The sequence below is a fragment of the Seriola aureovittata genome, chromosome 6 (assembly GCF_021018895.1).
Source record: "Seriola aureovittata isolate HTS-2021-v1 ecotype China chromosome 6, ASM2101889v1, whole genome shotgun sequence".
In the NCBI taxonomy this organism is placed as follows: Eukaryota; Metazoa; Chordata; class Actinopteri; order Carangiformes; family Carangidae; genus Seriola; species Seriola aureovittata.
The window spans coordinates 23,761,825-23,906,003 of NC_079369.1; the positions used below are offsets into that span (position 1 = coordinate 23,761,825).

Below are 144,179 nucleotides of genomic sequence, written 5' to 3' on the forward strand. Positions count from 1 at the left end.
GAGAAATTTGAAGTTCATTTCTTTTTCTTTTTTTTTCTGTCGCAACTGACAGTGTCACATTTGACAGATGGAGAGAAAATATCTTTGATTTCCATTAACAGCTCATTTTTAACACTCTTTAATACCACACTCCATTAAGTCTTAAAGGCATTTTCAACATCATCGGAGAGGCCAAAGAAGTGATAACTAAAAGTAGGCACGGGGGTGTATTGTTTCGCAGTAATTAAAAAGTAGCTTCTAGTGCTCTTTGGAGCTGTTTGAAAGGTTTTTATCGCAGCATCAGAGCCACAGCACCTGAGCCGCTGCTTATTAAAAAAAAAAGGAAAGTTGTGTTGTGACAGCCTGGGACTTATTTTTGTCATTATTCCTGTTTATCACGATAAAACTTTACCCAACTGATTAATTGCTGAGATGTAGGACTACAGTGAGTCCACCGCTGTGCCGCACGGGTATACCATCGGAAAACGGAAAGTGTTTTCTGAGTGGTTTTAATCCAATTAAACAAAACACTTATTTGGAACGTGAAAATGAAGTTGGATGTTCCCAACATGTCCATTTTGATCGTCCACTGAATTTCAAAACAGTATGCACACACAACTGTGATAAGTAGTGTAGGTGAAATTTGTCTCTGTTGCACAAACTTTGTTTTCAGTTCAGAATAGGTTGTCTGAAGCTGGACGGATTCTCCATGAAGGGCTTTCCATGTCATTATGTCACTGTACAACTGAGGCTGGTATGAGTATTTTCACCTCTATGGTTGAGGTCTGAGTAAAGCTACCCTAATCAATATTTTTAATAAAGATGGATTAAATGACCGTGCAACTTATGGATAAACAGACAATAATCATCCAGCTTTGCAGCTCCCCTCGACTCACAGAGCGTTTTAGTGTTTAGTGTTTTGGTTCCGTCTTAACCCTTCATTAGTGTTGCGTCCTGTTGCAAAATGCAGCATGTTTTCATGCTCTAACAAACCCGCTGTACGCTATGTGCCCTGCTGCAACTAATGTAGTGCAGCATTCAGCAGCTAAAGCCCCCATTATACAAAACAGAGCTAAAAGGATGGTGAATATCGGACTTCAATATGCAAAATGGGCATGGACACTTGAATTAAAATTCATGCTGAAGTTACCGAGTAGCTGCTACTTTTTTTCTGTTATTATTTTATTATTCCATCTCATTTTAATGTTTTTTTTTAACAACATTTATTTAACTTGGAGCATGCCATTTCTTTGTTGTACAGTGTTTTGTGCTACATTTCTTATATCAAAGATGCAATACAAACTAAGTTTAGTCATTTATATCAGAACCGCAAATGTACAGATAATTCTTGGTAGTTCCAGTGTTCTTCCATCGTTGTTCCTTGTGACTGTGGTCGTCTCAGTGTCCGCCTACACACATGCCCTCAGACACACAGGACTCTCTGGTCAAATAATCTGTGAAATATTTCCATACATATTCAGTGCTATACATAACGTGTCTGAGTACCAGAGAAATAAATGAACCGCTAACTCAAAGGGCTGGATGTTGATTGGTCTTTCATCATAAGCGATAAAGCCGAAAGTCGAAAATTCCAACACATATATACATTATGTCTATATATATTTAAATGTCTCTCTCTCTCTCTCTCTCTTTCAATATATATATATATATATATATATATATATATATTTATGTATGTACATGTTCATCATTCAATGTTAATCAGAGAGTTGCATTGTGTTTCAATTTTGTGTACTCCATCTGTTTTAATGGCTTTATCACTGAGTGGTTATTATCACAAAGCAGTGAATGAATACCCACAAACCTTGGGTACCTGAGATATTCAGTAATTTAAAAAAAAAAAAAAAAGAAAGAACAATCCAGGAAGTTTGCCAGGTGATTTTCTTAATCAGCGTCTACTCTATTGCACCATCTGTTAGAGTCGACAATAATACGTTCTACAATTACCTGTGAATGTATAAGGCCCTCTTCGTTCCACATAGCCTTGATTACCACGCTATATTTTTATTCTTTAATGCTACTGGTGCACATCTGTAGAGAATGACCAGGGAGAATGCAAGAGCATCCACAGAGACTTTTTCTGAAGATGAGAATACATAATTTAATTTGGAAACCAACCAAATCTCATTTAGACTTAAAAGTCAAAAGTTTTACTCAAAAGTAAAAGTGTTTTACTGCCAAACTGCAGCTGAGCTCAAAGTTATTTACCTTGAATAACCTGGCAAGTTCACAGACTATGTCTCATGTCCATATGTTACAGCAGATACAGACCAATCTTTGTCTTAAAACGTTGTAAACTCAAACTTATTGCAAATATGAACACTGGTGTGTTTTCTGCTGCTCTGATGAGAAGCTTTGATACAGTATTACCATACACAGTATTAATATAGAACTTAGTCCTGCTTTATAATCAAAAAAGACTTGGGAATCTCACTTTACCTATAAGTGATGCATAATGCTGGGAAGTTTATGCTAATAAGCTAACAATATTTCCAAATGAATGAATGAATGATGAGTTAAGTAAACTGTCCATTGCACATTTTGTCAACTGAAGTCATGATTATTAATTCTGAATGGGATAATAATTATTATAATAATAATAATAATAACAACTATTTATTCTTGAATTTGACAAATACAAATCAGCAGAACTTAATCTGTAATTATCTGCAAATTGTTAATTATCAGGCCTCTTTCACTTTCATTGAAATAACAGACTAACTTCATTTGTCACAATTTCAATTTCCTACTTTAAATGCTGATGAATAGTTAATTTAATCATTGAAATGTTATTTATGTCGAAGAATATATGTTGGAATGTTTTCCAGTGTACAGGCTTTTTCACGTTGAGAAAATACACTTCTGAGGTCTGCATTTTTTTTTTCAAGATCAAACTTTCTGTAAAATGTAATTATAACTTTTTCTTTATCAAAATTTGATCATATTTCATAAATCAGCAACCCTGCTGTGTAATTGGGTGATCATAATCTTTGTTTCCCTATCAGTCATCAGTAATAAAATGCACTCCTAATAAGACAGATAATTTGGAGACAAATCACTTTTGAGTGACAAGTTTGACAGATTAAGCATCTTCATAACTCACTAATGTTTTTTATTGCTTCATTTCTAATAATAATAATGGTGTGTGAGATCATGAAAGCTTGCATCAGAATTAATTTCATAAAACTTATTGACTTTACTCCCAGCAGTTTTGCATTGAACTGTCAAGATGTCCTCCATCACGCCACTTTCAGCAGAGCCGTCAGAAAAATAACTTGAGATAACTTTCATTTTCAATTTGTATTCTGATTGAAAAACGATCAACATTCATTGGAACATGACACGTGACGGAAATGTCAATCAATCTGAGGAAACATCATGACTTTTGCTAATTCAATTTTGACTTCCAGATCCTTTGCTATCTGTGCAGAAGTGATTTTAATTTGATGAAACTCTGGTGACATTCTTCCAATATCTTCTCGCCGCGCTGTAACCCATACTGTAATATCTCCGCCCTGAATCTGCCAATGGACACGGCCCTGTTTGAGAGTCTGCTGGTGTGCTGCGTGGTGGTGCTGGGTCTTGGCAGATGCATGAGATGGTGGAGGGCTCTCAGTGAGGTGATTAATCAAAGATGACATTTGGATGGAAATGAGCTAAGTTGGAGGGCTCATCTCAGTAATAACAGAGCGCTGCAGAGCCGTTGTCCAATATACGGAATTTAACTCGCATAAAATATTGCAGTGAAGCCATAACTGCTTTATATTGGACATAATGTAACAGAATCATTTGCCCAAATAGCTCATTGGCAATATTAAAAGGTATACTCAACAAACTAATCAAATGATGTCCAAATTTGGTTTGGGAACTAACACTTAAATCACAATTAAATGACTTAATCCTGATAATAATCCTTCCTACTGATACTAAAATGGAAGATGGAAGTTTTCTTGATCGGTTTTTGCGCTCCCTCTACTAATTGATGATCAACAACAGATTTGGATTTCAATTTACAAACATAAAATAAGAAGTAGAAAAGAAAGAAAACAAAAACTGTAAACACCTTTCAATATAATACTTATAATAAAGTAAGTAATATTAAGTAGTTTGGCAAAAAATGTTTTGTTCAAAGTCTACTTACTTAGAGATTTATGGTGCTTTCAGTCATCATTAGCGGACACTATGATAATAGATGTGCAAATATAAAACAATTATATACTCTGCATGATGAAATCTTAACGCAGTGGTTCCCAAGCAGTGTGCCGACAAATCATCTGCCAAACAAGGTAAACAATTTTGTTGAAAAGATATAATTATAAAATATATAAATACTGTTTTTAAATGTTTTAAAACAAAATATTTTAAACTCTTTTTATTGTATTTCATTTTTTCTTTTTTCCTTCTCGTATTAAGACCCATAAATGCCAATGACAGGAAGACCTGTAATGGGTCCCCCACGCTGCTGAAGTTTTCTTTTTTCTTTTTTATTCGGTTCTGACTTTTAAAATGCTCTGTGCTGACATAAATCATTGTCCTCGGGAACCTTTTTAATGCAGCCTGCTGCCTGCAGCACGAAGTCTCTGGTGGCCACAGAGGGATTAGAATCTAAAGCATGGACAAATAGCAATCAAAATGCTTAAAATTAGTTTAAGTGCATAGGTGCCATGCTAGACAGGCAGTGCTTGCACTTTTGGGGAGATTGAATTTGTTCCATAGGGCCAGGCTGAAGGATATGATTCATTTCAAACCCACTTTCTGCCTTACATAATCACCACTTGCTGTGCTTTTTAGGGAGGCTATTCTGCGGAGTGACAGAGTAAGTGTCAGAGCCACTGTGGCTGTGAAGCTCGGAGGTTATGGGTTTGCTTTGCATATAAAACAGTGTTCCAATGAGAAAAGGGCCCCACCCAAACCTCAGCTTCAATGGAAGAGGTGATTGCAGAAAGCTATTTTAAATATTTACAATAGCACTTGTGTGCTGCGATCCACAATACTGTATATATGGGGAAATATCACGGAGCCCTATCACCTGGCAGAATTCAGATAATGGAGCCTGTAAAACTCAGGATTGCAGATCGTTTTTTGGATGTTCTGAAACAAAATTTTTCTTCAATATCAGCACGACAATTATAATTATATACAAATAAAAGAGACTGTCCTTCTGTAAAAAACAAGCCCATCGGTCGTTTGTGCAGCAGGTTATTTTGACCCATAATTACATTTTGTTGTTAGGCGACATCTAGGGGCCGTAGTAATTATGACAGGAGCGAAGGGAGAAGTGATGTGATGTAGTATACACAGCGACAAAGTCCACATCAGGTGGAGGTTGTGGTGGATGGATGAGTCAACGAAACACAGGACTATGACACAGGAGAGTGGTGTTTTATTCCCATGTGAAACTAGCCGTTTATATTGTAACTATGACAACAAAGACCATGTAATGTTCAGGAAGTACTCATTTGAACCCAAATCATGATCTTTCCCTAAGCCTAACCAAGTAGTTTTAGTGCCTAAACCTAACCAACCCAAATTTTGTCATGTTGACAAAGGTAGGCGGTCGGTACAGTCTGCGTGTTCATTATTGTAACCATGACAACCAAAGTCGGGTATGTCGGCTGTATGTATGGCTGTAAGGGCACTATTTCTGGAGATGCTCTGATGGGTCGTATTAGAGTTTTGAAAAAATGACCTATATGGTTGTTCAGGTTCGAGGACAGATTGAAATAAAACTAGTGTGTTAAGAATATGGAAAGATCATGAATACAGCAGATAGTATGGTTATGGTATGGCAGCCAAGTTAGTGGTTTGGAAGGGTACAAACATCATATACACCTCATATAAACATCATCCAAACTGGGTAGAGAAGAGTTGTGGTCATGACTGAAAAAATAGTTATTCAAAAATACATTACTTGTTGGTCTGATATGGACCCTGAGCTCAGGTCTCCCATGTGCGAGTCCATCGTCCTGCACATGCATCCTCCACCCTGATCTGCAGATGCTCTCTTTTCTCCCCCCCTAGATAAAAGGACCATCTATTTCCTGCACCGGTACTCAACCTCAGATGTGCAGTATAGATCAGCCACTGCAGAATCCAGCATGAATGTAAATGGCTAAGGATACGGGAGTGTACCTTTAACTTACTATTTTATTCATTGAGCATAGACCCGCACTGACTTTTTTAGTAAAGCATTGTACAGGCGAGCAGAATCCCCACAGTTTCAATTTTACGATTCAAACATAACAAAAAAAACCTATCAAATCTGAGGTCTGTTATGATCTGTTTGTGTTTAAGGAATACACAGAGAGTTTCATGTCAATACCATATATTGTTGATTCAGTCCCAGACTGATAATGGCCTCTATCTGACTGAAGCCGTTTAGGAGCAGGTTTGTGTTCCTGAATTAAAATGATTTTCTGAGTGTTAAAGCAGCATGAAATTGGTTCTGTTTGCAAGCAATTCCTGGGACACTTTTTTTTTTTTTTTTCAGAGAAGGAGCATCAAGTATGTCCAATCAGAAAACTGTATGTTTAGCCTCTGTGGAGCAATGAAGATACATGACGAGGAGGAACTCACAGTTTCTGGCTGGTAAAAGAAAAAAAAAAAAGTCTTATATCCTTTACACCTTACGGTGGTTCTCGACACAGCCTGCTTCATATTCCCTTACTGGGCATTTATATCATATCAAATATGATAGAAATAAAATTTGCTCACAGATTTATACTGAAGATGTTACCACATATTGCCACATGAAAATGCATAAGTGTAACTAGATGAAACTGAGGCATCTGTGAAACTTCCGAGTCACACAATATTCAGTATTATATTATCAAAGATTCCAAGTCACAGGTTGAATGCTTCATCCATCGCATCCATTGAAATCATGACCATTCACCATTACCTATATGAACTTTCATAGAACAACAAGCCAAAACTGGGTAGCACAGATATCTGGCTAACGAAGAATGGCTCTTAGGCTTGATGAGATTGTACTTACCTTTATGTAAAGCATCATGACAGACCGCGCTTGTGTCTTCTGTGTTTTCAGTACATGTAGTGTGTACATAATGAAAACAAGAGAGGTACTCAGAAAGTGCAGGCCTCCACCAAAGCCAATGTAAAACTTCATACAACAGACGTAGGAGGAAAAGAAATTCAAAACCATTGTATAAATGATCAGAATCTGCCCCATCTCTCCTCCAAGTTCGGTTCAAATTGGTTCAGTAGCTTTTTATCATCCTGCTGACAAGCAGACAGGCTCGGCTGAAAACGAAAAAGTGGTTAAAAATGTACTTGAAAAAGCTAAAATTCTGACTAAATTGTGTCAAATTTGTGTTTCACTCAAATGTGTGGCACTGATTTACATTGTATCACACAGAAAAACATGATGAAACATGATGAACACAAGTAATCCATCCTTGGAAATATACTACTCTGACTTTTTGTCAAGCTTTTTTCAAATGTAAATGAGTAGTAGTGTTCCAGTTTTACACAGATTGATGTCGACACAGTGTGGCTTGTAGAAAGAAGTTTAGGAAAGGGTCCCCGTCATGTTTTTTATTGATTCATGTGCACAAAGACACACATGCACACGCGCTAGCAACTGGCAATGGAAACACAATAATCAAAATGGTTGGTGAGTAAAGAAACACATTTGACCTGATTGTCTTTTCGGTGAGTAACACTAAATGTGAACAGTACAGTAAGTTTGTTAACAAGTAAACTCCACATGGCACCTTTAAGGGCAAATCTGAAGTACTTATATAAGTATTTTACTTTCAGGCCACTTGATACTTCTGCCGCGCTAAAATACTGTACTTTTTCTCCACAGCATTTATGTTTTACAGCTGCTATATCATTACAATTACAAATTACAAATTAAGATACACAATTTGTTCTCATAAAATATGTTTTTTTATTATGTTCTGATAAAATATGATGTTATGTTTTAGATTAAACTACAGAAACGTTAATGAAATACTGAAAAATCAGCTCCAGCATGAGAACTACTACAGTAACTGCTTCTTACACATGGTTTCATGAGTATAATATAAAAAATATAGAATACTGTAACAATCAGAGTCAACATTTTACAGATAATGTGCATTAAAAATAAGCGGCACAGGACTTTGCCACCGCAACTGGAGATAGAAACCATTAGAAAAAGTAAATACTTCAGTTTTGAAACAGTACCCATGATGCTCTTCGAGTAGTTTCTCAGTGGAAGTACAAGTTCCCTTGTTCACCCTTAACCAAACCTAATTTACTTGCCTGACCTTGACTGTAGCTACTGTCACCATGTGATACACAGGTGAGAATGGGGTGACTTGTGCTTGTTTGTTACACCATCCTTATGCAGGAGCAATGGAAATGTTTACAGTATGTGTCCATAACGAGCATTTCGGAGTTCACGCTCAGTTCACCAAGTTCTAACTGTCATTTATGTGGCACTAGATTTCTCTCCCAGCCAACTTGGTGGCAACAGAATAACCCTCACAATGCAGTTTAGGAAAAAAAATTAAAATAAAATGCTCAGTACGTTCTAGTGGGATTTTGTTGTTTGCAATAAACAGAGCTATTTTTGCTTTTGAGTTGTGACTAATTTTGTCAGGGTATTATTTTCACCAGACTACAGTTCTGTGCTGCAGCAAACATGGCTGTTTTCTTGATTGATGGAATATAGCATATGCACAGCCACATTACTGTTGTGACAGCTGGCACACTTTGAGTAATTGCTTGCTTCTGTGTCTTCTTTTATGCATAATTGGAGTATTTCTTTGTCAACGGGGTTCTCTTTCCTCCCGTGTGTGCACGTATGTTTGTTTGTGTGTGTGTGTGTGTGTGTGTGTGTGTGTGTGTAGACTGGATGTGTGCAGACATGTATGTTTTTTGGTAAAGAGTAGGTATGTGTTTGTGCACGTGTGCAAACTGTGCGGATGGGAGTTCTGTCAATGCAGAATAAATTAAACCAACAGATTGTTGTGAGTGGTAAAATCATTGTTTAATGAAGCTATCTGCTGGCTGTTGTGTGTTCTTTTACTAACGATGTAATTCCAAAAATAATGCGATATTGAAGCTGGGAAGACATCTGCTTTCTGCACGTGCATGCCATTTCCTTATGTTTAATTTATGCGATACATATGAACGTGCATTATGGGCCTTCATAAGAATGGAAACAGAGAGTTTTGTGATTTCTTTTAAAGAATTTTGATTCTATTTACTCCATTAAAGTCACAAAAGAATTGCATTTCCATGAATCCCTGTGAGCGTCACTATAAACATATGAGGCAAAATATATGGGAGTAGTTTGCTCACTAAAGATGGGTGCTAAGAGCAGTGTTCTACAATGAAACTTCACCTGTTTTCATTTCCTATTTAAGCAACAAAAGTGGCAGTGGCAGTGGAGGCTCCCTCTGCCTGATCGCCTCATTAAAAGAGCCATAAAGCAGTTTGACACTCACAGGATGCCAATCCATCACAGCTAGGCCACTTCTGATGGGGGGGAAACCTCTGGGGGAGGCAAGCTGCAATGGCTTGGAGGAAAAAAAAAAAAAAAGTCCATGTCAAACTGAGCTGTCGTCTGGTGAGCCGAGATGCCAACACCCCTGAGGCAGCAGAGCTGGATCCAGATTCAGTAGCCGACTAACACATCCCACAAACTCATGAGCGAGGCAATTAGCAGGAGCCCCTGTGGATCGCACATTCCTCTCCCAATGATTATTTCTCTCACCCTCTCCCCCCACCCCAAACCCCCCCTCTGCTCCTTCTCTTTCGTTCTGTCTTTGCTTCTCTTAAAAATTCCTCCACTGGCTCGCAGTCCAGCACATCACAACATTTCAGTGTGGCTGTGAGTGGTGGCCTGTTGTTGTCGAACAGCAATGCTCCTGATTAATCTAATTACCGCTGCAGGAAAATAAACAAGAAATAAAAGGTCATTTGGGAGGTCAATTAGCAAAATTTAAAGTTAATCTTTACTGCAGGAAAATCACAATTTGCAATTTAACTGACAGCATGTCATTATTATAATTTTATTAATAAAGAATTAGTTGTATTTATTTATTTATTTACAATCATTTAGAATATATTATATATGAGTTTTTTCCAACAATGGAAAACATTGGTAAATTTAAACACTAGAACACAATTTATGTGTTGTTTGTGTATGAATTTTGAGGTTTAATTAAACGTATACAGCAGAAATTTGTAGTTCGAGGTGAAAGACTGACTATTGATCGACATGATGTTAGTTTTTGAGCAATCAGAACATTATTTGTCCAGTTGCTGTTATTTTCACACAATTAAATAACATATTTCACCCAAAGGTTCCATGTTGTATAAATGTAGACCTCCAACTGTTGTTTGATTATAAAGCAGGTCTTGGTTCTATATTAATACTGTGAAAGTATCAAAGCGCTCAGTCCACAGAGGAATGCACACAGCCTGTACTTAGACACTGAGCCTCAAAACGAGCTGCCAGGACTTCTGTAACTTTGTGATGTCACAACAAAGCAGTCACCGCTCTTGGCCATGCCCCAAGCCCCGCCCACCTGAACCCACCATCCAACCTTGCAGGATTTGGTTTCTCTGTTTTCTGAGTGATTCGAAAAAAATATAGCAGCTTCCCAGCAAACAGTTAGTCAGCCAATCCGGAGAGAGGCCCTGAGCCTCCTCTCTTCTGATTGGCTCACTGACCTGTTGTTGCTAAAGCTCCAGAAAGAAGCCTGACAGAGGAGGTCTAAAACTACATTGTTATGGTTTTTGGTTGTTAAAACCACAAATGTATCTTCTTATGGATCAATACTTCAAATAAAACACAGGGAAAGTGACCTTTAACTATATCCCATGAACAAAACTAGCACTTGAGGAAAATGTGATATTGTAACATCATTATGTGTCATTAGGTCTCCCCTCATCTCCCCAAACCTGGCTTCCTCTACTCACCCACCAGACTTCCTCAGACTTTCCTCCTCGTTCCCATTGTCCCATCTGCCCCGCCCATCCCCACACCTGTTCCCACTTGTCGTCAACCCTGCAGTTTGTCAGTTTGTCTCTTTTAGCTCCTGAGTGCTTTCACTGTGAATCAGCATTTGTTCCTGGTTATGTTTGCTCGTGTTCCTTGGGTCCACATGTTTGTTTCTGCCGGTTTGCCTGTCAGCTCGCCCTCCTGTTCACTCACTCGTCTACCTGTTAGCCTGATTTTGTTCTACTAAAGCACCTTCACCGCATCATCCTGTCTTGTTTGTCTACATTTGGTTCCTTTCCCCTGAGTTCTTGGCTTCATTGTGACAGCATGCTAAATATACTTAAGTCCAATAGTAGACACAGTACACATGTCAGTATATATATATATATATATATATATATATAAATATACATAAAAATCAGCTTTTATTAATGTTATGTTAAAGCAACTTTTTGTCATTTAAATCTACACCAATATTCCTGAGAAACGAATAATGTTGCTGATTTACCAGGATAAGTTTGCAGCTGTTTGGAGTTTTACAGCCTCTTTACATCATTTGGTTCAGTCTCCCAGCCCTGACCACAAAAACATCACCAAAAAGTGGCAGATGGACAAAGTTAACAAAAAGCTGGTGAATATACAGAAACACAACTTTACATTAATCCCAATGTGTCTGTTGGATGTGGAAGTAGCCTACTGCTAGCTAACACGCTGATCATAGCAACTTTATAAGCTCGTGATATGTGGTGGCTGTGTATCCGGCAGATTGTTTTACTGCCTTCTAGTGGCCCAAAATGCAACAAAGCTTTATCACATTTTTCCTATACAAAAAAGCAATTATTGTCAGAATATTGAACAAATCACACTTGGATTGTATACTGAACCAGTGGCCATGTATGATGCCTCGAGTATCTTACCATTTTTTCCCATCCACAAATGATTTATGACCATGGTTTCCACTCCATCAAGACAATGGAAAGAAAAAAAATACACACACAAACACACGTGTCCCAGGGGATAATGTTTTCACATCACCTTATGATATTCTGTCATCAGTAACCCTCTGACCCAGAGGGAAAAATGCTACATTTTATCTCTTCTGCACTCACTATGACAATCACAAGGACGATGGCAATAATACTATGAAAGGTGAAAGGTGAAATGCTCATGTTGTATTTACAATTACTGGATGTACTCACCATTTTCATACATCACACACACACGCACACACATATATACATATAAATATTTCTTTTTTTTTTCACTCAAACTCCCCCACCCTCCCCCACCCTCCCCCACCCCACCCCCATGTCTAAGTTCCATATGAAATGTCAGAGAACCTGAGGGACATGTGGTAAATAAGCCTTCCCTGTCTCTCCACACTGACACTGCAGGATGGCAGACAGCTTGGAAAAACAAAGAGTGCCCTTTTTCCCCAGGCCTGCACATGCTGTGATATTAATAAGTGTCCTTCATCATTTCCCACAGTGGGATCTTGTTAACCTATGCACCACACTTAATCAATCCAGCAGAAAGCAAACTGTGTCACCATCCAGGTGCTTTTACTTAGCATATGAGACCGAGGCAAATAAATGAATAAGTAAGATGTATGAAATTAAATAAAAACATTAAACATCTCTTTGAGAGAGAAAGATGGTACCAGTGCACCAGATACATTGTATGTGTGTAAAGGAAGGATGAGAAGGTTGTGTTTCTCTTATTCATCTGAATCCAGTTTTATCATTTTATTCATGACCACATCAATCAGGAGCAACAGGCAATGGGAACAAATTTTACAGCACACAAAATAAAATGTGCAAGTAGGACCGTTGGGATCAACGTTTATAATGTTTATTTTACTTTGTTTAATTTAAACTATAGCTGCTTCGCCATAAGGAAAAGGTAGATATTCTCCTGCATTCACTCCAGACTGGAAGTCAGACTTCTAAAACCTCCGGCTCGACTACAACCATCAAACGTTGACATCAGCCACAGAGCGAGTTCTTCCTTTGAACACTCATGCCTGAGGTGAACACAACACGGGTAATGTCAGATACAGTATCATTCCTTACAAAGTGGAAAAGTGATTCAATCATTGATGGCTGACAGAAATTCACTCATGTTGAATGCACTGAAATATTGAAGAAAAACTGGTCCTGACCTGCATAAAATAAAGGTAATAGAATATCTAAAAAGCAAAAACCTTATGAAAAATAACTGCTGGTGCAACTGAACAGACTTTTCACAAAAGCAGGAAAGGTGAAACTTATAATAATGAATTTCATTTAGGTTTACCAACTCCAAGGCTCTGTTGCGTGCTGGCTTAGAGTCAATTCCTGTGACACTCAATCTAATGCATACTTTATTAATTACACCTGCATTTAGTTCAGATGATCAAAAATATAGTTTTTGCAGTAGAACCATAGTTGCCATTTATTTAAAGATCCAATGCACTTTTCCTGTGATTTATTTGGAGTGTTTTGTCCTCCTGTAAGAAACCAGCCCATAGGTCATCTGTGCAGCAGGTTATGATGACCGATACTTATGTTTTGTTGCTAGGCGACATCTATCAGCCTTAGTAATTATTACAGGATGTAGTATAAAAAGCGACAAAGTCCATGTTAGGAGGAGTTTGGGGTGGATGGATGGGTCAACAAAACACAGGAATATGACACAGGAAATTGGTGTTTGATTCCCATGTGAGACTTAGTGTTTCCATTGTAACCATGCCAACAAAAAATTTAAGAGTGTAATGTTGAGGAAGGACTTATTTTAACCTAAATCACGATCTTTTCCTAAACTTTACCTAACTATACCTAAAGGTAGGTATACAGCTGTCGGTACACTCCGCTTGTTTATTATTATAACCATGACAACCAAGATCCGAGCACTATTTCAGGAGACACTTCTATGGGTTGTATCAGGGGGTTAAAAAAAAACTACCTGTATGGTTGTTCAGGTTGGTGGACTGGTTGTTTATTTGAAGTGTTGATCCATAAGAAGATATACTTGTGGTTTTAGGAACCAAAAACCATCTCAATGTAATTTTATATCTCCTCTCTCAGGCTTCTCTCTGGAGCTCTAGCAACAACAGGTCAGTGAGCCAATCAGAGGAGAGGCTCTATTCTCTGAGTTATCTAATAAAAAAATAGAAGATTTCAGGTTACCACTCAGAGAAACCAAATCCTGCAAAGTTAAATAGTGGGTCGAGGTGGGGGTGGGCTTGGGGCATGGCTGAGAGCGGTGACTGCTTTGTTGTGACATCACAAAGTTACAGAATTCCTGACGGCTGGTTTTAAGGCTCAGTTTCTGAATACAGGCTGTGTGCATTTCTCTAAATTTCTTGTATGTGTCCACACACTTGGCCAATAAAGCAGATTCTGATTCTGATTCTGAGCGCTTTGACACTTTCAGAGTATTAATATACAAGCTAGACTTGCTTTATAATCAAAACAGATATTGACATCTCACTTTATACAGTACAGGACTTTTAATTGAATCTTTTTTCTTTTGAATTTAGTTCTGTAGAAGCTTTTTTAACATGTTACTTTTCCACTGGTTTCCACTGGCACTTAAGCCAACAGCTGATAAGAGGACAGTGGCAGCATTAGCTAACGGCTAAAGTAAAGAAGAGGGATGAAGTGGATGGTAAACCTTTTTTACAGCATCAGTGTGCCATATGGGCACATTCTGCTTGAAATAGACTGTATAACTGTATTATGAGAGTGTGTTACTGAACATCACCAAATCCACGGACTAACACTCTTTGAAGGGGAATTGCATTCAAGCGTTTGCCTCAGGTCCTGCGAGTTGAGAAACGTCAGGTAATGTTGCTGCTGCAGAAATTCTGAAGAAACAAACACAATTGAATGTTACAAAGCCGCCAGCTGCATTGCATATCTTGGTACGGGTGTTAACCAAGTCTTGAAAATGGAAGTCTACAGCCTCAAAGTTCCAGCCTTACTTTTACAACAGGTATTAGAAATTTGATGTACATTAAAAGAGAAGTCACATTGCTCATGGTAACTTGTTTACACGCTGCACCACGCCTACTGTATATACAACTTAATTACTGAGCTCTAACAGCGCTCAAGACCTCAGGCAGATTAAACGTAATAAGCGCATTTCACTACTGAGAGCACATTTAACAGCTTGCAGATCTCCTTGTGAAAATGCAGCGTACCCTTTGGTCATCACACCCAGCTCCATGGGAAGAGACCTAACCGAATCAGTGATTAGGAAAAGAAAAAGGAAGAAGGAGGATTGATTCCTTTTGACTGAACACACTGTGATATATTCATCAATACTGCTGAAACCATGCAAGCAAGGCCACAGATAGTTTAGCCGTTCTATTCTTGGCGAGGCAGATAGTGCCCCTCTTGTTAAATTCATCTGTCAATGCTGTTGGAGAAGGAGATAAGAAGTGGAGCAACCCCACCGCCGCCACCCCCACTACCACCTACCCCCACCCTCACGTGGAGTCAGTCGAAGTCATATCGATCACTCTGGCCTTCATTTCTGCAGGATGGTTAAAAATGATTAGAATTCCGGAACTGAAGTTAATTCTCGGGGACTGGCTCTCTATAACGAGGAGTGTGACATAATCAATGCAAATGATCTCACACTCCTGTGCTATCAAATCCTACTCACCTCATAGGCAGAAGCTTAATCAAGGATTATCTCCATTGTTGTTTAAGATTTGCATTACAGCTGTCTGCAAAAGACCTGACAGCAGTATGTCCTGCTCCGGATTTCCCAGCTTCTGGAAAGGAAAATACACAGTCAGGATGTAGCTCGTTAATATTTGTTAACTGGGGTTGTGTTTGTTCTTTTCTTTAAAATTGTGACAAGACTGTCGTTGAGACTATCTTCTTGTAAAATAACAAGGTCATAGGTTTTTTGAGCAGCAGCTTATTATGAACCATAGTTCCATTTTTTTGTTAGGTGACATCTAGTGGCTGTAGTAATTACGACAGGAGCAAAGAGAAAAGTCCAGAGACGTCCACGTTAGGAGAAGGTTGTGGTGGATGGATGGGTCATTAAAACACAGGAATGTGACACAGGGGTGCAGTGTTCGATCCCCACGTGAAAGTAGCAGTTCATGCTGCGTCTTTTACCCATGACCGCGGTGTGGTCATTGATAAAATACAAAGGAAAGGGCTGTCTGACGGCAGATAAAGCGGTGAAAATATTCAAAATATAGTGTGCACTTGGATCAATGTCAGATTTTTTCTGTGGGCATTTTTTAAGTGGATAAAATATGTTTTTTTGCTGACCCCGTCCTCAGCAACTCATCACTCAGCTTCTGTGCCGGTGCTCCTGCTGCTTCTCGAAAATGGGAATGTGCTGATCCAAATCTACTGCAGGAAATACACTGATTATACATAAGTACCTCACACAACCCTACGATTGCAAACTATCACTTTTAACCAAGCCATGACTGTTTATCATTGTAACCATGACAACCAAGGTCTGGTACACCTGCTTTCGTACTGGTACTATTTGAAGTTGTGTTGGAAGAAAATGACCTCTATGGTTGTTCAGGTTTGAGAACTGGTTTCGTGTCATTGCACGATTAATTGATCTGACGTATGATTTGATAATGATGTAATAATAGCTCTTGACTGAGCTGCCATGATTATTAATTAAAGCCCTGTGTGATTTTCATGGTCAGATTTTTGGCCACAGCTACCCCAGACCCCCCCCACCCCACTTGTTCCACCACTGGTTGCAGTTGACTTCTACTTGATGTAGTGAAGCTCTTAAACTTTTTTAATTTAAAGAGCCTTCTGATGTCCAGCGGAGTGGACAGCACATTGGCAGAATGCTGCACTTGAAACTTTAGTGCATCACAGGAAGTGATCCATTATTTAAAGCAGAGAAATAAAATTATGTTAAATGAAATATTGGTGCTATGCTCACAGTGTGTATCTTTTGTTTATGTGCCAGGGAAAGTTTGGACAATAGACATGTCACAGTAGGCAGAGCACAAGCGTAAATAATAAAATAATGATTTCTCTAGTCCATTTATTCCCTGGTGTTGTGGAGCCATTGTAGCTGTTGTAAGTAGCACCCGTTCTTTCACAATAGCTGAAATATCAATACAATACAATACAATACAATACAATAGCTGTCTCGTTACATTTTCAGTTTTCAGTAATTAAAGGCTATCAGTAAGATTTTATAATTATGTATGAATTATGCTTTTCATTACTCCACACCTGCTGTTGTTACTAATTAAGCACTATTCTTGACTGTTTTCATGAAGAATTGTGTTTAGCAGGGACGTGGTCTTGAGTCACTGTGAACTTACTTGCCAAAGTCAGTGGGAAAGCACAATAAGGGGATGTGTCAGCAACCATCATGCAGCACAGAGCAATTCTGGTGTCTAGATCTGTGCCGATATTTCACTGATCATCTGAACTTGTTCAACACCTGTTGATCGACACAAACAAAGAAAAATACCACTGTAATGATTCACCACCACTCAATCTCTTTATAACTAGTGAGCAGCACAACCAAAAACATTTCCCTTGAAAAAAGCCCGACAGCGAAACAGTCTGTCACAAGAGAACAATCTGAACATCACATATTATTCTGCACACTTACATTGCCTCAGCAGAGATTCTCCACAACTGCTGCTTGATGATATTGATGAAAAGCAGGGATGTGTGGACCACCACTAGCTGGTAGAACAGCAGTGTGTTAAGTAATCGTTTAACATGCCCGGCATCACATCCTTTCGGCACTTGGTAATATGTAGAACTATAAGTCTATAAGTCACGCTAAGTCGAGTCAGTGAGGGGGCAGCGGAGGATTTAAAGTTTAACTTACAAGCCCTTAAATAGGGCAAATAACAATACATGTTACATTATTAGAAAGACAAACCTCTAAATATTGTTTGTAGCACTTGTATATGATATCTATGGATCTTCTATAATTCAATGTGCAAAGGGAATAATAAAATATCAACTTATGTGTAAGATGTCGCCCTTGAGTGAATCATTGTTTACTTGCTCCTTGGTTCCTTGAAGGTTCGACTTCATGAATAGCGCACTTGAGTTTTCAGAGTAATGGTAGACACTTAAGATGCCAGCTGGGACAACACAAAGGGAAGCAACCGAGTAAAGCCCAACAAGGGCTCGTTAAACAACTAGAAGGATGCATCACAGATTTGTTGGGTCTCCAAGGAACTCTGCAGCCAATACAGGAAGACCTGGAACTCAAGCGGGCAGAAGGTCTGAAAGCCTGAGCAGTACAGGGTCTGGTAGCCGATAAGCTGAAGAAGACATCATGGCAAATAAATCTGAGGCATGTGCTAGGGTTACTGCCCTCTGCCATCCCGGAGAAAGAACTGACTGATCCCTTGTTCTTTGTTAGATGTGCTGAACATTATTAGCAACATCCAAACCTGGGGCTTATTTCACAAAAGTGGTGTCATGAGTACTGTGTGCATGCAGATGGAACGACGAAGAATCACAATTTACAGTGACTCATAAATGTGTGAGCACCAGCACTTATGGCAGTGAAATAATGCACTAAATTCAGCTAGTCTGAACAGAACTGTTAACACTAGCAGGCCCCTGTACACTGTGAACATTTTGGCTGAATGAAACAGTCTTTGAGAATCGTGACAGAAATATGGTGAAATCTCTTGCCTGTCAATCTAAAAGAACACTGGACTACACCCTCAGACATGTCAACCAATGGATAATTTAAAGACTTGTACTGTAGAGCAAACACAGCCTGCATCAAAAGTCTGCTTTTTATTTTTATCAGTACAGAATATGGTTGCATCTTTGGCTGCATATATTTTTTTTTTTCCAATTTACCATGGTGTCACAATTTGCTTTCTTTGCACAATATGACATGCATCAAAACAGTCAGTGTGACAAATATTAGACTTTATTATTCCCCTTTCACATGGTGCGGACAAGCAATGAACTTGCAAGACTCTTGTTATCCTATGGTGTTTAGTGTTGTGCCTTAAGAGGGCAATTCATTCACAGCAGCAAATTAAAACTGTGGTTCAATTTTGTTGACATGCAAATTTGTGCACCGGTAGCAAACCGTCTTTCGAGGCCATATAAATGCACACTTTGATTCCAAACGTTATAAAATTTGATGATAATGATACGATAATACTTTTTATTTATCATTTCGTCTGTCATGTAAACATCATATTCTATATGGATATTCAGAATTTGACCTTATTCCGAAGTAAGCATTTTCTGATTAAGACATGTGGGATATGCTGATATTATTTAGGTTTTGGGAGCATTCTTTGGACATGTATACAGCTCTTATTTCTTATTTATTCTATGCATCTCAATTGGTGTTTTTACGGCAGTTTGCAACACACAGCGTCTTGCCTGTTCACAGTCAGCTCGGCGCGTTGTACACAAACCATCTAGGCAAGAGTTAGCAAGGCTGGGCTAGCGATGCATGCCCAAACATGTTTGCAGAATATCAAGGTGGGAAATTCCTCCGTTAGGCAATAAAGTTAGAAAAGGTGTAGCTGCAGGATGTACACTGTGGCAACGGCTACATGTAAACGGGGATACTACTGGAATATTAACTTTCATTAGTCATGTAAATAGCTTAGTGGGAATATTGTGTTTTTTGGTATAAGGGCAAAAAACTGAATTTTTTGTGCATATAAACATAGCGATTGACAGATGTCTCGTTTTCAGCTTATTCTGTTTCAATATCTGACACAGTTAAAGTCTCAATGCTAAAACCCTGTGCTATAGTTAGGGTTTCCTGCTGTAGTGTTAACAGTATTAAATACATAGCCTCTTCATTTGCGTTTTGTTCTGTTAGTGTGCCAGCAAGCAGAGGGAATCATCTTAATGAGTTCAAACCCTTTCCTAGAATTTGAACTACCAACTAAAAAAAAAAAAAAAAAAAAATCATGCTTAGTTTTAACTTTTTATGCAATTTATTACAAAATAATTTTAATTTCTGTGCTTATTTTAGTGAACAGCTACCCTGCAGATCTCTCAGTGCTCTCAGCAGCAGAGGCTCTCGTAGAGAATACATTGGGGATAATACGGTAGGCCTTAATTAGAGACATCTGAGAGAGGAGCACAGGACAGCATGTGGGACAGACACAATGGGAGACTCAGGGACTACTGCCTAGCACTCCTGCAGTGTGTTGCATCTTAATTCAAAGGCTGCCTCCTACTATAGTCTGTCTTTCAAAACTCAAAATGTCAGAAGTGGATGATGAGACTTGTCGTCTTTCACTTCTCCAAATGCTGCCTTCTGTTAGGATGCAAATGGTTGTATCTTCTGTGGCCCATTGTACAGTGATCAGAAGTTAATGCTGAAACAGTGTTCAGGTGAAATGTCACAGCTCATAATCTACACTCATTTTTAATTTTACCATGCGTTCTATGTGAACCTGTTTAATTAAATCACAACTTTGATATTCCGAAACTCCACCAAAAGATCATCACATCATATTTAGAATAAGCGTAGCACTGTAGTAGCAAGAGTTACTAAAAAAAAAAAGGAGGTGTGATTTGGGTAGCGTGGAAATCAAGCTCCCAATGTATATGTATAACATATGTCTCCTTATTCATTTCAATGTCCAGCTGCACTGCAGGTCGAAACAGGTTCAGCATTCAAACCTTAAAAGGTCCCATAATTCATACTTTACTTTTGGGGGCTGTGCTGGGGGTATAGCTGAAGGTGGTGACTGTTCTGTTGTGACATCACAAAGTTACATCAGTCCTGACGGCTCGTTTTAAGGCTCAGTTTCTGAATCTATTTGGACTGAGTGCTTTGATACTTTATGAATAAATAAAGAAATATAGAACCTAGACCTACTTTACAATCAAAAAACATGGAAATCTCACTGTATACAACATGAGATATTTAAGTAGCCTTGACTGTACTTCGTACCATGTCCCAGTGCTTCTACACGAATAAAAGTCCTTTAACTTAAATGACCACATAGGTCATTTGTCTCTACTCTCAAATATGACACATAGGAGTGTACCAACAGTAGGCCTACCAGACCTTTGTCATCCTGGTAACAATAATAAACACACAACAGTTAAGGTTGTGGAACAGTGTCAGATAAAAGAAACCTCATCATTATTACTACAACCACTAGAGGCCGCTTGACAGTAAATGTAACTCAACTATTTGTTGCAATAAACAGCTTATGGGCGACATATGGGCTTGGAGATTGAAAAAAACAACAACAACAAAAACAAAAAACATTAAAACTAGAACTGATGTCAAATTTGATTCAAAGCAAGTAAGATATAATTTAAAAAACACCAAATAAAAAGGACATCTGAAATTATATCCAGACGAAGCGCTGGTCAGAAACAATTTATTGGTGGCTTTGATTTGTAAAAACTCATCAAGGCAAACACGGTGAAAATTCAGATTATTTCTCATTGTGTCCACAAGATCCAAATTATCCACAAGAGGGTGATTTGGTCTAAATCTTGTAGGACATTGTGCCAGTGATTGTCGTACCCTGCTGCCATCTAATTGATACTCGAAAAGATTTCTCATGGCTGTCATTTTGAGCAAACAAGGTGACAGAAGAGGCGATGACTTGCTGTGAAGCACCGTAGGCAAAGAATTCAGCACAGCGAGGACGATGAACATTAATATGTTGAGTTGATATTCAGACTGATGTAAAAGCCACTTCCATGCCGCCACCACCACCTCCTCAGGCCTTTTCAGACTCCAACTGACTCCTCTTGATAGTAGAGTCAGTAAATGATTGACATTTGCTAATTTCCCACTTTTGCATGGACAGTTTAAGGACAGTCAATGGCTTGAGGCTCCGACCAGGACTCCATGGTAATGACAGTCCCCACTGGGACAAAAACCAGCCCTAGAACAGTTCATGTAGGCTGCATCTCAGTAATCATTGCTCTATGGCTCCACTGCTGGCAATGACAGAAGCTCTGAGTTCCTTTCACGCTTAAAATGTAGACAAGACTGAATCTTTCTTGCAACAGTATTACTGAAACCACAGCTAAAGATACTGGAAGTGTGTGTTAAGATGTTTTTAAACCCCATATTACAGTTAAACCAAAAAAGATACAGTGTAATTGGAGCAATATTATTCTTGTTTCATCACCTTTTTCTCTATTTGAGGTTGTTTTCCATAAATGCTGTAATCAATTTTGTGGCTGACTTCTGGCTAATTGGGGTTAAATTTGTTGATAGCACAAACCTTTCACGGAGTTATCTTAATTGTTGTCATCACAGATGCTGCAAATGTAACACAGCAAAGAAATGCAGCAGCAAATTCAAACATTATTTTAATAACTTCATCTTAAAACTAATAACATTCTTTATTCACACAAATCTCACAGAATTATAGTGAAAAACTAATTTATAACTTCAAACTACTTGTAATGTTCATTTAAAGACATCAGGCTCAGTGGCTGTTTCTGTCTTTATGATGAAAAGAAACACTTCTGTTCTATTGTGCAAGTAATGTATTCCAATACTTGAAAGTGGTCAGTTATAATGTAAAATATTTTTACATAATGGGATAACTTATAAAGAACTGCTGGTATGGTACTTAAAATGTCAACCAGTAATCAGCCATGAAGTTCAAAAAAGGGCAGACCCAGCTCTCAAACTGACACCTGACCATCTTCTTTGCCATTACATTGAGGCATTGCAAACAATTGTGTTCCCAATTTTAGATTATTTACAGCAAGTCAGAGTGGAAGACATCAATCAAGGAAGCTGACAGCCGTAGTTGTAGTTGATAACTCACTAGCACCTGCGCTCTTTCCCATAACCCTGCTGCTTCCTGTTGAAAACATGATATCTATTCTCCCCTCTGCCTCCCTGCTGTTTGTTCAAGAGCAAAATGAAAGTGGATAACAACCAATTTACATTCAGTCCAGGAAAGCTCCTGTGAAGCTGAAACTTTACACCTACAACAGGGGAAAGGAAGTTACATGTGAAGTAAAAATACCTCCTATTTTGTTCCAATTGTGTAAAATTCAGTAACACCACATAGACTTATGATTTTATTAATGACGAGTGTTGTTTAAGTTGTGTAGGAAAACCCCTGCATTTGGTACACAGTCCTTTGATAACTCTCTATATATACAGTGGGGTCTGACACCACTTTCCCATTCAAGTGCATGTATATATAGATGTGTATATTGCAACTCATCCTGTCCAACAGAATGAGCCCTGGGGCCACATCCTTCAGAGGAAGCCATGTACAGAGGTGTGGTCCTTCGTGGCAGTTGTAGACCGTGAAGTCTGAACCAAAATGAGACGGTCTTACACATGGAGGATTTTCCACCCTTACCAATTTGTCGCAAAATGAGGCTCCTGTCGCCTAGCAACCTTGATAACAGAACTTTTTTTTCACAAAAACTTGAAGTTTTAAGGCCCTTTGTTTTTAACAGTTGTATCGTTAGCTGCTGAACTGAGCTGAAACCCAATACTTGTGTAATCCTCAGGCTCTCTGTCTTGGCTCTTTGCTTGCTGCTATTTTATTTTCATTACTGGTGCGCAATGAATCTTGGGATAGGTTGAGCCATGAAAGGTCGTTCGAGCTCTTTGTTGTCCAGGAAAAGAGGGATACATTTGAAGGAGGCTTCAAAAATGGCACAGCGTAGTTGAGCTGCTGTGAAGCAATCAGTCTTAAAATGCAGCCTCTGAAGGAAGCGACCCTTGAATTGCGACTCAGTTTATATGTGGTAAGTATTCAGTTATTTTGAACCGAGTGAGTGAAGTGGATCAAGTGTTTCAGTACTTGAGTGAAAATGAATGAAAATGAGTGAAAATGAATGACTTCTGACTCATTTTGGGGGAAAAAAAAGACTCTTTTGCATCTATCGTAAGTTTCACATATTTCAGCCTGAAAGACAGTCGAACTAATGTGCTTTGGAAATCATAAATTAGCATGTGTCAGAGGCTCTAATCAGTCCAACAGCGGGTTCGCCTGGTAGAGACACGTATGGTCCACCCACACAGGTGTTGGCACTTAACTGATTAGAGCTGGTGGTTGTGTGGGTGTATTCAAACTGTGCTTGACTGACCTCTGCTTCATCTGCCCAGGGAGTTTTGCTCTCAACCTTTCAGCCAAGACAATTTACTTTTTAACCATCTTTCTCTTAAAAACACGTTAACCAGAACCAGCAGAGTACAATAAGCATAACAAAGGATCTATCTGTTTTAAATAACATTTTGTTTTACCCGGCTCTGTATGACAAAATTTTATGGAACATCTTTTTAATTTGGTACTAATTCAAAATGGAAATAGAAAATATTCTAAGAGAATGTGTGGTATTCAGAAAATTTAAAAAAGCTTTAAAGGCTGCAAAATCAGATGGAGATTTATTTAGACCCAAATCAATGTCCTTGTGTCTGTTGAATGTTGTTCTTGCCTGAACAAAAGATTGCATTTTTTTCATATTCAGCTGACCAGCACTGAATTTTTTATTTTTATTATTTTTTGTGTGTACCAGTGCACAAAATTGAAAACTAAAAACTCTATAATTTTAGTGCCAAATGACATAGTCCTTTCCAGGAATCTATGAATCTACAATGACATATCAGTGTCTTTCACTGAAATGTTAAGAGAACATGATTTAAACAAGGAAACTGTTGTGCAAAAAACTGACGTCATTGCATCGATATGTCCAATTCCAAACGTTTCTGTTTTAGGATCGATTCTCACATTAAGAGATCGATACCTTAACTCAATAATTTGGGGTAAATACATGAGCCACTGAACAAACTGTTGACAGTAATGATGGCCGAACGCAAACAAAATCGTGTGTGGAACAAAAAACTAAAAAATGTGAATCTGGAATGTTTTGTAAACAGGTTGAGGGAAGTGTTTTCAAGCGAGCCCGATTCAGATACTGAAGTGTCAATTAACATGCAACTTTTAAGTTTCTTGGTCTGTAGGACATCTTCTTTTGATCTTTTGAAAGTGCTAAATGGTGCACTGAATGTATTTTTCTTTATTATTAAAGAATAAGAGAGTTGTCTGATGTCTTATTTGAAATGGTTGTAGCCTACTTATTATTTTCCTTCTCTGAACATATTAAGCTCTTGTACAAATATTGGTATCGTATCAGTATGGTATCGGTATTGGCGATACCAGCCAGGGTATTACTTGGTATCGGATCGGAAAGGAAATTAGTGGTATCGCACATGACTACTGTGCTGTCTTTTCGGCTGCATTTAGTGTAAAATGGTCAGAGAGAAAGTTAGAAGCGACAGAATATCTTTCACATTTTGTCTTTCACACCAGTGCACAGCCTCCGTCTGGGTAACAAACTGCCGCTCCACCTCTCTGCCAATCACTGAACACAGCAGACGCGGCAACAGGCAACTCTGTTCTAAATAGCCAAAGTTTGTACATAAAGTTGTTAGATTTGTTGAAAAAAAGTCTCTATATCTAGGAACAAGTAAAGTTGGCAACACTACAGGCTGTGAACGCCCCCCTAATAGAAACTGTTAGCATCAAATCATTTTGAAAGAGCAACGGCCAATGGGGTAACTAAAAATCAGTCACGTGGCATTCAGCTGACCAATGTCGGAACTATGATCACTCAGGTCAGTCAGTCATTCACGATTATAGGGCGGGTCCAGCCAAAAATGTATAATTTGGCCATTTTTGGGGGTTTTCTCTTGAATAACTGTGTCAATCCTTTTTGTATTATTTTGATATTACTTTTTACTACTTTTTTACTACTCTTTTTTAAAATCTATCCTAAGTATTACTGTATTATTGTGTCATATTCTATTTTGTTTTTATCTTTCATCTTCACCTGATGACATCAACCTGCAGCAGAGGTGGAATCAGCACCTGTGTGAGCCTTTAAAAAGGCCACACAGTCTGGAGAGCGGAGTTAAAACTTGCTGGTGTTGTTCTCCAGATTAAAAGATCCTCCGCAACCCCTCTGCAACTCAGTCACTGCTATGACTTTATGCATTTCAAAACATGCCTCATGAATATTTTATGTCAGTCCCAAGGGAACGCTTTGACATCAGCAAAGCAATCAGACAATGGCCACTTGTTTACTCACAGCTGGCTGTAAGAAGAGAACGAACGGGCCCTTTTTGCATAGCCATAAAAATCATTTTAAAATATTTATTTTTCCCCTGCTGGCTATCTTTGCTCAAACGTGCAGCTTTGTGTGAGTGACATTTGTACGGGCTCGTGAGAAAGGCCCGGGTCAAAGAGTACTTGCAAATCAATCTTTGTGTTTTAATCTGCGTGCAGTTACATGCTGGCAGGGATTTACTGCACCGGCACAATTAAGACTGTGTCAGCAAAGTCGACAGGTTGTCAATCACACAGAAATATACTAAATTGACTTTCAAATACATCCCTGTTACTGTCAGAAAACTAATTGCATTGATCTATGGCCAAACCAAACATTGTGGCACTTGAAAACAAATATAATGTATTTGGGATTTGGATGACTGATACAGTGGATATTGATGTGGATATTTTAGGGCTGAGGTTTTTCACTTGCCAGTGTTTTGTGCTGATACTGAGTGTGTCTGAATATCAACGCTGGGAAAAAGTAAGTATTCACAATGTTCCTAGAATTGTTATCTTGTCAAAGTGGAAATATCTTGAACAACATTCAGACTACTACAGCACACAAAAGCTCTCCACTGAAACTCAGACAGGGTTACCCATTAGTTTCAGGAGGGATACACATGATGGCATGAATATACAAAGAAAATGAAATTTCAAATATATAGTTCTAACATCTTTATGAAATGAGTCAGGAAGGATCTATTCAAGGTCAGTATTGAACAGCCCAAGTACTAATAAACAGATATATTTGTCTCATGCGGCAGAAATCCTTTTAAAGTAATGTAATGGGCAAAAATCCTCATTAACATCAATTTGAATCTTTTTTAAAACCTGCATATTTTTATTTTATGTTTTTTTAATATTTTTTGCATATCTCAGAATATTTTGGCCACTTGTGAGAACAAACAGCTCAACAACAGTCTGACAGACAGTGAGCCCTGACATGCCATTGCCTTATTACTGTGGCAAATGTGTTAGCAAACAGTTTCCTATTCAACACATCTAACAGACACATACTAACATTAGCATTCATTTGGAGCTGGATTTATGTAAGCCAAATGTACTGTCCTTTCAGCTCTGGTCTGGTGTTGAACAGTTCCCGGAAAAAAAAGAAAAAGAAAAAAGAAAGTCTGGCTCAGACTGCATGTCCCACTTTTTCACACTAGTTAATTTTTCCATTCTTTGGTGCTGGGTAGATTGTGAAGTGGAAGATTTATCATAGCTGTGTTTGCTGAAAACTGCTTCAGGTTGCTGATTGAAAGGAAATCATGATTGACAGGTGCACAGACTGACGCGTAGGATAAGTTGGTGGGCCGTGTTGTGTTGAAGAAATAAGTCAGTGAATCAATTAGTTGACGGAAAACATTAATCATTTTTGTAAACTTTTCCTGTGTTTTATTTGAAGTGTTGATCCATAAGAAGATATATTTGTAGTTTTAAGAACCAAAAACCATCTCATCTCTGGAGCTCTAGTAACAACAGGTCAGTGAGCCAATCAGAAGAGAGGAGGCTCTGATTGGCTGGCTGATTGATTGCATGAAAACATAGCAGACTTTCAGGTAAACACTCAGATATGGCGAGTCCAAGTGGGTGGGGCTTGGGGCATCGGCTGAAAGTGGTGACTGATTTGTCGTGAGTTACAAAAGTCCTGACAGCTTGTGTTAAGACTCAGTTTCTGAATACAGGCTGCGTTCATTTAAGAATTTTTCTGGGTAAATATGTTATATATATATATATATATATATATATACATATATATAGATAGATAGATAGATAGATAGATAGATAGATAGATAGATAGATAGATAGATATATTTAAATGATGACTTTACAAGTTAGAAAAAATATCTCTCAAATGAATTGATAATGGAAATAATAATCATTACACATCATTTGATTAGATTTTTTTAGCAGTGTTCCTCTGTCATCCTCTGTGTCTGCTGTGTCCTGTTGTTCCCCTGTTTGTCTGTGTGTGTGTGTGTGTGTGTGTGTGTGTGTGTCTGTGTGTGTGTGTGTGTGTGTGTGTGTGTGTATGTGTCTGTTTCAGTCAGGGTGTGGCGACCTAGTTTCCTCCTCTGGCCTACTCACCTGCTCAATGCTACCAATCCACTCATCAAGCCTGCATTATATAAAGCCTGGTCCTTCACTCCATTTGTCGGCGGATTGTTCCGAGTGGCATAGTGGTCGTGCTTTCAGCCAACTCTCCTAGTTTTCTGCAATTCCCTCGTGTTGTCTTTGAACCTGGCTGATCCTATTTTTACCTGTGCTTCAGGTCCACTGTCTCCTGCCTTCCTGGTTTGCTTGCTACACCCCGATCCTCAGGATTCCCACCACTAACAACTATACAATAAACTGCCTTTGTTTGAACTTTTATGTTGTCTTTGAGTCTGAGTTCTACGTTTGGGTCACGAGTTATTACCTCAAACATAGTTTGAGTCAAACCAGATCTGCGATCCCTTTCAACTCAGTATGCTGCAAAATGTATTCACCTTTTTTATATTTGCATTTGTGTAATGTTTTATGTTACCTGCCTAGGGAATACGGATATACATTAGCATTTTTGCTACAATCCTGCATGTTTACATCATGTATTTTACAGTGATTTTCATTAAAATGCACTGTCTCTATTAAATAAAACTTAACATAAACAAGAGGAAAAAGGAGTATAAGAATAATGAATGTGCTTCTACTACTAATTTTACCATATTACCACTGAAGGACATAGATGAGCAGCGCTGCACATAAAAGAAACTGTGAGGCTGTTACTACACTACAAAACTGATTAGGTAAGAGGTGATAAAGAGGAGACGGTTCAATTTTCACAGTTAGTGGAAAACTGTTTATGTCAGCTGATTTATTGGCTCCTAATGACATCATACGCAGACCGGTGGCAACAACACATAGCAAGAGTAAAATAAAGAGCCCATAGATTTCTGTCCCCTCTGTCCTGTCCGCTCTCTCAGCCTTGGGCCTGAACGATGGCTCTCAGTAACTTATGTGACGGGTAAGTTATCGCCATGATTGATGGAGCCCCGGAGGAATCGATAGCATGCATTGGTTGGGGGGAAAATGCCTACATTTCAGAGCCATTAACTGACCACACTTACCATACTCACGGCAATGTCTCTCAATTTGACCTGCCTTTTCATATCAGCAGGTAGGCTAGATATGAAAAATTAAAGAATAAGATAAAGAATGGAAAGGTGTGTGTGTGTGTGTGTGTGTGTGTGTGTGTGTGTGTGTGTGTGTGTGTGTGTGTGGACAGATTCTACTCTGCTGAAAGCATCAGGGCTGAGCAGGAGGCCTGCCCGTCTGTTTTTCAGGTCAAAGGAGATTTGTTAACAGTTTCTGCTAGATCTCTACCATCCCCTTTTTTAAGTGATAGTGTTTACAGGCGGGCTCGATGATTTATGACCTTGCCTCCCACGATCGTATATCGCTCTCCATTTCTGAGATACCACATGTAAAGCAAAGTCAATTAAATGATTGGGTGACACGGCGCTTTATCAGAGAGGGCAACAACGCAAATGGAAGCACTACCTTGGTCAGTCGTTTGACCTTTAATTATCTTCCTCGAAACTGGATTAGATAAAGCTTTGCACCCAATGGAAACATGTTGTTATCTATCCTTTCAATTACCCCAGTCCCTTGATGAAGGGGAGGAGGGATTACATATGAAAAGGCGGGGGGAAAAGCTTGTAATTGAAGGATAAAGTGTGATATTTTAAATGCAGAGATTATTTCAAAGGCTGCATTCATGTTTTGTCTCTAACTGATGTTTTCTGTCTCTAAAATGGTCTGTTTTTATTGTGATGTTGAGTCTGTTCTTTTTTCTTTTTTCTTTTTTTTCAAAACTGTGTATTTTACGGGCATTTACTTGCAGACTGTGGATGCTGATACTCAAGTAAAATTGAGCAATAAGACACAGATCCTGTATTTTCTTATTTTGATATATTATACATTTATTTACCTACAGTTCCTTTTGTGCTACACGCAGCTGTTTGTGTAAAGTGGATCTTCTTTTCTCACAAATTATTGTCATGCTTATTGTTGTTTGCATAGTGTATTGTTTGACAAGTTAAAGAGTCTGCAGCTCTGTGAGGCTGTAGTCAGACATAGCAGTGCTCTAAAATCAGCATACTACGATTCTCACAATGACAATGTCACCATGCCGATGTTGAGCAGGAATTACCTCTACTAAGTTCAGCATCTTAGTTTAGTGCGTTAGCATGCGAATATTTGCTAAGTAGCACTAAACGCAAAGCACAGCTGAGGCTGATGGGAATTTCTTTTTGTGTGTATCTGGTCATAAAAGCCAAAAATATATGGGATAAATTTAAAATTTGAACCACCTGATGGTGGTAATGGAAACATAGAAGGATCACCAAAGCATACAAATCACCCTTTGGTGGACATGAAGACTGTAGCAGATTTCATTACGGTTCATCCAGTGGTTGTCAGGTTGTCATTCACACACCAGAAAAGTCAATTTCATTGTGGTGCCTGATGAAAAGCCAAGTGATCAACAAAGTCTTTAGGATTCATCCTCTAGGTCTAGGGAGCAGTGAATGTCAGAAAAAAATTTTATAGCCTTTATATTGGTTATAATGGTTTTCTGAGTGATCGGATTTTAGGGAAACACTCAGAGAAACCAAATCCTGCAAGGTTGGATGGTGGGTCCAAGTGGGCAGAGCTTAGGGCACGGCTGAAAGAGGTGACTGCTTTGTTGTGACATCACAAAGTTCCAGTAGTCCTGACGGCTGGCTTTAAGGCTCAGTTTTTGAATACAGGCTGTGTGCATTTCCCTGTGGACGGAGCGCTTTGATACTTTCACAGTATTAATATAGAACCTAAACCTAGCTTTGTAATCAAGACATGGACGTTTCACTTTACACAATATGGGACCTACATGTAGTCACAAAAAAAAAATTAAATGTTTGCTGGTTGTAGTTTCTCAAATCCTATGAGTGGTTTTGAAATCTTACTGCAAAACAAGATATTTTAAGAATGTGTCACTTGTCTGGGTAAATCTGTGTGTATAGAAACTACTTATTTAATGATCTGATCAATAATGGATTATAATGTTACAACCAGGAGAGGATAAATACAAAAAACTTACTTGACTAAGAAGTGACATTTCCTGACAAAAGAAAAACTAATTAGATTTCATCAGATGAAATTCTCGCTGAATTAGTGAGTTGAGTGAAAAGTATCCACTTGTGTGGGAGCACTAACTTCCTTTCAGATCTGACAGCACATAGAAGCCCCAAGAGCCGTGATACTGAAATTAATCAACATTTTTTAGAGAGCAATGGCTCAGTAAACAAAATTAACAAAGCAGATGAGAGGGCCAATAAGGGCATGTCCCATTGACACCAAAGCATTATTGTCACAACAGACACGTACAGAGCTGAATATTTCCTCCTTGGCATTGTATGTGTTTCCAAGGCCCAAGCAGCTGGGGTTCTATTAATTAACTTGGCATTAGCAACGTTTGGTTTTTGTTCAGCACCAAGTGCACAAGGGTGTTTTAGGACTGTTAAATTAGGGCTCAGGAACAGGAGAATGCTTGCACCAGATTTAGCGAAAATTACAGCCAGTCAAACCACAAGGGAAGAAGCCTCTTCTGGAAGCTCTCTGTAATTTAACATGGCTGTCAATCACCGTTTCTAAAGGGGCCCCTAAATCCCTTGTCTGTAGCGAGGATAAAACAACAACACCAGGGATTGGCGACCGCTCTGTTTCTAGTAAATATTCTCCAAAACCCTAAAAAACAGATGTCCGGCATTCAAACTCTAAATTAATGTTGATGGGCGAAAGTTTGTCTTGAAGGCAAGCCAAATTGTTCAATGTCCCAATACACCACATATCTGTGTGTGGTGTACATCATACGATATATATATATATATATATATATATATATATATATATATATATATACATGTATATATTTAAAATCTCATTATTCTCACAGCTGTAGTTGATTTTGACTCTGAAAACCAAGTGTATACAGCCTGCACCAGTGAGGGACAACACTGAAGGTTCAGTGCAGTAGGAGACCTTGGTGTAAGTGTTAAGTTCTAGGCCTACATCTATTCAATAAGTGCAAGGAGGATCAGGATCAGGTAAAGAAGTGCATAGTAATTGCTAGTTAGTCATGCTAGCAAACAGACACAGTTAGCAACTATCTATCAGGCTGTTTAGCTGTTGCTAAATGTGCCAGACTAGATATTTTAGTTAGTATCAAAACGCTCAGTCCAGAGAAATGCACACAGCCTGTATTCAGAACCTGAGCCTTAAAATAAGCCGTCAGGGCTTTGGGAACTTCGTGATGTCACAATAAAGCAGTCACCAATCTCAGCCATGCCCCAAGCCCCACCCACCTGGACTCGCCGTCCAACCTTGCAGGATTTGGTTTCTCAGAGTGTTTTCCTGAAGTCTGCTATATTTTCATGCAATCACTCATCAAAACAGCCAGCCAATCAGAAGAGGCTCAGAGCCTCCTCTCTTCTTCTCTCTTATTCAATGACCTGTTGTTACTAGAGCTCCAGAGAGAAGCCTGAGTGAGGAGATGTAAAACTACATTTAGATGGTTTTTGGGATGGATGATGGGTAGGAGGAAGTTCTACTGAAAAAGACTAGCTCAGAAAAAAAGGAAGATATGAACGTGGAATGTGAAATTGGTTCAAAGTTTAAGATTGTGGACTATGAACATGAACTAGTTCATTTTAATCTGTGTGAACTGAGCCTTGAGCTGGTTCTTGTGAAGTGTGAACTTGCAGAACACTGCAGAGGGGTTACATAATGTTCACAAAAAAAAAACAAAACAAGAAAGGTAGAAATTTATATTATTTCTTTGGGTTCATGAGGTTGCCCCCTATTTCTGGATATAGTACTAATCAGGTTGCCATTGTTTGTGTATCTACATAGTATCTGCATATTTTAACACTGGCTGTCACTTCAATACAGACTGAACTGCCCAGCATCAAATACAGACTTAAGGCTGTTTTTGTTTCATAAAATGATCACTATGTGGTGTTTTGGAAAATATTGAATACTTTTTCTTTCATTCATAATAACAAAAGAAATTTTCACAGAGCTGCTCACCTCCTTCATCACTTCAGAGTGAGGCTGGTTCATCGGTAGGGGTAGGGGTATGGGGATGGGGATGGGGAGACAGGGCTACCGAGCCTGAAGCTGAATCTTTCAGGCCTGACACCAGGCAGGTGCAGGGAGAACTGATTTAGTATGAGTACTTTGATAAATATCAGCATTTTCTTTGACTGTGACAAAAGTATCTTTATTCACTATGGACTAAACTAATGGATTAATTTACACCACTGACTGACTACAATCACCTTTTCTTTGAGAAAAATTGGGTGGTGACATACTGTCGCCCCCATTTTTCACTCCTGCCTTTCAAAAAATTACCTAATGTTATCATTTTAAGGCCCCTGTCAGTCACTGGCTGTTAGAATCACTTTAATATTTCCTCCAAGACAATGCCCCTGCCAGAAAGGTAAGCTAGCAGCCATTAGCTAGTAAACACATGAAGCAATCTCTCTCATGCTCCTCTGCTATCGTCTTCGGCATGCCAGTTGTTGAAGACAGCTCCTTCCCCCGCTTTGCAAACAAAATAATACAGCTTCACGGATGGCTTTCTTTTTTCTTCTGCTTCTCCTCCTCCTCCTCCTCCAAGATGGCTGATAGCCTATGTTTTGAATAAAGTGAATACAAGTGATTGACAGTGTGCAAAATGTAGTTTTTGGTTCATTTACAAACTGGATTTTGCATGAAGCAGTGTTGGGTCTGAGCTCTGCCTCACTTCGGTTGTTTATCAATTTATTGGCTATCATAAATTTGAAAATATTGATATTAAAATATTAATATTCAAGAATAACTTCAACATGAATTAAAGTCCTCGGGGGCACCAGCTTAAAAACTAATAGGCAAAATAGCCAATCTTTGTTGTTTCTTTGTAAGTCATGTAATCTAAAGGTACCAGGTTAAGGGAGGAGGTTAGCTCCATGCAGGTTCTAGGACTGATACATACTACTCGATTAACTGTATGACTAACCACAACATAAGCAAACATTTCAACAACAAGACATTATTAACATTAACATGTACATTAACAAAGTTAAGACCTCTGCTGCTTAGCTGTGCTGTGCTATGCTGTGCTGGGAGAGGTTATGCCCAGTCAGTTAACATTACCCAGTCCTTGGAACAAAACAAAGAAGTCCTTTCCAGTGTTGTTGAAGTGTCCAGTGAGTTGGGTTGCTTCTGCTGTTTTCTCCTTTGTTCTCCTCACAGAGTTAGCTGTTTTACACTAACACTGATGTAGCTCCTGTTGCTTGGAAAATCAGCTGGTTGACCCTTGTGTTGTAGCCACAGATTCTGAAGAACACTTGGTTCACTCTCAGTAAATCCTAAGCAGGTCGCTGCTGTGAGCAGACCGGCAAGAGAGCTGTTGTCTCAGGTAGCCTTGTGCTGACCTGGTGCTGAGAGCTCTGTTGCTCCTTGAAGAGCTGAGAGGGGAGCAGGAGCTGCAGCTCACATGTCACACACTGAGCAACACCAACTGGTCAGTGAGGTCCCTGTAGGAGGATCATCCCCAGGTGTGAACAGTGAGGAACTATGGGGAAGTGAGTTCCATTGTCTGTAGAACAAAGAGCATGTGGTCTTCACCACCTTAAGTCCCAACAGTAGCAATCTTCACTGATCTACCATCTATAACCGTGACCCTGACTCTGGCTGTGACTGTTTAAGGTTTAGCACACGATCAGGTAAATATTGGATACTGTTCATATGACTATGTAGAACAGTCCAGCAGTTTGGAGAAATTTTCACCGTAATTTTTAAAGCAAGGTAAATCACTTGACTGTTCTGTGAACCCCCACTGCATGACAGAGAAAGTGAGTAAAAATCTTTTGAAGAACTATTACATAACACATCAGTGATATTTATTTTGAATACAAACACATTTATGAAGGACATATCCATGAAGACATTTAAGAACATAAGTCTGAAAGCAGAGTAAACCCTAACCTGACTGTGAGATGAGTGCTGTTTTCCACCAAGTGCATAGAAGTGACTGGCTTTTGCTCTCAGGCCAAAAAAATGCAAATCCATTCTTCTAAGCTGCACTGTAATTGACGTAATTAATTTGGGCAGACAGATATAAGGGCATTATGGTAATGTAGGAAAAAAAAAAATCAATTTCGCTGTGTAATGCTGGAAGTGCTGGTTTTGGTTATATTTCAACATGAAAACCCAGGCTTTACTTATGCTTTTAATTTGTGTGTTTAATTAGGGGTCATAGTCCTCAGAAGAAATTCATCACTTCTATCTGTGTGCATAGACGAACATCACACATCCTCTTGTAACCCCCCCCCCCCTTTTTTTTTTTTTTTTTTTTTTTTTTTTTACTGCTTGTTGGCTTAAATTCCACTTGGCAATGAAGAGCATTTATTATTATTGCAAAGTGGTATTACTCAATAGTTATTCAATTGAAACACATATAGTGTCCAGCAGAGACCCGGTCTTACTTGGACCTTTTCAAAGTAAAATCACACATTACACAGGAAGTGGTGTCATACCTGCTACGTTATCTGACAAAACCTTGCCTCAATCATAACTGTGGACAGTGTTATGACTTTACACGGTAACAATGGTACATCACTGCGTATCAAATCAGTACACATATATGTAATTGTCTCCTATAGCATGCTTAAGCAAGCACATTCAGGGGGTCCTCTCCTTTAGCTTGACTGATAAACTGAAAGCTGGATATTTTGACATCTTTAATGACGGAGCAGGATTAAACAGCAGACTGGGCAGACAGTGCACCAGCCAGCTCACCCCTGATAAATTAACTGTGGACAACACAGTGCCAAACCCATCACTGCTTAGACAGCTTAAGTAGTGGTAGGTGTAAGAAATGATTCAGTAGTCCCGAGAACTAGGGTGTCAATTTGTAATGTCCTCCAAATGCCCAACCACCTCTGCCTACAGCCACAGAGCTTACAGATTTGTCTGAAACCAGCTGTAAATTTAATTTTAATGGTGCGACACCTTTCGCTGAGTCATGCACTTTCCCCCCTTCTCTGCTCCCCCCCCCCCCCCCCCCCCCCGCTCCTCTATGCTTTTCCCAATGCTGTCACAAAACAGTCTTTCTCTCTGCCTTGTATTATCTTTGTCAGCAGAGGGCCCATGGATCTATCAGGCCAAGCTGGGAAATACAGATAGTGACAGGGGTAATGTGGACTGGGTCACTTCACATGCCTTTACTCGTCCCTCCTTGCAGCGCTCAATCCTCTGCAAACCACAGGTTGAGAATTTATCTCTAGGACTTCCACTCAGCTTTGTGTCATTTGTTTACTCTCTCTAGCTGAAGCAAAAGGTTGGATAAGAAGAACACACAGAAAAAAAGACAAGATAACCACTCAATTTCCCAACACTCTTCCGTTGCACTTAGAAAGCTTTTTTTTATGTAAAACCTCTCGGCCCAGCTTAAATCATAAAGCAGTGCTGCGATAAGATGCTGTAGATTTATTATATTTGCACAAATAAAATCTTGATGTCAGTTATGGTCACAGGGAACGAAATCTCTGCCTTCAGAAACCAACAAATCAAAACCATTCTCATTTCCGAAGCTGGCCCAAGGCTTAATTCTGGACATAAGCAGAATTAGATCCCTCCATCATGTTGTTAGTCATCTAATTAGACTGATAGATCTGACAGACCTGATATCTCTTAAAACATACATAAATATAGTAATTTCAAAAATTAAGTACACCCCATGGAAATTGTTCAATATATTTGAACAAGCAACAGTGCCTATAAATAATGTTGATATATGTCAAACAAATGATGCAAAAAAATTATCACCTGTCAAACCATAAAATTAGAATCAGATGTTCCAGATTAGGTGCCAATGATTGGATAATCCTTAGAGAGTGCAGGTGGCTCCGCGGACATCTAGGGTCTGGTCTTCGCTTTGCTTTTGAAGTGTATGGTATCAATCATGTCAGGCTCTAAAGGGCTCTCTAAAGCCTTCAGACAAAAAAGGTTGTGGATGCCAATGAGTCTGGCAGGGGAATAAAAAAGATCTCCAAATGATTTGAAATAAGTCATTCCACTGCATGGAAAATTGTGTACAAGTGGTGTAGATTTCAAACAACTGGCAATTTGTCCAGGAGTGGCTGCTCCAGCAAATTAAAACGCAAATACAGAGCGTCTGACACACAAAGAAATCTCCAAGAACCCCAAAATGTCATCACAGGATCTGAAGGTACCTCTTGCAGTTGTTGGTTTCAAAGAGCATGCGTTAACAATCAGAATGATATTGCACAAATTTGAATTTGAATGCACTTGCTATCTGAAAAGAACATTAGATAAAGAGTAACCTACAGTTTGCCAATGAACATATAGGAAAAGAACAGGCCTTTTGTAATAATGTGTTTTGGACAGATGAATCAAAAATAAGAGTTGTTTGGCCACAGTAACAGTAGTGGTGGAGACCAAAGTTTTTAAGGAGGAGAACCTCATACTAACCGTCGTGGTCAAAATGTTGTGGTTTGAGGTTTCCTTATTGCGTCGGGGACTCGGCAGCTTGCAGTCATTGATACAACTATGAATTCAGAGAGTGCTTGAAGATAAAGTGAGGCCAACAATTGAAATTGAACAGGAAAATGATCCTAAGCCCATTAACAAATCCACTAAGGAATGGCTCAAAAGGAGGATCGTGGAACAGCCAGGTCAAAGCCCAGATTTGAATCCCATTGAAATGCTGTAGGGGGATTTGAAATGGGCAGCACATGCAAGAAAACCCTCAAACATCTTGCAGCTGAAATAATTTTGCATGGGAGAGTGGTCAAAAAATTCAGCAAGACTGGGTGCGTAATTGCACTGGCCAAGAGTGTACTTGCTGTTTCCACAGAATATATCAATATATCTATTGATATATTTGTTTTGTTTTGAAAAAGCTAATATCCCTTGTGGTTTTGTTCATGTGTAGCTATCGCCTTTGTAGACACTATATCACAGGTTCTCAAACGTCAGCTTTTTTCAAATATGTTGAAAAAGTCAACAATTTCCATGGGATGCACTTGTTTTTGGACAAACATTGTGTACAATATTTGTAAAAAAAAGTGTACAAACATTTATGACTAAGCAGCTAATGGTAATAAACAGCTCCAATCCCTGGCAGATAAGGCCCTGTGATGCATTCCAACAACAACCGTAAGTAGTCTTTGATGATGGGAAGCCAGTGAGGGATCTTGTAAATGTCACTGCATGAACAAGTTATGGTTGGACAAGTCAACTAATTGCAGTTAATTTGATGTACAGGGACAATTTGAATTTCTGCATTAATTAATTGAATCTCCTTATTGTGAGACCTTAAACATAAGATAAAACAGTTTAGTAATGCTTTACTTCCAATAACTGGGTATTGTAAGAAAACAAATGAAATACACTGCCAGTAACATTATAGTAATTTGTTCAGTGTCAATATTTGTTGACCTTTCTAGATATGTATCTTTTTTTTTTTTTTTTTTTTAAAGGAGCTGTTTGTAAGTTTTGCTATTGCTACATAACCAGTGTTAGCATTAGCCGCTGTTTACTTCCCGGTCTTGCCAAGAGCTTCAGCCAGCGCTGCATTTACAAGAGGTTATAATGCATCCTCTGAGCAGCGCTACTTCTTCAGGCCACATTGGATGCTACATTGACTCGGTATCGGAAAGTGACACATGTTGCTACACAAGGCCAACAGTGGACTTAGCAGTGATCAGAGACATAGTACTGTGAATAATAATAATAATACATTTCTTATTGCATTTTTTGAATTTGCATTTGAACTTCAATATATTGTTTGTGGTGACAAATACTAAGGCTGTTCAAATCATGTCCGAACCCAAAACAACTGATCCAGATTGACACTCTTACTGTACAATATTATATTACCATACATTGTATAAGAAACTATTAAAGCTCATTTTCCTTTATGCAGGGGCATTAGCAAAATATTTTAACATATATAAATTGGCTTATTAATTTTGATGCGGGCTTTATGTAATTCATGCACTGTGTAGCTGTAGCACAGTATAAAAGAAAGTGTAAATATCAAGTTGACCTCTAATATCAGTTGCTCAGTATTAAAGGACTGAAAGACTGTTTAAGAGGAAACTGTTATTGCCAGAATATTATTATGCCAAGCTCATGCTGAGGCTCATAATTTTTAATGCTTTTTTTAAAAAGATTAATCAACTCTGTGGTCAACCGCGTTTTTTTGGACTGACATAGGTTGATAATGTGTCCATTTACTGATGGCACTGATTCCTAAGCACCTAGCATCTCAAAATAATGTGTCTTGTTTGTGCCACAAAAGCACCAGAAAAAAATTGGAAAGGCTTCAAGGTTCAGCCATTTACATCAAACGCAAAATTTAGGCTAAACTATGATGTATTTATTACTGTCTGTGTAAAATAAAACCAGGCGCTCTTTGAAGGCTCGTGAAGACGCACCTCAGCTGCGCGGAGTGAGAATAGCCTTTTGACTTCACCTTCGAGCGCTGGAGCCGAGGAGAGGGGCATGCCATCCCATGTCTGGAGACAAATTGTGTGTTTGTTCTTTTCTGTCAGCGCATGCACACACACATACCACCCCCAACAAGTAATACTGTTGAAATGAGATCCCTTGTACAGAGACAGGCTCTGACTGTTGTATTGAAAAGAGGGGGCCCGCGTATGCTGCGATGGCCACGGGGGAGTTTTCGCTTTCATCAGCGAGGTCAGCCTCTCAGCAAGAGCTTGTTGCTGCCTAGTAGTTTATCTGTAATACATCATTGGTGATGGATGGGTAATGGAGAAGCCATAACCTTCTCATTCACAGCACTATATCATTTCTGATAAATCTTCAAGCCATCTGTTCATTGGGTTTCAATGATAGGCTTCCTCAATGGCAGCACACTCTACACTCGGTATAAAAGCACACTGGTCTAGTCATATCTTGCCTCTCAATTCTCCACTCTTTCTATTTATTTATCTATGTATTTTCTAGTGGAGAACTGACTGTTAATGTTTGTGCTGTTTTTAAAGTTTAAATTTTTTTACTAGACTTGCTGAAAAAGAATACATTACAGCAAAAAACAAGGGGAGTGGTTGCAGAGGGAATTCTTTGTCAAATGTTTATTACGACTGTTTGGTTGGCCAATGAACAGCTTAACAGAGGTAGCTGGAAGTTCAGTGCTTAACCTGAGGGCAGTTTGACAGCAGTTGTTTTTTGTTTTTTTGGGGTTTTTTTTTTAGCCTGTCCAGGGATTTGTACGAAACAACTATCTTTTGCTGAATATGAGTTCACTTCTCTAAAAGCAGACAAGAATTACAGTTTGCATTTCTAGTTATGACTCAAAACGTTACTAATGCTCTCTAACCCTGCAGTGCTTGTGGCATTGCATGAACGGATCAGTGTTTTTCAAAAAGAATAGCATATTATCTGTATGTGATTGCGACTGTGATCTGTGTTTACTGAAGGGTAGACAAAGCAGCTTACCTTCCTCCACGCCCCCCTCCACCGCAGTTGTTTTTATCAATGCTACAATCCCACTGAATTAGCAACCACAGTGTTAAGCATCGAAGCTGCTATACTGTGATGAATATCTTGAATGAAAACACTGATTACTATCACGGTATTACTGTTGTTGTTGTTTCCAGCTGAAAACAAAGTTATCTCATCTTTTCTTATAACGCTGCCTCTGGTATTAATTCCTATTCCCATCAGAGTCATCATTAACCGTCGGTTTGGCCATCACAAAAAGTGTTGATGATGGTATAATAAGTATAACGGTACTGTGCATTTGGGAACTGGTTATGATATTACCGGAAGTTCACACAGATTGAAACATTAACCCTCAGGAGTTTCAATAAGTCTTTTTCTGCACCTAGGAAGTGTTGAGAGTTTGTTTTGTTCATCCATCCATCGCTTGTCCTTTGAGGGTCGCGAGGGGGCTAGAACCAATCCCAGCTGACATTGGGCAAGGGGCGACATATATAGACACAAACAACCATTCACAATCACACCTACCTGAAATTTTGAGTTCCCAATTAGTATTAGTTGTGGTTTGTTCGGATATTTACTTAATTGGGACGATGTGACATAACATTATTCGAACGCCAAGCATGAAACTGGTCTGTTGCACAGATAGTAGCTAGCTATTCCTAATTTTCAACTCTTGTCCTTCGTTGGACTTTACATGTACAGTGTCAAAACAACACAATCAAAACAGTCAATTTTCATTATCATAAGATCACATTATACTACAGATATAAAAGTACAGTAAAATACTATATTGAAATGCAGTGATTGTGATGTACAGTTTAAGAAGAGACAACAGCAAAAACACAAAACAGGAAACACAATTGATAATATCATACAATTAGCTGAAAAAATAAAGATGCACAGTCTAAAAAGTGTCAACAACAGAAAAACAAGCAGACAAATATTCAAACAAAAATAATTAGTAATAGATACAATTAGCTAGACATTGCTACAGCTTTGGTTTGCTTTTAGCCAGCACTTGACCTTTGTTGACAGCCCTTTGTCTTTGGATTGTGGGAGGAAGCTGGCGTACCCAGAGAAAACCCATGCAGGCACTAAGAGAACATGCAAACTCACAGAGAAAGGCCCCAGCCACCCAGGTTCAAACTCAGAATCTTCTTGCTGTGAGTCAATAGCGCTAACCACTGCGCCACCCTGCTTTTTCAAAAAGAGGTAAAAAATAAGACTTCTACTTGACTTCTTAAAAAGTCAAAAGGGAAAGCAACAGAATTTGCTTTTGTGATGAGACAAAGGGTTGAATATTCTCTCTGAACACTTTAAAAGTTCCTTTTTTTGTTCACAAACCTTTTGTCCTGGGTTTGCAGTGATAAGCATATACCATCATAAACAGGGTATGATACTGCTGGCGCCAGCTTCTATTCTAAAACAGAATCTGTAGTGCAGCAATAGATAGAAGGTAACACCAGATAGCTTGAGGTAATCTGTATGAAGTATGAGGTATATTCATCCCCTGCACCAAATAATCCGAGCTGTTTTAAATATAGAGTAGATAACTGCTGGCCTGATGGTATTCTGGGGGAAATGATAGACGGTGAAATGAAGCCAAAATGAATGGGCTCTTAGTTGAACAGACCTAAATTCATTTCACAGGCCCAGTGGAATGAAGTTATCTGAATCAACTGTCCTCCGTGGCTGCCTGAGGGATATTGGAGACGGCTAAGGTCACATTATATGGGTTGGGGTGGGGGGGTTCAGCTTGTGTGTGTGTGTGTGTGTGTGCGACTGTTGGGGAACTGCCTTAAGAGTTCACAGCCAGAGTGACAGTCAGCCAGTGCACTACAGCAAGATCTTACTGAGATGGAAGGCAGAACAAGAGGGAGGAAACGGCGAATCCATTTGTGTACTGAAGTCACTATTGCCCAAAATGTAAAATCAAACAAGCATGCGAGCGAACCCAAAACAGCTGTCCCCAAAAAAAGGTTACATCTCTGATTCAGGAATGAGTCACCGCTGATGTGGACGTGAACTCCCTTTTCAAACAGAACGCTGGCATTAGAAAATGAAGAATGACAGCGAAAAAGGCCAAATATTACACGTGACAGCCCCTCTTCATACTGGAGAGACATTTCCCTGCGCCTGTCCAGACAGTCACAGAGCTAAAATGAATGTGATGCTCTCCAGACACTCCCAGGTCCTCTAATGAGACTGTGCTTAAGGTGTAAATTAGTTACACAGCCTTGCTCATCACAGACGCTGGAGCAGCAAATCCACTGGGTTGCTCCAGTTCCACCAGACATGATGGAGATCCATTTCATGAACATCACTCATTAATATGCTAATGGAAGTCATTAATGGTTGATAGCAAAATTAATGGAATTACAGTACTTAGCGGGTCATGGCCAAGAAGAAAGGGACACTGTACCCGACAGAGTCATTTCCAGAAAAAAAAAAAAAAGAAGTATTTCTGGTGAAATGTTAAGTATTACAAAACACAATCACATAAAGTGGTTAGTAATTATTGTGTTTTGTGTGCTGTTAAGTAAAAGGGAGCACTCTTGGCAATGCGTGCTAATATAAGTACACTAATAGCTTATTAAGGCGTTTTTAATTTAAAGGTAAACCTTGATGGATCCAAACACTGTGGTGGTTATTCAGCACCATGGACAGCACCCATCCATAAGCTTATCACCAACAACCACTGAGCTGGAAGGGTTTAATGTGCATGATAAATGAACTAGGATGGGAACAACACTGTTGTTTTTTGGGTTTTTTTTTTCTAATGTAGCCTAGAGATGGATGAATACACTTAAAGAAAACAGTTAAATTACTGACATTTCTCAAACAAGTTGTCACTTTTTTTGTGGCAACGTCCTGATCGGAATTGATACTTGATAGGAATATGAAACGGCGTCCGTGTCACACTGAATCTGGCACAAAATCTCTGCTGGGAACACGACATAAATCAACTTCAGAACCATGGACAGCTCCAGCACAGCACAGCACAGCATACTAAATGGACACTAAAATACATGGGGAACTGGGTTAATTAGCACCACACTGAGGCTGCTGTGCCTGTAGAATTCCAAGAGCTGATTGCTCTCACAGACTAATTTTTGCTGTTTCTAGGTAAATTTAGTTTATTTTCTTTTTAATTTCCAGCAGAATCATGAGTTAACAGACACCACCCACACTGTGTTGTATAAGATACAGCACCCTCAGTTTTTTTTTTATTTTTTATCAGCATTAATAACATTCATGAAACAAGAACTGCAAGAAATATTGCATTTTATTTTATAACTATCATTCATAACTATTCATAACTATTTTGAGTTCCCTTTTAGCCATGGTGGTTTTAATACCTGCCTACCCAGGTGAATGGCCACATCACTGAGGGATTCAATTTGTATTTCAGGTGAATTTCCTCACTCACTGTTTATTAATTATTCCTTGCAGAGCACTGAGAGCCAATAAAAGAGAACAGAATCTGCCTTCCTGGCCGATTCACATCCTACATCCTACATCCTACACGCTCTGGCGCTGGTTTTGATCAATACAATCTGAAATGAAATCAGGTGTCTGGGCATACAGTTTAAACAGTGGCTGATCCCTGTTGCTATAATGTGTGCTGTCATAGTCATTATGAAAACGCCAGCATCCATTCACTCACTCTGTGGCTATGGTCTCTGCTGCATGGAGATTTTTTTTTAGCAGAGCTGCCTTTTGCAGTGCCACTTAATGACTCATGGTTCATGCATAGGCATGCTCCACAAGACAAAACCAAAGAGGATTAGGCATTATGCTGATAGCAAACTAATGTGACACCTCAGACAGATAAGGACTTAAATGCTGACGTCCTCTCTGGAGGAGCTTTTTTTTTTTTGGAGTGGACCAGCCAAGCAGTCATGAGGAATATTCAATTACTTCCACCGCCCGTGTCTTTATAAATAACTGATTAAAAGAACCATATTAGAGCATAAAGTTAATGACAAGAGTGTCATTTCGCTTAGTGCACATCAGGGATTTTTTTTCATTTAAAATGAGAAGGAGAGAGAGAGAGACAGAGAGAGGGGCAGTTAACAAAAATGCTTGTTATCATGCTCTCCACGTCGCCTACCTTAGTCTACCCTCCTTTGGCAGCTATTACAGAGGGCTACTTGTGTCTTAAACATGTGACTAAGTGAGAGAGAGAGAGAGAGAGAGAGAGAGAGAGAGGTGGCACAGGGGAGAGCTGAGGAGCCCATGCCTGTTATCTGCAAGCTGGGCGCCTGCCTACAGTTTCTACAGGATCTGCCGGGCTCCTCCGTTCCTGCGCTCCTCCACACGGCGATGCGGAGTAGGCGGGTCAAGTAAGGAGAGAAAAAAAACAAAAAACAAACCAAAAAAAAAACAAAAAAAAAACGGCGCTGTAGGGTGGAATTCATAACGGGATATTTAACCATCTTCCGTGGAGCGGGTGCCCGCGTCCCGGTAGCCGCATTCCGTCGCATCTTGTCCGACGCTGGACCCCCACGCGCGCTGGCTCCTGGCTGAAACAAATGCGCAAACGCGTCTTTTTTTTTTTTTTTTTAATCTTCTAATCGACAGCCCCTTTGCGCTCCTTGAGTCTCTCTCCTCCTCCCTCCTCCTCTTCCTCCTCCTCTACTCGTCTCTCCTCTTGACTACATCTCCTGCTGGATGATTTCATTTTGTAAAGTCATTATCCCCAGAAAAGGTCAAAGCCTCTGCTTCTAGGAACGCTGAATTACACTGGGATAATAGAGATTTCACCCCCAGCGCGCCCCGGCTTGCTTTCTCAAAGTTTCTCACTGGTGTAGAACCGTGCGACGGATTTGTCCGGAGCAGCCTTCCTCACACAGCACTTTTACCTCTCTTTTCGGATTCCTGAGTATTTCTTTTTTTGGAGTGTTGTTTTTTCCCTCCGCGGAGTTACTGTTGAACCCTGACAAACTGTGACATGAGTTCCTCTACAATTTCGGCAATTGAGAGCCACCGAGATTCAGCAGGAGAATGGGAAATACTGAGTTAAACTTTATCTGCAGTTCCAAACCGCGGTGAGTTCTTCTAATTGTGCATTGACCCCCCCCCCCCCCCCCCACACACACACACACACACACTAATTTGGATGTTTGAATGTAGAGTAGATTTCCTAAAACATCCGAACAAACCTACCTGTGGATGTTTTTTTCTTGTACACTTGACCTGGATAGGACTGTAAAATCTGCTGTGCTGTGACATGTGTGAAATGTTACCTGGGGCTTGATCACAATCCCACACATACACATGCACATGCATATAAACACACACACACACACACACACACACACGCACAAAAACTATCTACAGCTGCTTTCAGGAAACCATACACAATATTGCTTTTCATGCCCTGTCAGTATATACACCAGCACAATCATACTCATCTCTTTTCCCCCTGCTTGCCTACTCCCCACCTTCCCTCCACCCCCTCCAACCCCCCTTACCCACACTGCCACCCTTTATCTGCCTTTCCAACAAACATCTCTAATCTATATTCCTTAGGGTGTATTGGAATTCTCGCCTGTAGAGGATCAGATCTCTGACATTGATGTGTGCACAGTATACACGGTCTGCCAAGCACCAGCGAGCCAGAAAACCCAGCTCGCTCTCTGCCTGGGTAAAAAAAAAAATAAATAAATAAAAAAGTCCCACTGATTTCATAATTATACATTTCACCCTTAAGCATCACCCTCAAAGAAGGCACATGAGTCAGGGCAGCCTGATGGGATCCTCAGCGGAGGCTCTGATAATGAGCCAAATGCCCTCGAAGAAAACAAATAACATTTTAAATGCAATCATACTGGCCCAAGGGCAGCACTGGCAAAGGTGCTATTTGTAGTATTTTAATTTTAACTTCATATTAAACCAGTGTCTTGGAGTAAAAAAAAGGCTCCAGTGGAAGGAAGGTAGTTTTGTAGCCAAGCTTTATGGTGGAGAAAACAGTGAATCACTGCTGTAATTCTCATTGCCACTTGCCAGTGTTATAGGAACAAGTGCCAAAGCCTCAGACTGTTTATAGGGCCACAACAGGGCCACTGTTCAGCAGCATCCTCATCTATCCTGGGAGACTGGTGAACCCAACCGTGTCCAGGCCTGAAAGGCACACTGTCTCCTCCCATGAACAGAGAGATTTCTCTCCTCATAGTGGTCACCTGCCCTGCAAAAAAAAAGAAAAGAAAAAAGATTAAAAGTTAACAGCTCGACAGATTTCAGATTCTACATTTTTCTCAGCGTTAGGATGTCCGGCACAGGCTTACGAGTCTAATTTTCCATGCGTGAGTGTTGGTGGCGGGACCAGCTGCCTCGTAATGGACGTATACTCGAGAGGAGACAAATTGAGCTTGAAAAACTCTTTTTACATGGCGACTGTGACTGAGCAGGGAGCCATCTATAGGCCTCTAAACTAATGCCAACAGGAAGAATTACAGGTCTGAGAGGGCTGCCTTGTGCTTAACAGTTCAGCGTTGAGTGGCTGATGGGACCGGATGAGGCATCGTTCGTAGGTGTGACGGCCGAGAAGAGAACGGGAGGCGACAAGGGAGGAAAAACGAAAGGATCCCTGCAAACCCTTCTCCTCCTCCTCCTCCTCCTCCTCCCACAGCCACTGTAAACACACCACGAGGGAATGAAAAAGAGTCTGTGGAGTAAATACAGTTTCAGTGCCATGCAAAATGGCTCTCCGTCACATAGTTTTGGGTAGATGGGTGGGGAGAATGCTAACAAGTGTTCGGCTTAATGAATGAGAATGAGGGCCCTCGCTGTGTGAAATGCCACTGCAGTATATTAGATCATGACTGCTATTTGCTTGGGAAGTGGGAGTTGGAGGAGTGAGGTAAAATAAAGTCTGAAGGAAGACGAGAAAGAAAAGAAAAGAGAGGGAAAGGAAGGAAGGGAGAAGAAGAAAAAGATTGACTGCAGTTTTTGGTGATATTTCAGGGTCAAGTTTTGCCAGGTTCTGCTCAATATCCACAGACACCATTATTTTATGATAATGAGCAAACCAGCGAGTTTGACTTCAATGTAAAATGATGGAGAAGAGCAGCTGGAGGGACAGTTGGGGGGGGTGAGAATAAAAGCAAAAATGGAGACAATCATAAAAAACGAGGAGAAAAAAAAGTCTCATTGAGGGATTTGTGACTATGGCGTTCAAACAGAATCTCTCAGATTAAGAGCGACTGGGGTATGAAACCGAAATCTCTCTCCCTCTCTCTGAGGCGACTGGTAATTGAATGTTGAGTGTGAGCATATTCGGTAAAAGCACACACGATGACGGACAGACACGAGGCTGTTCTTACAGCAGATTTGCATTCGGTCACAAATAGTAATGTACTAATTTTCACGTTTTTTTAAATTTTTTTTATTTTACGAAACGAGTGCAGACTTCTCCCTCAAACAGCCAGGCGCCCGACCATGTCTGAGCATGTCAACAATGACTAGCCATGCAAACTTACCTCAGATAACTTATCCCTACTTTTAACTTAATTGTTGTTGTTACAATTCGTAGTTAAAGCTAAATTCAAAAGGAACCTGAAGGCAGCAGTGGAGGTTTTAGCCTGCGATGTTAGGGTGGGCAGCTTGAAGAGTAGGTAGCCCAGAGGTTAGAGAAGCAGAATAGTAGCCCGAAGGTATATGTACAGGATAACAGTCATATGTAGAGTATATCAGTCATTTTGTTTAGTCATCTTCTCCTAAAACCTTCATTTTTTTTTTTTTTTTTTAAATAACTCAGCTCCATAAGTATTTTTAAGTGTTGACTATTAAGACTAAAGACTGAGATTTAATAATATGTCACGAACATGCACTTACATACAAATCCCAAAGGCATTTATTTAACACTAAATGGTGCTTATATGCTGCTTCACAGTATTTATTTACTAAATCCAGGAAATTTTGGAGAAGAAGGGGGTGGACAGTGGGTAACTTTGGAGGCGGGCTGTAAGCTGCCCATCCAATCAGAAGTTAGAAACAGCACTTGGTATTTTCTGTGCTGTTTTTCAATGTTTTTGTCTTAACTTATGATCAGGTGGCCGAGCCCACCCCTGCCCATAGCTCCCACCAGCCTGGACTGTAAGGTTGAACTATTGACGCCAGGCAAGTGAAAAACACTATTGCTATGTGACTTATAATAAAAAAACATGTGACTCCTTGTTCTCTCTCAGAATATGTTTAATTAATTTGTGTTTTCTACATTTTTAGGGACTTGATAAGAAAACGGGAGATATGGAAAACAAAAATAATTGATAAAAAAATTCCAAGGTTTCAGTATTTTTTTTTAAAAACATCAGTGTCCTTCACAACTCCTGAACTCTGCTCTTTTAGAAAATGTTCATTCATGAACTTGTGAATAGTATCTCAGATCAAGTTCACATGGCTTCATCTCATGAATAAGGTTTTACACAACCCAACTTAAGGCATTGTGCATTACCGCCAATTTTAAGTCAGCGGACAAAACCAATGTATATCCTCCAGAAAGTAAAAAAAGTTGACCTTTAGAAAGGATGACATAAAAAATATCAATTGAATATGCTGCATACTTTCCATATCCTCCAGCCTATCACTTCTATAGTGAAAGAAGGTAAAGTTTAAATTGAAAGAAAATAACATCTAATCTGTTCCATTTGGGGATTATTCAAAGAAGTCAAAGACACAAAGAAAAGAAAAGAAAAGAAAAAGCCAGCGAGAGGAGTGAGTAAGGAAACAGTCCATTTAATTTAAGAGCAACCTTTGTCCCTGTTTGTACAAGGCCACCAGCGGAGGAGGTCTATTTGTGTTTTACTGTGATTTATAGAAGCGCAACTCTCTGTATGTTTCTCGGCCACTTGGTGATGTGCAGCCATATAAAACGTGCAAGTGAGAAGTTTACAGTCTGGGAAGGAATCATTAAGGTGACTTCTCCCCTGTTTGCTTTCAGCTCGGGGTTTTTATGTAGCTTAAAATGATTTACGTCAGCCTTGCAGACGGACCCTGGCACACTTGCACATGCAGTTTTAAGTTGCTAGAACCCAAATGTGAACACACACACAAACACACACACATATAGACAGACAGTGATTGAGACCACCAGCAGAGTAACTGATTGAATCAGCCTGAATAATTATTCTTCTATTTCTGCTCCATCCACCAGGGACAATATCCACATTTACTGTATACAGTGTGACAACTACACACACACGCTTTCTGCTTGTAATAACATAACTATATTGTTAGTCAACACTCAAAAATCAAGGCTTGTTCTGAACCAATGGAAAAGCAACTATTTTGGATCATTTTTTCATCCTCGCATAATGATGTGAATTTTTGATGGCAGCGTGTGTGAGGTGACCGGGCTTTATTGGTATCCATAATGAATTGTCACTGTAATAAAAGAGCAGGGGTTTGCTGTGTTTGTTATCAGTTTATTGCTGCCTTCAGCCAAATTTTCATCTCGCTTTTGTGAGAAGGGGGGGGGGGGGGGGGGGGGGGTTGTTGGCGTGATCCGTTTTCGTGCTGGCCTAGAAGATGTCTGCTTTGGAGTTCCTCCGCCTTAATAAGCGACTGTCTTGTTTTGTAACAGTGGTAGAAAGATTAAATTGGATTTGTACAAAGACAAAGATTCTGATGTGACGTGTGTTCATGCTCCTTTAAATAGAACAATGCACTGTACCGCTGTCAAGTCCCACAGTGCATTTGTTGCAACAACACTGGCTGGTTTATTGGTTTATCTGCTATCTGGCTCCCCTGTTGATCAGCTGCTTTCATCTCATATGGAGAACACAGTACATTTGGACTTGTTTTGGATTTGTTTCTAACAGTTCCAAACTTACAGTAGCAAACAAATCTTTAAAGACATAACCCGCAACTATTGCCTATACCCTAATGTTCTGTTTGGGGTCCTGGAGACCCTATAAATAACTCAAAAAACATATTCAACGTAGTTTTATCAGATTGATATCTAATGACTTTTCCTAATTTTATTCATAATCTATATTGACATGGTGACATGTTTCTAGATCCTGCTGCAGAAAATGATGCAGTACTCCTGTTTGGGGTCTCAGAGAATCCAGCTGTAAAAAACGGTTAAACGCGATGGATTTTAATGTGTTTCTTTATCTGCGATTTGTGCATAAGACTTCAATCATGTTTGTTTCTGATGCGACCCATAGGAGTGTCTCCTGAAATAGCGCCCCTGCAGTGAGAGGCGTACCGGACCTTGGTTGTCATGGTTACAATAATGAAGACGCAGATTGTACCGTCAGTTGTGTACAGGACATTTGTCGCCATGGTTACAATAATAAACAGCTTGGTTAGGTTTAGGAGAAGATCGTGGCTTGGGTTAAAATAATCACGCCCTTAACATCTGATGATCTTTGTTGTCACGGTTACAATGATAAGAATGTGGTTAACTTTGTGAAACGGTCATGGATAAGAGAAACAACATAAACTGCTACATTCACATGGGAATCGATCATTGCCTGTTGACCATCCATCCACCCCAACATACTAATGTGGACTTTATCGCTCTATATACTACGTCACTGGAGTCCTGTCTGAATTACTACAGCCGCTACATGTCACCTAACAACAACATGTAACTATTGCTCATGACAATCTGCTGCATACATGACCTATGGGCTTTTTTTTTTCTTTTTACTGGAGGACAGTCTTAAAACTTTTGAAATGTCACTATTTGGATAATGCACATTTTGTTTCAATTTTTTGGACAACAAAGGGAATATATAGCTATTCATCCATAGCCCATATAGCATTTAAAACATGGCATGTTTTGTTATTTGCCACTTCATGGTCATTTCTGTATTCAAACAGGTGTGCCACTTCAGTAGTCAGGTAAGGTCAGATGAAAAAAAAAAAAAAAAAAACATCAAACAAACTTTTTGTGTTTATTTTTGCTGCTGGTATCATTACACATACAACAGTTGGGTCTGTGGGACCCTAAACCATGAGGAAGTAAAACCGACTTTAACAAAATACAAAGGTTAAGAAAGCTGAAGCCTGTGTTGTCTTCCTCTTCAGATAGGTCTAAATATACCTCCATATACTGGAGTCTGCAGGATTGTAGCAGGAGACCATGTAAATAACAAATGTAAATACATTTTTTTTTGTTGCTGTGTGACTCACTAAAACTCATTTACATACAAAGAGGATTATAAGTGATAAAGAATATTACAGCTACAGCTAAAATGCAAAGCATCGCACTTGAAGCCCAACTTTACAGTGATAAAAGCAGGAGTTATATAAAAAAATAAAACTGAGTTAATGTGCATAAAATTATGATTCATTGTGTCCACTTCTTTAATCTGAATTTGGACTTGCAGACCAGAGTGCTGGATGTTTTTCTTTTCTTTTTCTTTAAGAAATTTGTCTTGGTTTGGTGAGAGGGAGGGAAAGTTTTTGTTTGTGAACCTTCCATCGCTAAATCCACAACATCCACAACATCTCCAGGAGGCTCTAAAGTAAATTTAAGAATCCACAGAACAACACCTACACAGCAGTTTGTGCAGAAAAACACACCCTCGCACACCTACACTGCACACACACTTTCATTTGACCGGCCCCACAGTAACCTAGCGCTGCTTTTCATGTATTATCGCATCATTATCGTCTTTATGTCTGACGCTTATATATGCATGTTTGTTGATCTCTACATGCATGTAAGCGCTTACATACCGACATTTTTTGTCTTTGATGTGTTCTTCCCAGGACACCATGGGAGCTCATCCTTTGTATTTGTTTGTAAGACAGCCGGATGAGTGCAACTGGCAGTCATATTATAATTTCACAAAGGCTTGTGTTTTACCCCTGGCGCTGGTATGAGAGGTATTGTTGACAGTTGTAGGAGGGAAGATAACTGGGTTAATTAGGGCCAAAAACCTCATTAGTCAGCACGGAGGGGAAGATGTAAAGTTTATCAGTTCCTGTTTCCGTACTTTGAGGATGGTTTTGGGGTTGGCTCGCAGACAAGTTACAAAGTGGATCCTGTTGAAGAAATTCTAATGAAATGTTTTAATCAAATCCTCCCCCCTGCAAAGCGTGCGCCTCCCCTCCATCTCTTTTTTTTTTTTTTCTTCCATCGTTTTCCTTCAAATGTGTTCAAAGTCTGAGATATCACAAAAAGAGACTCATTTCAATTTGCATACATGCAGTGCCAGCAAAGAGGATCTGCTGTGGTGACTGTTCCAATTGCTGGTGCGGACACACACTGAAAGAAACCACACAAACATAAATCTACACACACACACACACACATATACACACAAAGCTCAGGTAGGTGACAGTTACAGCTCTGGCATCCTACAATAAGCCAGCAGATGTTTAGGGGCCGGATGCTCTGTTTTGTCCTCGTCTCCAATGAAAACTGCTGCTGAAATTCTCAAGAAAGATTAGTCTTGGAAGTTCCCACATCTCATCAAGCCTACTGTATCCTCCAAATGACAAGGGTGAGAGTCGAGATACAACATCGCCGTCAGTGGGTTTCCACCTCGGGAGGAAACATGCTATTCTGGTTGTTCCACAAAGTTAGAGGAAGCTCCAAAATTTTTTGTAAAGACAAAATGAGCCCATTCATCACAAATGTAGCAGATTGGTAGGAAGGGCCAATGAATGAACTTGTTTTTGATGCTCTCTTTAGGGAAAATCAATTGGGATATTAACTCAAAGTGGCAACACTAGCAATTTAGTTAGTTTAGCTCAAGAAGCCTGTGAATCAATCAAATAATTTCTAAACAAGTGCAGAGTAATGTCAAGAATATGAGAAATGGCTTCTGTAAAATTATCTCTTTTATTGAATGACGAATTTGAAAGCATCTTATTTTTTTCCCTCAGGCTGCTAATTTACGAGATTCCTCAACTGCAGTATCAGTTGAGGAGCAAACATTACATTTATAAATATATATATCTTTTTTTCATTCATTTAAATGCTTCCTTCTTTATCATTCAGCGCAAAAGCAGAAAAACAAAGAGAGCTGTCATTTCACACAGAGGATCCAAATAGCCAGAGGACATGCCCAGGCCCACACTGTGCACATCATACCTTAATGTAACTACCAGTAGTGCTTGTAATGAAAAATGCCTCAGACTCACTGTCTCATCATTTCATTTCCTTTTTTTTTAACATTATGCCTCAGGCAAGCCCATTTGAGATATGAGTAAATTATTGTTTGAATGGTGGACTCCCAACATGGATTCCATTTGTTTCTTTTCGGCCAGATGTTATGTTTTAAGGACAGCTTTGACTCCCTGAAAAAACATTGTGGGGAGAGCTGTGTGTCTTGTTTGTAATTAAGACAAGGTGCTTAATAGTTTCAAACACAACGCCAGCAAACATAAGTACGCTATAATTTAGTCAAACTTCATTCAAATGATTAAATGGATGTATTTATATTTGATTCCGAACAATTTAAAGTAACAAAAGCTCTAAATAATTAAGTATTAGGGGCTTAAATGAGCTATTTGTAAGTTTTGCTATTGCTACATAGCTAGTGTTAGCGTTACCAGCTGTTTACTTGGCAGTCTTACAGGAGCTTCAGCCTATGTTGCATTTACAATACAAGAGCTTATGATATGTCCTCTGAGAAGCGCTGTGTGCTACATTGACTCGGTATCGGAAAATGACGAGACAGTCTGACCAGGGCAGGGCTAGCTGTTTAGCATGCTAACTTCAATACAAGAAAAGAAGTGATAGAAATAGAAGCTAAACAATAGAGTCACTTCCTCTGGAGACAGCTGTTGGTGAGTAAAGGAATGAAGTTTGTTCGGAACGTTTCTTTTAGACAGCTGTTAATGCTAACATTAGCTATGCAGTATGTAGCAGTAACAAAACTTACCAATATCTCCTTTAATGTAGCAGAGTGGAAAGTAAGAGTGTGGAGTCTGAGTCTGTGGAACCTATCAGACATCTTTACCAGAGTTTGTTTGTCACAGACACAATCTTTCCTTACTTTTCTTACCTGAACCACGCTATCGCTCCATGCACAGATGTGATAGAGAGATTTGTGAAACACTGGTCTTGAATATCGAAAGATATTGGTATTGAGTGTAATCCATGGTTTTGCAGAATCATCCAACATCAAAATTCTAGTCCAGTGGTTCTCAACCTTTTCCAACTCATGGCCCCCTTGAAAATCTCGAAAAGGTGGCTGCCTACATCCAACCTCATAACAATACAGAGGACAAATGATGCCTTCTCAGACCACTTATTATTTTAATGATAACAATTTAATATTCAGGATTGACTGAAAGTAGGGGAAGCTCAATTTTTCTTTTTTTGTTTGATGGGGAGAGATGACTCTTGACTGTGACTGTGACTTGTCTCTTGACTCTTTCCTTTCTTCCTCTTGTTTTGATACTCCAGTTTTTGCCCTGGTTGTAATCTTTGAATGCGGAATCAGACTGAGATAGAAAAAAAATGTATACGATGTGGTCCGGCTGGCGAAAACTTAAAAGTTGCTATTATTGGCTTATCACAGTGATAGGTCTTATTAATATGAGAAAAAAAAAATGACAGGGGTATTTAATGTCTGATGATACCATTTTAAAAGATTGAAAAACATTATTTAAATTTAGATTTTTTTTTTATAATTACATCTTTTACACTTGCTCACTTGCAATACCCCAGCAGTTGGCCCAGGCCCACAGCTTGGGAACCACTGTTCTAGATAATCTAGTGAAATGGCTACCTGAATGTCTTCTACCTTGATCTTTGCCAATAAAAAAAAAGGTAGATGAAAAATAAAGATGTGAGAGTAGAGGCTGCTACACTTAGAACCTAACAAATCCAGGTGTTTTTACCAACTGAGAATCACATCCAAAATGAAATTAACAACCCCTTTGACTCTCCTGTTTCAAAATCACTTCTATTTTATTTTTTTATTTTGGTGAATCTACAGTAAGTTCAGTTAAAAAATGAACAGCATGAGAAAAACCAGCAGGTATATGAAGCACTCTGCTCAGCCATTGATTTGCTGGGCCTTTTGGTCAAGTAATGACAAGATATTAAACCTTGCATACGATGGGAGTCATCACAGGCGACTATTTCATATTCAGCGGTGCTTATTGAATACAGCCTGTCATTATGACAGCCAGTGGGCGTAAAAATGTTGTAGATTTTGATCCACTGTTGGCTGTGCTTCACTAGAATGGCCATTTGTTTAACACCCCCCTTTCTCCATCGAACTGGCAGAACAAAAAAAGACAAAAAAAAAAAAAAAGACAGACTTCCAAATGGATATTTTCTTCCCTGCAGAAATAAACAGGACCTTGTCATAGGTGTCATTTCAGAGATAAATTGCAAACCCTGTGATTTCTCTCTACTCATAGAAACGATGTATGTTTCCGGCACGAATGTTTCCCGAAACATGAAAAAAAAATTGTGCGTCATATGATGAGGCTGAAGTGATTGTGCATCGGGGGCACAATGCTGACTGTCAATTCCACCAGAGAGCTCTTTCAAAACCTTGAGGGCCCCATACCAGATTGTTTCACAGGCAAGGAAAAATACTTATGGAAGCTCATAATGTTTTTAATTTAACTTAAAATCATGATTACCTTGGTGCTCTGAGAATATGTCTGCCAATGTTTTCATAATCTGGAATGAGATTCCAGAGACCAACACTCACTTGGTAGCTAAACATCAAAATGAATAATAGGTAACGGGCTGTAGCTGCTGTGTGATGATGACACATCTGTCCTTTCACTGATATTATTCTTGGCATTTGCCTGTTCAGGAAACGAAACTCTGCAATATATTCATGTGTGGGAAAATCTAACACACCCCCCCCCCCCCCCCCCCCCCCCCCCCCTCCATCATTTGCACTCTCCTCACAATTCCATTGAGAGGACCTCACAGGAACAAACACAGCTTTCATTTTATACATAGGTTCCAAACAGCCGCAGGTTATCGCTGGCCCACGTTGTGCAAAATCATATTTGAGTGGATCCACTGGAGCCCCGGTGCTTGCCTACTGCTTCAATTGAAAATTCCTTCCTGTTGTATCACCCAACATTTGATTTGGTTGTTTCTAGATTATGCGAGGGCTCCCTGCCTCAAGGAGGAGCATTTTTTTTATTTTTTTTTTTATCATTGTTTTATTAAAAGCTGTGTTTGCATAAGGTTGGAAATGTGACATAACGCCCTTGTAAAGTGAATGGCACGTATCTGATATCACCCAGGCAGCTGATAACAAAGGCTTAGTGGATGGCTTTGTTTAGGTGATAATGTGATTATAAGGCTGGCGCAGACCTGTCTGAAAACAATGAATGTTTGCAGACAGGACTGTCACAGCAAAGTGTGGTTAAAAAACATAGAGGATGAGAGTCAAAAGTGGGTTTTAGAGGTATTTGAGAATGCAGAGGAGGGAGAGAGTGGGTTGTTTGAGGAAGGAGAGACAAAAGAGAAAGAAAAGAAAAAGACAACGGAGTGTGAGAGGAAGGCAAAAGGAGCAAGGGAGCAAGTGAGCAACGGGGAACAGAGAGAGAAGCCAGTGTTCTCCTGCATCAGCTTTTTGGATAGCTGCCTGTTGGATGATAGGATTAAAGAGTCTTTTAATTTGACCTCTGTGCTCTATTTTGATATTAACATGCCACACACTCCCCTCTGAGCAAGGTCACTCTATACACTACCTGCGCCATGTAAAGCAAAGCTCCCAGGTTTCACCTATAATATTTAGTCAGTGTCGGCTCAGGGTTAGTCTTGGATCCAGCAACAAAACATACACTTGTAGCTGGTCTGGGGCCAGTTTTACTGCAGCATAGACACATTATCATGCAGTGTTTTATCATATAGAAACCTATTCTCAAACTATATGATTGTAAGCCAAAACCCAGCCACGACTCAGGAGTCAGATTTTTGTCGAAACACACACAAAGTGGGACTCTTGTTTGGCCCCGCCGCCGCCGAAGGAATAGAGAGCGAGGAAGAAAAGTGAAGCAGCTCGAGCTCGAACAGAGAGCATGGCAGAAGATAACAGCAACGCCGGGAAGACAGAGGTCTCTCTGTCTCAGTGCGAATAAACTATTCAACACTGCTGGAATGAGAGCAGAAATTGCTAAAGGACTCGTTCACAGTTTAACTGCATCAACAACAAAAGAAGTTAAAAGAGAATTGGGGAGAGTTTGCACAGTTTCATTGTTGGGTAACTTTTTTCATTTATTTATTTATTTTTTATTCCTGTCCCTGTTTCACTATTTGTTGCAGTGCTGTGCAGAACTGTACCACATTTAAGCCTGCATCCCACTTCATGATTCACATGAGGTTAAGTGTAATGTGTAAATATTAAAACTGCAGACTGAGTCGGACTTAAGGGAAAGACGCACATCACGATTATAATGTTGATTATGATTTGGCGTCATGACTGATTGGACCAAGTTGGACTGAGTCCATCACAGCCTGGGCCAGTTGGTGCTTACAGTTGGGATGTAAAATAATATATTGTGTGATTATAATTACTGTCCTTCTTATCAAGTCTCTGCTCATAGTTAAAAATATAATTTTAAACATGATTTTTTTTGTTTTTACAACAAACAAATTAAAAGCAAGCCAAGCAAATGGTAAAACAGTGTGGTACTACGAGTGAAAATTAATTTTTAATCCATCATCAGGTTTCATTGCAGGTTTCATCACATTCTCATAAAGCGCTCTGTCCTTGAGCTGTCTCTGCAGAGTCCTGTTTCCCACCCATCCACCATTGCATCCAAATCTGTCCTTTTCCATTTGTCTCTGCCTTTTCATCACAAAAATGAGCAAGACAAACTGTTCTTGATGTGCATATCTGTCTCGGTAAAGGAACAAGGGTTTGTGGGGGTTTGCCGGTGCCCTAACTCTAAATATTGCATACCTGTGAGAAAAACCTCGATCGGGCAATGTGCTCCACCCGCCCACGGCTGCTTGCTCCAGGTTGACAGCTGAAAGAGCAGTGCATATCAAAATGGTTAGTGGGGGGGGGACGGGACACCTCAGAGAGACTCAGCCACATGGTTGAGCCTCAGTCAGACCCAGAATCAGATGAAGAATCTGTTGTAACTAAAATAAGAGACAAGCAGACATATCAGAACGGTTAGCATTATGTTGTTTGTTAGCTTGTAAGCAACAGTGGGCTGACACAGTGTTAGTGGCTGTGTTAATGCAAACTCTTGCTCTCTGTACTGGCAACGTTTCTGTGAGCAGTGAAAGAGCAGTGTGTATTAAGATGGTTAGTGTTAGTGGAAACATCAGAGAGACTCAGCTAAATGTCTGAGCCTCAGTCAGACCCAGACTCAGATGAGGAGTCTGTTGTGAGCCCAAATCGGCGACTAACATATGAACAAAAGGAAATATGAAAAACGGTTAGTGCAGTTAGCATCTTCTGTTTCTCTTTGTCGCTTTTTAGCTTGTAACTGGTCGTGGCTGACACCGTGTTAGTGGCAGTGCTCATGCAAACTCTCGCTGTCTGTACTTATAAGATTTCGGGTGTATTTCGCTGTATTTGTGTGTAGGAATAGTTATGTTCCTTGTAGGTTTTAATAATTCTAAGATCTCCTCCGAGTCTCAAAAATCAGGATTTGACACTTGACTGCTCCAAACTCAGTTCAACATTTTTAACGATGTAAAATCATTAAATGGCTTCAAAAGAAAAATGTTCAAAAACGGCGAAAGGTGTCAAAACTTGGACCAAGACCTTGCATTTAGGATTTCGGACTTGACACGAAACCTGCTCTGATAGACTTGAGACTTAACTTAGATTTGTCCAAAGGGACTCATGTTTTCTTAAAAAAAAAGATGTCACACAGAAAACAAAACGATAAAAACTGCACATGTGATCATTATAATCCAGTCTTCTTTCAATTAAAAGCACACAAACACATAAAAATAGGATAAATCAAAATGTGCACACACTCCCACACACACTGGGGTTAGACAGGTCGAAGCTGGGGGGCAATGACAGTAATGTCAAACTGAAATCAATCTCCAAATTGCCTGCTCATCCCATCTTATTAAAACCACTAAATTAAAGTCTGTCGCCGTGCTTAACGCTCATTAATTAACCCTTATGTCTGCGTCTTTCTGTGGCTGAGTGGATAACAGTATTTAACATTTTATCTATCTGTTTTGTCTCTCCATCCACCTCCAGCTGTTGTGTTCTCTTCCCCCATTCTGTCGAGCGTGTTGTCTGAGAGTAATGATTTTTGAAACCCACACACATGCGCACACACCCACACACACAGTCATATGGCTGAGTTAACTTGACAGATTGTCATCACAATACTGTAATGGGACTCAAACTCCCTACACTCCAACACACAAATACACACACACACACACACACACACATATACACACATAGCAAAGGAGTATGTCACTGCGGGGGAAGATGATCGACAGGACTCACGATGGTGATGGAGACTAATGTGAGCCCTGGACAGCAGTGTGAACAGCAGGTATTCTGATAAAACACGGCAACTCCAACGTTTTTATATTAGCAGCTAAAGTCTCTGTGCGTTTGCGTGTGTGTGTGTGTTTGAGTGCATCCCTCCCTTCATTTCCGTGTGAATATAACTCTGAATAGATCTGTTGCAATGATACAGTGAAGGAAGTGTTGGAGTATGATGAGTACACTTTTGAAAACAGCAGCACAGCAATAATTCGCTGAGTTAAAGGGATGAATTCACAATTAGTCGTAACTTTTATACTAGTTTGGTTAAGCACTTGCAGTATGCAAAACTTTTTTTTTTTTTTTTAATATCAGAATATCTCTGTAAATCACAAAGTGAGACTGCAATAAAAATGTGTAACATTACTTACCAAGCCTGCAAAACTTTTTATCTTTTAATCCAAATTAAGTTTCTCCGTTAAATATGAAAATCCCACTCGCATGAAGTGATGAATAATAACAAAAGGGAAATTCTGTCTTCTAAAGAAAAAAAAAAAAGAGCTAAATTGTTCTGTCTCTCCAAAGGAAAATCACAGTGCATTTAACTTAAAACTACAGCGAATTTCTTTTATTTAATGACTCCCCCCCCCCACCAGCCTCAGAGTCCCAGAGTGCAGGGCTTTAATTGATCAATCTTCCATTTAGTGTTACAGATCATTAATTAATCATCAAGTCTATCTATCTATCTAAAATGAGTGAAACCTGTCCATTCAGAGTTAATTCAGTGTACGTTTTGTAATCCGAATGGTCTCGATGAAGACGTTTTCTGAGGTGCAGGTGCGTTGGAAAGTGTCACTTCAGTCTGGAAAAGAAGAATATCCCCCCTGCACACTGCTCTTGCTCAGCATCACGATTTATTGATCATCCTAACGTTTCGGTCTCTGTAGAGCTTCGCCAGATGTATTTTAAACAGTTCTCTTACAAGAATTATCTTGAATAGATAATGATCCACCCATCTTGTGTGCCCAGGTGTGTGACAGTTATTCTCTGGCTGGAGTGTCTTTCTTCAGTCATTGACAGTGATTTGTGAATAATCTGTGATGTTATAATCTATATATATATATATATATATACAGTATATATGTGAAGAGAAAATTTATAGATATAGATAAACAAAAAAAACAAGTGAGACATCACAATATATAATCAAATCTTACAAAATTGTGAGAGATTACAATCTATTGAATGAAAACATCGGTTTTGCAGCTTTCATTCAAAGTATGTAATCATATGAACTATTAGTATCTTGAGAGTGCCATATATAGATCTATAAAGTCCCTGAATTTGTTAGAGCATGACATGGCATGGGATCTCATCATTCAGTCCTTTGGGGGATAACGTTTGCAGGGTGATGAAATTCTTAATAGAAGAGAGGAATACTGGATATTCATTCTTATCACCTCTCTCAGGTAGACTTCTAGTGGTCTAAAATCACCTTCCTCCTGTGGTGTAAAATCTATTATTAAAATGTTCATCTTGTTTTGGTTTAAACAAGGTTGATGGTTGGGAACTGTTATTAACCAGTCTTACTGGAGTCAACATAATAGTAGTTTTGTATTTTTTTTTTGCTGCATCCCAGGTGTGTAGGGAATCCCCCCAGAATGCACCGGGGTATCAAACTAAAACACCTGATTGTTTTGTGTTCTCCTATTGGTTACTGGTGTTACTCATTGTTTCCTATAATGTTTCCACATTTCCACTTTTGTCAGACACATGATTATTGTCACAGACTGATGTTGTGCATATGATCTGAGCTCCTCTAATCCACATAATGATGTATTTAAGCAGAGACCGGTTTTACGGTAACATTATAATACGATACTATAATATTGTGCATGATCACAAACAAAACTGTAGATGGCATATTTCAGAAAGTCAGTGATATAAAACAGAAAAGCAGCACATTTGAGAAGCTACTGTTTGGCATATTTCCTTGATAAATTGTATAAATGATCCATTCACTGTCAACATTGCTTTTATTTCCTGTCGCTTGACGGTTAATTAATTTCAAGACAAATAAGTGTGTAGTTTACTGATCATGTGACAACATTTCTGATCAATGAAATCTCTTCAGACTCATTTATATCTGTCTGACACATGGAGCCATTAAAGTGTTTTTTCTGGGTGTTTTTTCTTTAGGTGTTCGGGGGGCGTTGAGGTGATGCAGGTCCCCCCGTTATCCCAGTGGAGGAGCCAGCTAATGACGAGTGGCTTTGGCCGCTGAACACCCCCTCCCTCCATCCCCACCACCACCACCCGCATCCCTCCCCTCGCTCCCTCCATCTCTGATGGCTCTATGGGGCGTCGTCAGCCTCAGCCTCCACTGCTGGGTGTGTTTATGGTCTGCGGTAACAGCAGCAGCAGCAGCAACAGCCAGCCTCCCCAATGACAAGCCTGGGGGCCCCCTGGACTGGCTCCTGTCTGATAAGGGGCCCTTCCACCACTCCCCAGAGTACACTGACTTTGTGGAGAAGAACCGGCAAGGCTTCTCCACCAGATACAAGATATACAGGTAAGTCATGACTGCAGGATGAAGATGCACTTTACCCTGAATTTACTACTGCTATATCATTGCTACTATTTATATGTATGACAAATTTCCCAGCAGCCACATAAAACACTCTCCATGGTTGTCCTGAGAAAGATTTGCTGTGTGTAAATAAAGACCACATATGATTATGTCCACGTTTACATATTTAGATTTGTATAACTCACAAAGTCACAGTGTTTTGTCCTGAACCACGGTCTACTCAACCACTGAGAGCCGCACTGTGAGATTCAACTCATCTAACATGAACAAACAGTTTATTGTTGACTTTAAGCATTAGCAAAAACTTCAGTGGGCATGTGAAGCCACTGCTAACTCTGGTGTCTTCACTCTAGGTACATGAGCTAGCATGCTACTGCTCAGCTGTAGCGATGGTTAAATCATAAATCTACAGTAATGCACAAAAGTGACCCACACCATTTTCTTTGGAAATATGCTAATATGTTTTCTTGCCAAGCATTAGATGAGTTGATTTGATAGCTTAGCTTGGCTTAATGACTGGAAACCACAAAACAGATGGCCTAGTTTTGTCCAAAGCTAATAAAATCCACCTATCCACCTGGTCTAAAGCACCATAAATAAACTTATATCTTGTTCTTTCATCCATAATAGAAAAAGACTTGCACACAACCATCCATAGAACAACAACTTCTTATTTAACACTTCAATTTTTGCAAAAATGTAATATTTACCATACATACTTCCCAAAAGGTTGAACTATTCCTTTAAATGTAGTAAGCAAAGCCATGACTTGGGGAACTTTGAAGCTCCCCAAAGGCTGAGAACCTCCATTATAGCTTTCAGATGCAGTCACTGCAATAAAAGCTGTTTTAAAGGTCCCATATTTTATTATGTTATTATTATTTTTAATTTGAGGTGTTGATCCACAAGAAGATAGATTTGTGGTTTTAAGAACCAAAAACCATCACAGTGTAGTTTTACATCTCCTCTCAGGCTTCTCTCTGGAACTCTATTAACAACAGGTTGGTGAGCCAATCAGAAGAGAGGAGGCTCTGAGCCTCTCTTCTGATTGACTGACTGTTTTCTGAGTGATCCAATAAAAATAAAGCAGAAATTCAGGTAAACACTCAGAGAAACCAAATCCTGCGATGTTCAATGGTGGTTCCAAGTGGACTGCACTTAGGACATGGCTCAGAGTGGTGACTGCTTTGTTGTGACATCAGAGAGTCACAGAAGTCCTGATGGCTCTTTTTAAGGCTCAGTTTCTGAATACAGGCTGTGTGCATTTCTCTGTGGACTGAGAGCTTTGATACTTTCACAGTATTAATATTGAACCCAGACCTGCTTTATAATCAAAGTCTCACTTTATACAATATGGGACCTTTAATTTCATCAGTGTTATGTTCATTGTGTGATCCATATGTTGGTTTTAGTGGAAATAATATATATAAAAGAGATGTTTTTCCATTAATTATGCACATACTGTGTATATACAGCCTATCATTTGAGATGTGTAGTAAGAGAAAAACATAGATTTGGAGAATGTTCTTCATAATTAATGTCTACTTTGAATTTCGACCTCAGGCCACCCCAGAATTTGTACAAATCCTTAACTGACCCTTATTTAAGCGCTCTAGTGAAAATTATATTGCTTGCAATGAAATGTACTGCAGTTAAATCAGGTGAAGTTGAATTAAATGATAAAGATGAGGAAGGGTAGTGAACTTTCATCTGCCTTTGGTAAATTAACTCGCGAGCGTACATCCGATGTGATATGTTGGTTGAGGAATGGATTATAGTTGAGGACAAGGTCATTGTAAGGACATTTCTCCTAATGTGACAAGGTTATCTGTGCATTACCTGCTTAAGTTTTGATTGTAACATAAAAATGATGTAAGGGGAGAAAATGCAACACACAACTACGTATGTGATATTAGTGCACACCGTGGACAGTAGTGCCTCATGAAAAACCACATTCATGGCTGTTTAGTAGGCAGACTGCATTATTTGGCCTGTGTTGTCATGCAGAAAGGTTTCTCACAGCGAGTGTTCGCAGGATATCTGGCACATGCCTCGACAGAATCATGATGTATTACATGCAGACATGTTGCTCTCACCTGGCTGTACATCACGTTCTGCTGCCGTCAAAGCCCCCAGGAAGTCACCTGATCGGGTGGTCAAGTGAAATATGTTGATTAGCACTGGAAAAAAATGATGATTTGTCATGACAGCATCACAGTCTGAGGTATTGGCATGCGACCGAATTAGTGAAGGCTGTGTCATGAATCATATCCATCGTCATTTAGGAGGATGTTGTCCAGGCTCCTGGAAACAGACGGACAGGGTTCCTGACATCTATGGATCGTACAAGGATGCTTTATGGCTTTAGTGATCGGTTGCCGCGTTAGAGCTTTTTAATATTTCCTTCTCTGGCAAAAGGCAGTGGTCCGTTGGAGCTGAGCTGCACGGGCGGCAAGATTAATAGTCTTATCATGTGGCCAAGTGATTAGTGAGCTCTTAGTACTTATTACTCTGCATTATCACAGAATCCCCTGAGAGGCTTCTGTCAGCTGCAAGGTTGTGTTTGAGGCCCTCTAGATTACCACAATGCGGCATTGATTAATAGTGATGATATTAAAAGGAAAAACTAACCTAAAAAGTAAATAGCCTGTAAATCTTCCTAAATTGAATTCACTTGGATTCAGTCCCATTTGATTTTAGAAAAGGAATCTGACGAGGACAGGGAGGGATGCAGCTTCTGTTTTTTTTGTTTTGGCAAATAATAGCTCTCATTCAGTGCTGATGCTGGTGAGAGGGAAGGAGGGTGTGTGTGTGTGTTTGTGTGTGGTGATAATTTTGGGAACAAACACCTGGAGCTGGCTCATAAAAAATTCAGTACGGTTGTTTTATTAAAGAAAGTGGGCCCACTGAAATATTGTCTCTAGGGGGCCAAACTTCGCAGCCATGCTCCTGCTGTGTGTTTTATTTTCCCGTGACAGACGTCCTTAAACTTCCTAATCAAGCTCTAACCCTCGTGTAGCAAAAGAGGAATTGATGCTCTGTGGCAGTGATTCCCAACTGCCCTGGCTTATAAAAGGCAAAGTGTGTCTCTCTGCCGCTCCACACTGCAGGTTTAAAATACATCTGAGCAGTTGTTTGCTTTTCAGCCTGATTCATTTGAATAATGGCAGCCCAAACAGATTCAGAGTTCAGTGCTGATGACAAAAGTGTGTTTTCAACTGTACTTTAGTTTGATATGTAACATAATTCATAATAAAAAATAATATAATTTTCATTTTAACAAAATATGCCAAACCTCTCAATACAGTGTTTGATGTTGTATTTGCAAAAAAAAAAAAAAGTGTGCAAAGCCTAAATAAAAAACAGAGATTTTCTGATTTTGATGAAAAACATGATGTCAAGTAATAAATAAACAAGACTAAAAATCTGATCAAGCAATCAATACCAACTGAATGGTCAACAGTTTCTCATTCTTAATGCTGCAGAAACATCTAGTATTGATCCGTCTGCTTATACAGAGAAAATATTGAGGTTCGATACGCAGCTCTGAAGTGAGAAAGCAGTCGGTGAAACACTATTTCACCAGAAATTAAATAGGTTTAGATTTGTGTTGCAGAAACCTGTTGTTTCTTCATCATCTTTCCTATCCTACATATCATTTCATAACCTCTGCAGTTTATTTCGTGACCTGCTCTGTTGAGCTGCAGCTCCAGTCAACCTGCACGACCTTACCACTTTGTGAATTTCAGTGTTTTCTTTTTTGTTTTTCCAAACTTAAAATTAACATACTGTTGGTTAGAAATGGATTTTCCAGACTTACACAACATGAACCCGACTGGACCTCTCCAGATTTAACAAATGGTGTCCAGTTGAGTCCAGTCTCCTTGTGTATTTACTGTATAGACCTGATTGATTATCAATTTATGTCTGAGTTTCTTGATAAAAACTGACAACTGAATCATTAGCAAACATATCTAATAGCATATTAAGCTGTTTGCACTTCATCACTATATTGGAATGGATTGATAAACAAAGAATTTTTACCGCTGATGGTCCTGAAATAATTTGCATATAAAGAGCTGATTATGCTGATCATTAAAAGTGCTGCCATACTTTTTACATCTGAAGCAAATATTCATAAAAATAGAACCGTTACTTAGATATAATTATAATTTATTCAGCATCTTCTTAAACAGAAATGCACAAAGTTTTGTATGGAAAGCGGATGTGATCCAATTTAAAGCCTTGCCATGGAATATCTAAAGGCTGTAAAGTAATAGGGTGCAATCAAGTAAAATTAATAGAACATGACAATAAAATAGCTTTAAAAGTAATTGAAGTTGACCAAAGCTGTGTTTCTGTGGTCAGCTATGAATAGTCACATTTCAAGTCAACATGGTATTTTATATCAAAATGGTTTGGGTAGAAAATCATTGTGAGGTCAGATATGAAATAATTCTCAAAGTCGCTTAAGGTTGAAATGAGATTTAAAGGTCTATATGTCAGTTTTAGCTATTGCTGCACTGGAAAAGTTGCAGTGGTGGAAAGCAAAGCCAATTATAACACATTTTTTCTTCTATTTCTGTCACTTCTGTTCTTCTTCTGAAGTTAACATGCTAACCAGCTCTCGGCCTACCCCGACTCATAACGTGTCTTCCCTCAGTTCAGCATGACCAACCTCTTCTGTTGAAAACATTATAATGGCTGAAGCTCTTGGTAAGCGACCATTATCACCACCACCACCACCACCACCCCCTCCTGACGGTATAGAAAACTTATACTAAACTTATAAACCTATAAACTTATAATACTTACCGTATATCACCTTTAAAGCACAAAAGCAAGGTCAGGAATATACAATCATTCCTGGTTCATACCTCCACAGCAAGGTTGCTGAAGCTGCTGTCTACATAGTAATTGCTTTACATTTAAAATGGAGGACACTCTTTTAAAACTACTGCAGCAAAGAACCTTGGGTGTTTATAAAGTTGTAAATGACAGTACAGCTAGTCTAAGCATGTCAGTTACTGCAACTGTGCATAAACAAAGTGAATTAAAACAATGGGACTCTAACCATTATCTGCAATTAGTTTATTCTACAAACCGGAGCGTGAAGGAGATACCCACCCTTTGAGTTTAACTTGATCAAAAGAAAAACAAGCTTAATGTTTGATATAAGAGCTACTTCAAATACGATGAACAACAGCAGATTTCTCTAAAACCACAGGGGAGTCTGCAGGTGCTCCGAAGACAGTTGAGGTGAGTGTTTTAGAGCAGACTCCCTCACTACTGCTTCTCAACATCCCCCTGCTAGATTCGTACTGATGCTCTTTGTCTTGTCTCCTCACCTGAAATTCCCTCAGAGGTTTCAGCAGCTCCAAGTTGCTCCTTGTGGTAAATAGGCTGTTTGAAAGAACGGTAATAAGTAGTAGTTTTTTCAATTCTAAAACGATTTTCCTCAGTCGTGATTTCAAATAACAGGAAAAAAAGTGTTGGTCTCTTTGCACTCCCTTACTTTGGAAGTCATAAGAGACACCATTAGACATTCTACCCTAAGCCGGCCTCATTAATTGCTCAATTTTTACTTAAGTTCTCACTTTTATTCAATTTGTTAGCGCTGCAGGCAACTCTCTAGTTGAGCTGTCTCGCTAAAGTTTGATTCAATAAAGATCATAAAAGTGTAAAAAGAGGTGATGATTCCACTGTAAATGGAGATAAGCCTCATTATGGTTTCCCTTCCTATCCTCACGTCAGTTCTGCAGCCACACTAGCAGCAGGGATGGATGGCAATGTTAGGCTGTCAGTGGCCACTTTGGTCTAAACAACCACTGGATGTATTTTCATGCATGGTCCCCCAGAGAGTAAATCCTACTGACTTTGCAAACAGTAACACCTGCTAACATTGTCTCAGCAGTTTCTGTGCTGAACACAACAAGTTGTGTTTCTGATAATGCGAGGGGCTTTACATCAATAAGTGTCTTTGACCATTGAGCAGCATCCAACAGCAGTATAGACAAATACATCTTGAGCTTGTGTTTGTTGTAAATGATAATTTTTGACAGTCCCATTTTGGGGTTGAGAGGCACATCACTTGTGCAGAATAGAGGGCAGAGGTGATTGAAAGTGACAATATTATTTTCTGGTCTGGTCTTCCTCATGTGCAGTCCAGATCTCTGCTAAATCCTAATAAATGCCCAATGACAGGAGAAGATGAATTACCAGAATTGCCTCTTGGAGTTTTGCAGTGTTTGAGCTACCTCAGCAATGATGGAGTAATGAATTCACACCACGTTACCCCCACTACTCAATTTCCCGCCTTTCTTACTGATTGAATTTGAAAGAATTTTTAACGAGTCCTCTGAAGGAAATGGAGGAGGGTTCGTGTGTTTTTGTGTATGTGTGTGTATGAGTGTGTGTCTTTTGGGAATTTTGAGAGCATATCCATTGCTTCCAATGCAAACACAATGTGGGCCTTCCGCCCTAACCACCTGTCCACAGCGAACATTGCCAAGGGGAAAGCTGCCATATTCACCAGGGTGAAGGCAGTGGTGTTGACATGTATTTGGCTGTATTCTGAACATATTGCCTTTGGATAATACATGTGATTATTTTTTTATGGGATAGGATTTCATTAAAAATATAATTTAAGAATGGAATATTTTCTATGCTCATTAAATCTTATTAAAATGTTTAAATATTAGGCCGCAAGCCAGCAAATAAATGTATAAGAAATATTAAAAGCACATTGGCAGGGAAAGTATTATACACTTATCTAAAAATACTCCAACCAAACAATTTAATGTTCTGCATTCATAATTATCAGGTAAATATCAAAATTTTTCTGCAGTTAGTAAGCTGTTACTGTTGTAGCTGTTTGAGCTATAGCTCATTTTAACTGCTTTATATTCAGTCAGGTATGATGGAGTGGTTCCGAACCTAGGGGTTGTATATTCTCCAAAGGGTCACAAGATGAATCTGGGAGGTTGTGAGATGATTAATGCAGTATGAAAAAATGCAAAAGATAACCAAAGATTTTGGACTTTTCTCCTGCCTTTGTTTTTTTTTTTTTTTTTGTGTGTGTGTGTGCGTGTGTGTGTGTGTGTGTGTGTGTGTGTGTGTGTGTGTGTGTGTGTGTGTGTGTGTGTGTGTGTGTGTGTGTGTGTGAAATATTGGATAATTTTACCTCTTTGGACCTTGAGAGTTAAATGTACCCGTCTGAGAAGGGGAAGTTAATTCTTTGAAACTCCTTCTTGACAAGTGATCCCAACCAGACAATGTGTTTTTTTTTTAAGGGATCCCAAGCCAAAAAGCTTGAGAAACACAGCAGTTTAAATTATTACAACACTGCATTTTACAAGCTCATAATGTTGCTTGCAACTACTAACAATTGCTGTCAAATAAATGTAGTGGAGTAAAAAGTACAATAAATTGCCTAGTCTAGTAGAGTAGAAGTAAAAAAGTGATAGAGGTGTCTTTTACATTGTTATTTAAGTACTGCACTTTAGTTAATGTACATACTGTAGTTATTTTTCCACCAATGCCGATTGCAAATATGACGAACCTGCTAAGAAAAGAAACAGGCCTCTTTGAATTTAGGGAAAAATCAACAACTCTAACAACACGGCCGTGATAGCATCCACAGACCTAAACTGATGAAACTGATGTACCTCGGCGAAAAGGTGCAATGAAACTGATAATAATAATGACTTAGCTGGTTGTAGGGAGGATTGCAGCCCCTAAAATCAACTCTGTGGTGAAACCCATTTCATTTCCTCCTCTCCCAGCAGGATGAACCATTTGGCCTATCGGGGGTTTAAGATAAGACAGGGCTAGCTTATCACAGTCAACGATAACTGAAAAAACGAACGACAGCGGGGGATTTGCGAATGCTCTTTCTATACCTGTTCTCTGCACCGCCGCCCGCTCCTTCCCTCCCTCCCTCCCCCTCCTGTGTATTCCTCTTTTTTCCATAGAACGTGCGAAACGCTTCCACACTGCAAAGTGGAACTCAAGAAACACAGTGTCCCATTTGAAGAGGTCATTTATTTGTATGGCATGAAATGAGGTGAAGATTAATAGCTACACTAGATGTATCTGAGCAAGAGATTAGTCAAAGGCTTTGTCTGAATAGTACAGTGTCAGCAAAAAGGTCAGTGGGTACCACATATCCATTTAACATCATTATGTTTACTTCCCACACTCTGCCTACAGTTTCTGCTTTGTATTGTATGAATCCCTGTCTCGTTTCATGATTATGTAACTGCAAATGAAACCTATGTGCGTTGCAAATCTTTGCCATCAGCTTGTTTAAACTTTCGTGTGCAGCAGTTGGAATTCAAGGCAATTTACACTTTGTATCATTCAAACATCTGGGTGTTCAAGCTCTCCTCATTACTCCTGGTTTAATGTGATATATACCCTTTCAAAAGGCCAAACTCCCCCCATCCATCATCAGCGGCCAAGGTTGTTCAACCCGTTCTGATTACAGCAGTCAGGCTTTTAGTTTGGAGAGAGTGCAACAATGCAACATTTGACTGGCTGGACGAGGCAGTTCTCATAAATTCACTGGATGTTATTTCCTGTCACATGAGGGAATCTGACAAAAATAATCCGCCAGTCAAGACAATCATATTCATTTCTACAAGGCTCCCTAGCCGTTTTGATGTTTTATTGCTTTCTGAAAAGCATCAGGATGTAGCCCTTCAAAAAGATTTTGATACAAACAGAGTGCTGTCTTAAGAGGCAGACGGCTCTTTGAGGAGCATTTTTCCTGATCCTTTCTTCCCATATAAGCATGATTATGTGAGTAAATTGGGGGCAATGCCAGGCAGAAAGCAAAAATTGGCACCACACTCCTGTAGCTTCCCTGAGAAATTTCAAAGTAATCACAACCGATCTGTTATAATTACAGCTGTGATACTTGTCTGTGACTTCATAACTCTCTCTTTTATGAATTCATTGCCATGCAGATTTTTGATGGTTGGGAAAAGCTTGTAGAAATAAACACAATCTTGCCTCTGGCCTTCTTACAGGTCCCATATTTTACACTTTTCCTGTGTTTTATTTGAAGTGTTGATATCCATAAGAAGATATATTTGTGGTTTTACCAAAAACAATCTCAATGTAGTTTTACATCTCATCTTTCAGGCTTCTCTCTGGCGCTTTAGTAACAACAGGTCAGTGAGGCAGAAAATTAGAAGAGAGGCCCTGACCCTCTCCTTTGATTTGTTGACTGTTTTCTGAGTGATGAAATAAAAATATAGCAAAGTACACTCAGAGAAAGGTGGGTCTGGGTGGGAGGGGCTTGGGGCATGGCAGAGGGCGTATATATATAATATATATGTATATACATACGTATATATATTTCTCACTTTATACAATATGGGACCTTTAAGTAACTAGTTTTAGTTAAAATAGATTATTTCACTGTAAGTGATGCTTCATGTCCAGTTGGTTTTTCTCTTAACAAAAGCCCAGTTATAAACAAAATATCTTTATCTGCATTTCCGTTTTCTTACTTTATCTCATTAAAAAAGCAAATGCTTCTTTGAATACTTTAAGTTACATCAAAGATAGCCCGTTTAATGGCTTAAAAACGTTGAATTCTATATCCTCACATTTGTAAGCAAAAGCAAAGCAAATGTTGTATTACTTTCACTAAGGTGATGGAATTGTGAATTTTTAACATGAGAATCAGTGTGGAGTCTCTTTTAATGCATCTCCTTTCAATTCCTTTGAGGTTATGGCCTTGCCTTTATGTGTATGTTGGCCACAGTGAATTCTGAAAAGAATACATGAAAATGTTAATACTATACTATGACTGTAGAACTAATTTCCTTCTTACAGCCTCAGAGCTTGGTTCCAAATCTTAAGTATTCCTATTGCACTTTAAATATCTCTGCTAAATAAGCAGCAGTCAAAGACATCCATCCATTCATTTTCTGCCACTTCTTCAGCTGGTTAGCAGAGACAGCAAAGTAGACCAGATGTCTCTCTCTCCAACAATGTTTTCCAGCTCCTCCTGGGGGATCCCAATGTGTCCCCAGGTCAGATGAGATATACAATATAATCTCTCCAGCATGTTCTGGGTCGTCCCTGGGGTCTACCAGTTGGCATCCCTATCAGATGCCTGAACCACCTCAAGTGGGTTCTACAAAGGTGTCAACCAACTCTACTCAGAGCTCTCTCTGGATGTCTGAGCACCTTACCCTATCCCTAAGGCTGAAACTCATGTTATTCATTTGCATCCGCAATCTCATTCTTTCAGTCACTACCCAAAGCTCATGACCATAGGTGAGGGATGGAACATAGACCGACTGGTAAATCAAAGGTTTGCCCTCTGGCTCAGATCCCTATTCATCACAATGGTCTGGTTCAACGCCAACATTATTGCTGACACTGCACCAATCTGCATGTAAATCTCAGGCTCTAATCCACCATTTTCTAGCAGGCCATGGACTCACACTTGACAGTTCTGGTTCTTAGTGGTGGCAAATCATCCCAGCACATGCTCACGGCCTAATGGAACCGACAGAACCACATCATCTGCAAAAAGCTGCGATGCAATTCTGAGGTCCCCAAACCTGACACTCTTCTTCTCCCCAACTGCTTTAGATCCTGTCCATGAAAATCACAAACAGTCGGTGACTACCCTGGCAGAGGCCCACACAAACCGGAAATATGTTTGACTTCCTTCTGAGAGTACAGTTATACAAGGACCAGATGGCTTGTATCAATAGCCCTGATATCCCGTACTCCCGCTATACAGCCTCCAGTCCCACTGTTTAAAAATGGGAACCACTATCCGAGTCTTCCAGTCTACAGGCACTGTCCCAACAATGCATGAGAAATTCTTCTGGAGGTGGGAGTTAAAGACCTTGCAGACAGGGGTCTCAACCATGCCTTCACAGTTCACCCTCACAACACATTTGGGTTTACCAGGTCTGTCTGGCAGTTTCTACCGCCATCTGATCCAACTCAGCACCAGATGGTGGTCCGTTGAAAGAACTGTTCATCCCTTCACCCATGTGTCCAGGACATATGGCTGCAGATCTGATGCTACAACCACAAAGTTGATCATTGATCTTTGTCCTAAGGTGCTCTGGTACACTTATGAACCACCCTAAGCTCAAATGGTGTTTGTTGTGGCTAATTCATGACTATCTCATGAGTCCACTACTAGAGCACCTCCCAATCACCTCCCTCTAGGCTTTTCCATTGTTGCCCACATAAGGGGTGAAGTCCCCTAACAAAAATATAGAGTCCCCAGGTTGTGCACTTTCTGGGACCCCATCCAAGACTCCAAGAAAGCTAGATACTCTGAACTTCTGTTCAGTGCATAGGCACAAACAACAGTCAGAGCCTTCCTCTCAGCGACCCTTTCGCCCTGCAGGGAGTTGCCAACACAACAGTGCTCAGCTGGGGCTTGTGGGTAAACACATTATATATATTATTATCATATATATTCATGACTTTAGGTCATTTTCAGATTCAAGGTGTTTTCCTGGAACTATAAGTAAACAACCTAATAAATGAGATTGAAAGTAACCCTGAAACAAATTTCCATTTTTCTTAAGACTTTAAGGACATCTCCTCCATGCTGGTTTAAAATGAAAGATTGGAAGTTCATTTTTGACTTTTTAAAATACCAGCTGACGAAGTAATCGGTTGTCGGATTCTCACCTATATAATGTGTGTCATAACCTTACTCCAAGAAGTGGATCCAAAGAGAAAAGCACAGATGAAACACAAATATCTGTGAAAATAACCTAAACCGGTCTGACTTTGGCAGGTAGTGTGTCTGTGTAAGATTAGATTGCTTTTAATAAAAAAAAAGCTGACTCAGAAAATAAATGTTGTATGGCCTTTAAACCCAAAGTTGAGGTAAAAATTTGGAATTCCTGAGTGCAGTGTTCAGTCCAGAGAGCATATTTTCTGTAAAGCAAGCTGTTTTGACCTTGCATTTTTGATCTTTTGCTACCTTAGTCATATGGAGTTTGGCCGTTGGTTCTTTTATCCAATTTGTTATGACAGCAGGTTAGCAGTGGTCAGAGTACAACTTGTAGCCCCTCCTGCTCGGGGCAAGTGGCAGCACTTTCATCAGAATTAGTTCAATTTTTCTTTGGGAGGTACTGAGCTACACAACCTGGAGTTGCAGCTTTTTACAAGGTGTATGTGCTGGCAGCTACTGTATGTGTCTTCCAGAAGTTGCTGATTTAGTCTTATCTTTGTTTCTTTGGTGATTAACTTCACACTCATGAGGTTTCCTCAAAGCTTTTCACTGATAAGTATCTTGGATCAGAACTGAAATGATAAAAATGAGTTGTTTTCTGCCATCAACGCTCTCATATTTGCTGCAGACATACTTTGTATTCCAGTAGCAGCTGTCATAAATGCAACTTTATGTTAAATAGATAGTGGTTGACCATTTAAATTTCTTTTTCTATATCAAAACCACACATAGGCTACACAACCACACAGGAGGAAGATAGCTTCAATTCAGCATCACATTTCAGCTTACCTCTCTCTTCAATGACTAATTTGACTATTCAAATGAAGGATGCCATGCACTCCTCTCCTTTTAAAACACAGTATTCAGAGTAAAATCTGCACTGTTTTGCCAAATGTCACACAAACAAGACACGAGGAAGGCCAATTTTAATTCATAGTGTGCTTCTCTGTTAAGATGAATGTGGAATTGCAGGAGAAAGAATGCAGAAAAAGTATTTATAGGATACTTCACATGGAAATCTTCCTCTAAACACCTTGAATTTTCTGGTGGTAGAATAACTTTGCATATGAGTCAAAGCACTGCCAAGTGCAATATCAGCTCAAAGAGCTGTGCCTTGGGCAAATGTTCTCCAAACACATGAGGGAAAGAATGCATATAGGATGCCAGCTTGGTCTTTATTGATTGAACATCTGTATTCTTTGGTGCCTTGAGTTTCACTGCAGTTCGGCTTCCCATGCTGCCTTTGACATATCTATTTGTTCCTCTTGTAATGTACAGTATGTGTTAGGTTTTTACTTGAAAGTAGAAATGCATAGTAGCTTAAAAGCTGTAAGAGGGAGATAGGGAAGAAGCAAAGTCGCCCTCTTTTACAGCATTCAAAGCTTTATTAGTATTCTTCATTTCTGCTCCACATACCTGCTGCCAGGACTAACATTGTCTTATCTTAAAGCTGTCAGATGCAATCACTTACGAACACATTCAGGCATATTATATTGAATGAAGCACTGGGGATTCATATAAATACAGCATGTAAGCTGCACTCGTGGTCGAGGTCAGCCATATCAGCTGTCAGAGGGAAAGAGAAGAACATGAAGAGGCAACAAAGGCTGAAAGTCTTTTGTTCATGCAGCTTCACCGTTTTTTTATGACACTTTTTTGCTGCCACTATGCTTTGTCTCTCATTTTGAAACACATTCTCCATGTGAGCAATGAGGTTATTTTTCGCACCACCTTGTACTTTATTCATTTCAATGTATATGGCTGTCATGATGGGGCTATTAAGGAAAACATCTGTCAGCTGTGTAAGTAGGAGCACATTTCTGTCCCAGGTGACAATCATGGTTTCAAATGATACCAGGGTTTTGTCGGGATGTTTTTTTTTTTTTTTTTCTGTCTTCTCACTGGCTTTCTCTCTTTTTCTCATCCTTTCTTTCTTTCTTTCTTCATCAATTCACTTGCACCTGGGTTCAGGCTGTGTCGGCATGGTCGAGGGATTTCTTACATTGCCAAAGCACAGAGTGACATAAAGAATTAAATTTGCTGTCTCTCTCTCTCTTTGTCTTTTTCTATCGCTCTTTCTCTGTGTCTCTCTCTTCTGCTCTCTCTTTATTCCACTTAGTGAGCTTTAGGCAAATTATGCACCAGTACGGTGTTGCTATGTAATGTGTAGAAAAGGAATTTGCCTCTGCATTTGTATATCCTCTACCTAAGGGCTGCTATAATGATTACTTTCATTATAAATTAATCTGTTTATTTTTTTTGACTGATCAATTAATCTCTTAGTTTATGCAATATACAAATTATGGAGAAAAATGACTATTAAAATTCCCCAAAGCCTAAGGTGTTGTTTTTAAATGATTTGTTTAGTTTAACCAAGAGTTCAAATCCAAAGATGTTCAATTTATAATGCAAATCTTTAAATTACATAATTGTAACCAGCATTCCTGCCACATTACTGACTTGAAAGGGAAATTTTTATTTTCTTTACATCTCCCTTGATTCACTTGTTACCTTATTATTCAGATCTCCTTAAAGTTCCTCTCCAGACGTGTTAAACTATGTAGAAATACTCTGCTATGATTAATATTTTGTATATTTTTCCCAGCTAAAAAGTGAAGAAAATCAAAAACTTGGTGTGGAAGCACATCTACACTTACTTCCTCACTGAGAAATGATGAGTCTATTGTGACTAAAATCGACGACCAGCAGACGTATCAGGACAGTTAGCGTAGTTAACATCTTTTATTTGTTTATGTTGTTTATGTTAGCTTGGAACTGGCAGTGGCTGACACAGTGTTAGTGGTTGTGCAAATGCAAAGTCTCTCTCTCTGTACTGACAAGGTTTCGGGTTTATTTTTGCCCCCCCGTTCCCGTGAGTTGACAGGATTGGTTCTTTAGGTTATGTAGCTTATGAAACCCTGGTTGTCTGTATCAGTTTCTGTGAGACTGTCATTGGTTCACTGCAGTTCCAAGGAGGAAATATGCAAACATAGCACTGACTGCTTATTTAAAAACTTGATTTTCAGAGAATCTTATTAACAAACTGCACTATGAGTATAATGCATATATTAATCGCCCCTTTTGAATTCATTGTTGTTGTTTGTTTATGTGCAGGGAGTTTGGGAGATGGAAGGTGAACAACTTGGCTGTGGAAAGGAGAGATTTCTTGGAGTCTCCGTTACCTCTGACACCTGAGTTCATCAGGAACATCCGACTCCTGGGCCGCAGGCCCACCACCCAGATGATCACTGACAACCTGATCAGGAAGTATGGGACTCACTTCCTGTTGTCAGCTACACTGGGAGGTAAACAAGGAATTGGAAGTTATTTTATGTACATCGGTTGATGGTATAAATAAACTAATGCATGTTTGTTTTTGCTTGTTCACTAAGCCCCACACACCTTTACTTTTTCATTTCAACCTTTGCATTCAAGCTCAGTTTGTATCCAATTTAGAAATTCATCGGTTTTTGGAGCAACAGATCCTTGACTTCACACAGATGTAGACAAAAGCAGCCTTTGTATTTTTTTTAGCAAGCAACCATCATTTTTTTGCCGGGTGAAATGACATCTGTCACTGGCAGACTTTATCATCTGTAACCAGTCAGATAATTAGAATGAATTCTTTGAGTTTGATGGAATCTGTGTCTTCGGTTGATTTTATTAAATGTTACAACTCACTTGACTGAAAATGAAAACCTGAAAAAGGTCTACATAGGTGATATAGCAATTATGCTGAAAGAGAATAAAGCTAAAGCTTATATGGAAAGTAGATGATCCATGTAGAATACACTGAAATGTGGGAGCAGCATTTTTCTTTTATTCCACGATAGAGCTAGTTATCCCAAGTATTATAGTAAAGTATGAGGAAGATATGCTTTTAGGAATTGCATCTGTCCCCAATGATATAGGCTTTACGTTGATAAAAGCTTTTAGACTCTACTCTCCCAGGTGTCATGTGGAAAACAGATGGACACGGCACAATAACTTGGTCATAGTAAATAAATGAATAACAAATCACAGCAGAATAATACACCACTGGCAGCACAGAAATCACTCCTCCGAGATGTATAAATACACGTAAAAGCCTGTGTACTGTAAACCCGCCTCTCCTGCTCCCAGTCACACTCACCCAATTTTTGGTTCTGTGCAGTGAGATGAATGGACAAGCATTAATGGTCCTCTGAGTGAAGAAAAAAAAAAGAAGACGACGAAAAAAAAAAAACTAAATTAGGATGCCAGAGAGGCCCGGGCAGGTCTTGCAAAGCAGATTTGCTTTTACAGAGCAACACTTGTCAATTACTTTAGACCTGACTCCTAGGCTAGAAAAGGTTGCTGTTGTAAGTGGCTGCATATAATGCAACCCTGCTACCAGCTGCCTGAGCTGATGCAGCCCTGCACTCTGGCTCCCGGCCAGTACTTAGTGGTATGAGGAGAGGAGAATGAGGAGTTTGCCTTGGATTGTTGCCAGAGATATGCCTCTGTGCTTCTGAATGGATTGCCTCTGTGTTCAGAAACATATGGACTTAATGAAATTAATAAATAGATTGCGATATTAAGAGGGTGCCCTTCAGCGACTGAGGAAGAAAGGCGGTGGGCAGAAAAATGGCCATGAAGCATTAACACTGCATTATGATGAGAAATATGATGTGCAGTGTCTTGGAGACTCGCACGGCAAAGAAAGTGTCCCGCTGCACCATGTATGCCCCAACCCCCCCACCCCCCCAGACTCAGGAGGTGCTGATTGCTATGATCATTGGCTGCTGATACAGGGTGATGTGGCTTATCCTAATTGAGGTCAACTATCTTTGTGCTTCGGAGGCTCCGGTATCGCTGTGCTCTTTCTGCCCGGAGTTCAGCGGATGTGTCTCTTGGAGCAGAGCAGGTGGCAGGTTTTAAAATTATGGCAACATGTAGATTGATTGGAAAGTAAATTCAAAACACAAAATGTGCTCCTGTGAAAAAGAGTGCCAAATACAGACACTCAGAATTATTAATTAACACTCATTAACAGCAAATCCAAGTGAAAAGATCTGACACGAGTTGGCACGCCTTTTGACTGACAAGTGATTTGTGGGAAGTGCGGTGCATAAACACCTCAGCAATGAGTGCTTAGCACTGACAACGGAGACAAACACCAAAAAAAAAAAAAAAAAAAAATCACTTAAAACACTTAAGATATTAACGCTTTGATTTTATGTCAGAGAAGTGCGGCTCAGCTCAGCCTTCGAGAGGCTGAAAGTGAGATTATACTTGGAAACCCCTCAATGGCGGCAAATAGTGTGACCACACTTAAAAAAAATTTGAATTTTCAAAAATGAATTAAATGTTATGTCCCCTTGCAGGAGAAGAGGCCTTAACGATATTTGTGGACAAGAGGAAACTGAGCAAGAAAGCAGAGGTGAGCGATTACTCGGGCAACTCCTCCACCGTGACTCTGGAAGCTCTGCACCAGCTGGCCGCCTCCTACTTCATCGACAGGGAGAGCACCCTGCGCAAGCTGCACCACATCCAGATCGCCTCCACTGCCATCAAGGTAACACCTTTGCATCTCTGCTGTTGAGTTCGTGGGGGGGCACATTCACACACTGATGCGCTGATTTTTAAAGTTTCTAGCCACTTTGATCTTCCACAACTCATCGATCAAGTCAATCGGATTTCATCATGAGAATAAAGTCAAAGGCCGGTCGTCCTGGCTGATTAGTGTGTCTCCCAATTCTTTTACCTTTGTTTCCATCTTTAGTGCAAAACAACTGCTTCCCTGTGTTGCTATACTTCCTTTGAAAATGATTTTGTTTCGCTAATACCGAGCCAATCGTATAATTTATTTATAAGAGAGGCAGGTAAATCTACAGTAACCACCAGAGACAAATTGGCAATTCACTTTGAAAATAGTTGCCAGTTTACAATTTTGACAGGCTTTAAATTAGCAAAGCAGCTAAGCCGGGCAAAGTTGGGACGCAATGGAGCAAATTATACCGTATTTGTCCAAATAAAACTGGCATTTCATGACTAACATTAACATATCTTCTCCGCCACGTCTCAAGAACGGCACAGAGGCTGAGCGCTCTGTTCCAACCAGGCCTGGAATTAACAAAAATAAGACCTTGCGCTCCTGTTTCTTTGCATCTCACTGGCTCTGATTGTAAACATGAGCATGCAAACAGTAACGGTACATGGTTTCTGGGTTTTAAGATTTAAGATTTACCTCTTGCTGCCATCTGGAGACGCTCACATGGGAATCTGCCCAGAGAAGCTTCTTATGAAAGCCTCCTTTGAATGAAAGAAAACCACAATTACCGTAGAGCTGGAAGCAATATGATGCGATATTCTGTCCAACACTATCTGTATCCTATATTAAAAGGAGAAACATTTAAATGCATGATGCCTTTGGCACTGTCAATGCGTGTTAATAGAAGAGGATTCATCTGTATCCATAACAAATGCAATCATTTTCATGATTTATTTAACATTTGTAAATGGACTGCACATATATAGTGCTTTTCTAGTCTTACCAACCACTCAAAGCACTTCACACATACTTGCCCAAGGACACTTTGAGACGCAGTCTGTAGGAGCCGGGGGTCGAGCCACTGACCTTCCGATTAGCAGAAGGTTTACCTCCTGAGCCACAGCTGCCCCCTGTACAATATATCATAATAAAGTGCTGCAGGAATGAGTCCTAAAACCCACAAATTAGTTGCAACACTTCCTGTTCCCCCGTCCTGAAGTCAATGGGTTTTTTGAATGGGATTTTGGCTAGATGGCTGAAATAAAGTCTGTGGTTAACACAAGGACTAGACCTTTTTATGTTTGTTGTACGTCGCTTGAAAAAGGCCGGTCGCTAGCAAGAGGCTAAATGAGACTACAGAGGTTGTCGGGGATGTTAAACGTCATCACACTGAGCATGGAGACCGATCTACGGACCATGCAGTCCCTCTTTACGGCCTCACTGTGTTTGTACTCGCGCTCTTACAAACTGTTACCAACTGTGTAAGAGGAAAGGCTTTTGTGGAAGACGTGAGAGTTAAATCAAACTAAAAGTTGGAGGTTTAGCGGTGGTGACAGTGAAGTCATGCGACCATGGTGTAGTTTGTTTATAGTTTAATATTAGCTCGGTGGTGTTGATTTGTGAAGATTATCCTGCTGACCAAAACATGTCAGTGTCGGAAACTTTTGTTTGTCACAAAGTTTATTTTCTGCAGTAATCGAGAAGTCCATGTAAAATCCCATTGAGCTTTTTGTCGAGGTAACCGGGGTGACGCTAACATCCTGTTTGGTCATCTCCGCAGCACTCAATGATACTTGGAGATCAAGATTCAAGACAACTTAATTGCCATTTTCTGACAACAAAAAATATAGTTACAAATCCAAGCAGGTGCCGAGTCATCAAGAAATAATGAAAATGTCAAATATAGCAGAATGTATAATTATAATATTTAACAAGGAAGAAGCTGAGGAATCAAGATGTGATATGAATATCATTAAAAACGTTGTACTTGGTCTCCCTAACCTGGACGTACATTCCACTCTCTTCGCAGTTTGCAATTTTAATTTCAACTCCCAAGTTTAAATCTGTCTGTTGCTTCCAGGTGTCATTTGCAGTGAAAGAAAGTGCCTTTCTAAAAAGCCGTAGATGATGTGTGTGTTATTGCCGTTGTTAACGATTTCCTTGTTATAACACAATGATAACAGCGATGAAAATAAAGCGGGATATGATGCTTTTTTATCAGCCTGCTTGTGATGAGATACGATCTTCAGCCGCCGTGAGCACACTGAGTCTGGAGGAAGCGCCGTGATGAGCACATATGGCGAGGGGAAGATAAATGAATCTGGTGAAAACACAGCTCATGACAGGTTTCTGCCTCCGGTTGTCACCTTCAGGTAGCAACGGGGTTAATAGGGTGACAGAAGGGAGGATGACCCTCCTTTCGGCCTTTTTCATTCCTCGGGAACACGGCGGTAGTCGGCTTGTGAAGTGTGGCTTTCTCTGCTGTAGCAGAACATGAATCAGACTCCCTCTACTTATATCAAAGCGCCGCACTCTCACTACATTGTGTTCAGGGAGGGTATTTCTTTTGCAGCTAAGGTGGGCACATCTACGGTTGCAGAGGCAGATGCTTTTGTCTGTTTCATTTCTTTGGGAATTAGAGGTTTATTTTGTAGCTATAGAGAGGAAAAGAAGAAGAGAGGGCGTGCTTTCATGCTCCAAAGGCAGTCATCTGGCGTAACTGACAGGTGGGAAGAGGAAAGAGGAGAGATTCACCTCCATCACTGCTAGAAAGTGAGTCAAAGAGAGCGACAGATTCCTCCACACTCGTTTCCACAGGGCGTTGCCCCCACCACCACCCCCACCCCTCCCACACACACACACACACACACACACACACACACAGTTAGCGGATGACATACAACCAGGCAGTCCTCTGCATGAATTTGAAATCAAACAAGTTGATGAATGAATGAGAGAGGGCTGGCAAAGCAAAGCTAACCACTACCACCACCTACATTCCACATCCATGCTGTTCTCCATGCGAAGGGGAAATTTAAGCTCATTTTGGAGGGAAAAAAGCCTGTTACTGTTGTGGTGTGCCGGGGATTGTGCTGTGCGAAATCTGGTCCTTTTTTAAAAGAAGTCACGGCACAGACCGGCTTGTTTGTTCAATGCAGTCCAGTTGTTCGAGAGCAGCGGGGGATCATTTTTGTTTCCATTTGAGAATTTCCTTGACTGAATCGATGGCAATATCCCCAACTGACTTGGGCCATATTTGCCGGGCTGTCTGCACACGCTGATGAACAAGGCGACAAGGGGCAGCAGGAATCTTTGCTTTCATATTTTCTTCTCAGGGACAGCCTCTCCATTTGTGTTGTCTTCTCATTATGGCAGAGAAATGGGACTTTTTTTTTTCTTCTGTGTTCACCAACCGTCTCATGACCGGACTGATCAATTGTTGTCTGGACTACTGCGGAGTACATCGACGGCAAACTTGATCATCCATTATCACACTCTCACCTTTTCTGTTACAGCATATTTATGGCAGAAGAAGATTGCAGCCATTAGATTACTCATCTGCTGTATGTGGCAGGGATCACGTTTGCCCGCTTTGTTGCTTCTCTTGCTCCCAACGCTGATCAAATGAGTCGGTGAAAGACTTTTAGCGCTGTGGCAACTGGAGTAAAAGTCATTATGAGGAAACAAAACAAAAAAGAATTGCAGCAGGACTACTCTAATAAAGGATTTATGAATGGTTTATAACTAGTTTATTAATTAGCTGGTTAACACTTTATGAAGCATTTATAAACTGTTATAACACATTAGATAAAACTAAGGGTTACAGTGACGTGTTGCTTGCCAAATAGTGAGCCCACATGTATCTGTACTGTTAAGCCTCATGTCGCATTAGTTACTGAGATGTCTTTGTTTTCTCCATCATACCAGCATTTTAACCTCTTGCCTCATTAGTTTGTTAAGATACTAGCATTTAACTACCATCAGAATCTTAATGGTCAAAAAAATTGTTAATTTGGTAGATCAAACTATGGAAAATCCAATTATTATATCAAATGACCAGATTCATCCTTTTACGGCCTTGGCAGTATTGTTTACCTTGACACGCTCTCAGCAGCCGGCCTCATTATAATCAAGATCAAAAGATTAACACGGAGATGCTTTTGCTGGTTGGTCTCTTCTTTAGGACTTTAGCCTTCCAGGTAGAACACTGGTGGTAACCTTCCTTTACTTGGTGAACTGCTCCCCCATCCTTTGTCCCACTTTTCACATATCTGTGGCCTGTTGTTCACGGAGTTGATTCTCCCCCAATCCATCTTGATTTTTCATGGCATCTCAATTTTACAACCAATTATTTATCAGTTATTGTAAAGTGTAAAACTCATCACCATTTATTAGTGAATCGTAATAAAGCTCCCTTTTACCAATTATAAATACTTGTTACTCATTAATGAATGATGATGGGTTTTACACTTTACAATAAGGCTCCTTTTTACCAGGTATAAATGGTAGTAACTCTTTAGTAAGATTAATGAGTAGTAAGCATTAACTTGACCTTGCCAAATAGTGAGCCTATATCACTGTATGAAATTTATTTTATAATTGTTTATTTATGATTTATAAAGTGTTAACAACTGAATTAATAACGTAATTATAAATCCTTTATAAAGGGTAGTCTTATTGTAAAGTGGTACCAAAAAATAAACCAAAGAAAGGCACAAATCTTCGATGGAGTTCCCTCATTCTTTCACCCAGCCAAGACCCAGGTGGCCAATAATGTCGTATTAAGTATTTTTTGATATACCAGAATGTATCTATAGTGAATAGCAGCTGCTATGCAAAGCGGAAATTGAATGCTCTGCTCATCAGTCAATATTTTGCCATATGGCATATCATATGGCATATCAAATAATTCCTTATATGGATGCAGTATTCATGTGTTCTGAAGCCCAGGGTTGTATCTCATTTCCTCACTTTCATATCAGCATTAAAATCCCTCATGAGGGAAACAAGGGATAAAATGTGATATAAATATTATAGCTGTAGAATTACACTCAAATTATCTCCATTTTTCCTTTTCCTCCCATTCACAGAGGATATTTATTCCTCCTCTCACAAACCCCTTTCCACTGGATTAGGCTTTTGATTAAAGAGCCCCACACTGAGTTTTCACTTTCCCCCTGCAGCACCGGCCTCATATGAGTTTCCCTCCCATCAGCCCTTCAGCCCTCTATGACTGTGTTACTGATCGACTGACCCCCATTGTCTCGCCTCATCCATCTGTCACTTTGCAACCAACTGTCCTCTGACAAGCCTGACCAGGACAAATCGCAGAACAAAATATGGTGTCCTGCGACCACAAAGAGAGAAAAATGAGAATCAGTTAAGTGCTCCCCGCCGTTGTCACGGCAAAGACAAAGGAAAGCACTGAAGTAAGATCTTCTCTTGCAAATGAAGTGAAAAAAAGGATGCTTTGCCGGAGCTGCTTTGTGGCAAAAGGTCAATCGAAACGTCTTCAATCAGTGACTAGACAAAAAAAAAAAAAAAAAGAAACACAGTGTAGCACTCTAGCAGAAAAATGAGTGTAAGAAAGCACTGTTACAGCAATTCAGAATAATCTAAATAAGCTTACTCTAGTTTTCTCTTTCTTTCACATTCACAAGTAAAATTAATTGTGTAGAAACTACTTCACTTACAGAGAGAAGACAAAGCCCTTCATGTTACACTTGGCTCCTCTCTAACCAATTCTGAATCAAGTTAAGAAGTAAAAGTTAAAATATGTGTGTGTGTAAAGACATATAATTTAACCATGAGCCAACCAATGAGCTTTTTATTTGTTGTTGCCCAGGTGACGGAGACCCGCACAGGTCCTCTCGGATGCAGTAACTATGACAACCTTGACTCCGTTAGCTCTGTGCTGGTCCAGAGCCCTGAAAATAAAGTCCAGCTACAAGGTTAGTCTGTTTTTTTTTTTCACTGCTTTTATTGTGATTGTCATTACGTGTTCAAGTGTATTATGCACGTGGGATAAACATCAGTAAGAGTTTGGCATACAAATATATAGATTTATAGATTTTTTTTATAAGCTCAGGCAGTAGTATATGCCACTACACTTTCACTGTCACTCCCCAACTTCCCAATTTGATGAAGGTACTAAACCCAGCTCGGTTTTACAGGCTTGCAGGTGATCCTCCCAGACTACTTGAGAGAAAGTTTTGTGCAGGCTGCTCTCAGCTACATAGCCTGCAATGGAGAGGGCGAATTTGTCTGCAAGGACAACGACTGCTGGTGCAACTGTGACCCCAAGTTCCCAGAGTGCAACTGCCCCTATATGGACATCCAAGCCATGGAGGAGAGCCTGGAGAGGATCACGGAGACGTGGGGGATGCTCTATAAAGAATTTGAGGAATCAGGTGAGAAATGAAGGGAGTCTGCGTCTTGCGTGCCTCATCCTAAATGCAGGAAAATCAAACTTTTAGGGTATAAATCATTTATGTGACAGGGAGCGAGGATGAATTCAAGTGTTTTATCTCCACCGTTAAATCTGAGTGAGGATCCTATATGTATGTTCCTCCCTACTCTATGATTTATAGGTGAACTATAATAGCAGGTTGTCAATCCTGGGTCCCGGTTCACGATCTGCATATAGAAAATTAACAACGCGACAGAACCGGATTAAAAAAAATAAACAGCTTTGGGCTCAGGTAGTTTACAATATGTATGGAGCAGATTAATCAGCTATAAAAACCCATTTATTGCCAGTCTGGGTTTTCATATCACCGGGGAGACAGAGTTTGAATGGAAGCTCTTAGCATAATGTTTGGTTATTATTGCTGTGCTCGGTCACCCTGCCTTGGTGGTTATTACTCAGGTGAAATCAAAATGGATGTCTTTTTTTTTTTTTTTATTCCACTCCTCAGATTTGGCTGAAATATCCCTAAGTGCAATTACTTTCAAAGTTTATGTTTTAATAGCAGGGTGTGAAATGAGGGCAGGAGTGTGCCTAGAATGCAGATAACCTGCAAGTGTCATAAATGTGTCCTTCAGCGTGGGATATCACAGATTTCTAGCTCCCCGCCTTATCAGCAGAAGAACTGCTGACAGTAAAGAGATCAAGAGGTAGCGATTCCTGCCTCATGCCTGTGCTATTGTCATCCTTAAAGCGAATGGAAGCACACGAAAGGAAATGACAGAATCAGAAATGTGTCTCGCATTAAAATACTTACATGTTGTTTAGGGCCTGACCCCTTGTTTAGCTGATTCCCACATTTCAGAAATTTACATACTCTTGTCCATATAAAATAGTTTCCTAAGTGGTTGTTGCATTGAACATTAATGTTCTTACTTCTTAAAAATGTTTTTGATGTGCAGTGTAGGCGATGATGATAAAGGTAGTTCAGATAATGATGGTGAAAATGACGAATGGAACAAAAGTCATCATCACCGTCTGTAAAACTGACTAGACTTATTATATGTAAATTTTGTTAAGTTGTGTTCTGACATTATCCCTAATGTTTCCATCACTTTTCAAACCTAGAGAAATACATGATTTTAATCAGGGTAACAGTTTAATTTGGTCGGATGTCAATGACCTCATAGCCCCCGTGTGCCTGTGTCGGTGTTGTGGTTGCCTGCCGGAAGCTCAGATTTGACCTTTATCCAGTTTTGAGCCACATTTTTAAAGACGGATTTTAGTCATTTGATGTCTGATGAAAAAACCAAGCAAATGTTCAGCTCCCAGCCGCTTCAGGACGTCCTGTCCTGTGTCCGCCGAAGAGCATCTGTGAAAAACAGATTTTTAAAGTGGAACTGCTTTATTCAGTGTTTCTACCGGTTTTAAATTCCCCTCCATTTGTCATGGAGCGGAGAACACATCTGTGGATAATTATAATAATAAAAACTTCCTGAACGTCTGCATCAGAATTTATCAGAGAAACAATCTAAACAAAGGTTATCATCAGTCTCCCAGCTCCAAGTAAAAAACGCCTGAATGACTGACACTGAAGGAGTCCAAACTGGGAGAGGCATATGACATACTGTAGGTGGTGAAGACAAAGACTCCCATGATCCCACGCTATTGCACAACCTCACTGAACAACGTCTTTTTTTGTTGTTGATTATATTATATTATTATTGATTGAGAGACCTATAGAGGCAGACGTTACATACTGTGCGTTTAAAATTCAACATTTGCACACTCAAATAGAAACATCTGCAAAAACAATGGTGTGATGCAGCAAGCAGAGAGGTAAAAATAACTCTATGTTAATCAGAGCATAAAGGCTGTTCACCTTTAAGGAGATAATAATGGTCATGACAGCATTAGTAGTAGCAGTAGTCATTCTGTATCAGTGATGCTATATTAAGCACTTAAGAAAATATTAAACATTATAATATCATGGTCAAAATAATTATAATAACTTGGCATAGCTTACTCTGTCTTATACTGTTAGTGATTGTCTAAATTTAGACCATGGTTCCCATAAAATATTGTGCTTCCTGCAGCAAAGTGGACCCTCTTTCATCTTTTACCCTCTTAAGTGACATCCTGGGTGCTTTTGCTTTCCTTTTTTGCTTTACTGAATATGATCAAACTGTCAGAAGTGACTTTTCAAAGCACCACCTGTCAGATACTGTGTCCCAATTCAGGTACTATAAAGTCTGCCTCTCTAGCCCAAATAGATCAGGCTGCCAAGGTCTGTCCAAATTCAAAGGCTCCTTCAAATGTGACTGAGAGATGCAGCAGCCTGTTTCCTCTATATAGAGGACGCAACTGCTGCATCATCTTGACTTCTGTAGCGACGCACAATCCAATTTTCACTTGTCAATTGGTTAATGGAGCATTGAGATGATCCTTGTCAAGGTATTCGTTTTCAGGCGGTCATTATTGACATGAAATAGGCACTGCAGGATGTAAACAAAGGACAGAAAAATCAAAGTTAGACCACACAGACATGGTGCACTACTTGCAAGTTCTCCATAATGTGTTGAAGTAAAATATCACAACTCATAATGTACATTTTTATGTGGTCACTTCTGTTGTAACAGAAGAATTCAAGGCGTTCTATGCGAGGCTGCCCCAGAACTACTTCCTCAACGTGTCAACCATCCAACACTTGTGGACCCTGGATAGCTTGTTCCAGTGGCGATATGAGCAGCTGGAGAACAGCATGCGGGTCCTCTCCAAACGAGCCCAGAGGGTCATCTTCAAGCTCTTCAGTCTGAGTAAAAGGTGTCACCGACAGCCCCAAGTCCGCTTACCAAGAGAACGGTGAGTTTTGATTTGAATCTACGTACATCTGATACTTTTCTACAGTTTTATCATGTTTCAGTCAAAGATATGTTTGTTTCTTTTTATATTAAACCATTGGAGATGCACAGTTCTGGCCTTTTTTTCACCAAAGCTACTGTACATGGAGTCAGGGCCTGGAGTTTGCTCTATTAGCCTCGCAATAAACCTTTAGTTTATGCAAACGATTTCCCTTTTTAAATGTTTCATATTTTACATTTTCCCAGTGATGTATTTGAAGTGTTGATATCCATAAGAAGATATATATGTGGTTTGAAGAAACAAAGAACCATTTCAATGCAGTTTTACATCTCCTCTCTCAGGCTTCTCTCTGGAACTCCAGGTTGGTCAGCCAATCAGAAGAGAGGAGGCTCTGAGCCTCTCTTTTGATTGGCTGACTGAGTGATCAAATAGAAATATAACAAATTTCAGGCAAACACTCAGAGGAACCAAATCTGGCGAGGTTGGATGGTGGGTCCAGGTGGGCTCGGCTTGGTGCATAGCTGAGGGTGGTGATTGCTTTGTTGTGACATCACAAAGTTACAGAAGTCCTGACAGCTGGTTTTAAGGCTCAGTTTCTGAATACAGGCTGTGTGCATTTATCTGTGGACTGACCCTTTGATACTTTCACAGTATTAATATAGAACCTAGACCTGCTTCATAATCAAACAACACATGAAAATCTCACTTTATACAATAGGGTACCTTTAATGGCTTTTGTATAATGTTTGCCATCAAATATCCTGATAAATGCTGGAATGCACTCATCGAAATGCCAGTAAAACAAGCTAGACATTTGTTAACAGACACTTCTTTTCACTCATGGATCAGATCAACATAACCTTGCTTTCTTTGCTGCTGTTACAACAGTAAACTTCATCCAACACTTGTGGTCCCTCATTCCACAAGTCTCTTCGCCATTAAATCTTTATGAAGCTTCATGAAATTTTCACAAAATCATGAAATCTTAATTCCATTTCATTGGACTTCATCTCCATGAAATCCTCTGAAATCCCTCTGAAAATATATTCTCTGCACTGGTTTCTGGCTACAAAGGAGGACATTTTATTTATTTTTTTTTTTTTGTTACAATTTTATATCGTTCAGAGTCTTTTCAAATTATATATCAGATGAAATTTGTTCATCTGTAGCCTAATTATAAATTTATACTACAAAGCACATTCACCCCCATCCTTTCAAGTCTTAGACAAGGTGTTTTTTCTTTAAATCTTTTTCATAACCAATTTCAGACTAGTGTTGAAAGACTGAATAACATAATTCCTTCTATACCCACATACTTCTGTGGGTATTTCCCAAATGGCCAATGTGCCTGTTCCAAATATTTCTCATCGCATTTTCTGTTGTGTCACATCTATTGTTAAAGTTTAGTTTAGGCAAACTGAACTATTTGCCCTTAAAACATGACTTTTTAGGAGCAGGGGTGGAAATAACGACTTACATTTACTCTCGTTACTGTAATAAAGTATTTTGTACGTGACCAACAGGTACATGCTGTTAGCAATGTCAGCAATGCTAAAATACTGGATCCTTCAGCTGTGACTTCTATGTTCACTTCTAGCATCAGTGAGCTGTGCACCACCTTTTTTACTGGTTCTGACGATCCCTGCTGTGACTGCAGAGGTCATTCAGCTCGGTGTTTAATAACTTGGAGGAGCACAGTGAGACCAGGGGGGCTGAGTGGACTGGTGATGTTTGACATTGGCAGTGAATGAGCAGTGAAGTTGGATTCAGAACAGATTGTGGAGGACTTTGTGATGCACAAAAAAAAAAAAAAAATCACAGAGTGAAGTTCAGACAGGTGTGTGCAACAAATGACTGATTTGTCTAACTCACTGTTCAGAGAACAGCATCAGCAACTACTGCGTTGCCTAGTAACATAGCATTTTGTCTGTGTTTGTTGGCTGCAGACGCTATGGTGTTTATGTTCTTTTTACATCTCTGCCTTTTCTGCTGCTTTATTCGGCTGTTAAATACTGTATATAAGAAGTGGCTGGCATTTTGATTCATACAGCTTGATACTGCCAATTAAAGTCTATGGAAACATGCTGTGGTATTCAGATGGATTGTAGTCGAAATATCAACAACACCACACACTACATCCTTTAGGAGGAATCATTGCAGGACTGTTACATTGGACGGCTTTTAGTTTCAGCTAGATATACCTAATAAACTGCCAAATTCATGTAATAACTATTTATATAGCACTTTTCTAAAACAAAGTTACAAACGTAAAAAACTAAACAAAGCAATAAAAGACACAGAGAAGAGTGCAATGTGTACTGCATCAGTACGTGTGTTAAAACAATGACATCAATAGATCAACAAAAATAAAGTAAAACCAAAAGTAAGGACCGAAGTTAAAATTTAAATCAAGAATTAAAAGCTTCTTTATAAGTGTGGTCTATATTTGTAATCATCAGTGGTATGCACCAGCTGCAAAGTGCCTGACTGGAATTTATTGGTTGCTTTTGAACATGTTCCACTAATGTTGCAATTGATATCATCTTCACACGCTGTGGAAAGTGCGGTCTTAGGATGTAGTTTACAGCTGCTGATAACACACAAAGATACAAATTCTCACCAACCTCTCATGTATGTAGGTTAGCTCTGATGATGACAGGCTAAGTTATGAGCACAGTCTGAGGACTGGTCTGGAATTTAGCTCTGTTGATTATGAGCTATAGGTTTTTTTTTGACAAGATAAGGGAGCTAATGAGCCAACGTACCATTTAATTACCGGGCTGATAAATGAAAGAAAGCAATGTGGATACAGTGGGCAATAAAAAGTAAACCCAGTCATACTAGACGAGGAGGTAGATTAAGTAACATAGTGTTACAGTAGCCAAAGCATACTAGAAGCCTGTGTTTGAAGTTACGTTACCAGTCGAGTAAAGTAGATGACAACCCAGCTGTTGCTTCACTTCTTTCAATTGTGTTGTTATCGGTCCAAGGGTTGTTCTCTGTTTGTCACTTTCTTTTTTGGCCTTTTCACCCTCTACTGATCTTACAGTTTTCTTCTTATTTCAAACTCCGAGTTATTGGTTGGTGGTCGCACTTCCATTTCCCCTCGACAAATTTGTTGTGATCACCTTCCCTTTTGTTCTTTTCATTAGAAAACTATGAAGCTACCCACTACCGACACAGACTGAACCTGTGTTCAAACCTTGATGCTTTGGGACACACAAGGGTAAATCTCCGTAGTGTTTTTTAAGAGAAAAAATTTACATTTTGTACCTTAAAAACGGAAACGGATTAAAATCCACATTCGTATCGGATTCCTTCAGTGGTATCCTATCTTATGTCAGAGGGGCCGATCGCTGAAGGTGATGAATCCAATCACTGTCAGTCACACTGTGTTAAGTTCGACTGAGCCACCACAGTAATGGCGGTTATGGTACACAGCACAACACATAAATCAGCTGCCAGATTATTCTATTCAGTGCACTCTGTTCAATGTCCAGTCCATCTCTCTGTTTCTCTCTTTCTTTTCTCCGACTCGGTGTAACCCCCACCCACCACACACACACACACACACACATACACCGTTCCTCCTTAATCTGTCTTGTTCTCTCCACCACATTGGCAAAACACACATTAATCACTGATCTTTGCAGCTGATATTACCACCCACTTGCCTGGAAAAAGGAGCGTCATCGCCCTCATCCAGGCAAGTGTTTATCTATGTTATTACCGTTGCGTCAACTGTGAAGCTTTGCCTTTGTTTTCGCTCTTCATCGAAATCTTCATACTCAGTGGAAGGAGACTGACAACAGGATGCCTGTCAGTTTGTCGGGGGGAGAGAAGCGGAACCTCTCTGGAAAAAAAACCTCTCACTCTCCCTTTACCATCCTGTTCATGGCACTTGAGGTAGATGAGAGATATATGATTCATTCTGCTTCCAGGGGGCTACTTTTCCTTCCGTGCTGACAATTATGAGCGAATAAGACAGTGGAAGCAGCAGCCAGCTTGGCTTTTAGTATTAGTAATGATAAAACTGCACAGTACACTTTGTGTTAGAACTTTTGCCATTAGGCATAATGATGCACATTGTCATTCAAGAGATATATTCAGTACTTCTGCTTTAATCAGCTTAGAAAATGCCTTTCTTATTCATAGCCCCCCCCCCCCAAAAAAAAAGAAAAAAAAAGAAAGAGGTGTCAGATTTTTTTCACATACATCTAGGTCTTGAATGCTTCTCAGAAGGAGTCCTCTCAACTTTGTTTGAATACTAAGAGTGTGCAATTAAGATTTGACTCTAAAATGTTGAATAGCTTTTTAATGAACTTGTCAAGGCATTCAGCCTAACACTGTGTCAGTCACATTATTTCCTACAGAGGAAAAGATGGCCAGGAGGTGTGATTATTGCACATCATGATACTGAACTTCTTTTACATTATTCATGTTGATTCCTTTTGCTTGCTTGCTTTAGTATTGATTAACTGATTTGTATCAATAGCAGATATTAAAGATCCCAATTTGTGTAAAGTGAGATTTCTATGTCTTCTTTGATGAAAAAGATCTTGGTTCTTTATTAATACTGTGAAAGTATCAAAGCGCTCAGTCCTCAGAGAAATGCACGCAGCCTGTATTCAGAAAAGGAGCCTTAAAACGAACCATCAGGACTGTAACTTTGTGATGTCACAAAAAAACAGGCACTGCTCTCAGCCATGCCCCAAGCCCAGCCCACCTGGACCCACCATCCAACCTTACAGCATTTGGTTTCTCAGAGTGTTAACCTGGAATCTGCTATAGTTTTATTTGATCACTCATAAAACATTCAACCAATCAGATGAGAGGCTCAGAGCCTCCTCTCTTCTGATTGGCTCACCAACCTGTTGTTAATAGAGCTCCAGAGAGACGCCTGAGGCTACGTCCACCCTACTACGTTATCATTTTAAAATGCCATTTTAAAACGAAAACAATCTCCGTTCACACTCACACACCTTAGAGAGCTTACTTGCATAACCATTCACATACACTCACCATGCACGAGCTGGTGCAAACAGGAAGCAGATTGTCTCCTCTGCAGTTGATTAGTTGCACAAAATACTACAAATGAGGAACAGCAAAGGCAGTTGTATCGTTAACATACAGAATTTAACTGCACAACAGCTGCTAGCAAAGACAACAAGGTCAGTAACGCTTGTAATTTGTTATTTATGGTGCTTTCACTACTGGTAGTCAAGGCTGATAAGACCCAATAAGGGAGCAACTGTGGGTGTCTATGTCATTGTTTCAAAATGTGTCTGTTTCTTTCCATTGAGACTACAATGCAACCCCCGAAGTTTTCAAACTAAGATGGGTCCGGGTCCAGGGCTTCCAAAAGTCTCTGTTCTAGGTGCTTGAAAACTCCCCAGTAGTGTGGAGTCCAGGTGTAAACATAGCAAAAGAAATGAGTTTTAAAACTATAAGCTAGTAGTGTGGACGTAGCCTGAGAGAGGAGACGTAAAGCTACATTGAGATGGTTTGTGGCACTTATCAACATCTCAAATATAACACTGGAAAAGTGTAGAATATGGCACCTTTAATGCACTGTATAGAGCAGAGGTCACTAATAGGTGGACCGTAGTCTGGATCCGGACCCAGACATGACCCAGACACGACCAGTGCCTTTACGGTACTCATGTGCCACTACTCAGCCAATCATTTCGACTCGAGTCAGACCAATGTTCTGGTCCTTTTGCTTCTTTGAATTTTAATTAATTACCCCTGGTGTAGAGTGTGCTTCCAACTTTGAAGCAACTGTTTCGGGAAGGGCCTCCAACGTGACAATGCACAAAGCCAGGTTATCCCAGTTTTGAAGTTGACAGATCTGCACAGATCTCTGACTTCAGCCCCAGTTAACAAGCTGGGGATGAACCGGTACTCTAATTGTGAACCAGGCCTGATCGCCAAATCGGCCCCTCACCTGATTAATGCTCTCGTGGCTGTATGTGAGCAAATCTATTCGGTTAGGTTTCAAAATCTTGTGGAAGGCTTCACAGGAGCGTGTAGTGTGCAGTGCTTTTATAGTAGCAATTAATACCAGTGGATTGAGACATGTTCAAAAATCATACGTAGTGTTATGTTTCTGTGTCCACATTATTTTGGCCATGTAGTGCACATCACTTCAGTCTAAGTGTAATTATTTAAAGTAGATACTGGTCTTGTGTCAGGGAATCCACTGTGGGTTTAATTTGAAATTCCACCAATCTTCAGCAAGTCAAAATCCCTGGCTTTAACTTTGTATTTGGCTGATTTAAATTTCAGTGCTTCTTGCTCCTTTAACACAGAAGTTAGAAGACACTGTGAGTTACAGCAGAGGTTTGGAAGAAGACTTGCAGGGAGCAGAAAGGCTGTACATACTCACACCAGGGAACTAACAGCACAACTGCAGCCTTGTCTCGGCGACCGCTTTCCCTGCTGAAGCTGTCGGAGGTGAAACGCTTTGCCCACAGGTAGCGAGTGATGGAAAGAAAGAGCCCTTTCGGTTCATTTAACCATGACCGCTTTTTCCATTAGGGGGGTTTTTGATATTTAAATCTGTGATTTTCTGAACTCAGACTTGATACCCACAGCCAAACACGCAATAAAATGGGGATACAGAGGAAGGATGCCCCAAATGTAATCCACCAAACATTTTCAGATTAGCATAAAGTTTACCACAATACACCCTCATCAAAGAAAAAGCTTTTTTTTTTTTTCTGAAAGGAAAGCCAGCGGTACTGTGCATTTCCTCTCATCAGCAAGCAAAGAGGATAAGAGGCATAAAGGGATCACAGTCAAGAAAGTGCTACAGACGGGAATCAAACTCCAGCCCACATGGGAGAATTATACGTATGTCTGAGAGTAAGTTACCCTACGGCAGCAGCGCACTTCTAATATTTATGTCACAAACTGATCAAAGACAACTTCCTCTCTCTCTCTGCTGTCTCCCGCTGTCGCTTCCTTTTGAAACACCAGTGTTTGTGCCCATATTCCTTTGCATGTGTAACCTACACTCATCAAACACTTAAGGACAACAAGAAACACGTATACTGGAAAGACTCTGCAAGAATCTCAGGCAAGGTTGATTCAGTAATGTGAAGGCATTCCTGCAAACACTTCCAAATAATCCTAAAGATGAATTATTGTTCTGGAACAACCTTGGGACCAATATCCTGGTGGAAATATCCAACTGAAAAGGAAAAAAAAAGGTACACTGTGAATTTACATGGGAGAGCAAGAGTTTTTGCCTAGTTAAAATAAAACCGCACACTCTGTAATGTATGTAAATCCTAGATTCTAGAAGGATGGAAATTTTGAGATGCTGAAACCACTGTGTGATCGTACCGTTAAAACACACAATTTCCATTCAGGCAGGAACAGGTCACACTCAAACCTGATTTGAATATAAGACATATAAGAGGTTTAGATTAAAGCCAAATTTGAGTTTATGTCATCAGAATCGATCACATCATACGACCTTCATTAGCGGATCAGTTATCATGTCACCTAAATAATTTGGTGGAAAGTCTTATGTTGTACGCACTATACAGAGACGCTGTTGAAGTAATGGTTATGTAACAGAGGTTTCACAGAGACCCACAAATTGCCAAAACCATGCTCACTGGAATCCTCTCAGGCTTGTCTGCATGCTTTACCTTATGCTGATTATGTTTTTTATGTTTAACGAGCAAGCTGTCTGCAGACCCGACAGGTGCCCTGGACCTCATGAAGCTACCTATCAAACTAGTTCAGTTCCTGTTCAATAACCACTCTCTCTCTCTCTCTTCTTCTCTCTCTCTTGTTTTCCCTCTCCCCCTGGTCCAGGCCTCAGTCGTACTGGCTGAGTCATTTCCAGTCTCTCCTGTATTGCTCAGAGAACAACCAGCTTGGCGCATTCTCTGAGGAGCTTCACAGCTGCAGCTGCCGATACGAACACAGCCCCTGTCAGCTGCCTCCACCCTGCGCTGTTGGGGAGGGCTCGGCCTGCGCGGCGTGTGCACCGGACAACCACACCCGCTGTGGGAGCTGCAACCTGGGCTTCGCTCTGACGCAGGGGGCCTGCAGGCCCATGGTGGCTGACTCTACGGAGAACTACCTGGGATTTGAGACGGACCTCCAGGATTTGGAGCTGGGCTACCTGCTACAGAGAGCTGACCGTAGGCTAGAGGTATTTTTCTTTTAGCTTTTGTTCAGTCATGTGAGGTTGACTGAGAACAGAGCTGTCTTTCATGGCTGTAGCCTGGGGGGGATACATTTACACACGGGATCCACAAACAAAGCCCTGCCCTTCTGGCAACTGAGGAACTTTATAGTTTCTCTATGTATTAGCCACGTTTTAGATGTTTAGACGTGTGCTGTTTACCAATGCCATCTGTGTGCTGTCTGTTTTTGTGTTAGGTCCACGCCATCTTCATCAGCAATGACATGCGACTCAACAGCTGGTTTGACCCATCGTGGAGAAAGAGGATGCTGCTGACGCTGAAGAGTAACAAGTACAAGTCCAACATGGTGCACATGCTGCTGGGAATATCCCTCCAGATCTGCCTTACAAAGAACAGCACTCTGGAACCTGTCCTTACTCTCTACATCAACCCCTTTGGAGGGAGCCATTCAGAGAGCTGGTATATCCCTGTCAATGAGAACAGTTTTCCAGACTGGCAGGCCACCAAGCTGGACCTACCCTTCGAGTGCTATAACTGGACTCTGACATTGGGCAACAAATGGAAGACGTTCTTTGAAACCATTCATATCTACCTTCGGAGCAGGATAAAGACTCAAGATGGATTGAATGACAGTGTTTATTACGAGCCTTTAGAAGTGACAGATCCCGCCCGGAACCTGGGCTACATGAAGATCAACAGCATCCAGGTCTTTGGCTACAGCATGCACTTCGACCCGGAGGCGATCCGCGACTTGATTCTGCAGCTGGACTACCCGTACACCCAAGGTTCCCAGGACACAGCCATGCTTCAACTCCTGGAGATACGAGACAGAGTGAACCGGCTGTCCCCTCCGGGTCAACAGAGGTTGGACCTGTTTGCCTGCCTCCTCCGGCACCGGCTCAAACTGACTGCCAGCGAGGTGGTTCGCATTCATGCCTCCTTACAGGCCTTCAGTTCCCGTCTGCCCAATTCGATGGATTACGAGACCACCAAGCTGTGCAGTTAACAGCCGCTCGATGGGAGATCTGGCCTCTAGATGGGCGCAAGGAGAACTCTTGGACAAGAGAATTGTGTCCATGGTGGCTTAAAGTTGTCCTCTGTCTCTATGGATTACCAAGGAGAGGACCAGCTCTGGACAGCTGAAGAATGTACTCATCTGGTTGTTTTGGTTTCTGTTTTGTGGCTGACAAACTTCAGTGCTAAATTATAAAAAAAAATTAAAAAAAATTAAAAAATGAGGTGGATCAGCAAGAAAATGCACAACAGTTTTCTCAAGAACAAACTCTTTAACAAAAGAATTCTGCAGTAGAAATACCACTACATAAAGTTGAACCATCCTGTTTCAATATGATTCTGCTCATTTATACTGTAAGTACCAATGCCAGTATCAATGGACATTTTACAGTAAAACTGGTACAGTCTGTTTGTTTGTAATTTTTATATGTTCCTTTGCTTCAGTGACAGTGCACTTTCCATGAAGACCAGAATACAGTGGTGTCAGTAAAGATTTTGTAGATAAATTGATATTAAAACATCATGTTATAACAGATTCCAGCTGTTGGAACATTTTTCCTGATACTAGTTTTCTTATTTGTTTTGAAAAATACTCTTAAAGCATTTTGACAAATTAGTCAGGCTAAATGAACTGGATCCAAGTGATTATAACAGTCATGTAGTTCTCTTCAGAAATGTTTTATTTATTTTTTCCTGCAATTACCTCGATGCGTCTTAACATTTTCTGATCACTTCAGTTAACAGAAGTTCACCCAGGAAATTTTCTTAGGAGCACAAATAACCCAAAACCTTAAAGGGGTGAAAAACATACTGCACACTCTCACACTAGCAGCCTCAAACAAACAGTTTAAAAGTTTTTTCAAGCATTATGGTTTTATCTTTCCGTAGTGTGTTGTAAGAAACATCACACCTCTACTAGATGTGTTTTTTAGCCCAGTGGTTCTCAACCTTTTCAAGTAACGACCCCCAAGAGTAATCAAGCTGGTGTTTGTGACCCCGTTGATGGTTGCTGCTGTCGGACTTTCAGGTAATTCACTTTCAGTCTTGAGCTGATATGTTTTTTCTGAAAAGCCATTGCTCTGTAATCATTCCATAACTAACAACTGGCTACAGCTAAGCACAAGACTGTGGCACCAAAGCTATAAATTTATTGTTATTTTGTGTGTGTGTGTGTGTGTGTGTGTGTGTGTGTGTGTATGTGTGTGTAAAAACTGTTCCCCATTCTAAAGTATTTTATTTTATTTTTTTCTCCACAACCACATCCGCCCACCCCTGGAAATTATCCCGTGACCCCCTTAGGTGTTGGGACCCCGAGGTTGAGAGCCACTGTTCTAGCCCACTCTTTCCAGGTTTCTATTTGGTGTAACACATAGGTTGCATTTCTACCACTTCAGCTGGCCACAGCAGCTGTGTTGTAGCTTGTGCCTCACTCACCCTTTAGCCTACATACATTAACTGCGACCTAAAGCCTTTCGTCAACACTCTAGCTTATCGCTAACACCAACAGATATGCCTGTGTATCGGGCTGTGAGGTCTTGAGTGCACAGCAGTGTTGCTAAGACACTGACAGAGGACAGCGTCTGCTGCTGTTGTGGTGCTGACGTGCTGCTTCTGCTGCGTGGCAAGTTTGGACAAGGTGATGGCAGAAATGCCAATTAAGCTCAGGCAAAACCCAGCACTTTCTGTCCATCTCAAGTGTAGCAGCAGCTCGACAAACTATTGTTCAACTGTGCTTTTAAGGCAGTTTGTGTGTGTGTATCAGTGATGCCAAGGTACTCTGCAGAAGACAAAGCAAACAAGCTTCATTTTAAACATCAGACGCCATCTTGTATGAACAGTATGTTGTTTTGGATTCTCTAATATCTAAACATGAACACAATCTTTTCCTAAATCGTTTTTAGTTGTGCAACTTAACGATACTCTGACTATAGGATACCATGACTGCCAGATCTACCAGTTTGCTTGCCAAGTCCCAAATCTTACTGTAACTTTAAGTAGAGGTTTAACCTTTGCCATACTGTAGCTGCTATGCCCCCATATTTCAGGGATAATCAATAGCAGAGGTGCATTAAAACACTTTGAAATATTTAGCTTGAAATCCCCAGAACAATCCCACAATGCAGTGCACAGACACACCATCATTCAATCTTGTCAATTCAATAAGGTTTTCCGATTTATTTTATCCTTAATGTTCCTCTACAGATATGTTTTAAACAGCATGCCGGAAGCACATCTACGCTTACTTCCTTATTGTGAAATTCTGGATCAGGCCTTGTGCCCGGCCCACCACCGCTGCTTGTGCTAGGTTGACATGAAAGAGCAGAGAGCATCAAGATGGTTAGAGGAGGAAACATCAGAGAGATTCAGCCACATGTTTGAGCCTCAGTCAGACCCAGACTCAGATGAGGAGTCTGTTGAGACCAGAATCAGAGACTAGCGGACATATCAGAGCGGTTAGCGTAGTTGTCTATGTTGTCTGTTTAGCTTGTAACTGGTAGTGGCTGACACAGTGTTAGCAGCTCTCTGGTTTATCTAGCTCTGCCCCCCAAGCCCCACAATTTGACAGGATTGGTTCCTTAGATTTGTGCTGTAACAATCTCTGGCTGTCTGACTCTGTTTTTTTATGAGACTGCCATTGGTTCACTGCAGTTCCAAGGTGGAAATATACAGTCATACCATGTTAACAAGGTTAAAAGGTTGATTTTCATCAGAGGGGGTCTGTAAATTAATTATACTAATGATTATTGATATTAAACCGATACACAGACATATCGACTTTTAATTCAGTGAATAATCAAACACTGTTGTGTACAGCTCCTGTCTGTATTGTTAATGCCAGGTATAAGATGCCACCTCTAATGTGTTAACATACACGTGCCTTAGTGACACTGCAGGGCAAAGGTCAAGTCTAGCACCTGTGAAGGTTAACAGTCATCCCCTCAATTTGTCTGCTCCTCTTGTCGACTCTAACTCGTGTCAAAAGCTGCGCTGAACGCCGGCCGGTACATGGATGAGTACTGTCTGATGAGATGTGTGAGTGGTGGAATGTGTTATCAAATGTCAGCATGTCTTTTCCTGGACACAGTCATGTCAATTACGTGGAGGAAATGAGTGCTTCACCGCAGCATGAAAAGAGCAGCTCTGACAGAATGAGAGACAGCGCCTCCGGTTGTGTTTGTGAGTCTATGGTGACTTTGCTTCAACTTTGAGGTCACTAAATTCCTGAAAATGGTCTCTCACAGTGAGACGGCAAACCCTTAAGTAGTCAAACCCTTTTTATAACCCAGTGCACAGGAGGGAAAGGGATCACAAAACAGGAAACTGCAGGGGCAAAGCACTAATACATTTCACCAAAAAATGAATTAGATATCCTCAGTCTGAGTAATTAGGGATATGGATGGTGTTTTTCAAAGAAAAAAGGAGGTGGAGGACTGAAAAATAATTCTCCCCTTCTACAGTACGTGTTTCTACTCGAGCAAAATAGAAAGATCCCAAGGTAATATACCCGTAATTATGATGTTTAACAGCACTCTGCTCATTGTGCAATTACCAGACCAGTTCTAAAAACCTGTCCTGCAGAGGCAGCTAGTCATAATTCATTACCGTGAGCTTGTAAATAGCTCAGGTTTTTATTCCGCCAGCAACGCCGGAGCAGCCTCCCTTACGACAGTGGGAGGGGTGGCAAGAGGCGAGTTTTGATTAGAGAGGCTCTGACCTTTTAGTAGTCTGTCAGTCAAAGGTATGAGAGGCAGGAAAAGCCCATCTGATTCACTGTAAATCTGCTTGATTAAATTCTCTGTTTGTGATTTAGCGACCATGATTTCTCTTACTGTGGTTTTTCCATTCTGCTTTGACAGAACCTGAAGGAGAATAATACCAAAAGGCAGAATATTCGTACTGACGATAAACTTGGATGGCTTAAATCAACGTACAGGAAAATGAACAGTTCTCATTCTAAGCTGGGAAGCAGATAGTCAGACAAGTTCATTTGTACAACAGTTCATACAGTGGGCTACAATAAAACATGGAGAAAAAGCAAATAAAGTAGCATCTGTTTGAATTAAAAGTAACTGCAAACAGATGTGTTCAAAGCATCTTTAGCTTGTTCGTACTTGATTAGGACAATGACAGAGAGGCCATCTCCCCTCAGAGGTCTGCTGTGTTGGTCTTTCTTCTTTTCCTATTTTAAAATCATTTTTTTGACAGACTGAAACCAAGACAGAGTTCTGAGAACTGAGTGATGAGACCTTGGTCAGAGACACGGACACATTCAGAATGTGCCATTGCTGTCTTAGTCTCATTTATCTTAGTCTTTTTTATGTTGTTGTTTTTTTGTAAAAAGACCTGAGGAAAAAGTCATTACTAGAGAAAAGGGTGTGGATTCGTTTTTAAGAAACATGTTCAGACATGAACTGTCTGATTCTTGGTATGTGTTGAAGTGGTAATAAGCAGACTTTGTTATTGTATTGATTTAATTTCAGGTTCAAGTTTAGGTCTGTAACCATAACAACACTGGGTATCACTTTTCATCTACACAGAGAGCTAAGATGACAAACTTAGAGGTTTGTATCTTTGCTACCAAATAAAAATAATTTAGTTATTATCCTTAAATGGAACCATGAAATAAGAAACATCTTTCCTGAGTTAGGTGACCACAGGAAGGTCTATGTATTTCCAGTGCAATTCAGTGAAACCCTTGGACTCCATGATGTAGTACTGATTCAGAGTGATATGAAGACAGCATGAATGGAAAAGACATCATTTGGTAATATATAGTCAATATGTAAATGTGAAGGCGTATATAAAAAAACATCTTAAAACAGGAAACAAATGCTGTTCAAAATATGTATATACTGTAGACTCCCTTACACAAATGTAATATATGTACATTTAATGAATTTCCATATATGAAGTATATAAGTATACGTACTGTACATAGCACGTAAAATCATATGTACATATATGTATATATATGTATCTAAAAATTACTTACGGAACCTGTCAGAAATCGGAACAACTTTGTATATTGCCATATACAGTATGTCTAGCTAATACAAACATGTACAGTATGTTTATGTACTGTATATATGCTTATATTGTAGCCATTTTTTTTACGCAAATATTTTTCTCACAAAGCTTGTCTCTATATGTTGATATAATATATGTAAATATAAAACATAGACATATATACATTTTTAAAATTAATAAGATTCATATATAATCGTATAGAAAGTTGGTTATTTTGATAAACTTGCATTTTACTTTGAGTATTTCATATATTTTATAAACATATACCTTCATATATCCAGAGGATGTATATATGTGATAAAAATCTCCTTATAGGTGACATATGTAGCAACAACACAACTGCTCCAGGGGCATAAATGTCACATATAACATTTCTGTATGGGCTACTACCCTGTGCTGTTTGTGTTGGCTCAAGTGACGTCTAGCTGAGTCAGGTTGCGTCTGCTCTCACATCTGCCACTTTGTTTCCTGCATTAATTCCTGCTCACATTCACACAATTATGGCTGCTCACACTTATTATGACAACTGGAGGAGGCTGTTTATCCCTGAGTGGAGATTAGCAACGGAGATCAGAAAATCAACAAACATATTTGTACACAGTGACAAAGCCCCACATCCCCCCACCCCCGGTCCTGGCCAATACCCATTCCAGAAAAATTCTACTTGTCCAGATCAATACCTCTTGCAATGTATTTTCGCACGCACTTTAAATCTCAATGTCACCGTAGATGCGGGTTGTATTGCAGCAAAGTGTAAGGCTTCGGCTTTTCCGTATAGACCAAACTTTTCCTCCCCAGGGACCCGACAGTGGAACGAAACAGAGAACAGGAGGAGGAGGCAAAAGGTAACTGTCGCCCGCCAATAAATCAATATGCTGCTTTATTACTTCAGAGAACAAAAGGCGCAGCACCGAGATCGATTGCAGCGCTGAGGAGCCTCCAATAAGAAAAAAAATATAAATAAATAAAGTTCTACTGGCATTTGGCTGCTCCGTCCTCTCGACAGGGGTGCGGGGGTGGGGGACGGAGGGATCAGCATCAATTTATTACAGATGTGATGGTTTCCGCCTGATGTATTTTTGTATAAGCACAAATCAATCCTGAGTTTATTAGCCGCTATGATGCATTATAAAATGACATTATTGAGGGTGCCAGATGAATGCCATTCATTAGGAAGGAAGGCTGCATCGACTGTGGATGTGCCGAGACTAAAAGTGAGACTCTGGAAGACATATGGAAGAAAAGTGTGTTGGTATTTGGGGTGAACTTCTGTTTAATTGATCGATTGATTGATTGATCATTGAGGTATGACGCACAATATATATTTCTAGATATAGCAATTATGGTATAGATAGAAAGTTGCACATCATAATACATCTTTAAGGTCCTATATTTTATACTTTTCTGGTATTTTATTTGAAGTGTTGATCCATGAGAAGATATATTGTTGGTTTTAAGAACCAAAAACCATCTGAATGTAGTTTTACATCTCCTCTCTCAGGCATCTCTCTGAAGCTCTAGTAACAACAGGTCGGTGAGAAACAGGCCGAATATAGGAGATTTCACATCAAATCCTGCAAGGTTGGATGGTGGTACCAGGTTGGCTGGGCTTGGGGAATGGTTGAGGGCAGGGAGGTGACTGCTTTGTTGTGACATCACAAAGTTACAGAAGTTCGGCCTGTTCCAAGGCTCAGTTTCTGAATACAGGCTGTGTGTGTGCATTTCTCTGTGGACTGAGCACTTTGATACTAAACACAGTATTAATATTGAACTTAGACCTGCTCGATAAACAAAGAAGACTTGGAAATCTCACTTTATGCAATATGGGACCTTTAACTATTATATTTTGTTATATTCTGTTGTACTATTTCAGCAGATCATATTCTAATTAGCCTGCTTATTCAAAACATGGTAGATATATCAGAGGAAATTCACTTATTAATGACTAAGTGGTGACAAGTAGTAGATTGTAGTTATATTTAAATATATGTTATATTTATTCTATTGGATTATCTCTGCTTTTAATTAATTTAAATGCTTAATGAACTATTAGATAAACCTCCTTATGCATATTGCAAACATGATGAAACAGAGCGGAGAGTACCACAGCAGAACTGATTTGCAGATAACGCACTGATGACTGTTGAAGTAGGCCACTGATTAAAAATCAGAAGTTAAAAAAACAGGGCTCCCACACCTTCTTAAATATCAACTTCAAGAACTTTTCAAGGACCCAACCCTCCTCAAATTCAAGGACCAATCTAGTTTAAGACATGGATCAAGGTTAATTACTATTATAATTTTTATAATGAGAGCTAGCAGGTTTTACACAAGCTCAAGGAAAAGAGAGCGAGAGCCTTGAATATTCTAAACACTTCTCTACTGTGCTGTGTCACAGTGATGGCAGGCTATGTGGTCTCTTGTCTTCTCTAACACAGCACAGCAAAACTATATAAGCAGAGCAATAGAGACAGACTTATTTACAAGATGAAGAGCTGAGAGACAGCGGGAGATCCGATGGCACCACGGGACAAAATCTTTAGAAATGGGGGTCCGTGGTCTAATTTGTGTCAGTTTAGTCGTCCTTAATGAAAAAGAATTTTGAGAACCACTGCTTTAAAGGATTTCACTGATCTGTGTAAACCCTGTAAAAAATCTAGTGCTCCTTTCAAAACGTGTTCTTATCCTGATCAGTTCTGATTTTTTCATATATGTTTCTGACGTGAGCAGAGAATGTGTCTTGGAGAAAACAGCAGAATGAAGTGTTCTTGTAAGTCAAACCACACAGAGTGAAAGAAACCGCATGAAATCATCAGCACGGAGGATGAGAGACCAACTTGGACCCTGCCTCTGCTTTCATTGTGGAATTTCATCAGGGAACTCTCACACACAACACTGAAGGAATAATACCCCAACAGAACACAAATGTGCCATGCTTCGGTAGAAATGTTGCTCTCAAGTCGTCAAAAGTACATTGCGAGTTCATTTTAGAGCATTAATGTAATTGTCAGGTTACCACAGCATATGTTACGTACGGAGCTGCGTGCAGGGCCCGCCGGGTTTAGCACTGCTGGGCAGATGCATGCTAATGCTACATTCATAATGTACTGCACAGGGTTTGCTCGTGGTATATTATGTGTAATGTGTCATGATTTTTAATATTGTACAGCGCGCTAATATTAGCCTTGTAGTGCTCATACAGTACTGCTCATGCGGTGCCTCAGAATACATTGAAATGCTTTGAGAAATTATATGTTTGCATACAAGACAGATAGTCTGCATCTGTTACAAGGAGGGGGAGTCAAGAGATCTGATTAGACTCGATGAACCCTGTTGGATCGAGGAGTAAGTGGAACACCAGGACATTTGCATTGAGTCCCCAGAGTCCACGTGACAGTGAATACAGAAAATAAAACAAGGAGGATGAGAGGAGGGGAGCGGGAGAGAAATAGGAGACTTTTTCTTTTTTTTCTTTTTTCACCATGTTCATCCCCATGAATTATATATCGCATTCAATACTCCAGAATAAACTCCAGCAGCTTGTCTGTGTTCATTTTCACCGCTGTTCATCACCGCAAGTGACGGTCAACGATCAGGCTTCAATATTAAATCGCAGACCAAACACAGCATTTAGAGATGAAGATGAGAGACACGTGACAAGGACACGCAAGAACGTGATCCAGCTTAATGGGATAAGTGGATGTGATGTCATTTCTACCTGGTGGTCGACTGTTTGCGAGAGGAGAGCGGCTAGACAACAAATAAAAAAAAAAAAAAAAAACAACCTAATCAGCCTGGGCCTACAGAGAGCCATTTTATGCCGCAACATCAATTACAAAAGAATTGCTTTAGGGATCCTCTGGCCAGGCTTTCCAATGCATCACTTATTAGACAATCCTTTGCTGTGACATGTACTCATCAGAGGACTGAGGCACCGGTGCTAGTCAAGGTCATTTATGAATTATTTGGATTTGTGTCACATTTTTTACAAATACACCACTCCAAAGTCAATGTCTGAGTCTGTCTGTGTGTTAGGGGAATGGAGTGTGAAATCAACACTATTTTTTTTCTCTGGATAACTGAGGCCATGCGGTGCTACCATGCCTGAATACAGCATTACTTACCTACTTAGTGCTCATCAAACATCAGACTTACCCATAGGTGATGGCAATTCCGCCCAAATGTGGCTCATTATGTAATATATCATGATGGCGGGTAGGAATACTGATATAGACTGCATATCAAAAGGGGAAATCAGCTGTGAATAGAGTTTGATGAAAATTAAGCGCTATTAATTTTTTTTTTCCTTTTAGTTTTTGTATATATGTATCTTAGCACAGTTCATTCCTGATTGTACAGCTGGTACTGTAAGATAGTGGTAATTTTCTTACTATGGTAATGGTAGGAGAAGTGTTCACATCATGTACTTATGCAATAGTAGAAATACCAGGGCTTGATTAGCGAGCTACTGGGCCTGTCTTGATCTTTCATTTTTCTTGGCACCTTTAAAGAATCTCACCCATGTTGGCTTGAAAGTTTGGATGTTAATTTTATTCTTGACCTTGAAAACAGCAGCAGTCAAAACATCTCACCGCAAAGTACAATCTGTGTACTATAAGTTGGGCAATTGTTTTCTATGTATAATGTTAATTTGCGCAGTAACTTGTGAATATAAATGTCAGATAAATGTAGTGAATTAAATGGAAGTGCCAAAAACTGCAGTTCCTCTAATGGCCACTTGCGGCTGGCTCCAAAAGCGAGTCATTCCCCATAGACTCCCATGTTAAAATGCCCAACGTGTTTACAGCCTGGTACAAAAAATTGTTTTAGTTTATATAGCTAATTTCCTCCTTGTACAATTGTATGGAGGGTGAATTTTTTTTATAGAACTCACCTGTTAAAATTTATTAAGGCTTACAGCTAGGCATTATTGAGGGCGTGGCCACTTTGAGTGACAGGTGGGTGAGCGTATGCTCGCCACAAAAAATCTACCAAAATCTCCACACACGCCCCAAGCTTACCTGTGTTCAAAGCTTCAATATTAAAAGCTGCTTTATTATTATATATTACAGTTCATAGGAAGATGTTATTTTTCATATGTCTATGTATCATACATATATGAGGATGCTTAATTTGATAATTGTTCTTCTTTTGAAAAATAATTTGAATACCATATTAAATACATCAAACTGAAAAATATAACAGCTTTCATGTGAAGCATTTGTGTATGCCTGTGAATAATCAGAGATAGTAATTATTTAAATAAAAAATAGAAAAGAGCCAATTCAATCACTTCAGAGCTAAACACATCATAACATCCTTAAGAATTTTTAAGGAAGAATAGCAAAGTTCAAGAAAAAGCCATACTTGTGTAAAAAGCAATACGTGTGTGTGTTTGTTGAAAAGCCCTCATTCCAGTGACATACACACTCCAAATCAAATCCCGAGCAGCCTCGAGTGTCGAGAAATGATCATTAGGAGCCCCAGTGGCACTTGAGATGCTGCTGTTGACGTGCGCAGGATGTCGCTCCTTGCAACCTTGTGGTGACGTGCGTCAGCAGTCAGAAGGAGAAGATGCGTACCCAAACAGCCGAGATAATTAAGGTTGAACCAACAAACATAATCAACACCCAATCAGTGCTGTATTGTGGCAAATCACTCCGCTTGAAGAAGCCCATCTTAATTTTCTGTGTCCATGTAAAGTGGATGGGGGGTGAGAACATAAGCTGCTGGAATAAACATCTTGTACTAAAGAAAGCTCACAAGCTACTTGACTGTTTGTAAGTTCTGTGTCCCTGTTCCATATTACATACAGTGCATGTTAATTATAAGCAGGTTTTGTGTATATATCAGGATCACGCCGGAAATGTTATAAAATGAAATACACACAAAAAAAGTCAGTATACACCACCTGCTGTCCCATCTGTAGCCCCATACATGTTATCATGTGACAGCAACCAACTGTTATAGTGCAACCTTAGTTCCATACTTGGGTCATGTGATGACAGCTGAGTGACAACTAAGCAACCTTATTGAAGGCGAAAGCTCTGGTAAAATCTAGTAAATGGATTTTTTTTCTTCTATTTTTTTTTTGCCAATCTGCTGTTTTAGGTCAAGAGAAAACTTTCTCCATGAACATTGTGTGTAGTTACTGCACATATTATATCAATTCCTGTTGTACAAAATGGTAAAATGGCTTGTATACATACTGAAAAAAACTATTTGCTTGATCTCTTTGTGGGAGAATAGTTAAAACATTACAAAGGGCATGGAGGAGGTATTCATAGACATTAAAAAGTAAATTCTGGATTGTGGTTAAATAGATTCATAAAGATCTTTTAAAACAACAACTAAAAGAGTAATGAAGAGTGCAGTTGAATTGAGAAGTTGAATTTAGCAAAAAAATGGAGATAAAATATTGCAAAAGCAAAGCCTTCACTGTGGTATAGATTTTTTTATGGTAAACTTGCTATTTGCTTCACAAATGACTGTATTCTCTTCATCTATCATTCTGTGAAACGCAGTACAATGTAGTATTTAAAATATATGGTCTGGATATGAGTATGCACAGAGCTGACTAATTGATTTAATGTAAAAGAAAAAAAATCTCTCAAGTTCAATTTAAAATAGCTTTATTGACATGAACAAAAACATGTTGCCAAAGTAATTTACAGATAACACACATATTGATGCAGTCCATTGTTTGATTTCCATACAATGAAATACAATGTAATTCAATACAATATAAAACAGTTTTATACATTTAAATAAACATCATACAAATGTGTAGTTTTTAGGATGTTGTTCACAAGGCCAAAACCGTGTTTCGTAAACTCACTGTGAACTTGACCTTTGACCTTTGACCGCCAAACTCTATTATATTTCATCTTTGTGTCCAAGTGGATATTTTTGCCCAATTTGAAGAAACTCCCTCAATGAGATATCGTGTTCACGAGAATGGGACTGACGGATTCGACGTACAAGCCGAAAACAAAATGGCTCCGGCCCTGGCTGTTCCTGGCGCAGAGGCATAAAAAAAATTGACTTTACTGATTTCTTGTAGCTGATGCTATTTGCAAAAAACAATATACATTTTAAGTAGCATAGCATCATGACACATTTATGTTGATTAGCACACAGTACTTACTGTGCCATATAGGTATGTAGAATGGAACTGGCACTGGAACGTCCAAAGAGGAAAATGATGTGTATAAATTTGAAACATATCAAAAGGGACTAAAAGTGAAGCAGTTGTGAGTTTGTGGGTCAGTTCAACAATATTCTAAGCAAAAGTGGATAATCTGATGAAGCTGAATCCTTGCTGCCCAAGACTCCACATGGCTGCCAAAGGGTGTGTTAAATTACCTGACAGCCTTCTATATATCATCTCCTAGACTGTGCTGTCCCCTCCCAGCCCTGCACTGATGAAAAAAAAAAAAGGCCAGTCCAGCTAAGAGAAAAATACAGAGCCATAGGTTAGACAACACATTTGTCTCTGACATCAAAATGAATCCAACTTGGCACAGAAAGAATTTAAGTGCAAACATTTTGATGCAAAGAGAAGTGAGTTCAAACAACGAGTGTCTTCCCACTTCTAATCTTTCTTTTCTTTTGGCTTAATTATTTTTCTCTCCCTCTCTCTCTCTCTCTCTCTCTCGTAGAGGCATGAAATTCGGTAAAATAACGATGAGGCAGGGAAGCCTCGTCTTTAATTAAGGAATGCTATCATTGTAATCATTTTCATTCATAAATAAGAGTTAAAAGCTGTAAAAGATGTTTTAGAGAGAGGGATATATTATTGATTGAAGGAAGAGATTAGAAATTAATGACCCATGTGTCCCAGATTGAATAATCAATTTCAATTAATATCAATTTCACAGTGCAGCTGCTCGGTAACAGTTCCTCAGATCGGCTTTGGTGCCGTTCATTTTTCAACCTCTCGGGGAGAACACACCCGTAGAGGGAGTGCAGGGACCGTACAGGGTGGAATCACCCAGAGGGCCAGATGGCATGGTTTATACACACACACACACACACACACACACACACACACACACACACACACACACACACATATATATATATATATATATATATATATATGTGTGTATATATTTGCTGCTGTTCCCCCACAGGTAGTTAATGCGAGTCTCGCTGACCCCCCAACTCAAACCAACCCGTTATCTTCAGATAAGGAAAAATATCAACAGCACATCTTGAAGCCACTCCTGCTGGCAGAGCAAAGAGCAAAAAATAGCAGGAGCTGGGTGAGAGAACTCCGTGTTCCTATTTAGCTTTGAATGCGTCACAAAACCATCCATCATTTAAGTCTTATTCGAGATGACAATGATGAGGTGCTCCAGTGTGTGTGTGTGTGTGTGTGTGTGTATAGATGCGGGCATCTGTGCATGTACCTGCATGCTATATGGAGAAGTAACAATCTCCCCTGAGAAGTGCAAGTGATATTTTGAATCCAAATTGAATGGATGGGGTGATTGCTCTGCGAGAACAGAATAGTGACATCTCAATAGGCATGCCCTTATCAGGAAAATAATAAGGCTATTTTCATGACCAAAATTAGATGTGCAGACTGTCGGATGAGAGGGGGAAAAAAGGAAAAAAAAAAAGCCTGAACCAATTGAACCAAAGAAGATGCTTATTAGAGAGGTTCAATTTGCATATATTGCATGTCAGACATATTGGCAAAAATGTCAAAAACTAAATCAAAAAAGCCCTTCTAGTGTATCTGCTGAAATTGCTCCTTGATCAGAGTGAATGGATTTGACAGAACAGTGATGTTATGGGTATCTGGCAGAAATAAATCATCGCTGAGACATTTATCAGACATAGTAGTTCAAGTTTCTCTTCCAGACGGGTTTCAGATCAGGAAGGGAGTCAGTGAAAAAGGTTGCACTTCAATGCAATTTGCAGCTATTTCTATTTTCTTAAAAATCCCATTCTTGATCTTGAAATGATATGGCACAGGAAGTATGCAGAGTTTGATAATTTTAGATCTATAAAAGGTACATAAGAAGAAGAGTTTCACACAGAATCAACTCAAGTGCTTCTCTGCCTCCTGCTATCCTCCTCCCCGCCACTTAACTAGCTTTGGATAAATTGCTAAATGGGCCAAAGCCCATCATGCTGCAGTGCTCAGTGAATAATCTGCTCATCTTCTCGTTCCAGCATGCTGCAGCCCTGCGACTGGCTTTTCCCCCCCTTGTAGGTTTTGGATTGGAGGTTCGGTCTCGGACCGCGGGTCCAGTCTCCCGAAGATCACCTCAGTGGTTAAGTTTCAAAGTGCACGATGAAGCGACGTCTGACGGATCAGTGCTGTCTCGGATGGCTCCAAATCGCCTGGCAGATCCCTGTCAGCCTCTGCTTGAGATGTGAGCCGGAGGAGCCCGTAATGTCAAGCGCCTTTGACACTTAAGACAAATGACGCTCTAAGCCCATGTTCGAGAATATTAGAACCGCCGCGGATGGATGTATGGCACACTAGTGCCAGCACAGACAGATAGGAATCTAAATAGAGCTGTTATCGTATCATCATCACAATCAACATCATCATCATCCATCCACTGGTTCCTTAAAAAAAAAAGCGAGTGTGTGTGTGGAGTGGGGGCAGTGCCTTATCGTCCGTGCAGGCACTGGCCGCCTTTCAGATACTTACAAGCATTAATTAAGAATCCATTATGAGCCCAAATCCATCAGAAATGTGGACATTATGCAGAGTGACAACCCATTATTTGATGCTACGTTGTGTTTTGTATGCATGAGTTGTGGCAATTTCTTGTGGGTTTGTGTGAAAAGAGCAGCAAAGCCATCTGCTCGTCGCGGTTCAGGATGCAGTGAATATTGATAAGGACACCAGTGTTCTCGGTAATATGTCAGCTCGCAGCTCCATCAGATAAGCCGGGAGCAGCGGGATATCATGTTACTTATGTCATAACTATCAATCTGACACAAACAGGTACAGCATTTGTCTCTCCGCCGGGAATCCTACAGATACTGACATGACAAATCAGGCTAGATTACAGCCTTTATGCTCTGAAGAGGCACATTCTCACAAGCAGGTACGGTTTTCAGGCCCTGGAATTTCCGTGCAAGGTTACTGCTGCCTTCATGATGTAACATTCACAGACGACATTGATTTCCGCGATACCTGTGTGGGCACAGTGTTAACCATTCAGGTGTTCGTCAGTGGGAGATGCAAGTCGAAATGTGAATTCATGCTGCAAATATCCATTCATTTTTATTTTAACAGGGTGAATCACCGACTCGCCTCCAGGTCTGACTCTTTATATAATCAAGTCTGGTCTCAAAAGAGCCAGATTATTTTAATATGTGTGATCAGAGCCGGTATAAAATTTTGTAACTTGTTCAGGCTTTTTTTTTTTTTTTTTTTTTTAAATGTGACGTTTTCATTTCAAGGTGACATCCCTACGAAGGAGGTCAGAAGGATAACGTTGAATTAAGAAGCACCAAGGATCGTAGTCAGAGCTCGATAGGATTGTTTTAAGTTAATTTTGTCTTATTATAGATACATCAGCTTTGAATCTGAATCATTCCGGGGTCAGATTGAGTCGTGAATAAATCGGCCGAGAGGTCAAATGAAAGGCACATGGCTCGGGGGAGAGTCACACAGATATCCTTTTAGGGTTGCACCGCTCTTTCTAATCTTCATCTTCAGCCTTCATAGCAAAAATCAAACAGGGAGCAGAACAGGACAGAGAAACAAGATTCATCTGAAATCCCTCTAAGCCTTTAACGAATTAATGCTCACTCACAATGAACCCAGCACACTGGAACAGATGTAAACAAAGACTTCACACACACATACTGTATGTGCTCTCTCTTTCTCTGTCTCTCTCTCTCTCTCTCTCTCTCTCTCTCTATCTCTCTTACATAAACACACACACTAAAGATGTACAAAGAAAAATGCAGCCCTGCAGACGTTCAAGGCTACATACAGAATTATTGTTCACTACAGGGCTGCAAATAATGTGTTCCCATTGTCAAAATATTTATTTATTTGCAAATGATATCATTATTTAATGTTTCATCTTTTTTGAAATGTAACACTAGCCCATATTTGAGAAGCTAAAGCAATAAGTTAAGATTCCTCAGTGAAGAAGAACAGTTACAAAAGTGACCAAAACACAGAGCGTAAGCTTTTCAGATTACGTCACGGACAGCTGCCATTTCATCAGTTGCACAATGAAATGTCAACATGTTGAAACGTTTGAGAGTTCTCAAAAGTCTCCCTTTCTACATTTTTTTGTGCATCAGCAACAACAGTACAGTTAAAATTAGGAGAAAATGTTGCCTGCAGTTTCTTATATATGGTTTAACATATGGGAGGGTCAGGCAATTAAAACACATGGTTAACTTGAGGGAAAGATCATGTTTATTGCAGTTCTATGAATAAACTCCAGTCTCCTGCATAAGGATTTAGCATGCTATACGCTCATCCGCCACCTCGGCACAATCTCCTCAATTTCCTCTTATTGGTGCTGAATGTTAGCATTAGTTCTAAGGTGCAGAATTATCAAGTATCTTTCCAACATCAGTTCTTGAGAGACTGTCCTCCTGTAAAAAGACGAGCTCATAGATCATCTGTGCAGCAGGTTATCACGACCCATAGTTACATTTTGTTGCTAGGCGAAATCTAGTGGTCGTGGTAATTATTACAGGAGTAAAGGGAAAAGTCTGGTGACGTAGTATAGAGAGCGACAAAGTCCACATCAGGAGGAGGTTGTGGCGGATGGATGTGTCAACAAAAACACAGGATTATGACACAGGGGCGTTCAATTCCCGTGTGAAAGTAGTTAACCACGTCGTTATTATTGTAACCGCGACAACATAGATTGTCTAATGTTTAGGAAGTACTTATTTTAACCCAAGTCATGATCTTTTCCTAAACCTAACCAAGTCGTTTTTTTTTTTTGCCTAAACCTAACCAAGCCATGAGTGTTATTATTGTAACCATGACAACCAAGGTCCATGACAACTCCTATAGGTCGTATCAGTGGGTTGAAAAAAAACGACATGTATGGTTATTCAGTTTGGAGAAAGAGAAAAAGGAAGAAAAAAGCTCTGTGCCAGATCTACATTTAATGTCAAAGTATCTGGAATATGGTGATAGCTCTTGGAATTACTGACCCTGCTGAAGCCCGATTAAAGTTAATTGTTCCCCAGCGTATACTGTGACCAAGCATGACAGATTGCGTGGCTGCGAATATTCACATTTACACCCACATATCCCACAAGTGTGAATGTATACCTCCTTCGGGTGCTGCCAAGAAGGACTGCAGACGAGGGCTACTGTGAAAACTATCCATCATGTTTTGATCACTGTATTCTTGAGAGTTATTCAGTGGGAACTGATGATGAACAGCTGAAAACATAATCTCATCTTGAGCCTGGTTATATTACTGTGTTTTTGTTGATAGGACGGAGATCATTTCATGTTGGTAAGTGATGACCTAAAAATGCGTGCGACAGGTTGGAGTAGGTGTTTCTCTTTTTATTTATTTTTGTTTTCACCCGCGTCTCTAACACACAAAGATGCAATTACTTCTCAGCTGACTCGAACACATTCTCACCTCGGCTCTGAGGATTCATAGAAACGCTAGGTCCCACTCGCTCATATAAAGTGCATTATGCGTAAACAGTGTGAAGTGCAAATCTGATCATTTGATTAGGCTGCGTTAATGTAATGATCATTAAATATTCAGAGACTGTGTCCTGAAATCTCGACCTTAAATTCATGTGAAAATCCTCTCAACATGTACAAAACAGCTGAGATCAGTATGTTTGTTGACCTAGGCCTCATCACAAATGACGAATTTACCTTTTAAATTCTATTATTTCACCAATTCATGGTGTTGTTTTGATACATTTTGAGATTTGTTTTTTTCTTGGAAGTGAATAATATTACATTTGTAAATTAAACACTTCCCTCTGATGTAGCGCTCATAAACAACAAAGACAACACACTCTCCAACTTGCAAAGAATTAGGGAAAACAAAGAAATGCAGTCGGAGGTAAATGGTTCCTCAAGGGGAACAAAACCCAGCCACAGTGAAGCCTTTGCTGGCTTTAAAAGATAATGAAGAAGAATACAGCTGCATTGCTCATAAGCTGCTCAGAGATTTTTTTTAATTTTTTTAATTTTTTTTTTATTATTATTCTTTCCACATATCTGTCATTGTCCCTAAAAGCACAATTTTCCCCTGCGTGACTTAAATGTTTTAATCAGAGGCTGGTTTGACTGATTTCTAGAGTTTATTTTTCCAGGAAGTTACAAACAGTTTTCAGAGAGGGTCTCAAAATGAATGTTATGCTGCACTATCAGCAGGTTAAGGTAGAACCTACTGTATGACATTTGAATCACAGATTTTGTGCCACACTTTAAAGGCTGCACAATAGTCATGTCAGGTCTATTCGAAAGTAAATGTTCACAATTACCAATTATGAGGCAAGAAAGGCAGTGCTTGCTCTGTAGCTACTTTATATTTGCTGTGGCATATGTGGCATAATTAGGAGTCATAATAAGTACATGTCAGAATTTTAAACTGAGGTTTGTCAGAAAGAAAGTGACACACAGTAGCCCTGATGAAAATAACCCTTTCCTATTTGTAAGTTTCATTGTTGCCCATAGCCAACGTTACCATCAACAGCTGTTTACTTACAGGAAGAAGAGGAAACGTTGCAAGTTTAGCATCAAACTGTTCCTTTTCTCACCAGGAGCTGTCTGAAGCGGTGGAAAACAACCCTCTTGTTCTTGTTCTTCTTCTGAAGTAAGCATGCTAGCCCCAGTGTGGTCGGACAGTCTCATCACTTTCCGATACCGAGTCACTGTAGCACCCAGTCTTCACTGAAGAAGTAGCGCCGCTCAGAGGGCGTATTATAACCTCTTGAATTGCGAACACACCAATGGCTGAAGCTCTTGCCAAGACTGGTAAGCAAACAGCTGTTAATGCTAACGCTTGCCATGTAGCACTAGCAAATTTACAAATAGCTCAATTAAGTAGTTGCTAGAAGAAATATGAACAAGAATAATAATAGTAGGATGAATTAAAGTTTATTTTTTTCCAGATAATTTATTACTCAATCTGTCTTCTACAAAGTTTAAAGATTCTTCACAGACTTGAATTTACATTTTGAGGCAATCTGATGTTCTCAATAAGGTCTTGCAGACTGAAAGCTTGGTTTGACAAATGTAAATTCCATCAGTCTCCACTGAGTGAATTATAGTCACTGTGAATTAACCGATTCCCCTGCACCTAGTCTGCCTTCTCTCAGCTGGATGAGTGCTACACTCTTTAATTAAAGATGGGAGAGAAATGGCTAAATGTGCGTTCATGATGGACTCTTCAACAATTCACTTTCACCAAACAATGTCATTGTGCATTAATATTAATGACGCTGAGTCGTTTCTTATTGTCTGACCTTTTTTATAGTGTCTTTGTTCGTGCACATCTCAAGTGAGGGGCATTGTAGTCTCATAGTGTGCAGGGAAGCTCTCCTTCAACTGTACAGGACCTTGAAGTATCCTTAGGCAAGACAGTGAATTTCTCTCCCAGCTCCTGGGTGGCTTTCTGTTGATGACCTCAACCTCTGGCTGCCATGTGAAAGGGGACAAGAAAATGGAGAATTTCCCTGCAAGGAGCAACACTTTATCCCTCTCATCTCATGCAGCTTCTCCATCAATTCATATTAGAACACCTTACCTTCTGCCTACAGTTCAAATCAACAGTATATAGGCTGTGGAGTTTGGTGCCAAAATGATAATAGAAGCAATCATAGCTAAAAGGAAAAAAAAGGGGGAAAAAAATACACATTACTTTTCAAGGATACTACAATATATAATTTTAATTCAGTCAAAATATATGTGGTTGGAATTACTGCAGGTAAAACATTTTAAGTCTGTCTATGCCTAGTGTTTGTGTGCTTCTACCAGATGGTAATAATTATCTGTATAACCCTGATCATTAAACTGCATTGCATTTCAGCAAAGGCATCTAAGGTACAATATGAATTCATACAGAATGTACTGCAAAACAGTGTTTGATATACAATCTTTCATGCCTAAAAACGTACCTCGATTTAATGAGGAATCTCTGACACAGTTCTGATGAATGACAGCATTAATTGCCCACTGATGCAAAGTGATACAAACAGAGATGCTGTGGATGTTGTGCCTGAATTGATGATGAAAAATAAAATGTTAGTGCTAGTAATCTTGTGTGATTTCTGAAATATATATTTTGCTTCTATATTTCAGCTACTACACTGACTTTGGCTGTGATTTTCCTAGCAGACATGTGGATTCCAGGTTTCTTCCCGTCATGACAGGTTGTCTACCTTCAGTGGTTCTGACGTGTCTCGTAATGTGAACTGTCCCAGATGCTGCGGCGGTTTTCAAAGACGACCGAGTTTGTGGTAGCGAAAAAACAAGATGTTGTGGTTGGAACACATTGGGATGCAAATGTTTGACAACGTAGGCTACCAGAGAAAACCAGAGCAGGGGAATCAGGGAGACAGTGGACACACACACACACACACACACACACACACACACACACACACACACAAAAAAAAGACCTCTCTTGCAGTGGCATACATTATATACATATATATTGCCCCCCAATAAAAACTGCTATAAAGTCAGTCGTATACATAACAATGCCTCTGACAGTGGAAAGTATTTTTTCTTCATGCACTGGATCTTTTTTTTACTCCCAAAGTATCAATATAAATTATGAGCTCAGACAACCACTCAATCTTTTGAATCTTTTGTGGCAAACGCAATAATCCCTACCACACAAACACACAGTGTTGTGATCTCAGTCAGCAGCGGCACAGCGCCTCGTCCTCTCCTCTGGTGCTGTGCGCATGCTGGCAGGTTGATAACCATGGAAGAGCCAGAAGGGAAAATGAGTCTCAAAGTCTCAAAACCAAATAAGTTGTGAGCCCCTAGGTAATGTTTTCCAAAGTTTACTTGTAGAAGTGTTGTTAGCTTGTTGCTAACTAAGCTTAAAGTAATGTCGTATACCCATAAAAGCTTGCTAGCAAGCTTAGCTAGCAGCAGACAAGCTAATCCAGCATAAGATGCGCAGCAGCTGCTGAGGGACAGTCTGCGGTTTGTGAATAGCGGGCCCAATTTGAATTTGACAGCCTTACAGCATTATATACCATCTGATTACCACCCAAATTATGTGTTTTCCTTTATATAAAAAATATATTTCCACCATCAATTGATGCTGAAAAGGCACAAATTGGTGCATAAAATTTCACCACAATGCAGGAAATGGAGCATTTGATGCTCAAAATATCCTTCATGTATAACTCCCCCAGTGTTCAAACTAAGCCCACGTCCATGCTCTCTTGTGATTTTTGTTGAATATTGGCACCAGTTTTGATCATCTTTACAATTGGAATGATAACTACACCTCAGATTGTGGAGGTTGTGCAAGTATTACACCATTTCTGAGAATCTGAAGCTCTTTTAGTTTTACACTTTCTTTCAGTCGTCATTGCTGTGGTGTTCTTGAACCTTCAGTGAGTTCAGTCATTGTGTAAAACTGTCGTGGCCAACCCACCCACAGTATGTGGGCTATAGACACAAAACACCAATGCTCATATAACTAACACTGCCTGTTTGAGAAAAATGACAGCTCTGGCCATTATACCAATCCAAAACAGTCACGCATGTTAATGATTGGTAGGGTTAGGGTTATGTTTTGTTTTTTAGATCATGGTTACTGTCCCATCTCAACAGTCAACATTTTCCAACCATTTAACCTTCAGAATGACCATGACTTAGTTCTGTAGTTCTGGTCATCATTAATCTCGTACCAGTGTGTCTTTTTTGTGCCACCAAATAAGCAAAACACTCATATGGTTCTTTTGTATTGAACCAAGCAGGTATCATTTGCTTGCATCATGTATAAGTAATTAATTTGGGAGCACAAATTAGTAATGCATACCCTTTCATATGTATTTATGCCCACAAATTGATCAGTTTGTTTCCTCATATGAAAAGCATCAGAATATTATAGCAGTAGGAACTGACATAACAGAGTTATGGCTCTGGTGAATTACTTAGGTGTCAAGTCTCAGCTGCTACAGTATTTCTGAAGCACTGATATTCTGATAATTCTGTGAGACCAGTTAGCTTAATTTTCTCAAGTTCCTGTATTGCAGTGTGTGTGTGTGTATATATATAACATATTGTGTGTATGTATAAGTATATCATATCGCCACACAGTGCAATGACGGTGCATGGAAGCTATAAAGAACTTGTGCTTTTGTTATAATCCAACATTGAAAAAAAAATGCTTCCTACTTTTGAAATGATGATCATGTTTAATAAAAATTTAGTTTAGCATTGTCGATCATAATGGAAGTCTGTTATTATTGTACCAGACACGAGTTCAGCTGTTTTTTTTCTGGGAGTAAAAGGAGCCTTCAGGCTGCAGGTTCTCCCAGAAAGCTTTGCTGTGTTCAGCACTTACTCTTTAGCAATCTAGGTGGAATTTCTCAGATATCCTGGTGCCTTGAAAATAGCATTCCATTATAATGTATGAATCATAACCAGGCACACCTGCAAAGACAATAACGAGAGATAGAGCGAGCTGTATTTGTATGTACGACTGTGAACTCTGTGCTTTTTAGACGGCTGTTACAGAAATAAATGCTCGCCATCAGATTTCCTCTAAACATATTAATTGCTGGATCTGATGAGACCTACATTCAAGCGCTGCACCTGCTTATTAAAACCAGTGCACATCCACTGTTATAGTGACCATACTGATGCTCCCATGGAAGCAACCTGCCTGGCTGCATTTTCTGAGTCATTAAAGCTGTGCCCCTGCGGAGCGGATCACCAATTCTTAACAGTGGGGTCAACCAGCAGCAAAGGGAGCTCAGCTATTCTCAGCTACTAGTATGAATAAAAGTACTGAAAGCTTTTTTTTTGTTTGTTTGTTTTCATCCTTTGACCTCTTTATCATCTTCTCTTGCAGCAAAATTGTGTGTTTTCATCTGTTTACTGTCCCTAACCTACAGTAGGGCCGACATGTTTGGTTAATTCCTTACACTACCCTGGAGATATGAAAAGAATTTTCTTTTAGTTTATTTATTTATTTTTTTTTACGTGAAAGAGAAAGACCCTGAAATGTTTGCTGGCTGGTTATGGCAAGTGTTTAATTATGCATGTGCAAACCGTTGCACAATAACATTGGCTTACTGCAATTAATGCCCGCCTGCCAACACTGTTTTCCCCAATTACGGACTGAGCCAGTTTTGCCAGACATTTCTCCCGTCCTAAGCAACAATAATAACATGCTCAAGCTAAAATCGGACATGCTAATGATGGAGATTTGGATTGTGCAACACTCGGCCTTGGTGGATCTTTGTGTGGATATTTAGCTACACCAGCCGCGTGCCTCCAAGGATAACAATGCCTGTTGGTCAATCCGTCACTGTCGGTAAGAATGAAAAATCTTACAGGTCCCAAATTGTATAGAGTGAGATTTTCATGTCTCTTTCGATTATAAAGCAGGTCTAGGTTCTATAGTAATACTGCGAAAGTATCAAAGCGCTCAGTCCACAGAGAAATGCACACAGCCTGTATTCAGAAACTGAGCCTTTAAACCAGCCGTCTGGAACTTCTGGAACCACCATCAAACCTTACACGATTTGGTTTCTTTGGTTTACTTGAAATCTGCTATATTTTTATTTGAAAATTATATAGAGCATCACAGAGAAGCCTGAGAGGAGATGTAAAACTACATTGAGATGATTTTTGGTTCTTAAAACCACAAATATGTCTTCCTATGGATCAACACTTCAAATAAAACATGGGGAAAGAGTAATATATGGGATCTTTAAAAACTATTGAATGGATTGGCACGAAATTTGGCATGACTTTGGTGATTCCTTGACTATTCCTCTAGTGCTATCATGACCACAAATATTGGATCAGTTGCCTTAAAATTTGGCTCAGACAGTCATGATGATTCTTTACCTTTTCATCTAGCACCATCATCAGGTCAAAATTATTCTAATACTTTCATTTATGCTGATGATGATCGTCCAGTCCAGATTGTTAAAATATGCAAGAGATTACAGTTAACAGTTGTACACTGAAAGGGATGAGCTGCAGAACGGTTATGACAATGCGCACCATAATCTGCAGTGAGGTCATGATGAAACGCATCAAGATATAGCCTGAAAATGCTGAAGAGTCTGTACTGTCCTCAAAATGTTCTAGAATACTTCCCCCTTTTTTTCCCCAAGAGCACCAGCAACATTAGCACCGTTTACATCAGACCTCGACAATTCTGATCCCAACGCCTCTCAACCCAGAGTGTTTTCTCACCTTTCACAGAATAATAATGAGTTTGGCCGGAGCTTCCTCCTGTGCTGGCACAGCGCTCCAGAACAGCGGCGGTTGGTCTGGCAATGTGAGACTCTGTTCACCCAGATAAAAAGTGGACAAGGGAAAACTCACAATCTCTCCTCAATGATTTATCCAAAAAGATCAGAAAGTTTTGTCCATGTGAAAAAAAAAAAAAAAGAGGCAATATTCACATACTCTGCATGCGGCACGATTACTCACAGGTGGTCTGAAATAAAACATTGTAAAAAGTAAAGTTGATTTCTGCAGGCATGAAAAGTGTGACCCAATTATACGGTTTGGCATTAATGAGGCCTGAGTGAGGGTTTGGAGGTTTGCACTGACTAGTCTCGGCATATTTGGGACTAACGCCTGGCATGGCAGAGTGTTGGGCACTCGCTCCCTCTGCTCTGAGATATTGCATTGACCTCTGCAGCCCGCATCCCAAGATTACCTTGACATCTGCTGGGTGGGTTTCAAAAAGCTAATTAATCCCTGCTGACCTGAAGTTTGCCTGTCTGTTCTAAAAGCAGCTCTAGTCTCAGGGTAAAGACCCGCTATAGGTCAGCCCACAGCTCCCGTATGACTGTGTTGTTGGAAAGTGGTGTGAGGCTTTCCTTGGACAGCTGTTTGGAAAATCTGAGAAATATATGTCAAATATTTGAGTGGAAATCACAGTTTTTGATGGGCTTTTTTTTTCCATATTAATTTGTGTATGTAGAAAAATAAAAAAATTTGTGGGTGAGTGGTTATTTCAATGACCGATCCACTGCACTGAGAGCCCACAACTCCCACCACTCATTAGCGAGTATGATTTTTCCCAGCTTTGTTTTGTTGCTTCCTCCAACCCACTGAGTACTGCAAACAGTTCCCACCATGAGGCAACATTAATATTCATGAATAATGTTATGCAAAGAAAAGAGAAAAATTAATAAATAAACAGCCAACACATTTGGCAATGTCACCCCCCCCCCCCTTAAAAAGTCCTACAGGGCCCCTGATGGAGCTTGTGATTTTTCTTCAATGACATTTGTAATTGTTACAGTTGAGAAAAAAAAAATATATAATTGAAAGCCTCAACAATATTTCCCAAAGTCCTCAAGGAAAAGTGATATGCCCCTGTGGAGGTCTAGTTACTGCAGGTTCGGAGAAGTGGGAATTCTTGACGATATTTGCAAATTTATTGCTCTAGTTTTCAAGCAGGTGAAGAGAGCCTTGGGCAAAATTAGGTTTATCTGAGCGATGTTTGTGAGGTATTCTGAGGGGACTGGATAACCCTTTCCGTTTGTCATCGCACAGACGAGTGTGCTCAGCTGCCGCGCCGAGGGAAATTACTAGGTTGTTGTCTACATACAAAACCCACCTTTGAAATGGGATGGTCCTCAGGCAAACATGTCAGAGTTTCTGTTTTTTGTGCGTGATGGAGAAAAATGTGGGTCTTTTGGTGGTGCCAGTGAAGGTCAGATAAAAAGCAAATACGAATATAATTTTCAAAACCTTTGCTCTGTCTTCATGTGGACAGCCTTGTTTACATAAAAGCTTTTTTCATGCTTGATATTCAAATATTCAAAATGTACAAATGATACATTTGAAGTTTAACTTTTTCTACAAAAGGCATTAAACTAATTATAACCAGCATTAGTTCAACTGAAACAACAACAACAACACAAATTACATAAAACACAATTAAAATCTAGCACAAAAAAAACCCACATGAAATCAGAGAAGAGATCTCGTTTCTAAAAATGTTATTATGGTCGCTGTTAGAAATTGGCCTCCTGGTATGAAGTGAAAAAGAGGCAAACAAACACCATGTTATGGAATTTGGTAGAAGTTATCAAAATTGTTGCAATCTTATTCCATGTGAGTGGCCTCGTTCACAGGGAGGCTTGGAGTCTGGCTTTTCTATGAAACACACAAAGATACATTCTGCACTGGTCTACTTAAGATTGACAGTTGATAGTTGGTGATTAAGCCAAGTTCAACAAAATGTATAGGGGTATTTAATAAAAGATATTCCCTCTAAGATTATGATCTCTGATAGAAATTTGCTTGAGTTCAAATGGTATACAATCTGAAAAGAGACATACTCACAAATCCTGGAAAAGCACAAGTACGAATTACTCAAATGTGCACAGATTTGTTTATATGAATGTTTGATTTTTCTACTAAAAGTGCAAAACTCATAATAACCTTTATCTGATTAATTAAGATTTGAATTTTACTTGATGCTTTGTTTGGCCAAATAAAAAAAATTGCATTTATACATAAATTAAATTATGAATTCAGTGACAATGTACACAAAAATACATGTTTCCAGCAACATTCAGCAGGTCATTTCTATTCTAAAAACACATTTACCTGCTCGCATCAAGTTGCATTTTGATGATATGAATTGTTTGCCTGAAACATAATATAACAGGAAAAGTAGCATATGAAAATAAACACAATTGAACATTTAAGTTTTAATTAATATACTGTCACAAGCAGTTAGGCCGTGTCTGAAATCACACCCTCGTTTATTCATTCACTGCTCCCTATAAAGTAGACACTCAATAAATGACTTGTGAGCAGTACATTGAGATTTTGGACCATTGCATTGTGGGATTGTACACTATTTTTTCTGTTTCATTCTGAAATTCGTGAGGGCACAGGATAGTGGATACATTTACACACACAGAAATCAGACTCTAGAGAGGAAACTGGTGAGGGGTAAATGTAATGCACTATATAGTAGCAAAATGAAATTTCTGGCCCAACATATGCCTGAGTTCTCGGCCCGAGTCTGGCTCGTATACTTCCATATCTGGGCAGATTCCGGATGTTATCCTGCCATATTGGCTGACAGTCGGAAGAACTGGTCCAGATGTGGACAATATGGGCCACATTCGGGCGGTGGAACCGTATATGGCGTATACTGTGCCAGAAGAAAACAAGCACAGCGAGTCTCGGTTGAATATTTCGATGCAACAGTATTAACAACGGCAACAGGCGCAGTTTCACAGCAGTTGTAGTTTAAATTATACTATTTCTCGCAAATATTCTCTGTAACAAAGCAAATGTTGACAAGAAACCTTTTTTTTTACTTTCCACTTGGCTTTGACGGAACATTATCTGATAGTGATTTGTTAATTTAGTTTTCCTGTAATCAGTTCACTCCTAACAATGCCAGCCAGTACACAAGCTGTCTGAGGCTAATGTGTTGAAATGCAACATTCTAAGTCACAGATTTAGCAATCTTATGAGCAAAATATATTTGCAGGATGGGTTGTTTTAAGATGTCACACATTAATGTAACACAAACAGCAGGGTCCCATTCAAGTGACTCAGACTTTTGGATCCCACTGTAGGTTGCAAACACGTTACCCTTTTCCACGTGCTCCAACAAACCAGAGCCCTCCGGTGATCTTTGTATCCTCCCACAACGGAGGGAAGGGTGAGGGTGACACATACTGCAACACACACAAAAGCACTTTTCCCATTTCTGCTCTGAATTTTGAACCCTCCTCCCACCACACTTGCCTTTGCAATCTCCCTGGGCTCCTGGCCTCTTGTTCTCCTTCATCCCTCCCTCCCACTTCCACCCCCCCTCCCTTTGTCCATTCTTCTCCCTGGATCTATGAGGACCTCTGCTTTCGGATGTGAAGTCCCCCGAGACCTGCCCAAACACTTGTTCATTCCTCATCTAGTTCTCCCTACATCGTAGTAAGTCGTAACTGATATCACTCGTCCTCCTGGTCATGGATCTATTTTGGCCTTGTGAGGAACAGACCAGAGGAGTGGGAGCCTTTTTAAAAAAAAATTTGTAATTGCATTTGAGGATGACCATTCACTGAGCAATCCCTGGGCTCCTTGGTAAGGAAACATGGTGCATGTCATCTGTGATGGCACTTGTATGGCAGCAACATGGCACCCTCAAGAAACGCCCAAAGAGCAGAGTCAGTGTCAGTGATTAGAGTGGCGAGAGTATTGTAAAGGTGTCAGACAGTTAACACGAAGCCTGAACCTCTGCTGCTGCTGCTGCCATGGATAGGAGTCATATTGTCCACTGCTTCTCATCTGCCAACACTACAAGTCTGATGTCCGTCAGAGTAATTTCATATCCTTAAAAAGAATAAAACTATCACCAGCGACTGATTTGACAATTGTGAAATCCTGAAAGTCAAAGTGGCTTCTTCCATCAGCAGTAATAGCTTATTGTTGTCCCTACTATTGTAATGCTCTGGTGTAATCATTGTGTGACTACAAAATAAAGTCTAAAAAACAGTGAGGAGGAGGAGGAGGAGGAGGAGGAGGAGGAGGAGGAGGGCGGCTTAGAATTACAAACAGAGGAAAGTCTAATCTCTCCCTCCCTCTGTCTCCCCTGTGGTTTTGTTTGTTATCACTGCACTGATGATACAAACACCATTTGCAATAAGTACATATGAGGTTAATGTATCATGAAAAGTATTGGCTTCAGCATTTCTCATAATCCTTGATCTGATTTTATGGGTGAACAGATTAATGTACATTACATTACCAAAAGGGGGAAGGATTTTCCTCTCGTCCATGCAAGAATCTAATAACTATAAATGTACCACTGTGACTTTTTGGATGTTTGCTAAGCTGAGTGCACTGGACCATCTAATAACATTGGGAATTCATGAAGAGGAAAACGACAAATTGTTTGGTTGTGTCATGTGAATGCTTGAAATATTCCTTACCAAAATAGAGTTCTGGCTGTGTATTAAACTACAGTTTGTACTGTAAAAGACATTATTTAAGAACAGGATTACCCAAAAACCAAATGACTATCTGCCTTATTCCACCTTTCTCAAATCTTAAAGACATGACCACAGACTAGTGGTGAAAAATAAAAAATTACAGTTCTTGAATAACTGTCACTTATTTGTATGTTTATATATATATATATATATATATATATAAATAAAAATAAATCATATGCTACTTTATACTTATAAAATATATTTTATAAAATATATTTAATTCAAAGTATTGTATAAATACTCACTCATTAAATAAATATTTTTACCTCACTACATGTATCTCTAAAGCTTTAGTGATCACTTGTAAGTTGCCTACCAAATGAGTGGATGTAAATGTAAATTTTTGTATTTTATTTAATCAGGAAATCACACTGAGATCAAGATCTCATCTACAAGTGAGTACAGAAAATAAAATAAAATAAAAAAACAAGTAGAAATATTAGTAGCAGAGATAGAAAATGTTTTAATTCACTTTCTTATAGACTAGCTACAGTGATTTACATATTGATCTAAATACATTCATGTATGTATTCAAATAAAGAAGCAGACCTGTGTTTATATAAACAGCAATCAGTGTATATATTTAAATGCATATAAATATGCATGCATGAAGGTGCACAGCACAGTTGTGTGCAACAATCCATACAACTAACTGAAAATGATAGTGATAACACATCAGAAAAAGATGAGATACCATTAACAGTAGTTCATGGTCCTTAAAGGTAGAGGAAGCAATTCCAAGCTAGGTGTCTGTTCTGTGTGTGTGCTGAAAAAAAATTCCAGTGTTGCTACACAGCCCTGCCTCTGTAAATGGGAAATAAACAAAGTGGCTTGGACTAACTATACCAGTCAATAAGCAACATGGGGCATTAATGCCTCAGCTCATGCACAGGAGAGATGGGGTAGAGGGGGCAATAGGAGCGAGAGACAGTAATTGCACATAGTAAAAGATAGTGCCAATTTAGGAGGGAGCAGTCTACCCCTCTCTTGCCACCGGATCGTGTGGAGTTTTGAATGGGACTGATTGGGACTGCAGATGACAGACCGGTGGTAACGTTAAAGCAAGTGCATGCAGGAATGTCTCCCAGCGGCGGTGTGACAGTGGTGCATACTAATCGCATTCTCAAGAAGGAGAGACAACCAGGGAAGAGCCGAAGAGTAGACGGTTAGAAGAACAAAAATTTAAAAAGAAGTGCTATGGTCAGGTAATGGCGAAGAGCTGCATTTACATCAGTGATGCTTTCCAATGGTTGACACTGCACGATTGGACTGGGAAAGAAATTCAGCACTGGATTTATCCACTGGGACTGGCCCACACCCTGATTGACAGGCACCCAAGAGAAAATTTTAAAAAACCTTCTGGATGTGTTGACAGTTCATTGGCCAATTGACCATAAAAGGGTCAATGGGGAAACAATTCCCCCAATTTCCTCCAGAGAATACAAAAACGCCATTTGTTGAACCCAAATAACCCAAATAATTACATATAACCACGAGGTGCAAGTACCGCATAAGTCACTAGTTCCTATACTGTATGGATAAGTGTGCATTGTGTGTTGTACAGTGCAGCAAACCAAGGTAACAAAAGGAGGAAGGCTGGGGAGGACGCCAGGAGCCCATAGTTAGAGAAAGATGGCCCAGAGGAGTGGTCCTGTATACACTTTGACCCACCCCAGATGTTGCAGGTTCAAGTAAACAACTCCACCTACCAACTACCAGCTGGGAAAAAATACAGCAGAGCAAAACAGGCAAGCAGGCAGGCAGGCAAAGCTGAAGGGTTGTCACAGACCCAGCTCCATCTCTTTAATTAGCTCCATTTCAAACAGCCTCAACCTTTTATTTAAGTAAAACAACCAAACAGTTCTTTTTTTTTTTTTCTCCTGTCACTCCTACAGACCACAGCATGAAACATCAGTGCAGTGCACAGCTCAGCATGATGTGCGGTATATATGTAAAGATTCTGTTCGGCATTTTGGTGGTGGCAGCTGCAGCTCCGTTAGTGAACAGGGTCAGCCATTAATCATAGGTGGTGGTATAGGTTCAGTGTTTCAGCTTTCGCCTCATTTATATTTACATGTAAAAATGTGACTTGATTTAGATAAAAGCTTCAGGCAAAGCAATTTAATGTAAAAAGAAGTGACATTTGGATTAAAGCATTGATAAATTCCATTCACAGATTGTCTCCCTGCAGGTTACATTGATGAGGCTACAGTGTCGCGACACACAGCGAGGGTAATGTCCCTGGCCTTGCTTGTACACTGCACGGCCCGATGCACAAATAGACCACCGCGGCACACCTCTTAAAAGGCAGCGGGCATCCGAGTGTGTAATGATGCCAGGGGTGTGAGGCACTTTACAACCAGCCCACACCTTCACCCACAGCTGAGATTAATTGCACTTGATTGACTATATCAGATGCACTTCTGTTTCGTGCCTTCTCATTTGGAACTCCCCAGGATTTATTGGAAGACCTCCGCTTACTCAATATATATCGAGCCCTTATCAGAGAAGGGTCTAATTAAGCTCCATTTCCTTGTGTTTATTTCTCCCTTTTTCACATGTAAGACCCACAGGTGGAGTGCAAAAAAGTTTTCCAGCACTGTGCAGGAATTAATTATATGTCTGTGGAAAATAAATGCATTGCAAAAATGTGTTTGTGTGTGTATGAATACAGCCATGAGGATCCCTATACTTTGTATCAATAAACACTGTGGCTCAGTGAAGTGTAATGCATGTGACTACACTTTGAAAAAGCACCATTAAGTGTAAGCTGTTCGTTTTGCTGTCATATCATCGTCTCAATCTTTTGGGCTAATTTGAGCCAAGATAAATTGTCTCCCTCATTTCAGTCTGCTTGCTTGTTTTTGTCATGCTGTTGTGAAGTGGTTTTAAAATCACAAGTAAATGGAATTTCAGTGTTTTCCCCCTGTATTTAATTGGACCAGAAGATGTCACAGGCTAGTTCAGGTAGTTGTCATTTATGTGTGAGAACATGTTGGCTTAAAATACCAAAGACGTGAAAAAAACCAAAGTAAGTTGTTCCAAAAAGGTCGTCTGTCAGGAATCTTTGGGGTTTTTGAGAGACCAAGCGTTTTGTCTGGTGAAGACAGTCATTGAAGCTTCGCTTTGGGGCTTACAACGTCTGCACAAAACATTCACTATTGAAGCTTTGATTGTAGCAATGCCACCTCTCACGTCTACTCTAGACAAGGACTTTTAAGCCTTAAGTCAACTGAAACATGATCATTGATTGGCTTATAGTGCATTTCAGTCATGTTTCTGAGAGCAGGTGGCATCCGAGATGTAAGGACACACTTTATATGTTAGCTTATTCAGGTTAGGGGAGCAGGTACATGCAGTATTCCATGTGACAAACAGAGTTTTTGTAACTTTTTGCAAACAAAACCACAGCAGAGGCACACCTGCGGCACACCTGTGGCACAGTGGTAAATGGGATTGAATTAGGAGGAAAAGGAATGATGAATTGTGGGTAGGAGGCGGCATCAATCATTGCCCAAGTCTAAATGCTTTCACCTCTGAGAGCAGATTGTCTTGAGGCCCCAGAGAGAACCACATTAGACAGCGGTACCACCTCTGTTCTTTCCAACAGGGTCCAAGTCTTGTTCGCCAGGGCCCAGCTGCCAACTGATAGTTTGTGTTCTCCAGGCCTTAATAGAGTCTCTGTCTGTGTGTCAACTTTCTTTCTGGTGAGATAGCTGGTGCAAGTTTGGACACAAACCAACTTGCATATAAGCACTGCAACCAAACCCTTCAGCTTATTATGCCTCAGCGCAGGCAACAGCCAGAGCCGAAGATATTATGTTTTCAGGTTGTACTGTATGTACATCCATCCGTCCCCATTCTCGTAGACGTGATATCTCAGTGACGCCTTGAGGGAATTTTCTTCAAATTTGGTATAAACCTTCACTAGGACTGAAAGATGAACTGATGATGTCTGAAGATTTTGGTGGTCAAAGGTCAAAGATCAAGGTCAGTGTGACATCATAAAACATGTTCTGGCTATAACCCACAAATTCATATTGTAATTTTGACACCAATTGAAAACAAATGCCTTATAGGATAAAATGATGATGTGATAATAATTTAAATCCAAATGGTCAAAGGTCAACTTGACAGTGACACCATAAGGTTCTACAAAAACACCTCTGATCATTATTCAGTGCTGTAACTCAGGAAGGGAAGGTTGTGACCATATTTCCTGCAACTTAACTGGTTGGCGGAGTCATACAACTTCGAGGCAGTAATTCTAGTTTTGCATGAACTCAATAGCTGGCCTACAGTCGTTGCACTACTCATAATCCCTTTTAGACCCTGTCATCTAGTGCCATTTAAATGGGATGTCAGCGCTACACCAGCCAAATGCCCCTGGGAATTAAATCGAGAATTCTAGACGGAAGGAAGGAAAAGCTGCAGTGTGCAAGTTATGTAGCAAGGTGAAAAACAAGGGTGTGGCTATTGGCTGCCAAACTTCAACCATACATGTACTGTAGTTTATTTGCCATAATCATAATGATAATCGGTGCATTAACTCCATGAATGTTTTCTACAGAACATATTATTTCATATATTATAAAAAAAACATGATGTATAGATTTAGAACTGATCTAAATCTACGTAAAACACTGATGTACTGCAAATGAGTATATGTGTGTGTGGGGGGGTGTTAAGGATTGCCAATGCATCAAGACAGATCCCTCGGTTAAGAAAAAAGTGAACAAACAGCTACAGAAATGTCATGATGCACCCCCCACCCCCATGAAGACTCTTTTCTCTTTCTTCTCCAGTTCTTCCCTCCTCTGTTTTGCTCTCAGGCCTGATTGACAGCCTGCTGTGTTCTCTCACCCCCCTCCAGGTGGCCGAGGAGACAGGTGACCCATCTGGCGTGAACCCCCCGCTTGGACCTGTGATTTTGTAAGGACATCTCACAGTGACAAAGGGAAAAAAAGAAAAAAAAAAAAAAAAAAAAAAAAATCCGTCCTTCAGATGTAATGACAGCAATGGAAGAGGGAATAAAAGAGAAAGAAGAACAAACTCGTGGGCTCAGTACAGCCTGAGCTCGAGAAGTCTGATAAACCCTAAGTGATGTAAGTGACTGGCCTCCCAAGCGAACTAATAAAGTCCCACAGTTGGCCTTTGTGGTTTGAACAGAGCACCCAACTGCTGCTGAGAGAACGAATCAGTGAGTGTGTATAAGCTCAAAATAGGAAGAAAAAAAACGTGCTTGGCTGACAAGCTGACAAGGAGAACTAAACGACATGCTATTACTCTTGAATCATTCGTAAATAATGGGATCAACTCCAATTTGAAGTCTAATTTGATCCTGCAGGGACGCATTTGTTGAAGCTGAAATTTATTTATCTGTTTAGACAATATGAAAAACTGACTTTTTTCCTATTTAAAAAATTAATTGTAATTATTTAGCAATCATACATGAACATACAGATAACTAATTATCTCAGATGTAATGCGATTTTTAGAGGCCATTAAAAATTTATCTATTGAACATGTTCACAGGCAAATTATAATTTAAGCACATCTGACAATATTGAATACAGCGTAATGGACTCAAATCAAAATAATAAACTACATTTGATCAATTATTAATTATAAGATCTCTATAACATTATTGTATCTTCCAGTGTGTGTAATATAAATGTTAAAATTCAAAGCAAAGCAATGTCACTGGATCATCTTTTATTGTCTATTGCTCATTTGACCAACTTTCACCACAGCCGCATACATCAGATGGAGCCATCGTCGAAGGTCTATTTACAGTCACATATTATGCACTTGCTGCGTTCTCAGTCCACTCCCAAGAGGAATTTTTCCCCCTGGAAAGTTTCTCTTGTCCTAACAGAAGACAGATGCACAGGCGGAGGGGCGGTTTTTAGCTCGTGGCTGCACGCAACTTGCGTCTCCCGCTTATGCATGAGAACTGATGATGAGGTGCATTTAGAAGAAGGTGATTCTCAGTTCGGTGCCTAAGATGGATGCTCAGTGTGTAACCTCCGCCCCTCCCCCGCCACCACCACCACCACCAGCAACACCTCCTACCCCTCACATCCTTTCTATGATGAATCATGCTGAGCTTATGATCAAACCTGTATGATGAAATGCATGTGAGTGGGAGTGGCCTGGGGAAGGGTGGGGGGTACTGGAAGTTGAGAGATGGGGGTTTGAGGGGCTGAAGGTAGGCGAATGTAGATTTCTCCCTCTCTCTCTCTCTCTCTCTGTCTCTTATTCCTTTTTTAAGTCTTCAAAGCACATATTCCAGGAAGCGGCACAATTGCTGGCAGGTGGAGATGTTTCTTTTTGTTGGTATCATCAAAAGTGATGCTGGCAGGTGCAGTGACTGATGAGAGAAGAGCTTTAAAGAAACTGAGGACACGCTAATAAGGCTCACATTCAACCGCTATACACTGAAATGCAACGCTGGTGAGTCTGAGAGGCAGGGAAGTGAACGTCCGTGATCCTCGCATAGTCGAGCACGAAACCTCAAAGTATTACATACAGGGACTGAATCAACACAGTGATGCTTTGCCAAAACCTGAAGGCTTCTTTGTTGAGACGACAGTTCACTTTCACAAGAATGTTTATCACTTCCTCTTCCCTACTAACCTGTCAGCTGTCATAGTGTATTTCAGTGGTGTATATGTATAAGGTGGATTAAGGGCGTAGGTTTGCATATGGACAGAAGGGATATGTTCCTTACCAATATTTTGGGGGGCTACAACCCCGTTTCCACTGGTCAAAAAACACGCGAAGACACTCGCTCACACCCGGGTCAAATGACTCTGCAGTAGTATTTATTGACTCCGATCTACAGTGATGTAAACGCAACACCAACTGTAAAGTCTCTCAGAGCGCAGACACTGTAGAGACACCCGTTACCTGTCCAGCACGGTGCTGTTAACCCAGATACACAGCGGCTACACCTTTCTCTGAGAGTGAGCTGCAGCCCCGAAAAAAAAAAACTTTTAAAAACACACAATCACCGATTGAAGCGTCTCACGTGGAGGCTCTGACACCGACAGCAGCACCGAGCATCTCATTTTGATATGGGTTTGTTTTTGTTTTTTTGTTTTCATTGTCTGATTTGATATTCTTATTATGTTGCTATTCCTATCTTTAAATTATACTCGAGGGGAGAGGGCTCAACATTTCAGCGAAGTCATTCATTTAATTTATATTTCTTTTATGTATGCTTTGCTGGATTTTTTTTTTCCTTTGAGGTCCTCTTCCTTGTTGAGGCCAGGTGACGTGGCAGTGTAATCACCCTGATGTGAAATGCTCTGCAGCTGCGTGTTTTAGTTGTAGCTTTCATTTCGGATTGGTCTTCCCCTACCATCTTCTGCCTGCACACACACACCATCACTTTTTTTTGTTAGTTTTTTTTCATCTAAACCCTAAATTGTGAGGCGGGAAAAAAAACACAAGAGAAACTTGTTAAATTGTACTGATTTGTACGCCATTACAAAATGTTTTTTTGTTTTCATTGAACATGATATCGAGTTGGCCATGTTTTTTGTTTTTTTTCCATGCTGCTCTTGTTTTTAATAATGCTAATGTTTCACCTGTGTGACATATCTTTAGTTGAGTCAGTGGCCAAAAAAAAAAAAAAAAAAAAACCTTCCAGTGTTTGACTTTCCAAGACGCATCTTGTTGAGGATTGTCTCCTTGCTGCAGTGTGTGGCAAGTTCAGCCAGATGAAATCCCTGTCAGCCTTGTCACCTTATTCCCGCGGCCAACCCCAGAATCCCTCTGAATTGTACGAACACAAAGCCGTTATGAATTTGTCACCTCCTGTCATTTTATCTTGGGCTGCAGGCAGTCTTTCCTCACAAAGCGGCACAGCGACTGCAAGCTGCGCTCAGCCAGGTTTTCCTTTCTCTACCCTTTTCTCCAAAAACTAAAAGAGTGGTTTCAATGTTATCAGAAAATTATTCAGTGCGGGACGTAAGACCTTCATATCTCCCCGTGTTGAAAGCCACTTTTTCATCCTAAGTCTGTACCATTTGGGTAAGCCCTCTTGCCCAATTAGCCATCCTTAAGCCTTTGTACATGTTGGACAAAAGGAAAGACGAATGTTAAATGGGCTGATTACTCCATGGTAATTATAGGATTTTCAAAAGCACATCTCTCCTTTTCTTGACCAAAGCGGTATAGAGAACGACACAGTAAGGCATCGCAAATGGTCATTTAAACAGAGTGCACTGTGGGGTTAGCGACAGCATATAGCTTTCAGAGATCGAGACATAATGAGCCGAGACCTAAGAGGACACCTCTAGATTCATTTCTTTCATACACCCCATTACTGTGTCCTTGTTTTTCATAGATTCAATTAAGGCTGCTGAAGTTTCTGCACATTTCTGCTGGGTAGAGTTGAGTATCTCCTGCATGGTGTCACGAATGTGAGGGTGCCTTGAGTGGTAAACATCATTTTTTGGAGAGCGCACGGTAAAAATATATAAAAGAAACACGGCCGCAATGTCAACTGTGATGATTTAACACATTTTGAATTATGTGACATTGAATCACAAAACTGAAATAAAGGCCTTAAGCCTGTGTGCCATGTGGAAGCAATGGAAACAAGCTTTAAAATGCTATATTATCACTTTTTTAAAGTCACAATTGCCTGTTTACACATCCAGCAGATATGGAGAAAGATTGCCATTAATTTGGAGTCATGTTAATGGCTGTCTGATGCATGTCAATCCAAAACAAGGTGGTGAAAAACGGTGTCCACCAAGTCCTGAGAATAATGTTCTTTTTTTTTTGTTTGTTTGCTAAATGCTCCACTATCTTCACCAGCTAATCGCTAATCTTGTAGCCTTGTTTGTCTGCCATCAAAGTAAGTGAACGTGCTGACTGTGAAAAGCTGGGAAACCGCAACAACGAGCTGAAAGACTCAATAAAGCTTCACAGAGCTGAGGAGGGGAACTACAGAGTCGGGTGGTAATTCTCTGTGTGTGTTTATCACTGTGAGTGACTGTGAGCTTTTACATACAAGTACTCATGTCATCTATGTAAAGATAATTATGTCAGATAAGTAAACACTTCAATGTAATGGCACCGACGAATGATATCACCCCGCCAACAGAGGCGTCAGATGAGAAAACGCTGATGCGTGCCATTTGGAGGGCAGTTAAACATTTTTGCGTGTTTCAATTGGAGCACGTGGTGAGATTTAGATTCAGACCTGCCTAAAACATTTTTTTTAACCTAATTTAACAGTAAAACTGGAGCCTAAGCGGCAGAGTTCTGAAGTCGTGCAGCAGCTTCCTTCTCTTGCCCGGTTGGTGACCCCAGCCTACACACTGAATGCAAACATTACCTGCAGCTGCAGTTGAGGTGAGATTGCCTTCAGATGTCTTTTGGGTGTTTGACTTGATGTGATTCTAGATTTTTTTTTTTTTCTCATTCTCATTTCTTTTTTTAATACTTCAGCAGCTAAATGATTGAAAAGCCCTTAAATAGATATCCAACGTGCAGGATCCTCATCTTGACATAATTTTTTTCTTTCTGTTATGCCTGAAGCGAGTTTTAGACATCACATGAAAATCAGTCCTGTTTAGGAATTCTAAATGAATAAAGATTTCAGCCCTCACCTGTCAGTACGCACAGCTAGAGCTGCTGTAAATCTGGAGCTGGAGTAGCACATACATCAGCAGCTGAGGTGCAGGGATGTTAACATCTCTGTCAAAGGCTTAGCTGAGCACATGGGTGAGAGCTTATGACTCAGCCGAATGCCTCTATGTTACATTTAATGCCAGCTGTAGAAAGTTCGGCGGTACAAACAGCTGCTCTCACACTTCTTTACTAAACTGTTCCATCATGAATATATATGTGTGGTATTTTCATTTGGAGAGCAGTGGAAACGGTCAACAGTTAAAAGCATGAACAATTCTGATGGGACAAAGAAGCATCTTGCGGATGCTTTTTTTTTTTTTTTTTTTTTAAATACTATTTGAACTGACTGTGCCTTTTTAGACAAGAAGATTATATTCATTGAAAAACACTTTGCACCGTCAGACTGAAATTGATTCGCTGGACCAAGTTAAGACGAGTAAATTTAATAGTTATGGCAGCAATACACAAAGTGGCAAAATCAGCCTTTAGCTTACAGCTATAAGTGAAGATTATGTCAACAATTCCTCCAAATGCTCATCTAGTGAAGCATCGTTTTAGGAGTTTAGCAGCCTGGGAAAACATTTCTCCTTTTCATTTTTTTTTGTTGGTTCATTATTTGAGGTTCAGCACTGACAACTGAAACTATAAGGATACTTGGCTAATGAATGTCACGTGTGATGCCCTCACCTTCAGACTGGTATCAGCAGAAGGTAATGTGTGCAGAGGGGACCATCTGGCCTGGCTGACTGGGAGCCGGCAACTGCAGCTCAGGCCAAGTGACCTTGGCAGTTACCGGACCTGGAGGTGCCGAGATGGCACTAATATAACATTTGGACCCCGGAGATCAGTAACATGGGCAAGCATACTTTATAACCAGGAGGAAAAACAGTGTTCCAGCAACACGAGAGCTGCTGCAATTACAATATCTCTAGAAGGACGAAATGGATAAGCACCAAATTTCATTTAATAAAAGCTGAATTTTACTTAGAAGAAAAAAATATATTGAGGATTCTGTCTTCAAAGCCAATGGGTATTTAATTAGAAAACAGGAGCAAAATGTGTGTAGTATAGTAGTAGATTTTTACAACATGTTTTAATGGGAGTTTTATGATTCAGTAACCTTCAGTGTACTGTACTGCTCAGAATAAGGTTTCTGAAAATCAAAGACCCCGTGTCCTTCTTAAAGAACATAACAAATGTAGTTTAGTAACTTTTTAATGTCCAGAGGGCTCCTGAAGTAAATGTATTTGTGCCAAGCAGGGAGTCGAGGCCAGGGTGACTATGAAAATGAGATTATTTTAAAGACTTGAACGTCAGGCTATTTTTTTCTTCAAAGACGATCAGTGTTAAAATTAATGTCTCCAAGGCTTGCATCTCGCCTTCCGTGTGCTGCATAATTTGTTTTTGTTAGCAAACAGTCCATGACTTCAACCTACTAAGTGCGAATTTGGAAACTTGAAGCCTTCAGCAGAGTGTCTTGTCTGCGAAAGCTGTCCAATTCCACCATCCAAAACTCTGGGTGCAGAGTTTCAGTGACATTTCTCTCACGCAGTCTGGGCCTAAAGAACATCCCGGCCCTGCTGATTCATTTCCCAGAGCAAACAATTTACTGTTGTCTGCTGAATCCAGTCAACTTGAACGATCCTTGTGATTCCCCGAAGGAAACACTCCAGCTGAAATGGAGCATTGTGTTTCATGGACTGTGTCCTAATGACTGACATTTTCTCAGACACCTCCAAAGACGACCTCTAGCAAATCTGGGACGCCACTTAAATACTAAAACCTTGCCTCGTCATGAGCAAAGTCACAGACCGAACCTTGTCCCAATGTTTCGCATTAACGCAGGTCTGTACAAAATAAATCTTCATATCATTGCTTTCTGCTTTGTTTATGATGACTTCATATTTATCATCTCAAATGAGGATGACAGGCTTCATATTGAGCTAACAGGAAAAATTTGTACATTTTTAGCACGAATATCCATTACACTAATCATCTGCAAATTATTGAAAATAACAATCCAACAGATTGTGTTGCATATTTTCATACACCTGCTACAACATTACTCTTCTTTTTTTGTCTAATGTTCACCAAAGACTGGTGACATAATCAGAAAGACATGAGTTGTACTCAGGTTTCGAATTATGGAGGGGATTGGGGGAGTCTGACAAACTTTACTTTCTTACCTTCTGAGTTTCTGGATTAGATTGTGTCAAGTATCTGAGGATGAACGCTAAAGTTAGCTAAACTGTTACTTAAGGCAAAATTTATAAGCAAGCTAACTAATGTTAGCATGTTTCTAAGTTTTGCTTAAGTTACAATTTAGCCAACTAATGTTAGCTAGCTGACAGTGCACCCTTTCATTTCTGGTGACAATGGTGATCAGTCATGAGCAGTGAGACAATGGAGGATTGTTGTAGAGATAGATTTTGACATCAATATAGAGTGTATTATGACTTGTATGTAGCTGTGGTGGTTTAGTCAGTCTTTTTGGATGGACCACAACAGTGGGGGGAAGCCTTATAATGGTGAACGTCACTGACTGACTGAGGCCAGCCTGATGCCACGTGAGAGGAAATATTGTATTTTCTTCCCCGCTACATTTATTTGACAGCTTTGGTTAAACAAACATGCACCTGCACTGTACTGGGTTCCCAAAAAGTCATTGTGTAAGTCACACTCTGATTATAATAACACAACAGAGAAATATAACTGGCTACCTACTGTGCTGTTTATGGTTTCAATCCAATACCACAATGACAACTGATGAAATAAAATCAGATTTTGAAACTGAATCATTATCATCGTAACTCCTTGACCTTTAAATGTTTGTCTCATATGATCAGGCGTAGCCATATGAGCATTTGTCAAACTATTACTACTGTAAAATGCAGGCAGGATCAATCTTGAATAAGACAAGAGCCAAGAAAATGAATTCCGTTTACTGTGAATTACTATGAGTTTACATGAACCCATTGACTCTGACAGCTTTTAATTAAATCTTGTAAAGGGATACATGTTTTTTTCTTTTCTTAAGCTACAATTCATGAGCAAATTTAACAAGGAAAATACAGAAGCACAGGCACACACACACACACACACACACACACACTTCATCGACTGTTGGCTGTGTGTCACAGTCAAAGGCTGTTGCATTTCCCTGGTGGCTTCACTCTATACGAAATTGCAGCGCTGATCACTTTGCTCAGTATGAACCACTGTCATGCAGAAAAGGCTATTTTTATGTATCCAACATAATTGATTTGGACATGCGGGACACTTTTTTGTTATAAGGGTTGCCGTACACTGTATATTGCAGTATTGTCAGTGCTGTATCTTATGTTTTTAGTGATGACTTGTGAATGCAAATGCATGATACCCCCCTAATTTTTATATGTTGACATATGGCAATCAACATAAATAAATAATATTTTTTAGCAGCGGAGACGAGTACAAAAATGAGAAATGAGTGACATTCAGTCACAGTGCATGCTGCTACATCCTTCAAAAGAGGATCGGACATTACATAATGGAATTCTTCATGAGAGTAGCACGGTGCTATTCACCTTACACGCTGAGCCTGCACCCTCATTTCACAGACATTTAAGGAAGACGAGCTCATCAATAAAGACAGCTGTCTCACCTGGCAATTAGCATATGTGCGTGTCAAGGTTATTTACATATCTCTGTCAGAAAACGAAACAATGATGGCCACTTTGCCTTAAAAAGTCATTAACTTCGCACAGGATGCAATTACAATGGATCAATTTTGCTCTGGCCTCTGACAGCAAGTGTCTGCCGGTCCCTTGATGGCCGAAGATAGATCTGACTGGGAGGCTAATGGCTCCGGCGGCTCTCACATGGCAGCCGAGTGTTTACAACAGGAATCCCAGAGGGCCCGCTAGCATTTGTTTGACTGTTTATCTTAATCAAAAGGTTAATGTAGTGATATTTAAACACAAAGGCGACAAACGGTGCACTCAAGTGTTTGAAACACAAGGACAAATGAATTCTTCTTCGTGGCGACGCAGAACACCTGATGTTGGTGTGGAATTTCTTGTTCATTTGCTTCGACTGAAATTTCTCTTGATGTGTCATTGTGAGCCTGACAACTTGACGTACAGGTCAAAGACCCACTGAGATGTTTTGTCTCAGGCCTTGTTTTCAAATACAGAAACAGTGAGCACGCTAACATCACATAAAAGACACTAGGTACTGTAGCACAACACAAGATTAATTCTTAGTTTTTTGGAGGTAGCCACTCATTTATTTTGGCATCAATGGGCAAAAATTCCATCATCCCCTTTCAGCAAATTGTAATTCAAAAGGTCTGAGAGCAAACTAGATGTCTGCACCTCCCTGTGTCGGGAGACTTTGGCCATTCACAGGTCTTTTCAGAGTAAGAGTGCGTTCCTATTGGTTAGATTTCAGAGACGGAGCGTACTTGTATTCTCCTAGACAGGTAACAGGCTGCTAACTTCCTTTTCCTGTAATATCTACATGTGTTGTTGTGGTTGGTTGCAGAGGCAGATTTACCATGAAAAGAGCTCACGAGTGGCTATGTTAAATGTTGCTAATAGTCTAGCCTAATGCTAACCGTAGCCAAAGGCTCTCGGCTGCAGCTGTTATCCCAGATGGCAAAATAAATCCGGACCATACTCGGGCCACATGCTTATTTTCTTATGGCCCAGCATACGCCCGGTTCTACGGCTCAAATCTGGCCCATATACGGCATGACTGTCAGATGCTACTCTGCTACTCTGATACCACATCTGGACCAAATCTGGTGCACACTCAGAAAATCTTCTGGCTGTCAGTCAATACCGGAGGATAACAGCTGGACTATGCCCAGATATGGAAATATATGGGCCAGACTTGCTTATGTTGGGCCAGAAGTTTCATTTTGCTATCTCGGTTACGTGTGTTGAAGCATTTTACCCCAGCTTTAAACCAAAATGATGTTTTGTTTATTTATTTTTATTTTTTTGTTGTTTTTTTTTTTGATCAGGGTGAATGACGTAGAAACTTCATTACCTCAATTTGCGCCACGTTGAGCAAATTCGTTTCAGTTAATATCTGTGTCAGACAATTTCATTTGAATGAAAATCACCCAAATTCACTAATTTCCCACAGGACGTTTATAAACTGATACATGTTGATAAATCCCTCTATTTTTAGATACTTGATTTAGATGAGCAGGAGTGCTCTGGACAGATTTACAACACACACAATAACTGCTTTGTTTAGAATACATACAAGTCTTTCCACTGACTTTGCATTGCCTCTCAAATTGAAATTGTGTTGAGTCTGAGCACACCTTTAGAGAGTTGAGGGTGTACAACCTCACCGGCCAAACAGTCATTGTTGGTTAGAGAAGATACGGTGGCCCTGAAAGCTCAACACACTGCACCTTAAGAAAACACATGCAAATACACAAATGTGCAGCAAATTCAGAAAACACCTTCATCAATGTGAAAACACACGCGCTGCAATGGGAGTGTTTCCAGACACAAGCGGGCATTAAACAAGAAGTCGCATCAAGGTTCATAACTGTTCAGTGTCCCCTGGAGACACTTCCATTGTGTTGTGTTTGCAGCTCATGCGTTGTCAAATTGCTTAAGATGTTTTCTGAATTCGCAGCGTGTTTGTGTATTCGCATGTGTTTTCTTAAGTTGCAGTGATTGAGCTCTCAGTGCCACCGTAGGAGGATTACTATTGTGTGGAAAAACCAAGTATGTGTATGGGCAGCACATCATAAAATGCTTATGTGTACTTATTTTGGAAGGCACTAGCAATTTACCTACTTTATTCGTCATTTATAAAAAAAGAACCTGTTGCACAGCAGAGTAACAGTGAAGCTGATGATTCTTATATCGGTCTAAACTGGGTGATTGGTAAAGTAAGTCCCTAAAACAAAAAATATTGTGGTTATGCTACATCATGGCAATTCAAAAGCAACTAATCCAGTGGTACAGGGAGGGTTTAAGGTTGGGCTGACTTGGACTGTGTGTTCATCTGTCACCTCCAGACTCTGATTTCCGAAGCTTTACTGTGTGGTTGACATCCCTGATCCCACTTGTGCAGTGTCACAAACAAGCCAGTCGCTTCCTCTTGTCCTTTACAGCCCCTTCATGGATTTGTTATCTATTGTGTTGACAGTGTAAGGATTTCTGGCATATAGAATGATGGATTCATGTAATCCCTTTACAATTGCTTATTTGCATAGTTGCTGTTCCGCCTGGCGACATTAATCATTATGCGCGCAGCTCTGTGAATGAATATCTCTTGTTTATCATCATTGTTGGTTAATTGTGATAAAGAGGCATCTCTTAGGTTGTGTTATTGGAGCTGTACTTCATCTTCAGCCCAAATTATCCTCACCTGGTCCTTCAGGTAAGCCCATTTCAACTGGAAAAACCAGCATGAAACACACAAATAAACTGTGGCGTGACTCAGAGACTGCGTTTCGAGAGGAGCTATTTCATTACGATTTCAATTCCCTCACAGCCAAACAAATGAACTGCATTCTCAGATATTAAATTAATTGTTCGGCTGGCTATGGGCTGCCGTGCAGGGCGAGCTCTGCTGTCACAGTGAAAATGTAATTTATGCAGTGCAAATGAAGAGGAATTACCATGCCATGATTCTAACACCCAATACTGTAGAACATGTTGCGCTCACAGCAACCCCACTTTTTGAGGAATACCAAGCAACCCCATTGCAACATGACATATCCTCCACTAAGTGGGACGTATCTCTTTGTTTAATTTTTAATGCGAGTTTGTAGGCAAATGTTTGATTCCCTGTTCAGTTGGGGTGTTATCTGGGACCTGAATTTTTGAGATCATTAAATGAATACTAAAATAGAAACATGTTGCATATACTGGGTGAATGTCAAAGATAACATGAATGTATTATCATGTGTTATCATGTATTATCAAGTGTCTATGTAATTCATCAATCATCTATGGAATTTTTTTCAGCTTTATTTTAAGCAGCTATATTGCCTGTCGTGTTGTTGTTGTTGTTGTTGTTGTTGTTGTAAAATGCCCATTAACTCCCATCAGTGCAT

The 144,179-nt window shown here is 39.9% G+C and overlaps 1 protein-coding gene and 1 long non-coding RNA gene across 2 annotated transcripts; one reads left to right on the forward strand and one right to left on the reverse strand.

The window, feature by feature from the left end:
• Positions 1–44,736: 44,736 nt before the first annotated feature.
• Positions 44,737–98,786, forward strand: brinp3a.2 (bone morphogenetic protein/retinoic acid inducible neural-specific 3a, tandem duplicate 2). Its single transcript, XM_056379157.1, has 9 exons — positions 44,737–45,646; positions 62,168–62,540; positions 77,404–77,594; positions 79,635–79,825; positions 85,647–85,752; positions 85,975–86,211; positions 88,847–89,069; positions 96,900–97,242; positions 97,473–98,786. Exons 2-9 carry the CDS (start codon positions 62,317–62,319, stop codon positions 98,241–98,243), a joined length of 2,286 nt encoding a protein of 761 aa, XP_056235132.1. The 5' UTR covers positions 44,737–45,646; positions 62,168–62,316; the 3' UTR covers positions 98,244–98,786.
• Positions 98,787–117,737: 18,951 nt separating this feature from the next.
• LOC130171530 (uncharacterized) lies at positions 117,738–118,828 on the reverse strand. The gene is made up of 4 exons (XR_008828148.1): positions 118,585–118,828; positions 118,388–118,488; positions 118,018–118,093; positions 117,738–117,908 (listed from the first exon to the last, which is right to left on the reverse strand). It is a non-coding gene; the product is annotated as an uncharacterized LOC130171530 (long non-coding RNA).
• Between the last annotated feature and the right edge of the window lie 25,351 nt (positions 118,829–144,179).

Bases quoted from the DNA above. Each gene is read 5' to 3' on its own strand.
- brinp3a.2 (XM_056379157.1), top strand. From the start codon at position 62,317: ATGGCTCTATGGGGCGTCGTCAGCCTCAGCCTCCACTGCTGGGTGTGT. The intron at 85,753-85,974 runs GTTAGTCTGTTT...TCGGTTTTACAG, and splicing joins AAATAAAGTCCAGCTACAAG to GCTTGCAGGTGATCCTCCCA. The intron at 89,070-96,899 runs GTGAGTTTTGAT...CCCCTGGTCCAG, and splicing joins GTCCGCTTACCAAGAGAACG to GCCTCAGTCGTACTGGCTGA.